This window comes from Colossoma macropomum, unplaced genomic scaffold, assembly GCF_904425465.1.
Source record: "Colossoma macropomum unplaced genomic scaffold, Colossoma_macropomum, whole genome shotgun sequence".
NCBI lineage: Eukaryota > Metazoa > Chordata > Actinopteri > Characiformes > Serrasalmidae > Colossoma > Colossoma macropomum.
In genome coordinates, this window is record NW_023494788.1 from 30,921,091 (window position 1) to 31,058,579 (window position 137,489).

General features: G+C 37.9%; 2 protein-coding genes and 1 long non-coding RNA gene across 6 annotated transcripts; 2 read left to right on the top strand and 1 right to left on the bottom strand.

Annotated features, from left to right (window-relative positions):
* Positions 1 to 20,519: 20,519 nt before the first annotated feature.
* Positions 20,520 to 30,495, top strand: LOC118807229. The gene is made up of 3 exons (XR_005007185.1): positions 20,520 to 20,757; positions 24,712 to 24,777; positions 29,396 to 30,495. It is a non-coding gene; the product is annotated as an uncharacterized LOC118807229 (long non-coding RNA).
* Positions 30,496 to 43,481: 12,986 nt separating this feature from the next.
* Positions 43,482 to 46,167, top strand: LOC118806468. The gene has a single exon (XM_036567900.1). It carries the CDS (start codon positions 43,535 to 43,537, stop codon positions 44,465 to 44,467), a length of 933 nt encoding a protein of 310 aa, XP_036423793.1. The 5' UTR covers positions 43,482 to 43,534; the 3' UTR covers positions 44,468 to 46,167.
* Positions 46,168 to 60,657: 14,490 nt separating this feature from the next.
* Positions 60,658 to 107,127, bottom strand: csnk1a1 (casein kinase 1, alpha 1). 4 transcript variants are annotated; one of them, XM_036569166.1, is made up of 11 exons: positions 106,373 to 107,127; positions 105,871 to 105,977; positions 92,336 to 92,462; positions 90,486 to 90,584; positions 85,576 to 85,659; positions 78,803 to 78,942; positions 77,963 to 78,041; positions 74,958 to 75,032; positions 72,963 to 73,069; positions 71,570 to 71,682; positions 60,658 to 61,419 (listed from the first exon to the last, which is right to left on the bottom strand). In XM_036569166.1, the coding sequence occupies exons 1-11, from the start codon at positions 106,493 to 106,495 to the stop codon at positions 61,412 to 61,414; spliced, it is 1,062 nt and encodes a 353-aa protein (XP_036425059.1). In that variant the 5' UTR covers positions 106,496 to 107,127; the 3' UTR covers positions 60,658 to 61,411. The 4 variants fall into 4 exon arrangements, with proteins under 4 accessions (XP_036425059.1, XP_036425057.1, XP_036425060.1 ...); XM_036569164.1 differs by having other exon boundaries at positions 71,534 to 71,682; XM_036569167.1 differs by lacking the exon at positions 85,576 to 85,659 and having other exon boundaries at positions 71,534 to 71,682.
* Positions 107,128 to 137,489: the final 30,362 nt, after the last annotated feature.

Consider the following 137,489-nt stretch of genomic DNA (forward strand, 5'->3'; position numbering starts at 1 on the left):
GGATGCAGCAAAACATACCGGGCCTCCAGAGAATGCTGCAGAATCAAGCGGCCAAGCTGCCTAAGTGCACCGGCAAAAAGAGCGAAACGGCCCCATTCACAGAACGTCCACAACTGTCAATGAAACAGCTACTTCAGCCGGATCAAAAACCTCCTCTTCTCCCTCGTTTTTGCTGGCACTGGTTTTGCCGTTTAGACTGTCACCCACAGCAGTGAAGACAACAGATATCCAGGGGGGACTGTCAACTTCAGTAATGGTGGGGAAAAAGCTTTTTGGGATTTAATCCCATGCGTTGAAACAGATAACAACACAACATGAGCTCTAATATAAAGCAGAGTTTCCCAATCATCAGTAATAGCCGTATACACTTGACAAAACAGCGACACAAACAATAAAAACATACACACAACAGGTAGATGAACACCTGAGATGTCGCCACGCACTGTACTGGTCTGGAGCATAGTGGTTGTGCTTCATCTTAAACTGAATTATAAGAAACAATTAAGAATAACTTTGTCCACAGCATTTTCCATTCAGACTTGCTTGGGCATGGTAGAACTACTGTTTAAATAGCATGTACCCAATACATACTTTGCTGTTCTAATCAATGCTACAATTCCAATAATTTCAGTTCTGAACGTCCGACTGAAGCATCAACTTTCAAGTCTCACTTCGAAAAATGCACTGAGACACTGCTTTAGTGTAACCAGCTGAATTTTCGTGGATGTGGTGCTGACAGTGGCTTGACACAATGATTCCTGGTGACACCCAGGAATTAGACTGGAGCAGGCTACATTTAGTTTTGTACGTAAAAATATGTACTAGAACACAGAATGATCACAAGATGTCATTTAGGATTTCATGAACATATTTTCTGGCCTTACTATTCCATTTTTCACAGTAGCTATTAGAAGAATTTTACTTGATCACTGGACTCTCCAGTGCTCTCTGAACTGAAGCTTTTGAGGTTAGCCCCTACAGAAAAGCACTTTAAGATTATGATAGAGATGAAATGCACTCGTATTACTACAATGCACAGATTTAATATACTGAGTATTTATAATTTATTTAAATATTTGTTTTTAGTTAGTTATTAACTTGTTCCAACTTTTAAAAAATACTTCTGAGAAATCAGACCTACTTCACATTAAGTGCTGGCCTGCTGGTTGTTTGAATCAAGCTCTGCAAAGTTGCGCTTCTCTTAGCTGCCTCCATTAGCTCTTTATCTCTCTGTGTAATTCTCTTCCTTTCGGAAGGCATTGCCTAATGTAAGCACCCAAAATTGACATTACCTTAAAAAAACATGCACTACATTTTAGACAGTTTGAACATTAACAAGTTATAAACATGCTCCCATCCCAACTTTTTTGGAACGTGTTGTTGGCACCAAATTCAAAATGGGCATATATTTTTCAAAAACCAATCTAATTTCTCAGTGTCAACATTTGATATGTTGTATTTGTAGTATTTTACTTTAAAAATAAGGTTTACATGATTTGCATATCGCTGCATTCTAGCTTCCCAACTTTCTTTTATAAATGGGGTTGTATATCAGAGCTACTTCCAATAACAAAGCGGGTCCCTCAAGGTTAGATCCTCAGGCCAGTATTATTTAATATTTATATTAATGACATTGCCACCTCAATTGTTAACTGCAAAGTACACTTGTATGCTGACGACACCATCTTGTATTGTTTGGCTGACTATATTGGTACTGCAGTGGATAAACTGCAGCATCCTTTTAATGTCATACAGTTGGCTTTTTACAACCATAAACTAGTCTTAAATGTTGAAAAAACTAAATTTATACTATTTTCCAGAGCCTCTAACATTGATTTTAGCACTTTTAAAATTACAACCCTGAAGGGATCTGACATTGAAAGAGTTAATGAGTACAAAACACTTGGCACATGGCTAGATGACAAATGTACTTTTAAACATGTTAACAAACTTACATGTAAACTGAGACAAAAACTTGGCTCCCTGTTTCGTAGCAAGGTATGGTTCCCAAAGCAAACAAAGAAAAAAGATCATTGAAGCAACGTTATTGCCTGTCCTGGATTATGGTGATGTGTTATACAGATATGAACCTGTAACTACTTTGAAATCGCTAGACTCTGTATACCACGCTGCCTTAAGATTTATTACTGGTGACCCCTACAATACCCATCTTTGTACACTATATGAAAAGGTTGGCTGGTTATCTCTGTCTGTGTGTCGGAAGACACATTGGCTTCTTTTTGTCTATAAAGCGCCTACTGTTCTAGTGATAGGATCAAACTTCAGGTGCCAAGAGCTTTTACTGAGCTGGGAAAATCTGCTTTTAGCTACAGTGCACCAGCAAGCTGCAAATCATTACAGGAAACTCTAAAACTTCGCTCTTGGGTGTCACATGATCATTTTAAACTTTAAATCTCTAACCACCTCCACACAGCCTGCAGCTGTTTTGTTTGATTTTACTTAACTTTTAATATGATTTTTGGTATGTTTTAGCTATGTCTTAGCTATTGTTTTACTTTTTATTATTCTTTTTATTCCATTTGCTAGTATTCTTTTTATTTATTTTATTCTTGTCAATTTATTGTCTTACATCTTCTGTTTGTTTTTATTTGATTAATTTATGTTTGTATTTATTTTATCCTTATCTGATCTGTTACTTGTTAAGTTAGTATATTGTAATTTTAATGGTTTATTATTACTATAATTTTTATCACTATTACTAACTTACCAACTTCTCAGTCCCTGATTTCTGTATTGCCTGGCAACACTGTAAATGAGGATCTCCCTCAATGTATTCTGAGTTTAAATAAAGGTTAATTGATTGATTGATTTATTTCCACAGCTTTAAAAGACCTGAACCCTTCATACAGTGTCAACAGTAAGTTTCGGACACTACAGTGTCACATGACAGGGGTCATAGGGCATAGCTTTGCGCCACTTTTTTTTGCCATGGCTCTGGGCCGGCCCATCTCTGTGGCCTATGGAGGCATGCCTCAAAAAGTAATAAAGGTTTGGATGTTGTGGCGAATAATTTGGTGTAACTTTCCAATTATGGGCTATTCATTTTAATTCAACCACAAAATCAAAAAACAAAAGGATTATTACTATTATTATTTTCCTCCCAAGGGGCAGCTCAGCCAAAGAGGGCAAAATGTTGCTCAGGCAGCTTCCTTGATATCTATGATTAAATAGTTTGAGTCTGTTCAGGCACCAGTATCATCAGCAGGGTAAGTGGCACACAGGTGAGGCTTTCCGCACAGGACTGGACAGCAGAAAGCTCCACTGTTGTTCATGCTTATCCAGAAGTCGGGCAAGCAGGGGCACCCCATCAAGATATATGAAGCAACAGCATCGGACCGTACAGGATGAGCAGTTGTAAAGCTCAGCAAAGAAACACACAGTCAGTTAATTTTGTTTGGGCTGACTGAGAACAATATATAGTGTTGACACTGTGCAAGCAATGACTCCAGCAGATCTAGCCATTACAGCCTAACTGAAAAGGAAAGCCATAAGGCAGCAAAGACATGAGCCCTCCTTTATTCTACTTCAAAAAGATTATTTCAAAAAAGTGTCAATGATTGGCAAAAGAAAAGGGATTTTAAAAAGAGACTGTAACTGGAAACACACACCAGTGTCCCTTTTCTTGATAAAATATATACATCAAGTTGTTTGTTCCACATGTATGACAGGAAATACATATTTTGCCAGAAAGCAGGATCATTCAGATATTTCCATATTAGGAAAAGATGTGTAAAATACACATCATTAAAACTACAGGCCGAGGTACATCAAGAAGGTTATTAGAGCACTGAGCTGTCAAAGTGTAAGGCAGTGGTTGGCTGCCATCTTTAATAGCCTCACTTTCTCTTCATGTAAACAGAAAATCTTCCCTAAACATTGCCTTTTTAAGGCTTCTTAGGGACAGCTAGAAGAACAGTCAAGGGCCAACAGGATTTACATTCTGCTAAGCCAACAAAGGACCCGCGTAATGATGACCCACACTGACATTCTCTAATATTTTTTTTACTGTTTAGTTTTCACTTTGTTTTACTTCACTTTGTTCATCAACTGTCTAAATTTAGTCTTTTAAATCTTCAGTCTGTGCAAGCCCTGTAAGGAGGGAGGGATGAAAAGCTAACCCTGACTGATGTTTACATACCATCCCCCTTCATTGTTTAACCATATCCAGCCTTTCTTCCTCACTCCCACAGTTTAACATGACCAGCAGTTACACATCTCTAGCAGAGTGTATGGCTTAGGGTGAACTCTGTCTAACTTTATTATATACTATTGATATCTGCTTCTATCAAATGTTACTGAATACATTTGTTAACACAATCTGCAAGTCTTTATTCACAATAAGCAAACATTACCCTACAGAAAAAAATGCATGATTGTATATTTTGCTTTGTTGTGGTAATTAGTTTTTTTTTTCTCTAAATGTTTTGCTGTAATTGCTGTGATGTCTATTTATTTTTTGTATGGATATTAATAATGCTTTGGTGTGTGAACGAATCCTGCTCTTGCCCCTATCTAGGCGCAGCAGATTCAGATGTTGAGAACACAATTTACTTTTAAGGTCGAATATGCAATGCGTCCAAGGTTTGTCCACTCTTCGGCCCCTATGTCCATCTTATTTTCATCCAATCTCCTGTCACTTGTTTTTTCCTGTCTCCAGTCCACAGCGGATAGACAAGGGGAGCCCAGGGGTGGCCCTTTTAAGTCTTGGTGACTGAACAGTAAAAATTTGCAAGACAGTTACCAATCGCTTGATCATATTGAACTGAATAACTGATATAGCTCACTGTGATAAACTACTTTGCCGAGCAAGCCAGTAAGAATGCTGGTCAAAACCTTAACACAGGTCTTGTTCATTTTGCCTAATAAAGTGGCAAACATTGGTTTTCTACATTACAAGAACACAGAAAAAATATCAAAATAAATTTCTACATCAGTATACTGCAGTATTTATGTTTTGTTGTAATGTTCTGTGTGGATAGGGCTGTTCTGTGAACTATGTACATAAAGTAAGCTAAGGTAAAGTGTATTAACTATTCAGAATTACTCAGCTGTACTCATTTAACATGTTGCTTAACTTTTTACAGCTCAGTATGTGTGAGTTGTAGGCTTAATTCCATCTGAGACAAATCCAGTGCACAGTGAAATACAGCTGTGAGTACAGCCTTAGTGTGCCATGACAAAAACAAACAAAATACAACAAAATGGATACAGCTCAGATGTTTGAAATTCAGTTTTAGCTTCATCTGAGCTGAAACAATTACCATGTTTGTAAATATGAAATGTTGTTGTCCACTCCATTATATCTTGGTCCACCCATATTTTCATCTTCATATTTTATTTAAAAAAAAATCATTATAATTGTTTTATTACACTTAACAGTGGGCAGTAATTTTATTCCAATTTCTATTACTGTTACTATTTCTTTGGATGGGGATGTGTGATGTGTATACTGTGTTTTCTGGCTAGCTTTATCATTAGACTAACATGTCGTAAGGGCAGCCTAAATGAGCAACTTATATTCAATAAAAAGTGATGCATTTAATTGACCTGATTCAAATGTGTCCATAATTACCACTAGATAACCACTATTTTTCCTTTGAATCCCAGATAAATCACTTGGTCTAAACTGACCACCCCATGGTAAAAGTTCTGGCTACACCCCTGCCAGTCCAATCCCTGTCACTATCCCTGACCTTGTTATATCCTGGCTCTTGACTTCTACGTGCTGTGTAATTTTAGAACATCCCATCCCAACATCCCATTTCTTGGCAAAATAGTTGAGAAGATAGTCTGATTGGAATAAACTGAATGATCTAAACGCAAACAACTTGAAACTTTTCAGTCTGACCTCCGGGCCTCACGTAGTACTGAAACAACCTCTAATCTGTTCAGAATGCTGCTACCAGCGTGGTAGTCGCATACACTAACATTTGAGATCATACACACTCTTAAATTCCTTTACTGACTATACATTTAAAATGATTTTATTTTTTTTATTTGCTTTTATATGTCTTCATGGTTTTGTACCTCTCAACATTGGCAAAATGATTTACTATAAAAAGTGGAACGGGGCAGAAGATTTTGAGTTTTTTTGAGATTTGAATTAATGTAAAATTTATTCAAAGTATTTATTTGAGTTTAATAAAAGTAGTTAAATTGCTTGGTACGATATGATGTGTTATTTTTAGGTTGAATAGACAAAAACATTTTTTACAATGTTGTTAGATGTATATGCTTGCTGGATCATTCCAGGTCATCAAATGATAATATGCTGGTCGTCCCAAATTGATGACCTCAAGAGGAGGAGTCTATATTCAATTACTATAGCTCTGGAATTCTGATAACATTTAACATTAAGGGTACATGATCTGCCAGTAATTAAGGCATTTACTAATGAATAACAAATTAGAAAGTAACAAGTCTTTAGCTTTTATTTCTTTAATAACTGTGATCATGCTAATTAGCCTACAGCTGGCTGGCAAACAAGAAGCTGGCAAATATGAATCTGACTTCAGCTTCGTGCAGGTGCTAACGTTAACCTACTGTGAATATCTACACGGATTAAGGAATGCTATAACTTACAAAACTACAAAGCATTAACCATCATTGTAAATAAATAACTACTACAGATCCCCTGAATAGACTATTAAATGAAAGAAGCCAGAGGAAAAACAGAGGAAAAACAATCACATCAACTGGTTCTCTGTGCCTTGACAACAATACAGCCATACACATAAACATCACACAAACATGAGCGTGGATCGCTGCATTCCCTCCGTTATATAATCCTATCCCACTTTCTGAGTGCAATATTCTTGAAACAGTAACATTTTGGCCAATATCTTTCTTAAACTGCTGCTTTGTAATCGTACTAAATGCAGTCCAGCAGCGATTCTGACTAACCCCCAAAATGGCGACACCATTCAAATGCTGCACCATTTAAGGTGAAACTGGAAAATTTGAACAAGAAGCTGGCTGAAAATTTTACCAGCATTAAAAGCATAGTTACAATATTTTAATAGCCTAAGTCAGCTTATAAGGGGTTAAGCGGTAATATCAAGCTGAGTTTGTACTGAATTAGTGCTTCAGCGAGTATCAGATATCAGAGTATCAGAAGAACAGATAACTGCATTGTAACTTAACAGGGAGACCTGTTTCATTTTTTCAGACTTGTTTTTAATGTGCCCTCAATCTGTACATGAAAATGCACTACCACACTGGCAAAGCATGCTGGTTTGTGCATTTTTTAAGAAGGCTGCAAGTCTATTGACATTAATTCAGTGTGCTGTAGCATTAGCATACATGGACTAATATTAACATCTCAACGCTTTAACAACTTTGTAATTCAGAGGATCTGGTGATATGAAACTGTTTACTTACCAAATGTTCTACTTTTTTAGGGCCCCTGTCAGTCACAGACCCTTAGAACTGTTCTACCCCCCTGCCACCCCCCACATGTAGAAGACTTGAATGAACATCCTCCCATGCTCTGTGGCATGTAAAAATGCTAAGAGGGCCCAGCTGACCAATCTAAGTGTCTTTGAGAGAGGTTTCATTATTGGGTCATGGATGGCAGGAGCTTCCATCACAAAGGCAACTCCACTGGCTAGTTTTCCACTAGCAACACTGACTAACATGACAATTGCATTTAGATCCATGGAAACAGCAGCATCAGTAGTTTGACAGAGAGATGTACCAGTGTTAAGAAAGAGTCAGTGTGAGTACCCACACAGATCAATTACAGCAGGAAGCAACAGTAAATACGATAAGCACTACAGCAATAAAGGCACTTTGACAGATGATACACAATTCACCCAAGTCCTTAGCCATGATCATTCTTATGGCAAACTAGTTGAGTAATTAAGACCTTCATCACCACAAACCAATTACTTGTTTCAGTGCTGAAGAATTGGAGGGGTCTGAGGGGTTCAGCTCAGTGGAGGAGGGCTCAAATGCTGAGTATGATGAAGAGTTCAAAATAAGTTACTTTGAAAGCATTAGTGATGAGAATGAAAGTGTGAGTGATGTGGCAGAAACTAAATATCGCTCAGGACCAAAAAAGCACAGTGTGCAAGAACTGTTAAAGCTCCTTTATGGTGCCAATAGGAGGGTTGTTTGAAATGTTTAGTCCAGGCACCAAACCTAATGAAAAGTGGATTTGGATTACAGATTCAGACAGAAGCAATGGTCATGACTACACATGGAACTCTCAGCCGTTGGTCAGAGGTATGATGGAGTGCATCGTTTCTAAACTTCCAGCTAGTTATGCCACTGGCAATGAGTGCAGTCCATTTCTGCAGATCTGTAACGCCACAGTACAACATCGGAACTTACTCTTTTCTGGATACCAAGACAGATTTGGTGAAAGCACAGGAGACTGTCACAGAAGTGAAGAACAGCTTCTGGCTGGAGGTATGAAGAGATGTCTGTCAAAGCTCGCAGAGTATAGTGTGCTGATATCTGTGATTGACACTGACTGCCATTCTGCTCTGTACAGAATGTCCTGCAACAAAAACACACAAACATACAGCACAAATATGACCTGTGGCACATGGTCAAGTCTGAAAGGTAGAGGTTACTAAAGAACCACAATGAGGAACTATACGACTAGATCAAGGTAATAACAAACCATCTCTGGTATTGTGTTAGCACCTGTGGATGAAGCGTGACCAGGCTTAAGGAGAAGTGGACCTCCATCCTTCACTACATCACCAATGTGCACCACTGGACATGTAGTGAGACAATGACAAGGTGTGAGCATCCTCAATACAACCCTGCAGGAGAGAGCATGCAGCCCTGGCTCCAGGCAAACTCCTGGTGTGTGTTGTGCTGGTACGAGTGGATCAGACACAGCAGTGCTGCTGGAGTTTCTAAACACTGTGTCCACTCACTGTCCACTCTATTAAACACTCCTACCTTGTCAGTCCACCTTGTAGATGTAAAGTCAGAGACAATAGCTCATCTGCTGCTGCACAGTTTGTGTTGGTCATTCATCAGTGGTCACAGGATGCTGCCCACAGGACGCTGTTGGCTGGATATTTTTGGTTGGTGGACTATTCTGTGTTTAATAACTTCAGCAGCACTGCTGTGTCTGATCCACTCAGACCAGCGCAACACACAATAATGCACCACCACCACATCAGTGTTGCTGCAGTGCTGAGAATAATCCACCACCCAAATAGTACCTGCTCTGTAAGGGTCCTATATATATATATATATAGGGTCCTAAGTGCACCTATATAGTAACCCATCCAGCATATCCATATGGGCCCCATTGTGGGTTTATGATGGGCTAAATGATGGGCCCCAACAAAGTGACCCATTTTGAACCCAACTCATTTTGTCCTCAGTCTCCTCGTGGGCCCCTTGAGCAGCAGCCCATGTGGGTTAAAGATGGGTTTTAGATGGGTACAATGTAGAACCATAATGGGTAGTGTATGTTGGGCTTATATGGGCCCTTAGTTTATAACCCTTGTGGGTTTTACATGGGTACCACATGGGCACAGACTGGGACCTCATTAGCAAACTGGACTGTGGACACCTGAGCCCCTTATATGCATTATGTTAATGGTAGCCCATTTTGGACCCATCTCATTTTGTCCTCAGTTTCCACGTGTGCCCCTTGAGGAGCAGGCCATATGGGTTAAAGATGGGTATAAAATGGGTACAATGTGGGACCATAATAATTCGTGTATGTTGGGCTTACACAGGCCCTTCAATTGGAGCCCAAGCGGGTTTTATGCGTGTCCAGTATGGGCACACACCAGGAACTTTGCTGGCAAACTGGGTTGAGGATACCTGGGCCTCCTCATTTTGTCCTCGGTTTCCAAGAGGGCTCCTTGAGTGGCACTCCAAATGGGGTCTGTATGCTTTTTGAAGGAAGTTGGATTTTAAATAGGTGTACTATGAAAATAGAGACAATCCTAGCCAAATTGAATTGGTAATAAATGAGTCCCACCAAGCATTTTCAGAATGCACCCCTCTTGATAAAGCATGTTACCATGGAATGCAATAAAATCAATTTATACTGAGATTTTTTGAACTATGAATGCTTAAATAATATATCAAACACAGTACATAAAACAAAAAAACATTTCTTGCTTTGAAATTATTTAATATTAACAGAGCTAGAGACTGGTCAAAAGAACATTCCTTTAAAAAAGTAACAACACTGTTTAAATAATCTTATAAATAATCCAATAAACCTTTCATTTCACAAGTAATACATACATTTCATTTTCAACTTTGGTAAGCAAACCCTATCACATGACAATAATTTAAAATCAAAATCATTTAGGTTGTTTTTTTACCTTTAGCCACTGTTTAATTACTTGTTTTACAGCTAAAGAGGAAAAGGATATGCTGCATGTTTATACTCTCCTTAAACAGCAAATGAAGTCATAAACTCAAGTTTAAATTTAAAACATTAACATCTTATAAATTCCATCCATAAGAAGTAACCAGTCTTGCATAACAAGTATTAAAAAGTCCAACAGACTTGAAGATGTAACACCCAAATTTAAAACAGGTCATTTTACATGCTATATCCCATATCTTCACAGATTGTAAGCTGTCAAACAAAAAAAAATTAATCATTTAGCTGATTTTTAAACTGCTGTTTAAATCATTTGTCTTTCAGCTATAGAAGAAAAGAACTGAATTCAAAAAAGTTGAACTTTAATCTATATCTAATCTGCAGTCACTGCAACTTACCCTTTAAGTTTAAACCATTTTTTGTATATCACATTAATTTTTAAATTCATGTAAGAGCAATTATCATTTACCAAGTAATCTGCAAGCATTAAAAGTCTAAAATCCTCAACGTATTACTACCCAGCAACCGTTACATGACAGACTCAAACAGATCTCAAAACGTATCATTTATTCATTCTTGACAGAGTCTCTTCTCAAACCACAGACAAAATTCTTAACGCATTACTTCCCAGACCATTCTACATGCTGTCCATGTGATTTTATTCAAGAATTGTCAATATAGTTTTTAGAATGTCTGTGCTGAACATAACACTGTTCTGTGATGGCACGATTACCTCCACAATCACAAGCACCACTGAACCACTTAGAAACTGCCTTTTCTGCATCCTTTCGGTTTATGTTCTGTGCTAACGCATTCCTCTTAAGGGCACCATGTTGAGAGAGATGAAAAACCAGACAAAACTGAAGCAGGTGGTGAAAGGGTTTATCAATCTGAAATCAAAGCATTTAAACTCTGAAAGAATGGAAAATTCTATATTAACTATACAAATATCAAACAAGGGTTTTACCAAAATAAAATATTTAAAACGTGGAACTGTAAAATATCAAGACTTAGTTAGGTTAAACATAGTTGAAAAGAAATCCTGTTAAGTGTGGGGCTAACCAAAGTTTAAAATTGTTATAAATGTATTGTTACATGTCCGGCCTGGATAAGGGGTGTCTGGCCGGTTTTTTTTTCCTCTCTCTCTCTCTCTCTCTCGCTCGCTCATTCGTTCTCTCTCTTTCCCTCTCTATTCCATATGTCTCCTCCCTCGTTTGCTCCCTATCTCTGCTACAGGTTGGCTGCGGTGTCGGTCGATCATCATGCAGAGTTCTGGCCCTGGAGGACGGACTTGAACTTTAAAAGCAGCCCGGCAAAGCTGTGCTCCAATCTGTTTTTGTGTGCTCCTAGTTGTAGTTGCTGTTGCAGACACATAAGCTTTTTGTTCTTTCTACTCGTGCAGTTTTGTGTGTGTCTGCAATAGTTTTGCCTGTGTCTTGATGGAATTTTGTCCAGTTCATGTTAGCTTATGGATTAGCTTACTGTTAATCATGCTAGCCTTGCTGTTTTGCAGCTGTCTATGCTCTCTTTCTACCTTTCTCTCTCTCATACGCTGCTGTGCTTTCTTGGGGTTCTGGACAGGTTAGATGGGTGTGCCCATACATTTTTACATCATGTAGCTGCCCAATGTATAGACACCTTAGGTAAGGGGCAGGCGCCAACCCATATATTTATGTTATGCCATAGGGAAGACTAGTGTAGATAGTTTTTTTTTTGTTTTTGCTACTAGGTGAGGATTTCAATTAAAGAGCTAGGGTAGTTTTTTTTTCGTTTGTTTGTTTTTATTATTTCTTTCCTTTAGCCACCTATTTCACCCAAGACATACACCTGAATAATATAAAAGATGAAAGTAACAATATTCCAGTATTCTGTAAAGCTTGTCTAACCTCACAATAGTAGCTACGAAATAACACATTTGTGGGGGAGTATGGATAGGTCAACTATTAAGATTTTAATTAAGTTAATTATTCATCATTAATTGCAAGACTATTAATAATTTCAACACTTTTTCCAACCCTGGTCTTGGAATACTTACTGTCCTGCACATTTTCCTGCTCCAACACACCCGATTCAACTAATCAGTTAATTACCAAACATTCTTGAATCCTTGAAGTGGCTGTGTTAAAGTAGGGAAGCACTAAACTATACAGGACAGAGACTACTGGAGCTAGGTTGGGAACCTGTGCTGTACATCGAGCTACAATCAATGAGGTCCAACTCAGCATGTCATATAGGAAAATCAAGTTAGTGTGCAATTCCTTTTGAATTCATGATGCGCCACTATTTCAATTAAAAGCTAACAACAGATTGAATTTTTTACCTCTTACTGCAATGACTAGACCACCTCTTTAAATTCTCTTGCCTTATGTAGTGAACTGCTGCTTCTCTGCTCTAGAATGTCAAACAAAAGGGATATTTCAGTCGAATACTTTATCAGTAAACAATACAGTAATAATGTCGTTATAGGCAAAGAAATGACACTTATAATTACAATGTCATTGTAAATGTGTCCTTATTACAAAGTTAACATTGTTGTAGCATGCCTAGTAGGTACATTTTGTTCTTTTAATGAAATGGTACATTTTGCTGTTTGACTTTCTCTAAACAGTTTTTTCTCCAAGTAATGCAGTTTTCCCTGGTTATTTCTCGATCACTCGCCCACTAATCTTATCAGTATTGACTATTATTCTCCTCACCAAACATAAAGGTACATCACAGCATATCAGCAACAAACTGATTATTACCCATGGTGTTGGCAGGAATCCTCAAGTTAATACTTTTTTGAGCCTTTTTTAAAACCACTCCAAATACAACACTAAATTTGAATACTGAAATTGCTATTCGTGTATTCAATACACAGCATTACTAAAAGTCAGCAAGAGTAAATTGGCATGAAGTTTTCATAGGGATGCAACAGTTTTGCTTTTATTTATGATTTAGTATATTATGTAAGAATTGCATGCATGCACATGCACAGCAATAACTGGTAAATGCATTCACTGGTATGTGAATGTAAGTGAAGTTCTGCAACTAAAAATGCAGTGTTTCACAGCATCATTTACTGCTTAATTTAATTCCTTAAATGCAAAAAACACTGTAAATTCAAATTGGATTAAGGGTTGGAATTACTGAAAACCATTATATATTAATATTGGGAATGGACATAAGAAATAACTATTAAAATACATTGTTTTTATTTATAATTTACAGTTGCATTTAGGGAAGGAATTTAGATCTTAATTTTTGTGGACCAGGAATGAACGCGTTGCCCAGGACACGCTATTAAGGACGTGATTCGGAAAGCAGGGGCAGTGGGCTATATCGTTTGGTTAACTAGCCTAGAGTGATCTATCTTGGAGACCGTTAGCTATAACTAAAAACAATGAGAAGATGTCTGCTCTTAATAGTACCTCAATAAAATTATGTCGGCACGCTCTAATAGTAGCGTTCATCAGTGCATCTTCTATAACTCTAGCTAGCTTTATCAGACACAGTAACCACATCATTTCCCATGGGCATTTTGAATAATAAGACGTTTTTGTTCACCCCTGTTTGCAGCTTGCAGCTTCATTCATGCTACTAATTGATTAGCCTGCTAACACCAGATCACCAGACTCGTAAGAACTATGATGCATTTAGCTAACATTAAAATGCATTTTCTTGTCCCTCTCTGCACTTAACCAAATCCGTTAACTCTTGGAATATCAAAGCTAAATGCACATGCCTACACGATGCAAGTTACCAAAACATTTTTCAGATTAATTCATGCCCATATCGTCGTGTCTCTGTGTATTCCAGCCCAACAGCCACCCGTGTATTCCAGAAAGCTGGCTAAACAAACCTTTCACTAGTCAACTCGGGTTGACTGACCTTTACGCGGAAAAGCTGATTTGCATTTCGACAACCAAATAGCCAGAGAAAAAAACACAAACAGCGTGCCGTTTCATATCCTGGCGTTCTGTAGCTATGTCGAAATCAACTAATGTTAACCGAACAGCTGCTGAACTCACCAGGCCGCTGCTGCGCCACTAATGCACATACGTTTATCAATGTTGCCTTTCTGCTGGTCACGCTGTGCGTGCCATAATCACAACAGTATATTGGCAAAGCTAACGTTTTATTTAAATGTATGAGTTACATAAATCTAGCGGCAGCCGTAGCCCTTGCCGTATCATGTAGACTAGGCTAACGTTAGTTATGGTCATGGCAAAATAGCTTGTAGCCACCCCAGAACGCCATTTTCTAAGGGGAGCACTGATACATGTGGTCTTATGAATTCTTAAAGTAACGTTGTTTGAAAGTATACCTTATTTCAAACTTAACTCAAAATTGAGTCAACATGTCAATTAAGTGCATGTCTTTGAAATTCTGAAAGTGAATAACATTATTTTTAAGCTACTTACCTTATTTTGTTAGCTGATTAAATATCACTTGTTCAATGTAAGTTGGGCAGGTCCATTTAAAACCCAACTAGATTCATGGATAGCCCATACAGGCCCCAAAAGCAATCCATGGGAAAGTACACAGGTAACCCATTTGGGCTTGCACATGTAATGCTAATGTTTTCTAATGGGGAGCCCAGTGAAAACCCATAAGATAGACCACAATAAACCCACTTAGGCAAGTGGGTTAATTGCATGGTGTTACGTCCAACGATGTACTGTTTACATGTCTTTTTTTTTCTTTCCTCTTTTGCACACGCTTCCGCTCTCTTCAGCTTCTTGGCTTCCTGTCTATCATAGCTGTCAGGTGTTGGATATGTTGGCTGTGAAGTGGAGCTGATAAAATGGACAATGAGCGTAGAAACAAGGAGGTGGTCATAATGTTATGCCTGGTGTATTTCACATGCTTGTTAAATAGGTATCATTACCCAAGTTTACAATACCTGCTGTTGATAGGCCACACCAGGATCTCCACTCATACTTCACCTAGAGAGAGCATTGACACGTCCCCCTCACAGCAGAGCATCTGCAAAATGTGGGCCAGCGTTATGCAGGGAAGATCCCCAAGCAAATGGTCCACATTAGCCTCCTGGCATCAGATCGATTCGCTTGCAGTCGGCATTTCAGTGCAGTGACACTTGCACCAAATGGTGTTGCCCATCCTCTCCACGGCTCGGGGAGCCAATGGCTGCTCCTCTACATAAACTTGAGCTGGTAAATTACCAGTATTCTTTCTCTCCTCCTCACTGGCTCGAATGTTTAAGCCATTGGATTTCTTGGAATCTCCTCAAAACACTTTTCAGCTTTGTCTTCTGCCATAATGTGACTGAAACAACCAGCCTTTTTCTTCGAACAACCAGCAAGCTTCTCTCGAAATTCCATGTAACTACCGTGACTGCGTCTTCCTGGGTCGACTTTATAATTAACCAACCTCAGTGACGCAACGGCAATATGGCAGCGAGTTGTACTAACATAAGTTAGTACAAAATATAAATCTATTATAATTTAACGTATAACCGTTTGATATCTAAACTTTCTCAAAATATATCCCAACCATCAATTCTGTACAAAACTTGTCAAAATTAGGGTGTTTCATATCCACTTTAAAACAGTTGAGTGACACCAGTGAGTGGATTTTTAGAGAATTCTGTAATAAATTCCAGCTGGTTGGTGCACTGCAGCTAAAAGCAGATTTTCTAGTTCAGTAAAAGCCTTTGTACCTGACGGGTGATCCAGTCACTTGAACGAGTTTGATAATTTCCATTGTTTACAGAAAGCATTGATGCAATGTTAGATTGCATATGGCCAGTGCCCTGTCGATAAACAGCAGCTGGGAAACACTGGCTACAGAAAGGAATAAACAGAATGGAATGACCTACTTTTTGATACAGTGTGCAATGATGAGTACTGTAGGGGTCTCCAGTGATAAATCTCAGATCAGACTAAAAGACTGAGTCTAAAGCCCTTTTCACGAGACGTGACGCGGCACAGGTGGTAATCCGGAACCACTTCGTGACGCTTGTTGTTCCACCCCGGACGCGACACAAGTGCGTTGCGAGGCAAAAGCGGTTTCTGCTTGTGTTGCATTTTCACGTAATACAATCAGCTGTATTGTACATTTGTTGCTTAAATAAACTTTATGTAGATGAGATAAAGACATCAATAATAAAAACTTGATTTACAGTGACCGTTCCTAGCTTTGTACAGCGATATGAAGAGAGGGAGATGCACGTGGGTTCACAGCATTAACCTGGACCAGGTTCACATAGAGTCATGTCAAAAGAAGTTCAAAATGCTTGATGGTCACATGATTCACGTAGACTTCGGATAGTTCCTGGAAGTCAGGCAATTTGAACTCAGAAATACTGAACTGCAACTTTTGGTAATTAGTAGTCAATAAATACATTGATTTACAATACTTTACTTGCCTTGTTGGCCACATTACCTTGGCCACATTACCTCAAAACGTGTTGCTGTGGTTTATTGCTTTGAATTAGTTGAAGCTTAATTATTTGCTTTTTTAGTATTATAATTATTATGTTTTTAAACTTGTGTGGTAGTAAAGAGCAATCATATCCTAATGCTTATCGATAAATTTAGAGGCAGGGGAAGGATAAGAATGTTTCAAAAACTCTGTAAGAGCAAGAGGAAGAAACCTTGGGAGGAAGACTCAAAAGGGGAACCCATCCTCTCCTGATCGACACTGGATAGCAAATAGCGTTAGTATAAAATAATAAAATACAGGAACAGGGAAAAACAGGTGAAGCAATGGTTATAATTAAATAGTTTGAGTCAGCAGCAGACAAAGATCTATACATCAGAAAGGTCAGTTCATGCAGGTGAGGTTTACACAGCATTGTACAGCGAGAAGCTTCATGGTGGTCAAACCGGTCCAGAAGGCCCAAGGAATTGAGACTCAGGGTGCATGGTAAGGGTGCTGTCTCTTGTAGGGAGTCTTCAGGCTCCATTGAATCCCCCTGTGTTTCTTGTGCTGAAAGAAAGAGTGAGAGTGGGAGAAAAAGACAGAGGGAAGCTGGTCCACTTAGCTCTGCTGACCTGCGGCATCTCTGCTCCTCCACCACGCAGCACCACCCAGTGCTCCTACAGAAGGTTACTACTATACACTAACAAGATTACCATCTTATCATATTATCATATACAACCCTATTTCCAAAAAAGTTGGGACACTGTGCAAAATGTAAATGAAAGCAAAGTGCAATGATGTGCAAATCATTTAAACCCTATATTTATTTGAAAATAGTACAAAGACAACATATCAAATGTTAAACTGAGAAATGTTATTGTTTTTTGAAAAATGTATGCCCATTTTGAATTTGATAGCAGCAACACATTCTAAAAAAGTTGGGACGGGGCAACAAAAGACTGGTAAAGTTGTGTAATGCTAAAAAAAACACCTGAAGGTTAATTGGCAACAGGTCAATAACATCACTGGGTATAAAAAGGGCATCCCAGAGAGGCTTTCAAAAGTAAAGATGGGCAGTGGTTCACCACTCTGTGAAAAACTGCACAGGCAAATAGTGCAACAATTCAAGATTAACATTTCTCAACATAAAATAGCAAAGAACTTTCATCATCTATAGTACAAAATATCATTAAAAGATTTAGACAATCCAGAGAAATCTCTGTAGGCAAGGGAAAAGGCTGAAAAACAGTATTGGCTAGCCAAGATCTTTATGCACTGCATTAAAAACAGGCATGATTCTGTAGTGGAAATCACTGAATAGGCTCAGGAACACCTCTGAAAAACACTGTCTATGAACACAGTTAATCACTGCATCCATAAATGCAAGTAAAAACTCTACTATGCAAAAAGAAACCATATATAAACAGGACCCAGAAATGCTGCTGCCTTCTCTGGGCCTGATCCCATTTGAGATGGACTGAGGTGAAGTAGAAAAGTGTTCTGTAGTCCGCCAAATCAAAATTCTTTTTGGAAATCGTGGACACTGCATCCTCCGGGCTAAAGATTATCAGGGTTGTTATCAGCACACAGTTCAAAAGCCAGCATCTAGGAGTGCATTAGTGTACATGGCATGGGTGACTGGCACATCTATGAAGGCACCAATAGTGCTGAATGATATATACAGGTTTTGGCAACATGTGTTGCCATTCAGATAATGTCTTTTTCAGGAAAGGACCTTCTTATTTCGGCAAGACAATGTAAAACCATATTCTGCAAATGTTACAACAGCATGGCTCCGTAGTAAAAAAAGGTAGGGTGCTTAACAGACCTGCCTGCAGATCAGACCTGTCACCCACTGAAAACATATGGCACTGTATGAAACAAAAAATATGACAAAAGAGACCCCGAACTGTTGAGCAGCTGAAATCCTATATCAAGTAAGAATGGGAAAACATTTTACTTTTAAAACTACAGCAATTGATCTCCTTAGGTCCCAAATGCTTACATAGTGTTGTTAAAGTTAGCTAAATAATGTTAGCTACATGATGCTATAGCATCAATATGCTGGTTAACAGTGAACTTTCTCATGTCAGTTGTAGTATGTTATGTGTAGGTAACAAAATACAGCTTCAATTTCTCACCTAATCACTAATATAGCCAACTATGGAGCCTGTAGCCTAAACTGAGCAGCTACCGGAACTAGGCTAAAGCATGCTGATTTAGCCAGCAACATTACGAGCAATCAAAACAAAACTGAAATATAGGGTTTGCATTTTACAACCTTAATGTGTTAATTGCGCTCTTAAACTCGTAGCTAGCTACATTTTTACCATAGCGATGGTATATAAAACTTCCAAGGACCTCAGAGTCCCAACGCTACTCATGAACATCAGGGGCGCTGAAATTTCACTTAAAAATGACGCATGATAAATTCTGTCACGATTTGGGTAGGTCTGTGACACTGTGGCTGTGCTCCTGAGTAGACTACGGTATTATCATAATGGCGCTGTTTCTACATTTAATCTCATGAATGGAGAAAAGTGAAAACAAAAAATCTGAACCTCTGTGCCTCGGTCCTCATAGCTATTTACGGCAGGGTTGGGACAGCTACTGAAAAATTAGTAGTTAGCTACTTTGTAGCTACAAGCCTGAAGTGAAATTGTAGCGAAAATGTTCGTTATAGCTACATATAAATTTGTAGGCGCTAGAGCTATTAGCTACATTTCATTAAACTGTAGCGGCTACAGCTATTGGCTACAAAAATTTGTAGTTAGGGACACTGTCATGTAGGGATGGCATAAAGGGAACTTCATGACAGCACCCTTTCCCATTGGGAACATGAAGTTTAGACCATTGTGTATACCTCCTTTGTGTATTTGTGTAAAATTTATTTCATATAATATTTTGGGGGATGACTTTGAGGGACAGTTTCAGAAAAGTTTTTAAGCATTTTTCAAGCAGTATTGGAATGACAAAATTTCTTTTGATACCCAAACATAATGCCATGTGGACTTTCACAGATCCATCACCATACTTCACTGTGGGGATTAGTTTCTTTCTGCACTACCATGAGCCTTTTTTTTCTTCAGGTGCTTGTTGCCATAATGGTCTAATTTTTCTCATCTGACTCATAGTTTTGGTTGTTTTGTGAGGCCAGTGATGTTCAACAAGGCTATTAAAATACACATGCACTCTGTTCTAGTTAGATTCATCACAGCTTCATTGACCCAATAAAATAAAACATTTTAAACATTTTTCTATGTCATGCTTCTGCCTCTGGTTCTTGCATTTGATGCTCTTTAAATCTGAGGCAACTTACCTCAGCCTAAATCATGCAGCAAAGTTAGTGATTTGCTCATCTTTAACTAATGTTTGAGGTAGCCTTCATAGTGATATTGCCTTCTCTGCAAAATATACACTTCTATATGAATCTTGGCTTTATTTTAAATTACTGTTTTTAGAAGAAGTTCATTACTCTCTCTTTTCCTTTCCACAATTCTCATGCTTGCAGATTGGAATGGCAAGAAGCCCTTTTTGTTAATCGTTTCCACATGGGCTCACATAGTCAGGTCTGCCAAGACTCTAGCATGGGCAGAAATCTCCAAATTTAGAAGAAATATGAAAATTGTCAAATGTGCCTTCCTTAGTTGGGAGAACAAGCCCAACCCCACGCTAAGCCCTCCTCCTCAGCCTGAGCCCTCCTCTCCCCACATTGCAGGTCACAGGCTAGGGTCACTGGGGTCTCACCAAACAGCCAATCACACAGCCTGGAGAATTTCCTTTTCATGCTGTTCTTGTGGGCTGTTCTTGCCTCATATAAGGTAAAAGAAATATCTTTGCTCTCCAGACCATGTGGGCTTCAAAACAGCAGCTTTCACCAGGAACCTCCTCCAGATAGTAAGACTCAGACAGTAAGAGTCTATAGGAAGTGCAGATAGTAAAAGTCTATAATAAGTGAAAGGGCACTCTGATGTAGTCTTTTGCCCATCACATTAGTGTGCTGCCTAGGCTGTACAGACCTTCAGACATTTCCCATGTTGTGGACCAATTCTGAGGTAAGTTTGTCTCCTCTTACACTCACACAAACTTGTCAGTTATCTTTGTCTCTTTGTCTTATCTAACAAACAAGTTGGTTGTAACAAAGTTGTTGATTGTAAGTTGTTTTTGTATATATATATATATATATATATATGATATGATATGTGTGTGTGTGTGTGTGTGTATATAAAACAAGTTACAGTCAACAACTTTGTTACAACCAACTTATTTGTTAGATAATAACAAGAAATGCAACATCTGTTTTATACTACTGTTTTTTTCACTGTTTTATACATTCTGTTGGCTGGCTCTTATGAAAAGTACATGTGGCACTGTCACATTCACATCAGGTATGTTAAGCTGTTACTGAAAAAGCACTAAGAAAACTCCATTGACAAAGCTGTACCTGAGGTTAGAAAGTTGGTGCATGAGGTTATGAATCATTTCAGCATGGTACTGACAGAATAGGTGGAAATACCAATAACCACATTAAATTACCTCTTTAGGTTTGTTTTCTTTTCAGTGGATATTTATGTCATTATGAGAATATATTTACTTTGCTCTATTTTCATATACAGTATGTTGACCATAGAGGAAGTTTACATAGGGCTGTTCACCTGGATATAGTGAAGATACAAATGGGGTAGTCACTTCAGTAGGACTATTGTCATATTTACAGCTTACTTTGCCACCAGCAACTTATTGGTAATGTACCTATAAGTACTGAAAATGTGTGCTTTTTTAAAAAGTGCAAGAGCACATGTTTTTGTGTAGGCCTATATTATGTACTTCTCACTTAAAACAGATATTAATTTAGATAATAAATAGTTTTTTATAATAAATAATATAAATAAATTTCATAATACAATTTGTGTGGTAGCAGTTTTTAAACTTAACTTGAACTAAAATTTGAATCATTAAGATAAAAAAAAAATGTATTATGCCAAGATATCTAAGATGTCTCAAAGAGGTGGAGGTTCAAATGAAGTTGTACAAAATAATAGACAAGTGATGAACAGAGCCAACCACCCCCATCTCCTCTTTTCCTTTGTTTCTAGACAGGTCCAGAAAGAAGGACAGAGTCAGATGATCTGGCCTGCTGTCTGCATATTATAGCATTTTACAGTGCTGTTATCTATTCCAATGTTACTTACTGAAGCATACTCAAATATAGCAGTATTCTTTAATGATTTTTAAATCTTTTTGCAGCAATGCAAAATTGTAAGGCCACTCATTAAATTTGTGCATTCATGAGTTTGGCCCATTCTTTGTAAGCAGCCCAAATGATTGCTACCAAATGACAGTCAAATAATATGCGGTTACTCTGTTTTACCCCTTGTTTTTTTACCAGCGAAACAGTGCAAATGTATTTGTTCTGATTTGACAGATGGACAGATTAGATGGAAACATGGATGAAATCCATGAACTGGGGGCTGTGAGGGAGGGAGAGGAAGCACATTATTTATTTTCCTAGGAGTCAAAAGTCTGGGATCCATCAGAGCCAAGTGCTTTCACATGACCCAAATGCCCCCGCTTCTCTGGCCTGTCCCCTGTGTTGCTTGCCCCCCTTCCCAAGCCCCTGGGGACCCTTGATCTCAGGGTCACTTTCACATGAACAGTAAGGGGGAGTGGATGCTCAAAAAGGACTGGCCCAAACCCTAAATGATATAGATGGCTTCAGGCTCTTCACATACATAAAAACGGGGTTTAAGCATTGACTGTTCTTGGTCTAGACTCATATGTTGCAAATTGTTTCCATGCATCCAGCCACTCAGCATAATGACTACATGCATTTAAGAATGTTCATAGAATTTGTTTTGTAAAGGCTCTATTATGTCTCTGCTTCGTCAAAGGAAATGTTGATGTACCTAAAAAATTAAATGATCTCACGTGTCATACAAATTCTTTTTAACATAATTGCTGTATCACTTTAACCCACTTTATTGTACACTGATGGAAGCACGTAACTCTCTCATTGGTGTCAATGAAACTGTAAATGAAGAGGAAATTAGCCAAGAAACATCTTCATGTGCTATTTCTCTGTAAAGGCCTTCTCCTGTCTCTACTAATAAAATGTCAGAATCATTTGTCGGACAAATAAGGCTCCAGTTGTACTCAAACACCAGCCACTGCCTACCTAAGAAAGGTAACAGGGACCTTTATTCTTAATCTGGTTAAAGAAATAACCTAAGATCACTGAGACATAGACATCACAGGATACATATATGTAACAAGGTTTTTTTTCTATACATTCCTTTGTCCAATTTATGTCTGAGCAATAGCAGTAGAAGGCTAAATGAATGTTTTAGTTTTAGAAAGAGGCTACATGCTCTGGAGCACATTATCCCCAGCATTTGAGGCGAGAGAGGAGGGATGTAACTACCAGAAGCCAGCCCCCCACCTCAACCCCTGACATTTCCTGTTGAGATTATTTAAGGAGATGAGGAGAAATGAAAGGGGGCCTTAAAAGGCAATGTTTGGGTGTGTAAGAGTGCTTGCTCTCCATTATCAGCACAGTGTCTGTGTCTGTGTAAACAGTTTCTGCCTTGTCTATGGATGTGAACATTTCTGCCTAAGCCTGGTCTGTCAGGCTTGAACACTGAAGTTCTCTCTCTCTCTGTCATTCTTTCTTTCTTTCTTTCTTTCCCTATTTCTCCCCTTTCTCTCTTTCTCCTCACATACACCCAAGTTAACTCAAATCTATGCTACTAAAGATTTTCTGATTTTATCCTAGTAGTTGATCACAAAAGGGCAGCAGGTTTTTGGTTTTTTTTGTTTTTTTTTAAAGGATGTTTTTGTGAGACGTGAGGCACAAAGTGTGCTTATAAAAAACATTTATAAAATGCCCTTTTGTCTCGTGCCCCATGTTTTTGTATAGCATTTGACACCTTCAAGTGACAGTTTCCTTTCTTTTTTGAAAGTGCTTGCTTCATACAGGATACCATATAAAGACTTGCATGGGCTTCTTTGTTTCACCATGTTGTTAGGAGAACAGTATCTGTGGGCACACAGCTGGATGGTGAGAGATGCTGACAGTTGTCGAATGAACTTTAGCACTGTAACATGTACTATAGACAAGTCTAAATGCAGGCATGTCTCAAGATTTTGCAAACATTTTATAATCAATTCTACTTGCACACTGCACTAGTAACCAGGAAACATTTACTTGCATAAAAGGTAAAAAGAAAGAAAATATTTTGTTTAAAATTAGATGATTTTCCAGCATATTAACATTGTTACATATAAGTCTGGAGGTTGTGTTTGGTGTATTTTTGTGTTGCCTTCTTTGAGTTCCACATAACAAAGAGGGAACATTTTCAACACACTTTACAAGAAACAATACGCTCATAAATAAATAAAACTTTCAGATCTATGGCAGTTCAGCAATCTGGGTTAAATGACATCAGAGATACCCTTCACCATGGCCACTACTGCATTTTTTGGCTTCTTTTTCACCTTCACTTCTCTTAGCCTTTTATGTCGGGCTGCAGTAGACGTGACTAGAAAAGGGAATGTATGTGAGCTGAGCAAGGAGACAGAGAGGGGGAGGGGAGGCCACAGTGAGCAGTGACAAACTATCTGCTTCCACAATCACTAGCTGTAAGAGGCTCAAAGAGTGTTTATCAAAACCACGACTACATTTTCCATTATCCCAAAATAAAATCCATTCCTTATATGGACTCAGGGAGGTTCCAGATGAGGTATTTCAGACAATCTAAAGCTCTCAGTTCTTGGAAAAGACTAAGAAAGACGTTAGGAATTTTGTGCGTTGTTTCTTTTCTTCCTTCTCTACAACATTTTTGTTAAGTTGTCCATTCCTGGATAAAGTGAATAATCCACACATTCAGTTAAGTATGATTTTCAAAGCTCTTATCAAACCCAATACATTTAGGACATTTTAGACTCTTATGATGATAATAATGAGTTCACCTCAAATGACAGCACAGGGATATTTTTTTCTCTTGGAACAGTGTGAGGAGTGGCAAGACAACATGTTGGAACAATAATCAGCTGGGACTGGACCCATGGCACTCAAGGTGAGGCTGACCTAACACAATAATAGTAACTAAACTTTATTTTACTCTAAAAATGACAGTCACAGTAACAGTAACACAGTTCTCCAGTGCAACATTTTCCCTAGCCTCAGGATAAAGAGGGCTGTTCTGAGTGTGGGTGTGAGTCTGTCTGTCTGTCAGCGTGTTTCTCTCCTCATCCATCCATCTATCTTACTCTTACTCATATTCTACTGTGGAAGTTAACACTTACACTTGTTATGATGCAAGACGTACAGGAGGAGAAAGGAAGAGAAACTAGAACATATTAAACCAGGCAAACATGTTTTACATTGTATGCAAAATAGAAACTGAAGAAGTATTAAAGGCAGCTTTGCTTTGGCATCAGCAGTGACATCATACCCTGTCAAAAATCCAAAAGCACATATGCTCCAAATGCCCACAGCATTTTTAAAAAGTTGCATTTCCATACTCATTGTGAATAAATGCATTTCTGACTGTTTAGATTTCAAGAATTCAATATGTAAAACCACTATCTGGGTGGTAAGCATTTATTTGTTCAGAAAACACAAAAATTACAATAATTACAAAAAAAAGAAAATTGCATTTTGCATGTGAGCATGTTATCTTAAGGAAGCTTAGTATTTACACTACAGTCAACGTCAAATAAACTTAGTTTAACTAATCAGCCCTTCCTGTGCTGTATATATATATATATATATATATATATATATATATATATATATATATATATAGCCCTCTGCAAGAGGTGGGAACAAGTCTCAAGTAACAAGTAAGTCTCAAGTCTTTACACTCAAGTCCCGAGTCAAGTCCCAAGTCAAGATAGTCAAGTCTCGATTTAAGTCCTGAGTCAGTGAAGGCGAGTTTAGTAATAGTTAAGATTTTGAATAAAAGATCAAAATAATGAGCAATGAAGATCGTTTTTTACAGTCTGTTTTGGTCATGTTTACTAGCATTGCTAATATTTGTGGAGGGCACTGTATGTATGTAACAATTTCAACAAGTTTAAGTCAAGGCAAACAAGGCAATTACGCTTTTTATTATATGATATATTATGATGTACTTTATGTGTGTTAGAAGCACGTCTTTTTGAAAATACCATTAAAAATTTTGGTGCAGTTAATGGGGTATTCAAATAAGGCGTGTGTAAAGTATATAAAGTATGTCCATGCTCATATGTAGGGCCACTGAGTCAGGTTAAAAGAGTCATTAAGTTGTAAAAATTCTTAAAGGCTTGGACCAACAGTAGACATGAAGGTTAAAGTCACCAAGAATCAGAAATTTATCAGCGTTAGGTAAAACAACTGAGAAAAAGTAAAGGAATTCCTGAAGGAAATCCCTATTGATTTGATGGGGTCTGTACACTAGAGCACAAAGAGAACACAACAGCTCCACTTTACACAGCAACACTTGACCACTTGAATACTCTCGCATAGTAAGGAGGTACTAAGTTAAATTACAAATGTCTAAAAATCATGTTCATAAAACTCTCTACAGTTAGCATTCAAGTAGGTTTTGCATGCTTCAATAAAGCTAGGCTTTAAATTACAGTTTTTACGGTAAAGTGAAAATGTACAAATTAATGAATATGCAACTTGAATGATTCCCAAGCTTCAAATGTAAGTATATAGGCCACTGCTGCCATAAATGGTATGAAAACCTATGTGAAAAAGTGAAAGTTGGCACTAAAATGGGATTTAGCAAAATCATAAGTGATACTTAGATACACAAAGGGTACTTAAAAGTTAAGATTTAGGTTGTGGAGCTGACCACAGAAAATAAAATTTATTCATTTAACCTAATCCTGCTGGTAATCACTCTATCAGAGTGTAATGTAAAGTCTTCTCTTTGAATCTCAGAACAGATCTTAAGGATGTCAATTTGAGGCCTCATAAATAAATGGTGTGTTTGCACACATGCAACCTCTGATGCCGATATATATATATATATATATATATTCAGGACACCCATGGCCAATTTCATGCACAGGCGTACCTTGGCACCACATTAGAGAGCTCACAGGAAGGTTGTATACAGCAAATGGTTAATTAGTAAATACAACTTCACTCTGGTCATGTTCTTGTTGGAAGATAAGCCCACCACATGGAAAAGAAAGCATGGAGCATGTCCTGCTCATTTTTGATGTATAGATAGATAGATAGATAGATAGATAGACCTCTTTACATGCTTACTAAAGCCTGCACAATTTGTCCACGTTAATCAGGAAGGAACTAATTTGAATTGTGTTGCATTATATTGATTTTGTGGATTTTAACTAAACCTGTAGGTCCAGTTCAAGTTAAAGCACCTCTATGAACACCCTTGCTAAAGTAGGGAATTACAGTTAAATGAGCAAACAACTATCTTGCGCATACCACATTTTAAAGATCAAATAAACTCACATAATCAGTTTTGATATCAAACACTGAACTCCTGTTTTGTTTCCCTGTAAATTTAAACAAAAATTGCTATACCAGCCATGTTCTGCTAAACTATTTATATGCTACAGTGTTTGTTTGCTTTTTTCTTTTATTAAAAATCTAATCTGACAAGTAACAAGGAACTGTGACTGTGACACTGGCAAATGTATTTTTGATCACAAAATAGTGCAAGTATTAGCACGATAAAACTGAAACACGTTATATTAACCTAACATGCATATTAACAAAAAAACATAATACACAAAAAATATTTTTAAAATATTCTAACAAAAACATAAAGTGTTTAGAATGTATATGGGGGATGTGAATTATTCTAATGGTTTATTTTGAAAGGCTTATTTAGCAGGATATTGAAACTAACCGTGCCGTATGAAGGCTGTACTTTAGCCTTGCATACTCTTGGTATGGGTTAGTTATATGCTTAAAAATTATGCTATATCACAGGAACAAAGGGAGTAATTTAAGTGATAAATGTGAATTATATACACAGAAATTTATAGATGATGATGATGCTATGGGAATAGAAAATGACAAATTCCATCTTACATTTCGCAAAATTCCAATTCCATATTTCAAAATTATTCTTTTTTGCCCTTTCCACTGTTGCTGCCAGTTTCCCACTCAACAATGAATGAGGCAAACCACATTTATATATTCGTTAAGTAATTTGCTTTGACCATTTATGGACTGTGGGAGGTACCACAAGGCTCATTCATGTGCGCACATCTTCAAGATCTCTGTGATTTATAAAGAGGAAACAATGAGTGTGTGCGGAAGCGGGATGAAGTGCATGATGAGGGCAGACATGAGAGAGGAATGGAAGGGACATTTAGTAATGTCCAAAATGTGCCCCTTAAGCAATGACTAGTTTACCATAGAGAGCAAAGCACACTACCACAGCAGAAGACATCAATTATAGGGGCCCTGTACACTCAAATACCTTAAAAAATGACATTATGAGTACATAATGTGAATATGATTTAAAAAAATAATAATAACATGCATTAACAAAATAACAAGCATGTGTATGAACAAGTTTACACTTAAACAAAAAAATCAATTTAGTGTTGACTGCCTCTGATTGTAACTAAGTGTCAAATCCACTATGGTGAGCATTGATCATTACCACTTTTACTATACCCTTGCAAGATGCAAAATACAGGGGGTCCTGGAGGGTCTGAAACCTCCTAATAAACCTCTTGAACCCCCTGAAAGTCTCAACACAACATTCTGAGGGGTCTGTGAAAATAAACTTATGTTGTTATGTTCTCCATTAGGGGAAAATAGACACTCAGGGAAAGGTCATTTTTAGCCTGCTTCACCCACAATTGGCAAGCTTCTGTGTTTGGTATTCTTAACTAACTAGAGGTGCAGCACTGGTCTGCCTCAGGGTAGCACTGTAGCAAATTTGTTCACCCAGGTGGTTTACCCAGTTGGCTGTACCATATTTGTCAATCTGAAAACTAGCCCACTTTCCCAAGAGTTTGCTAGAAGGAGTGAATTGTTACTCATTTCTCAAACTGACGACAAATATAGAATATATTTAAGATCTCAAATAATGTGTGGAAGACCACAGTATCAAACTACAAAAGAGCATTTTCAGAAGAAGAATTGTTAACCAATCAGCTTCGCTATGGCGAGTGAGTTAGCAGCCCGCCAATGCTGGAGAAGCCGGTCAACATCGGACCCCCAAAAACCACGGGTTATTTTGCCACTGTACCGTCGTCTCCTTATTGATAAAAGTATTCAATCCTATTACAGTATTCAGTAGCCTGATAGGACAGAAAAGGGGCATGTAGCATGATCTCAGAAAGTGGAGGTGTTAGGATGAGGTGCAATGACAGTGACATATAAGCAGGGAGGACACATAAGGAATCATAGACAAGGAATGTTTGAAAGGAGCTTATGGCACAGGGGCAGGAAAAACAATCAAATGCATACAAACAGGTGTCAAAGTGTCAAAATTTTTACAGGCCCAACCCCACACATTTCCAAGTCTTTCCCTTTTAGTATTCTGCTCTCATGCACAATAACAGACTTAACAAAGACACCTGAAAGCACATTTCATATATAAAAAGCAATAAGTATTTTATAAATGGAAAAAAAGGTATACTAAGCTTGAGGTAAACATTTTTACTTCTTTTCTCAGCGTTCCTCTTTGCTTTTTCCCCACAATTCAGGTAGGCCTGGAGGTGAAGTTGGACGATCCAAACTTGAAATCTGCGTGCTGTTAATAGGTCTAAATCGATCCTCTTTAGGGAAACTCAGAGAGATCCCAGTCCAAGCTGAAAGAACAGGAGAAGGTGGGTATGGCCTGCACAGAAAAGCCCTATCCAAGGCCCATATGTACCAGTCCTCAGGCCCAAGGTGCAGTGCTGCATCTCTGGTCAACTGGGAGTCTGAGATGAAGCACTGTAGCTCGGGAATGGGGGCATTGCTACAGCTAAAAGATATCAGTGTTACAGTAAAATTTTAAAACTTTGTAAGAGTAAAAGTCATTGTATTTCTATGTATATGCCCTCTCATCCCTGCCCCCGGGGTCCAGTTTTCCCAGGAATCCCTTCGACAGTCACAAGGGGATTCCTGGAAATACTGTTCTTGGGGGTGGGGTGTGACACTGTGAATGTATTACACAAAATGACAGATTCAGTTAAAATGTGTAGTTTAATACAGTGTTCATTCATTGTTTGTTGTTGTTGTAAAATTCATATCTTACAGGTTCCTTTGTAAAAATAAGCCACCTGTCATTTTCCCAAACTAATGCTATGCATGATTCAACACATAAATGTGTCGAAGGATCCATGGTTCCAGTTAACATCAACATCTAAATTTCTGCATAAATCACTGCCTGTTTTTCTTACTGCCTTGCACAAAATTAAAATCCCTGCAATCATTGAGTGGTATATAACATTATCCTAAATAAATAGCGCCACCTGTTGTCTATCACAAAATCTTTATCAAATGCTTTATACACTAAAAGGCAGAGTTGAGCCTCAAGTGTGGCAGATCTCACAAACATACTGTCATGGACTATGCACCAAAGAGCACTATATCGGCCATATGGAAAAGATTTATTGCAATTTTATACTCTTTTTGTAGGTTATACCTGAAACATTTCCAGTCAGGCATCAAATCCACTGCTGAATTTTGTATCAAAGGACAGGAAGGTGTCTATAATTAAAAGTTTAGCATGTATCTTATATGTACCAAATAAAATAACAAATACCTAATATTTTTGTACAGGTGAATTTAGATTTTAGAATTTAGGCAATAAAACAAACAAAACTTGGACAACAGAAATGGAACAACAGAACCTGGCCACTAACAAACATACACAAAAAGGGGATTCAGAGAATTCTATGTTAAAAATAATTTATTAAGTTTCACTTTCTATTAAGTCCATATTTAGGTTGGACCATACTTTAGAAATAAAATATAAATAAATTTATATAAATTTTATATAGTTTTATTTCTTTATTTATTTATTTCATATAACTATAAAACTTTATAGAGTGCTTTTGGTTTACAGTAAAGTAGTAAAGATCAACATTTAAATAGGAAAACAGGCCAAAATAATAATTAAAAATGAAATAGAATGATTAAAAATGCAAAAATAAAAAATAAAACAAAGATAAATATACTCTATTACTGTGCTAATTTTAAAAGCTAAATTAAAACGCAAATGTTTTTAAAAGTATGTTTGTTAGAAAGTAATTATACAAGCTTCTATTTGAACAACAGTTCAACATCTCCATATGAACACAGGACTACACATGGAGCAAAAAACATGACGGTGTAAACCAAGTGCAGTGTGCAAAACTACCTTGCATGAAATGATCTCTTGGCAAGAGAAACCATCTTAAATCTCAATGTCAATGTGTCTAATATTTGTCATTTAGAGACTGTTGTAAAAAGATTATAAAAAAAGATATGATTATTTTAATTATTTCTAGATGTTTTTACTTGAGTAATTTTATTAAACGAGATTATATACATTATATGGGCAGATAATTTTACTTTAAGAAATATTGCTTGAAACACCCACAATTATCTGCCAATATAGTAAATAAAATACTTTTTTGAAAAATGTGAAAAATGGGTTGCTTTCCTTCCTCTTTTTTACTTTCTCTGCTTCATTTGCTGCATTTGGATCACTTTATGTTCCCTCTCAACACCCAGAAAATCACAACAAAGAACCTCCTCTCCATAATACAGTTTATTGCTTTCTTCCCCTGTTCATACCAGTCTGTCTAATATATAGTAATATATAGAAATACTGTTCTTGGGGGTGGGGTTTGACATTGTGAATGTATTACACAAAATGACAGATTCAGTTAAAATGTGTAGTTTAATACAGTGTTCTTTTATTTTTTGTTCATTCATTGTTCAAGCCTCCTGCCATTTTCCAATTCCCAAACTAATACTATGCATAATTCAACACATAAATGTGTCCAAGGATCCATGGTTCCAGTTAACATCAACATCTAAATGTCTGCCTGAATCACTGCCTGTTTTTCTTCCTGCCTTGCAACAAATTTGTTAGTTTTCCATGATTAAATATTGTGCAAACGTTTAAAATAATTTATCCAGTAAAAAACACTATAAAACATTAGAATAAACACAAATAAAGAAATGAACAACATAAATTAATTTATGTTTTGTTTAGTTAGGGATGTAACTAAATATGAATAAATTACATGGTTTTATAAATAATAGATAATGTGTTCTAAACTGATACAGATACAGATACACATAGAGAAACTCTATGATTTCTTTGCTCAGGTAAAAAATAAACAGACTCCTGGTGACTATGGTATAGTGCTTCTCTCTGTAGATAAGACCTTGCCAAACAATATTAGGTATTGGCTTTGTGGTGCTGAAACATTTTGTTGTAAGTCATTGTTAATCAAAATAAAGATCAATTAAAAAAAAAATCTGTTTCATTATTTTGCATTTCAAATGTATTACTACTAAAACAGAAATTTATAATTAATGACAATTTGGTGCTTGTATTATCCATAGCCGCCTATAAAAATATAATTGGATGTGTTTTTTTTTTCCATGATTTTACTACTCCTGAATATATGAGATTACTTGCTACAGAGTCTCTATGGTATGGACTGTTTCCCATAAAAGTACATACACTTGCCTAATAGCAATTAGATTTGACTCACCAAAGCCATAACATTTCTTACTTGATTCTTATAAATTTCATGCAGTAAGGTGGGACTTTATATCTATAGTATGAACCATATAGTATGAACAATTTTGTATTCTTTTTAGTGGATTTTTTATAGTAATGTTGATAGTGGGGCATTTATGATTTGTACATCTCTTTTCTACATGGATTGAATGATTAAATGCATTGAATGTATATACTTTGCCTTTTAGATAGTTATTGTACAACTCCTAAATGTGAAGTATCCAGATAGGTCTATATTTATAAGTTAGTATGTATTTGTCTTGTATTTTATCGATGGAGATATTTCACAAAGGAAGTAAGAATATGTTAGAATCTAAACTTAACTATGAAAAGACAAGTTTGTTTGGTTTTAGGAAAAGGAATACTGCCAATTAATTAAACTAATACTCTTCTTCCAAAATTGGCCCACATCTTAGAATGTTGAAATCACTGCATTTTTAAATAGTTTGAGATGGTTGTGGTGCCTGTGAGTTCATCAACGCTGACTACCACTTGGTTTGACCTCTATTCAAAGTCTGATTCCTGGAAAACCAATGAAGACTAATATGAGTTTTAAGGGACCATCTACAGACAACACATTTTTGAGAGAACTATGTTTATAACTCACTGTTGCACATTCTTTGAGAGCCATCATTGACCTGATGACCTCATCTTTCACAGCTGAATGCTTTTTGCATTCATCTTGACGTTGCATCCAGCGATGAACTGCCTATATAGAACATACAAAAATACTTGCTTAACAAAATACATGTGCACAGTTATGCTAGCTCTTCTTATTCTGTGGTTATGAGAGAATGTTACCTCAAGAACATGAAACCAGCAAAGCAATATTATACAGTGTGGGAACACTTTCTGTACTGCATTGACTTCCTTGAGGTCTCTGTCTACCATGACACACCTGAAATTGTATATGAATAAGATGTACATGACTGAGTATTATTAAAGATGCAACAGCGTGAAATGACCATTGGCCTTCTTATCAGCCTGAGAGGTGATGGTCTTTACCATCAGCCTTGGAGTATAGTGTCTTGTGCATCAGCATTGGCATCTGACAGCTGCCACACTACAACTGCAACACGAAATAATCATTGATAATAATCAACCTGGAGGAGGATGTCAGTCTTTCATATCAGCCTTTTAATTATATTAATTATATAATTTAATTATACTTTTTACATCAGCCTTAGAGACACATGAGTTCTACCAAGTTCTAAATGATAACTTGTCTTTATTACCCTAGAAGGTGGCAATCTTTACCATCAGCTTTTGAGACTTATGTCTTGTACATCAGTTATGGAGGCATCTATTAACACAAAGGAAGTGGTGATGATAGGAATTAGATGTCTAAATGAATAAAAAGTTACTTCACAGAGAGTCTTGGTGAGAACTAATTTAAATTAATTTAAATCAAAAAAAATATTTATAGTACTCAAAAATGTATTTTTTCAAATTTAGCACTATTTTACCTTTATTAATATAATATCTAAAATCTCCAAAGACACGTGTAGTTTCACTGGTCATTTTGGACAGTAAATATTAAATGGCTATATTTGCATTGTAGACATCACAAACCCTGGTTCCTATCACCACCATTGTACAGAAAGCTGGGTAACTAAGTTTCTCTACAATGCACAGTTTCAATTTAAACACACCAAAAGTGTGTCTCTGTGTTTCATTTTGCAGAAAAATTGCGGAATTCCCTTTTACATGTATTTCACATCGCAAGTGCAGGAGTTAGAACAAGATAACTAATCTAAATGAAACTTGGAAATTCACCAAAGACAGAAGGAATACTTGAGTCAAAACTGTCACTGTGGAGTTATCCAGTAATCCTGATTTGTGAAATACCCCTGCAGTATTCAAGTATAACCATCAGAATATATTACATATCATGCTAAATATACATTTAAAAGCAAAAATCTGGTCTTCTTATCCATATGTACCCCATTATTGGACCTTTTAGTATTACCTTGGTTGAAAGGGACCGGCAGACTCTTGCAGCTTTAAGACATATGCTTAGGTTCTCTGTAGATTCCTCACTTAAAATGAAGAAGGCCACTGGGACTCCACAACCTTGTGGAGACTTAATGATGACAGCATAAAATGCAAATCCATACTGAGTTATACCCTTGTATGTTGCATTAAGGTATATCATGTCAGACCCATATTTCTTCAGTTGCTCTCTCTGCCAAGGTGTGCTAAAACAATGATGAGTGCCTGCTTTTCAGAGTGTGATAGAGGCTGGTAGTGGATGATGTCATCTTTAAGCTTACTTTTGATTAATCGGTCCACACGAACACAGTCATTTGAATCCATGTGACTGTGTGCATTATAGCTTTTCCGTACAAAAGTAATATCATCAGGTGTTACATGGTACCGTCTTTCCTTGAGATACGACTTGCTGTGGGTGTCCGACCAGTCTTTGCAACAGAGCAGTACTTCAGCATTTGTATGACCCTGCTGAATGAGGGTATAAATGCAGTCAATGAGATCAGGGTGAATTCGGATAACACTGCTCTCTAAGGGACTGTTGGTATCATGTCCAGAGTGGTGGCTCATCATTCGTATAATGCACCCTTTATAACAGTTGTTGTTTACAAATGTGAAAGATACATAGGCCCCACAGTTGTTGGCTCTTGTTTTTTTGGGGTCTCCAGTAGACTTCTCCTTGCAGTGACTGGCTCTTACACAATCGCCACTGAAACTGATCGTCATGCCTTTTCTTCATGCCTACAAATTTGCCAAGCCCATTTTCTTCAAGGTAGTGCAGTTGTGATGACATAAAGGCATCTTGACTCTCACCAGACAGTATTTGAATTGTCCTCTTTACATTAGGATTTGTTTCTTTTCGAAGAGAGTTCTCCACAGCTGCAATCCAGTTTGTCTCCATTGCTGGAAAATAAAGGCATATATTTCACAAATCTATAACCTGATTTATAACATTATATACTGACCAGCCACTTCATTAACTACACCTACCCCTGTATATACACTCATTGCCCGTTTTACCAGCTCCACTTACCATATCGTTTCACTTTGTAGGCCTGCAATTACAGATTGTAGTCTACCTGTTTCTCTGTATACTTTGTTAGCCCAGTTTCACCATGTTCTATAATGGTCAGGACCCCCACAGAGCAGCACTGCCGTGTGTGATCCACTCGTACCAGCACAACACACACTAACACGCCACCACCACATCAATGTTATTGCAGTGCTGAGAATGATCCATCACCCAAATAGTCATCTGTGGGGGTCCTGACCATTGAAGAACAGGTTGAAAGGGGGCCAACAAAGTATACAGAGAAACAGATGGACTACAATCTGTAATTGTACAAAGCACACCTATAGATGGAGCTGATAAAATGGACAATGAGTGTAGTAGTAACAGCCATTTGAATACAATATGAAATATCCATATATATTCATGATATTAAATAAAAAATGTGGTCACGTATGGTTTCATCACATATGTAAAGCTATGCCTGACATTAAATAAAGACTGCTAATATAACAATCAAGGAAAACACAAAATTGGTAAAAAAATAAAATAAAATAACTAATAATTTTTCCGCATCCTGCAGGACAGCCAGACAGACTTTGGCTTTTGAAGAGTGATTGCACAAAGTATAGCTATTCATTAAGCAGAATTTTTATTCACAGACCACTGCCTTTACATCTGCCATGAACATTGTAATGCAATGCCATAGAAGCTGTGATATGAAATGATGATTAGCCTTCTAATCAAGCTTCTAATCAATCAGTCTTTCCTATCAGCCTGTGAGCTGGTGGCCTTTTTCATGCAGCAGTACAGTCTTTACCCTCATGGCATCTAAGTAATGCCAAAGAAGCTATGATAATTTCAGTGCAGGCTAATAATCTTTCAGCAGCATTGAGGACATCAAAGTAAGTAATGTTAAAGGCACTACAGAAATTGGTCACTAGCCTACTAATTAGCCTTGCAGGCATGTTAAGTCACGTTAAATAAATTGCAGTATATTCAAACACTGGCTTTCTAATCAGCCTGAAAAGCAAAAGATGTTTTCCATCTGCCTCTGAGACTAGTGTACTTCATACCAGCCTGGAAGGCATACAACTAAGTAATGCCAAAAAAAGTGTTCAGTGGAAGGCATATAACTTAACACCAAATAAGTAATCACTGACCTTCTAAACAGCCTGTCTGGTGGCAATATTTCTAAATCAGCCTTTTAACTTGGCAACGTTTACATCAGCCTTGAAGTAAATTGAAACATAAGCAATGTTAAGCAACAACATAAAGGGTAAGCCATGTTAAATAAATGACAGTAAATATTCCTTGGCTTTCCAATCAGCGTCTGAGTCATGATGCAACTTAGACATTATGATGTTCTGGACCTTTGCTTGAGGAAATTTTCTCTAACTGGACCTTACTGAATTTTAATTAAAGAACCCTGCCATAGAGCTAAACTTCTAATCAGCATTTACGCAAATCATTTGAAATAAATTACAGTAAATTATCATTGTTCTTCTGGTCAGCCTGATAAAGTTTTTTCCATCAGCCTCTGAGCCTAGTTTACTTCACATCAGTAACAGGAACATATGACAAAGTAACACCATAAAAGTGATTATTGATCTTCTAATCAGCCTGTGAGGTGGCAATATTTCCTAGTAACCTTTCAGCATAGCACCTTTTACACCAATTGTGAGGTAAATGAAAACATATGTGATGTCAAGCAACAATGTGAAATAATTACTGGCCTTCTAATCAGCTTTGGAGGGATCTTCAGTCATGTTAAATAAATTACAGTTAATTATCATTGGCCTTCTAACCAGCATGGAAAGCCAGAGGTGTTTTCCTTCAGCCTCTGAGGCTAGTGTACTTCACATCAGCCTGGAGGGAATATAACTAAGTAACACCAAATAAGTGATCACTGACCTTCTAATCAGCCTGTGAGGTGGCACTATTTCTATATGAGCCTTTCAACATGGTACCTTTTACATCAGCCTTAAAGTTAATCAAACGTAAACAATGATAAGCAACAATGTAAAATGATCACTGGCTGTCTAATCAGCCTTGGAGGCATCTTAAGTAAGTCATGTTAAATAAATTACGGTAAATTTTCATTGGCTTTTCTATCAGCCTGGAAGACATATAACAACCAACAAAGTGAAATAATCACTGGTCTTCTACTCAGGCTTGTGGCTTTAATTTTTTTAAACCGCTTTAAGTTTACTTCATCATAAGTATATTCTAACTCAGAAAAAAGCCAGAGCAGCTTTAATATATAAATATCATGCATCTAATCTTGAACAATTTGTTTCATCAGCCTTTGTAAAGTGCAGTTAAATCAGGCTGGAAAGCATCTGACTTGGAGGCAAGTACTCTGTACATTACAGAAATTTGATGAACTATGAAATAGCCATAGAGCTAAACGTCTAATCAGCCTGTTTCATGTCACTTGCATTGCAATCAGACTGAAAGGATGCATATTTTCCTTTTCAGCTTTGGAAGCATTTTACAATAACATTCTGACCTCACTACAAAGATATCAGCATTTTATTTAGATGAAGGATAGTCCTGTTGTTTGTTTATTCATCTCAATTTCAGCACATCAACGCTGTATCTGCAATGCTGCTCTGTTTGCTTGCTCTTTAGCTTGCTAACTAGCTAGCCAACCTGCTAAAAACATTTAACGCTAGAGCTGCTGCTCTATTTAGCTCTGCAAACACAGGTAATGAGTGGTTTTCAGTCATTTTTACTGATATTTCCAACAATGCAATCGTATTTACAGCTGACCTTACGTTACAAACAATATGTGTTTATGTTTTTATGTTTATAACTTACCAAACATGCAGCAGCAGCAGCAGCAGCAGCAGCAGGGACTGTCCGAGGCTGAACCGGCTGAAATTTTGAAGCCCAGCGCGGCTCCGTGATTCCGCGACCTCATTGGTTAACTTGAAGACGGAGCTGTTTGACAATGCTGTCATTTTATTGGCTGTGATGGAGGGGGCGGGATGCAGCGTGGAAGGCTGAGCGGCCTGTAAGTCCATGTTCAGGGCAAACTTCTTCATTGTGCTTAAATTGCCCGCAAAGAACTTCCTGGAACTATCTGAAGTGTACGTGAATCACGTGATCATCAAGCATTTTGAACTTCCGTTGACGCGACTCTGTCTTTACACGGCTCTGCATAAAACCAACAACAGCACTTCCGTGGCAGAGCGGCATTGACGTCGTTAACAGGCTGGCGGTGCATGTCAGGCTGAGAGTGCATGTCTGCAGCCAGACCCTTAGATTGGCTAATGCAAAAAATGACGGACAGCTCGTTGTAATCTGCGGTTGGTCAATGCAAAATGTGATTGACGGCCAAGAGTAGTTATTTAATTGGTGGATGCAAAAAATGATTGACAGACTCCCGCCCCCCAGTTCCCGCCCCTTTAGGTCCCCGGTCTGCAGCATTCTCCTTCAGGCAGCAAGCGAGGCAAAACGGATGGCAATAACACACCTAGTCTATGGGAGGCAAATTCAGCCAAAAAAGAAATTAAAATTAAAACCATAAAATGAAAATGCAAACCTCTTTTTGCCATTTCTTTTTCCAAACATCTGTGCAAATATCCTGCCAAAATTGAAAATGAAATGAAATGCTTACATTTGCAATTTCATTTTTCACATGAGCACGGGCCATTTGTGACAAAAATAAATTTAAAACAGCTATTTGTCATTTCATTTTAGTCGTTATTCTGGTTTTTCATGGCCAAATCTAAAATGAAAAAGCTAATAGAGAAAAGAAAATCCAAACTTCACTTTGGCTTTGGCTTTTCTTCATGAAATGCAGAATATGTGTGAAAACTAAAATCAAAACGCAATGTTCACGTTCTTATTTCTTTTTCACAGCAATCGGCTGCAGATCTGACAAAATGAAAATGCAAAACTGATAAATCAACAGCAAAGTGACAGTTTGTGATTCAGTTTTCGGCGTGGACGCGCTTTAGGTGTCAGAATGAAAAGGCAAATGCCAACGAACATCAGCGCCACCTGCTGGACATTTACTTTACATTTTCCACTTTTCGATTTCGTTTTCAACACGACTTTGCGTCTCGAGAAAAACCATCGTCATGACTCAGATCTGGCGAAACTGAACATCAGAACAAACACCTTCAGAAAAAACTGGAAATGTTATACTGGCATTTATATCGAGATACACTATATGCTCGACCAGGCTTGCGTTTGGTCTGATACATTTTCTCTGAGGCCGTCTGGTCTGACGGCGTTTGTGCTGACGTTCAGTTTCACCAGATCTGAGTCATGACGATGATTTTTCTCGAGACGCAAAGTCGTTTAGCTTGAGGAATGATGCCGCTCTGACTCGGAGGTCTGAGGATGTCCTAAAATGTACCCCGTAGCCCCGCCTAGTGCTAATTAACATATATTTGCATGTTGGTCAGTTTGAAAACGAAATCGAAAAGTGGAAAATGTAAAGTAGATGTCCAGCAGGGGGCGCTGATGTTCGTTGGCATTTGCCTTTTCATTCTGCGCCGAAAACTGAATCACAAACTGTCACTTTGCTGTTGATTTATCAGTTTTGCATTTTCATTTTCATTTTGTCAGATCTGCAGCCGATTGCTGTGAAAAAGAAATAAGAACGTGAACATCGCGTTTTGATTTTAGTTTTGACACATATTCTGCACTTCATGAAGAAAAGCCAAAGCCAAAGTGAAGTTTGGATTTTCTTTTCTCTATTAGCTTTTTCATTTTAGATTTGGCCATGAAAAACCAGAATAACGACTAAAATGAAATGACAAACAGCTGTTTTGCATTTATTTTTATTTTTGTCACAAATGGCCTGTGCTCATGTGAAAAATGAAATTGCAAATGTAGGCATTTCATTTCATTTTCAATTTTGGCAGGATATTTGCACAGACGTTTGGAAAAAGAAATAGCAACATTTGCATTTTCATTTTATGGTTTTAATTTTAATTTCTTTTTTGGTTGGATTTGCCTCCCATACTAGTCAAGCCAGCAGAGGTAAGTTGTTTATCGAGGTTCAGCTAAATGTGTTGTGATGGGAAGTTCAACAATTCGGCCGAACCAAACTTTTCTTTGCAACGTATAAACCCAGCGTAATACGCTTAATCATACATACAATCTTATAATATCAAATATACAAGTGGACGTTATAAAACCATAACACGAAATTATTAAATCAGTTGAATCAGACGCTCGATTCAGAAGTTCGAAAGAACCGGTTCAGTAAAATGAACAGAACTTTCCACCCCGGTGTTGCTCTTAGGTCAAGCCACAGAAAGGTATTTTTGCAACTAACTTTGTGATCTGTGTTCAGTTTAAAACGATTAGCTAAGCTCAGACTCTTTCATTAATATTTGAAAAAGTTGTGTTTGCATTCTGTATTCAAATGCATTGCACCCTATTTATATCTCTACACTATATGTTAATAGTCAAAATTTAAATGTATCCACATGCATTGTAGTAGCATTTGATTTTTCTGTTTATATTGTTATTGACAAGTTATAACTAGTTATACCAGAGATGAACATGTAAAAGTGTTCACGTTTGTTTACTCATTTCTTGTTGTTGTTGATGTTTTTAGACAACAAGCTCAAGGAGGAGAATGAGGAGGATGAAATCAAAAGAAAGAAAAAAGCAGTCATCCTAGATTCCAGCTCATTTGATTCTTCACAATCGTCCTCTGATTCTGTCACCACTGATTCCTCATTTGAGAAGAAAAAGAAGAAGAGATGGTGAGAAAGAAGAAAAGGGAAGAAGAGCACAAAGGAGAAAAAATTGGTCACCTTCCATCGCGGTATGTGTATTCACTTAAGCCCCTGACACATTATGCAAATAATTATAAGATTACATAGGAACATTTGGAGAAAAAGAGAAACCGCATTTTATGAAAAGAACACCTTTCTAACTGTACAGCATAGGGGTGGGTCGATCATGCTACACTACATGTCCAAATGAATGAGCAGGTTTTCCAATACTTTTGTCCATATAGTTTATATACCAGCTGTGGGTAGTACAGTTAATATTTGTCTGTTCCTTTGTTTATTTGCTACTACAACTGAACAGTAGCTGCACAGTCAGAACTAGCTACAATGAATAATTAATAATTTTATTAATGATATTAATAAGAGAATAATTTTTCCATTAATTAAATAAGATTAACTAATGCACTGGTACTAATTTATGGAACATTTACTTAAACACTTTCTATTTGGGTTTTAAACAGGTTTCCTTTAGAGATTTATGTCAGTGTCTCTGTCTTCTCTTTTCTTTAGTTGACGATCCTGCTGAGGTGATACAAAGATATGAAAAAAGTGCTGGCCATATAAAAGAAAACATAATGGCCAAATCTTTATAAAAATACGGGGTAGACCACAACACAATTGCACAGACTGCTTCCGTTGCAGAGCTATCCCTTGCCACACCAGAGACATACCACCAGCTCTGTGATGAACCTTTCAGTTGTAGCAATTTTGTGTTAAATTTTCGTTCAAAGATGCTATGAACTGAATGTTTCAGATATAGAGAAAAAAAATATTTAAAGGTATATTGAAAATATGTTCGTTGCAGAGTTCTGTTAAATGACGGAAAACATGGTCACAGGTCAGTAATAAAAAGCCTATGTTTTGTTAATTTTATGCTTTTTTCTGTTTCTACTGGGTAGTTGAATGTGAAGGTAAACATTGTTTATTGTTTAACATTGTGTAATGCTTTCAGATTATAGCATTAAAGTATCTAGTACTGTACTAATACAGTACTACTCTTTCATTTAATATCAGGTACATTCAATTCATAGAACTAAACCTTATTAATGTTTAGTAATGTTTAATAGATGTTTGTAATGCATTACTAAGGCATTATTGGTTTTCACTTTACATCAGGTATATTAAATTCACTGTACTAGACTTTATAAACATTTAGTAATGTTTAATAGATGTTTGTAATGCATTACTAAGGCATTATTGGTTTTCACTTTACATCAGTATATTAAATTCACTGATCAAGACCATATAAACCTTTAGTAATGTTTAACAGATGTTTGTAATGCATTACTAAGGCATTATTGGTTTTCACTTTACATCAGTATATTAAATTCACTGAACTAGACCTTATAAACCTTTAGTAATGTTTAATAGATGTTTGTAATGCATTACTAAGGCATTATTGGTTTTCACTTTACATCAGGTATATTAAATTCAAGGAACAAGACCATATAAACCTTTAATAATGTTTAATAGATGTTTGTAATGCATTACTAAGGCACTATTGTTTTTCACTTTACATCAGGTATATTGAATTCACTGAACAAGACCTCATAAACATTTAGTAATGTTTAATAGATGTTAGTAACTTATTTTTAAGACATTATTGGTTTTAACACAAGCCATATTATGCTCTCTGAGAAGTTTCCTTTGATGACAATGTCTGTTTACAATTTCTAAATGTATGATGACTTCCTAAAAATGTTCCATTCACACTCACACATGCATGATAAAATTAAGAAAAAGGAAGAGAAATTGGGTAGGTGAGTAAATAATTTCAGTATGCTGCCCCATCCAGGCCTGACTGATATGACTGAGAGAATGGTATGTATAATTCCTTCTTGCAGTACACACAGAAGCATATCTAACATACATCAGAATGTAGCATATTAATGTAAGCTTTTGTATATAAAATATTACCTTGCGCTCATTTACATACATAAGTAACGAGTAACTTGGAAAGGTCCAGTCGAGCTCAGTACATCCGGAATCTTTCAGCATAGGAACTGAAGAGTGTATATTCTTAGGTTTTTATTGCCTTTTGCATCTAAAATAAAATATTAAAGCTCGAAAGTGAGAGGTGTGAGCAACAAAGAAGCAAAACAGGAGCTGAACCACCTCAACAAGATGACACAATGAAACCCCAACAAGCAACTAAACATTAATGACTGAAGTGGAACTGAGGGAAAAGCAGTAGGGAGAAGTAAAAGTGTTATCATTTAAAATACATTGCTTGACGTAGCTCTTCCCGACTGGCTCTAAATGAACACACGCACAGACTGCTGACCCACCGTTCCAGCGCTATCTTTCTGCTAAGTTCCTAAATCAACCAAAAACGGTAAGTTCCTGCAATACCATGGCTACTGCTGGTTTCTTTGCCTGCTCAGAGTGTGGCATGTTTAGTTTAATCCCCTTTTCCACCTCTAGCGATAATGATAGTGGCTGTGTTTGTGCTAAGTGCCAGCTAGTTAGCTCCCTGGTGGAAAAGGTGGACCAGCTAGAGGTGCGCATCCGGGATTTATTAAGGGACAGACAGCGAGATTCACTGCTAGCAGCCCTGGCTGCCTTAGGGAGAGTCAGCACCCCCTCGACTCCGGCGTTAGAGCCCTCACAGCGGGGTGAATGGGTGACGTCTCGGCGACATAGCCGGAAAGCTAAGGCTAATGCTAACGCTGAGGCCAAAGCTAGCCCACCAGAACACCACACTCCTCCAAATTACGTGTCAAACAGGTTTGCCCCGCTCAGCGAAACACCTGCTGAGGAGCCTGTTAAAAGTGCTCTGGTTATAGGAGACTTGATCGTTCGACACGTGAAATTAGCTACTCCTTTAGGGGTGCCAGCAGTAACAGTCAGCTGTTTACCGGGAGCCAGAGCGCCGGACATTAGCGGCAACCTTAGACTGTTAGCTAATAAGAGATATTCGAGGATAGTCATCCATGTAGGGGCCAATGATATTCGTCTGCGGCAGTCTGAGGTAACTAAGGGTAACATTAGAGAGGTGATTAAACTGGCCCAGATGATGTCCGATGCCGTAATCTGCTCTGGTCCCATCCCAATGCGGCACGGCGCTGAAGCCTACAGCAGACTCTCAGCGTTAAACTGCTGGATGTCCAAGTGGTGTTCGGAAAATAAAGTGGGCTTTATAGATAATTGGTTACATTTCGAGGGCAAGCCTGGTCTTATAGGTAGGGATGGTGTCCACCCCACGCGGGAGGGTGCTGCCTTACTTTCTTGCAGCATAGCACATAGTCTTTTAGTTAGTCGGCAGAGTAGTGTAAACAGCTGCTGACAATCCAGAGCCGGGACCAGGCCGCAGACAGACAGGCTAAACCGACCGTCTGCGAACCGCCTTGAGGCGTCACCTAGGATCCACTATATTGAGACTGTGTCTTTGCCCCGAATTAAATCAAAATCTAAATGTAGAAAAACTCAATCAGCCCGCTTCAATAACCTAATCAATATTAAATCATATTTAGATGATTGCAGCAACACCTCAGTTCTAAAATTTGGGTTATTTAATATAAGATCACTAAACTCAAAAGCAGTCATCATAAATGAAATAATAAGTGATCATAAATTTGATGTTTTCTGTCTCACTGAAACATGGGTTAGACAGGATGAATATTCAGCACTAAATGAAGCTACCCCTATAGGCTATAATTATGTACACAGCCCAAGATTATCAGGCAAAGGAGGTGGATTATGTGTAATCTACCAGAATACCCTAGATATCAGTCAGAAACAATGTGACACTTTCACTTCTTTTGAGGTTCTTTCCATCAACATTACAAATCCGGCCACAAAAAAGAACGCATTTTCATTATTTAACATTTACAGACCACCAGGGCCCTACACAGAATTTTTAAAAGAATTTAGTGATTTCACTGCAAACCTAGCTGTGTGCAATGATAAAGTAATAATTGTAGGAGATTTTAATATTCATTTTGAGAAGGCAGATGACCCACTAAAAAAGGCATTTACTTCAATCCTAGACTCTGTTGGTATTACCCAAAATGTAACAGGGCCTACGCACTACTGTAGTCACACTTTAGATCTAGTTCTGACACTTGGACTTGACATAGACAGGCTTAGTATCCTACCGCAAACCTCAGTAATCTCTGACCATTACTTAATTTCTTATGAGCTACGTCTTAGCCATAATATATGTACGTCCCCTCGCTATTCTACAAAGCGCTCAATAAAACCATTTACCGCCCTGCAATTCACAGAAAACCTCCCAGAACAAACAACCCTAGTCTCCACTCCATCAGACCCAATGGAGCTAGATGTATTAACCGACTATTTAGAAAATACCTTTCGATCTACTTTAGAAAATGTGGCGCCACTTAAAATCAAAAGGATAAGACAGAAAAAGCTTGCCCCATGGTACGATGATAAAACCCGTACCTTAAAACAAACAGTACGGAAACTAGAGCGGAAATGGCGATCAACCAAGCTAGAAGTGTTCCACTTTGCCTGGAAGGAAAGCCTTATAGAGTATAGAAATGCTCTCACTAAAGCTCGCTCAGCATATCTGGCCTCGCTGATCGAGAATAATAAATATAATCCTAGAGTACTGTTTAGTGTGATTTCCAGAATTACAAAAAATCAGGCAGGCACTGAACCACAAATTCCGGCGACTCTCACCAGTGATGTTTTTATGGACTTTTTTAATAATAAAATTGAAAATATTAGACAACAAATTCAACCCACAGTATTAAATCCAACTTGGCTGTCATCTGATGTGGCTGATATAAAACATAACGTAGTTGCAGAGGAAAGGCTGGAAACTTTCTACCCACTACCACAGTTAGAACTAGAGAAGATTATCTCCTCTGCAAATTGTACAACCTGCACACTTGATGCAATCCCCTCAAAATTACTCAAAGAAGTGCTACCAATTATCATTAATCCTCTTTTAACTATAGTAAACTCGTCCCTTAGCCTGGGCCATGTACCCAGAGCTTTTAAACTAGCAGTTATTAAGCCTCTGATCAAGAAACCAAACCTTGACGCTAGCGTATTGTCTAATTACAGGCCTATTTCTAACCTACCATTTATATCTAAGATCTTAGAAAAAGCTGTAGCCCAACAACTTAGTTCATATCTACATAAGAACCACATATATGAAAAATTCCAATCTGGATTCAGGCCACATCACAGCACTGAGACAGCTCTAGTTAAGATAACAAATGATCTTCTTCTTGCCTCTGATCAAGGCTACGTATCCCTGTTGGTACTACTTGACCTCAGCGCAGCTTTCGATACGATAGACCACAATATTCTCCTAGAAAGGTTAGAAAACATGGTTGGAATCACAGGGACCGCCCTATCGTGGTTCAAATCTTACTTAACGGAACGTTATCAGTTTGTAAAGGTAAATGATTCATCTTCCAATTATTCACAAGTAAGATTTGGAATTCCGCAAGGCTCTATTTTAGGACCATTATTATTTACATTATACATGTTACCGTTAGGCACAGTTATAAGTAGCCATGGCATTAACTTGATGACGCAGATGATACGCAATTGTACATATCAGCCAAGCCTGATGACAAATACAGGTTGAAGAAAATAGAGGACTGTGTAAAAGATGTGAAAGGCTGGATGTTGCGTAACTTCCTCCTGCTAAACAGTAACAAAACAGAGGTTCTCCTTCTGGGTCCAAAAGTGGCAAGAAATAAATTACCAGATTTAATTTTAAATCTTGCTGACTTTCCAGTTATACCTGGTTCAGCAGCAAAAAACCATGGCATCATAATTGATCCAGATTTATCATTTGATCAACACATAGGCAATATCACTAGGACAGCTTTTTTACATCTTCGCAACATCGCTGAAGTAAGAAATGCCTTATCGCTGCATGATGCAGAAACATTAGTACATGCCTTTATTACTTCAAGGCTAGACTATTGTAACGCACTACTGTCAGGATGCACCAGCAGGAATTTAAGTAAACTTCAACTAGTTCAAAATGCTGCAGCCAGGGTTCTCACTAAAACTAGAAAATTTGATCATATCAGTCCAGTTCTATCATCACTCCATTGGCTGCCTGTTAAATTCCGTATCGATTACAAAATTCTTTTATTGACGTATAAAGCCCTACATGGGCTCGCTCCTGAGTACTTGCAAGACCTTACTTCCCATTATGAGCCACCACGATTACTCAGATCACAGAGTGCTGGCTTTTTAATAGTTCCCAAAATTCAGAAGGTTTCAGCTGGGGGAAGAGCCTTTTCTTATGTAGCCAGGTGATAATTAGATCCTATCAGTTTCACCTACATTAATCTAAAAGCATAAATAGGTTCCTGTGCCTTTAAGACCTCACGGGGGCGCTGTTTTGCAGAGCACAGAACGAGCGAGTGCATTCAAAGAAACCAGAAGAAGCTGGTTAGAGCTGCAGTGTACTAGCTGTGGGAGGAAAGGTGAAAATATTCGAATTATACTCCTGTAAACGCTAAAATAGGCTTCACTAGCATAAGCTGTTGGCTATTTTAGATGTTTAACGATGGGATGTCAAATATTTCTAGGTTTAAAGCACAAGATAGAAATTTCGTGTGCATGGAGACTTTCTCAGCAGTTGAGCAGGTCAGTTTGCCTATATAATCCGTGTTAGCTGTTAAAAGCTATAAGGCAGCCCCTTAATAGAGTTTTATGTTCAGTTTATTGGTAGTTTGTTGTAATAGGAATGCAAAATATTCTACTATTGTCAATAATGGTGGTGAATATTCCCATTTCTGTTCATATAGTTATCGTGAATGATAGAAGCTAAACTGGTCTAAGTGGTCTAAGCTACATGTGTTTTGGTGTTTCGCACACAAGCAAAGTGAGTACTGATTTTTCTGAGAAAAGAGAGGATTTATATAAATGTGCTGTATAGATGATTTTGTACAAAACAAAAGTGGTGCGGTTTTGATGGTGTGTTTATCTTTACAACAGCCACTACCGTATTATTTGTACTGTACGTACTTATGTTATTTTGCCTAATTGTTTTCTTTGAGCTGTATTCATAAGAGGCTGTAGCGGACCGAAAGAGTATTTGAGCCAGGTCCATTTAAAATTTATATTTTTGTTTTTTTTTATTTCTTTGTTTCAGTTGGCTGTTATACTTTTGTGACACTGAGCTGAATTCCTCTCACTACATCAAATCTTTGAAATCCTGATAGAGAATAAACGGACCCAATAGCTTATAAGTTGTCGTCCCGTGTGTGTTTTCCCGGGCTACAATTTTTGGTACCAGGAGTGGGGTCCTTTCAATTATTAAAGAGGAATTTTCAGTTTTTGGTTTATGCAAATATAAAATTCGGTACATAATACGGTAGTGGTGAAGAGCAGGTTGGAGAGCCCTGAGACACGGAGGACGAGTCAGATGCCCTGCAGTTGTTGTGGCGGTGCTTCAGGACCACGTCAGTAATCCAGAGGGCGACACTGAGATACTACAACAGAGACCTTGTTCCAGTGGGATCATCGTGTCAGCTGCTGCTGGTGGACTTTAAGGAGAATGTTTATCCTTTGGCAAATTTATGGTAGGGACTGAAAAGACTGTAGTATTACTATGTCTCAGTCAGGTGATGCACAACCAGAACCAAACCTCCAAGAACAAATCAGAGAGTTGCATACTAAGCATGAGGAAGCGATGGCAACTATAGCTACACTCAGTAACAGATCCTATGTTTATGTTCCACAAGAAAGACACATTGCTCCTTTCAGTGGTGAGTTTGAAAAAGATGGCAGGCATACTGATGACTTTATTGAAGAAGTTGAACGTGTACTTCGTGCTAGAAATCTGTCTGATCAAGACCAATATGATTTTGTTATGTCACTTTTAAGAGGCCCAGCTTTAGAAGAAGCACGAATGCATGGCCATTCTGATGAAAGTAATGCTAGTGACTTGTTCACATACCTCAGAGATGCTTTTCGCGACAAACGCAGCACACCTCAGTTGTTGCATAGCTTCTACAGCCGTAGGCAACAAGAGGGGGAGGGCATAAGGGAGTTTTCACATGCTTTGGCACAGGCCCTTAGCTTGTTATTAAAATGTTCTCCTGATTTCATAATTGATGAGAAATTAGTGCTGAGGGACCAATTCGTAGAAGGGGTTAGAGATCCTTCTCTTAGGAGAGAGCTCCGCAAATATGTTAGAAATCACCCTGAATCATCTATGATTGATGTGCGGGAAGAAGCTCAGTTGTGGTTTCTAGAAGAATCTTCCACAAAAGCCAAAACAGTTAAACTGAAAGGTAGTAGCAGTGGCCTAGCACAGTGCTCAGGTCTTAAGGTGCACGAACCACTGCCTGTCACCCTAGAAGATGTGGTAAAAGTGGTTGTAGAGCAAAGTCATGCCATAAGTGAATTAACTCAAGCAGTAAAGGATCTTACAGTACAGAGGATTAGTGCAAGTAGTACTGTCAGCAAACCTAAAGTAAAACCCAAGTACACAGAAGATGGGCAGCCAGTCTGTTTCAGGTGTGAGACTCCAGGGCATATAGCCAAACACTGTCCACAAAAACCAGGTTCCAGAAAGGTAACATCAGCCTCTACGAGCTTGCAGGGAAACGAGTCCCCCCTGGTTGTTGTGAGTCGGGCAATTCGGGGGAGCCCTATAGACTCAGATAATGTACAGCCTTCTCGTGACCACTTACTACAGCGTGCCATAGGGACATGTCCAATAGTTGAACTGGAGATTGGTGGTGTAAAGACTCCATGCTTACTGGATACAGGTAGCCAAGTGAGCACTATTACTGAGCAGTTCTTCAGAAAGCACCTGTCAGGAGAAGATGATGATATGTTGCTCACTGCTGGTTGGCTTAAGCTGACAGCCGCTAACGGCCTTGAGATACCCTACCTTGGATATCTAGAGCTGGAGGTTAAGGCCATGGGTCTAAGAATGCCCGATTGTTGTTTCTTGGTAGTCAAAGATCCTCGTGACACTGAACAGTCAGTTCCATGTATCATTGGTATGAACATTATCAGCCAATGCAGGCAACTGGTGTATGCAGAATTTGATACTACCTTAGGAGGAAAGTTGGATTCAGACTGGAGAAGTGTTTTCCAGAAAATGCAGAAGTGTGAGGTCGATCGAAAAGAGGTTGTCCGAGTAGCAGGAAAAAACATGGAGCACATCCCCGCAGGATCAGTGGTGACCCTCCTAGCAAAGAGGGCATCAAAGAGTGCGGGTAACAATCAATCAATGCTGCTCGAACCGCTTAGTGTGCAACTACCAGGAGGTCTTATAGTTGTTCCCACACTCGTTGGTTCTAATGACTGCACATTTCCAGTACAGATATTAAATTTCTCACTGGAGGATGTTTGGCTCTCCCCTCGTACTCGGCTGGGTATCTTGTCAAGAGTAGAATGCATGGATAATGAACCACAGTGTGCAGTGAAGTTTCAAAGGATTTCAGCTGACATTGAACAGATCATGCTGGATGTGGGTGAAGGGCCTAGTAACTGTGAACTGCAATCTATTCTGGACAAGCTTGACATTGGTGGTAGTGTTGATCAACAGACCCAGTTGCGAGCATTACTGGCTAAGTACTCTGATATTTTTTCAGTAGAGGATGAAGACCTTGGCTACACTGACACAGTTAAGCATGAGATACATCTAGTTGATGACGAGCCTGTTACACAGCCATACCGTCGGGTTCCGCCCAATCAGTACCGGGAAGTGCAAGAACACATTTCCAAGCTGTTAAGGAAAGGTGTTATACAAGAGAGCAGCAGTGCCTATGCGTCCCCCATAGTGCTGGTACGGAAATCAGACGGCAGTATAAGGTTGTGTGTTGATTACCGGAAATTAAATCATAAGACCAAAAAGGATGCTTTCCCTCTACCACGCATTGATGAAAGTTTTGATGCCCTGCGTGGAGCGCAGTACTTTTCAACCCTAGACCTAGCCAGTGGCTACCATCAGGTAGCAGTGGAGGAAAGCGACAGACACAAGACTGCCTTTGCAACACCGTTTGGGCTATATGAATTTCTCCGGATGCCATTTGGGGTTTGTAATGGACCTGCAACTTTTCAAAGGCTGATGCAGGCCACAATGAATGATTTAATATTTCAGATTATGCTTGTGTACCTGGACGATATTTTGGTGTATTCAAAGACATTCTGCGAACACATAGACAGGCTTGAAGCTGTCTTTAGGCGCCTCAAAGAGACTGGCCTTAAAGTTAAGCTGGAGAAATGCCACTTCCTCCAATCAAAGGTGAAGTTTTTGGGACACCAGATATCTGCCCAAGGTATAGGCACAGATCCAGAAAAAGTGTCAGCAGTGGAGCAATGGCCAGCGCCATCCACCTTGAAAGATCTGAGGTCGTTCCTTGGCTTCTGCAGTTATTACAGGCGCTTCATTCAAGGCTTCTCAAAAATAGCTGGCCCTCTGCACAAGGTAGTAAATTTGTGTCTCAATGTTGGAAGTCCTAGTAAAATCAATCAACTGCTAAAACAGTTGTGGACGGAAGAATGTCAAGCAGCCTTCGATCTGCTTAAAGAAAAGCTCATCAGTGCACCTATCCTGGGTTTCGCTGACTTCACACAGCCGTTCATAGTGGAGACTGATGCTAGCAGTCACGGGCTCGGGGCGGTACTGTACCAGGAACAAGGTGACGAGAAACGGGTAATTGCGTATGCAAGCAGACGATTGAGAAATGCAGAAAAGACAGTAACTACAGTAGCACTAAACTGGAACTACTCGCACTCAAATGGGCGGTAACAGAAAAGTTTCGTGGTTACTTGTTGGGTTCCAAATTCACTGTACTCACGGACAACAACCCGCTATGTCACTTGAAAACCGGCAAGTTTGGAGCGATTGAGCAGAGATGGATTGCTCAGTTGTCAGCTTTTGATTTTGATGTACAGTATCGGCCAGGCCGGAGCAACACGGCGGCTGATGCGCTCTCTAGGCAGTCTTTTGCAGGGGAGCCTGAGCCTGTCTCGGAGGATGCTGAGTTTGAGGGTTGTGTGGCGATTTGCAGTTTGATTAATCAAGGCACGGCTCTTGACCCAGCCCTAGTAACAGCGGGGCTGCAAAGTTGTAAAGTCAGGCAGATACGGACTCTTGAAGGTGGCAGATGTGATGTTGGCCAAGATCAGAGCAACACTCCGACGTTCCCAGGTTATTCTCATGAGGACCTTCGTGTTTTCCAACAACAGGACCCAGTGCTGAGCGTTTTCCGAGACTGGTGGGAAAGGAAAAGGAAGCCTAATTGGAAAGAACGTAAGATGCTACCTAAATCAGTCCTTTCACTGTTAAAACACTGGAACAGCATTCAGGAACTGAAAGGGTTGTTGTATCGGGTTATTGATGATGAGCGACTTGGGGAATGTTTCCAACTGCTTTTGCCTGGCAGCTTGAAGGAGAAGGTGTTGGAGTATGTCCATGATTCGATGGGGCATCAGGGCGTCGAACGTACCCTGCAGTTGTTACGAAGCAGATGCTTTTGGATAGGCATGTATGAGGATGTGGTGAGATGGATTAAAGAATGTCAGCGCTGTGTGTTGACGAAGATGCCACAGCCTAAAGTTCGCCCCCCTATGAAATCATTTCTGGCTTCTAGGCCACTAGAAGTTATCGCTGTAGATTTTACAGTATTGGAGCCTTCTGCTGATGGTCGGGAGAATGTTCTGATAGTCACTGATGTGTTCACTAAGTTCACTCAGGCATTTGCAACTCGTGATCAAAAGGCAGATACCACAGCTAAAGTACTCCTGAAGGAGTGGTTCCTGAAGTATGGTGTTCCTGAGAGGCTACACTCGGACCAGGGCCGTAACTTTGAAAGCGAGGTGATATCTGAGCTGTGTAAACTGTATGGAGTAAAGAAAAGCCGAACCACCCCGCATCATCCTACTGGTAATGCCCAATGCGAGCGTTTTAACAGGACATTACATGACCTATTACGCTCACTGCCACCAGAAAAGAAACGCAGATGGCCTGAATCTTTACCTGAACTAGTATATGCCTATAATGCAACACCCCACTCAACCACAGGGTATTCCCCTTATTATTTATTGTTTGGTGTTGAGCCGCACTTGCCAGTGGATGCTCTTCTAGGGAGGGAACAACCTAGCGACAAGAAAACTGACTGGTTAACGGTACACCAGAGGCGTCTAAGTGATGCCCATGCTAGAGCAAAACAGTATTCGGAATTGAAGGCCGCTGAGCGAATTGCCTTGCAGAAAGACAAAGTCTATTGTCCTAAAATTGAAACCGGTGCATTGGTTTACCTAAGGAACAGACCATTAGGACGTAACAAAATACAGGACGCTTGGCAGCCTGTTGTCTACAGAGTCGTGGATAAAGTGGACACCACTTACACAGTGGAGCCTGTAGAAGGAGGACCGACAAGAAGAGTGAACGGAGTCGACATTAGGCAATGTGCAAATCCTCCTGTTCCACTTCCTCGACGGGGACTTCAGACCCCACAGACTCAGTTCAGTCCATCCCTGGGATCAGAATCAGATTCAGAGGACTCAGAAGGTGGTGTTTATATTTATGGAAAGCAGGCCTCAGGGATTGATGCCATGTCAAGACCCAGCCCCTGAAAATGCATGCCCAGAAGAGGAACAGTTTGTAACTGATAATGGACAAGGAGTGCAGAATGCTGTCCCTGCTCCTGTTAGTGGGACTTCGGAAACGGTAGCGGCCTCTGAAGAGGAGAAGGAGATGTCAATGCCAGCGGTAAAAGCTCCGAAACCTGTTCTGGATGCTCCTGTAGCTGCACCCCGTAAAAGTCGGAGACTGAATGCAGGACAGCACTCAAATCTGCACCATGAGCCCAAGTCAGTCTTAGATACAGCCACCATAAGCCCTGCAACAGTTACACAGATTCTGGCTAGTTTGAGTAGTGCTCTATTCCGCGAAGCTGTCAAAGAGGTTAAGAGTACGATTGGAGTAAATGAGTAATCGAGGACGCTTACCCTCTCGCAGGGGAGAAATGTAGCCAGGTGATAATTAGATCCTATCAGTTTCACCTACATTAATCTAAAAGCATAAATAGGTTCCTGTGCCTTTAAGACCTCACGGGGGCGCTGTTTTGCAGAGCACAGAACGAGCGAGTGCATTCAAAGAAACCAGAAGAAGCTGGTTAGAGCTGCAGTGTACTAGCTGTGGGAGGAAAGGTGAAAATATTCGAATTATACTCCTGTAAACGCTAAAATAGGCTTCACTAGCATAAGCTGTTGGCTATTTTAGATGTTTAACGATGGGATGTCAAATATGGCTAGGTTTAAAGCACAAGATAGAAATTTCGTGTGCATGGAGACTTTCTCAGCAGTTGAGCAGGTCAGTTTGCCTATATAATCCGTGTTAGCTGTTCAAAGCTATAAGGCAGCCCCTTAATAGAGTTTTATGTTCAGTTTATTGGTAGTTTGTTGTAATAGGAATGCAAAATATTCTACTATTGTCAATAATGGTGGTGAATATTCCCATTTCTGTTCATATAGTTATCGTGAATGAGAGAAGCTAAACTGGTCTAAGTGGTCTAAGCTACATGTGTTTTGGTGTTTCGCACACAAGCAAAGTGAGTACTGATTTTTCTGAGACAAGAGAGGATTTAGATAAATGTGCTGTATAGATGATTTTGTACAAAACAAAAGTGGTGCGGTTTTGATGGTGTGTTTATCTTTACAACAGCCACTACCGTATTATTTGTACTGTACGTACTTATGTTATTTTGCCTAATTGTTTTCTTTGAGCTGTATTCATAAGAGGCTGTAGCGGACCGAAAGAGTATTTGAGCCAGGTCCATTTAAAATTTATATTTTTGGTTTTTTTTTATTTCTTTGTTTCAGTTGGCTGTTATACTTTTGTGACACTGAGCTGAATTCCTCTCACTACATCAAATCTTTGAAATCCTGATAGAGAATAAACGGACCCAATAGCTTATAAGTTGTCGTCCCGTGTGTGTTTTCCCGGGCTACACTTATAAAGCCCCCAAACTCTGGAATGATCTTCCAGAAAATATTCGGGACTCAGACTCAGTCGCAATCTTCAAATCTAGGCTGAAAACTCACTTGTTTAGTTTAGCTTTTGGTAGTTAATGTTCCCCCTTAGATAAAGGCAGCAGATCCAGGGGTCCATGGACACAGGGAATTATAGTAAACTGAGGCGCTGGTGCTGTTGTCCCGCCGCTCGCACGCGATCACTCAGGTTTGTGGACGGTGGAGCGGAGGGATGCCAGATTATCTCAGGGTGCTCCCGTGTCTGTGTGTCCTTTTGGTTCTCTCCTTTTAGTTAAGCTGTTATAGTCAGATTTGCCGGAGTCATTAGCCACACTCTGGAAATGTTCACATTCTCTGTTTTACATACACTCAAACAAAATAAAACTAATTCCATCTCCCTACCTTTTTCCGAGTAAACGACTGCCCACCTGCTGGACGGACACTGATGGATGATTGTCTGCAGAGCTCTCCTGCTATCCGCTTCAGACCAGTTGCCCACGCCCCAGTCGCCGCCACTTGCCCAGCTACCGCCACTTGACTTGGACTAGCTGCCCACTCCCACTCTACACTGAAGTTTTCATGGACTCCTAACAACTACTACTATTACTACTACTATTAATATTAGTAGTATAATAATTTTGTAGGTAGTTTGACCAGAGGAGGATGGGTCCCCCCATGTGAGCCTTGGTTCCTCCCAAGGTTTCTTCCTCAGCTCTGAGGGAATTTTTCCTTGCCACTGTCGCCCCTGGCTTGCTCACTTGGAGGATTTACATTTCATGTTAAAACTTTGTCCTTAATGGATTTCTGTAAAGCTGCTTTGTGACAACATCAGTTGTAAAAAGCGCTATACAAATAAATTTGACTTGACAAATTTGACTTGACTTTTTCAATCATTATGTATAACTGCAGTACATGAGCAAAAGACTAAAACATGAACTAATGTAGTTGTAACATGTTTACATAACATTAGTTGACCATTATCAATGTAGAACCTCAGTTGTTGTTCATGTTAATAGATGCATTACTTAATAAGTCAACACTTCATATGAAAACAACACTAATGCAGTTGTTACATGTTTGCTTAACATTAGGTAACCATTGTTAATGGGTTACTTTATGTCTTGTTCATATTAACTAAAGCATTACTCCATGTTAGTCAACACTTGTAAAGTGTTACCCATTTATGTTACTCTACCCACCTCAGAACCTGATCATGATCAGTGTCCGTGTTTGTTTTGTTGCCAGTTCTAAACACAACTACACACAAACCTGATTCAAACACAGACACACTCCAATCAAATCGCAAATTCACAAATTAACATAACGTGGTGCAGGAGTTAATGGAAGTGGAAACAGGAATATGAATGATATGATAATGACATAGACCTCACAAAACTTTGTTATACAGCATCAAATTATAAATCCGTAGTTATCTAGCAGTATATGATCATTGTGGTCTGCAACTACATAACTGATCCAACATATCGGGAAACACATGCTTTCCGGGCAGTAGGTATAACACGCCTTGGAATAAGGCAAAATGACTCACCAGTGACGTTAATGCTTGAAAAGAAAAGATGCACAACAATTTTTCATCTGGGCAAATGTGTCAAAAACTTTTATCTGAAAGTCCACCAATCCATGAATGAACACAAGTGACAGCATAGCAAGGGCAGGCAAGGAAAGCAGAAGAGTGTTATTAGCTACACTTAGCCTTGTTTTCTGTTAGACCTCTCTGGATTGAAGGAGCAATTTTTGTCTTTTCCAGGCTGAAATGCTCTGGCTGGGGTGGTTCCAAACGTTTGATCTCAAATTTCTGCTCTAATGGCAAGGTACCAAATTTAACTTTTTGTACATTTTCGACTTGACTCATTATATTGCCTTGGTATTATGAGTGGCTACCACAACTGATGATAAACAATAACTAGCTGCATGGCAACACCCATACCATAAACAACGTTTACTACATATCTGGACATATGTAAATTTATTATGTATGTTTTATTGGCTACTCTCAGCATCAGTGCAACATGATCGTGCCCCACAGCTGGTTCTTAAAAGTGCGTTGAACATACCCAGAGTGTTTTTTAACTGCTCACTTGGTCGAACGCTGACGGGCCAGCCCCATACTCACCAAACGAAGACAAGCAGGAGAAACAGGTAGCCTACTGGCATTTACACAACACGCAGGAGAATATTTGGAATGTATCGGACAGCCCTACCATTGTCATATCTAATAGATGCACAACAACGTTAGTTACGAAGAAAAAAAAATATATATTAGTTGTTATAGTGAATTATTGATAATGTCATGCACCGCTCCACAGCCACATCTGGTGGGGCCAGGCCCCACTGGCCCCAAATGTAGACACATCACTGGAAAGTGGAGGTTTTTATGTGCGCGTCCTGAAGTAATGGGTTGTCGCACCAGTATTTTGAAAAGTGGTGGGTCAAATGCCCGCTTGCCACCGTGGTTCCGGTAGCCCTGGTTCTAGCCATATGTTGAGACAGGTACCAGCCTACACTAAAGCTTCTCTCAATTTGTCCAAAGGGGCACTTGGCATAACTACTTATAATTGACTGAGATGGGCTACATTTATGTCAGGAGCAGACAACGCAGAGCTGGAGGATGGTGTGTCTGGATTCTGTGCAGGACGGAAGTTTGCTGCCCCTGACACCAAGGCAGTAAGCTTTGCTCAGTGTTTGTGGATGTGCTGGGCTCAATTGGGGACTATCGGGCTTGACAGCGGAGGCAGCATGCACTAGGATGTCACCAGCGGGGCTCCGTACCAGCTGGTTTCCAGATACGTTTAATCTGCAACGAGAAACTGTCAAACACTAAGTCGCGAAGCTAAAGTCAGTTTCTCTTTCACCAGCTTCTTGTTCGAATTTACATTTCACCTTAAATGGCGCAGCAGTACATTCTGGCGCCTCAGGCACCATTTACACTGGAACGGGACAATTCGAACAAGAAGCTGGTGAACGAGAAGCTGACTTGAGCCTCACAAAAATTCGAACGTTGAGAGCCATTTTACAAGAAACTGTGCTTTCGCTAAAAAGTTTCCTGACTGAGGTGCGAGAAAAGCGCCTACAGCTGACCTGAAGGTTAAAGCAGAGCAAAGTCTGCATTTTCGTTTATATTTTTAGTCTATTCTAGTATATTAACACATACTGAGACACATTTACAGCCAAGATGGTAAAACGGACATAAAATGTTGTGGCTCCCAAGGTGGTTTCGTTTTTGTTGAAAGGACAAAATGGCTCTTCTTAACATATCGGTTGCCGACCCCCGAGCTAAGCCTACTAGCAAGGGGTGATCAGCGCGTGGGGGCAGCACGTGACCATTTCCTCAAACTGTCTGCGGCTCAGTCAGGATTGCACAGTCGCCACTAGCCCAGTTAACGACCGCATTCTGTGGTTCAAATTTTGCGCGGATTGCCTAAAGTCTGAAGCAAAATTGTAGCGAAAATTATCGCTATAGCTACACAAAAATTTGTAGGCACTACAGCTATTAGCTACAGTTCATAAAAACTGTAGTGGCTATAGCTATTAGGTACAAAAAATGTAGTTAGCTGCAAAAAATAGCACGCTACTTAGCTACTCCCCTATCCCTGCTTTTAACCTGGATTTCCACACCACCAGATTGTACTGCAGCAGCCTGATCTGACAGTAAACTCTTTATTGTCGTTTGTTGCTCCGTAAAATTCTACGGTTGTATAAGTCAAATTTTTGAAAACCTTAGCCTGACAGATTTTAACTAAGTCAGAAACGTGGCAATCTCGCTACCATAAACTTTCGTTTTTGCATGTATGATTTCTTTCTTCAGTAATTTTCAAATGGTAATATGTAAATAATCATTATTTGTAACTAACAATTCCGAATTAGGTTAAGTGGTAAACATTTTTAGACAGCATTTATATCAAACACTTGTTAGACTTCTCCATGCTCATACATGGCTTGGCCGTCCACCAGCAGCTGCTGTACACATGACAAATGGAACTTAACCACCCTGGTCTGCACATCGCTACAGCAGATCTTTCGCTCACTGGAATTATGGAATAAATTTCGAGGCAGGATCATAGTACCACTATGTTGAGCGCATATTCCGAACTCGCAACCTACAATTCGACATCATGATTTAAGGCAACTTTAGTACAGCAGTGTTACCCAAACTCCACACCTGTAGGCATACCTGAACTGCATTTAGCAGTTTTCCCCTGTATAACACTTAAGATTCAGATGAAAGAGTAAAAGCACCACATAAGCAGTAAGCAATGCATCATAATGTATATAAATTGAGGAAAGGCACATTTCAAATGGAGAAAGGGGGGGAGAAAAAAAAAAAACTTCAGTTATGTGACTCATCTTTTGTGTGTGCACTGAACACTGAAAATTTCCTTAAGAACAATCAACGTATTCTAAGCAGCTTTCTTAGTTAGTTGCTACCAGATCTGTTTGTAAATGACAAACATGAAACATTTGCCATTTGAATCCATTTTAATAGGCAGAAATGTAAATGCATGTAACTACTCAGCAGCCTCACATTCACTTTACAGGAGCTGCTTCCCTAAATTACAGCAATGCATTTAGTCCATTTCTAGGCCCCCGATGTCTCTAGTATTAATACTTTACACATCCACTAAACGTTGAGTTTTCCATCAAAAGATTGCTTTCTCTTTTAACACAATTTGAAGGACCTTCACTCCTTCAGTAGCAGAAAAAAATGGAAAGGGACATCATTAACTACCACAATTAGCAGTTCTGTACATTCCCTTTAAATTACAGACTGGGCCAGCAGTTCTCAGAAGTCATTTTTAATTTATTTCAACATGCTAAAAGGGAATAAGTTACACTTTATAGAACATCCAGCAGTAAATAGTGTAAGCTGGGTCAGAGAAAAGGAAGTGGGTGGGGGGTTAGTTGGAGGGAGGAGAAAAATCATCCTCCACACACCAAAAAAAGAAAAGAGGAAAAAAAGAAAGGGGAAAACACCCACGTCCAAGTTGCTGAGTTACTTATGCCTTGTGGCTAAAAACAGAGAAATTCAATGCATTGCCTTACAAGACTTGAAAATATATATAAAACAAAATGAACAATATATCCCCAACAATAAAGGAGGACAAGAATTAGGGATTAAAACCTGAAAAAAAGTCCTGGAGACAGGTGGGTTAATTTCACAGCACGGAGAAAAACTTGTCTTTTTCCCAAAACACCACTACTTTACCCAAAAGTCATTAATCCAATATAGAACTTAGGGACTGACAACTAAAACCGAAAAACTTCTTTTTCCTCATTAAAAATACATAAAATCATAATAGGAAAGGTGGAGTAAGCGCACCCAACACCACCCCCCCACTCCCACCTCCAAAATTAAAATTCATCCATGGCCATCATAGCTATTAATGAATAGTTTGTCAAATCAACATAATTTTTCAGAATAGCAAACAAACCCAGATAATTTACACATACTTTTTCATCTAAGCATTTAATATACAGGTTTGCTGGAGTGATGCCTAATTTATAATGAATATGCTTTTGTGGATTTTCATTCTTTTATTAATTTTTTGACTTCAGAATATCAAGTACAATAACAGTTAATGCAGCGTTCTAAAGAGGAATCTAGTAGTCACTAGAATTTTTTTATCTTCACATTAGAAGCTCTTCTAGCACAGATCAGCAGGCAGAACCTTAATTACCTTTTAAGAGGAAAAAGAACAATGTCTGCTTAGTAATAGACAGGATTTCTTTATAGCAAAACAGATTTAGTCATACATCTTTTCAACTTTGCTTAACAAAGGGGGAAAAAAACAGGAGAAAAATGTTTCCCATCTGAAGAATGTGTTTGACAACCAGTGACATAATACAAGAATGAGGTGGGAACCCAAGCCATTGACCTTAATGAGAAAACTCCAGGAAAATATTGGCATGTGCACAATTATATCCTCAGAGAATCAATCATTTTCTAAAGTCTTAAATTTTGAAGAAAAAGATAAGGGGAAAAAGTCTTCAGGGACAGGATAGAAAAGGCTACAGCTTCAAATTCCATACCAAGCTTGCTCTCTTTATGGATATAGTATATACATACCAATATATAGATATATGCAGAGCATTTTATCTATATATGCCGATTACATATGTAGTTTATGAAACAAAAAGTTCTTAACAGGATAAGGGTTGCCCCACAGTGCCTGGCAGGTTTTGGTGAAATTAATCCGAGATGCCAAGGTATGGTTGGAAGGCAAATCCTGCTACAACCACTCTTCTGCTCTGCTTCATTAAATCACCTTAATGCTTAGAAACCTGCAAAAGAAAGAAATATAGAAGGTTATTCATCATTGCAATGATGAATTGTAATACAATAGTTGAAGTAGACAACTGTTAGTGATAAAGAATGCTTCCAAACTACATGCTTATTTAAGCAATTACAATTGGAATAATTTCACCACATATATTCTCAGTGCTTGAAGGAGTTATTATATTAAACAAATTTATGGGAGCCCCAAAAAAAATAAAAATAAATAAAAATATACATACATTGTATGTATTGTATGCATTGTATACACTGTTGCCACCATTTTAGATGCACAACATTGGGTAGAAGCCATCAAATGAAATGCCAAAAAGTGCTCCACAATGCTTGTTAATTCAGACTTCACTTTTTTTTTTCCCCACATTTCGGCAGTGAATGAGATGTATTTATTCACTATCAAGTTATTAATCACATTCATTCCAGTTGTAAATTAACGTGTCTGTACACAAAATTTGATCACTGAGCTATTAACTATACTATCTAATCCAGGCATGTCAACTGGGGACTTTCTGGGGCAAAGTGCTGTGGAGATTAGCATTTGCCCTCATCTGACACACTAAACTGAATTCAGTTCACGAAGGCCATTCTAATTAGCTAATGAGCCGAATAAAGTGTTTGAGGCAGTGTGCTGAAGTCTGGAGAAGAAGAAACCCTGTTCAGATCCTTATTTGACTTAAGAATGTCAATTACATAGAGAATTTCAGCTTTTACTGGCATTTTAGTCGATGCTATGAACCCTGTGGCTATTACACTGCTTTTTACAAGCAAAGTTTGTATTTAAAGAAGACTCTCTGGCAAGCTTACTCTACTCAAAGCAAATGGACATAGCTGCTATTAGTGTCTGCATATCAAAAGCCTGTGCTGCTGTTTGTGCTTTCCTGTAGTTGTTACGCATACTGGAGGATGTCTTTGGTCTTCACTTTTCATTGGTCAGTAGCAACTCTGATAAAGTATTAACAATGGACACAAAATGACTCAGGAAATTCTGAGTGCAGGAGAAGAAACATTTCTCAGAGACTAATATCCCTCTGGGGTAGGTGGAAAATTGTGTAAATTTAAAAATCAGAACACTATTACATTGACACTATATGATAAGGCCATCAAGAATGAGTAGGGCAAAGGACAATCCCCAAACAAAATGACAAAAGTACAGTTATATGACACCATTTACACAGTACAAGCGTAATTTTTTTACTCACACATTGAGGTGGCTAACAAACAATGTACTGCTAAGTAGGCGGACTGCACAAAGGATTAAGGCAATGCCATGTCACCAGCGAAAACTACTTATAGCTCACACACTTCTCACAATGCTTACTCTCCTATCACTAATAAGCCTTGAAAGACAAAACTGGTTTAGGCACTTTTTGGCAAGTTCTATAGTGGGATATCTAGAATCCACAAAAAGGGTTTAAAAAAAATTGACCCATCACAAAGAGACAAGATAAACATGTGCTCACCTCAGCATAAACATAAAATCAGACAAAATATGAGCAACAGAATTAGAATAACAAAAGCTTGTCAAATGATATATATTCTCTGAAGAATCACATTTACAAAAAAAGGTTGAAAAAATTTGATTTCTGATTTATTAAAAAGTTCACTTTGCTTTGAGCAATGCTTTAAAGCTTGTTTAAACCAAGAAACATTATCTGAGCAAATATATGATGTAACAATTACGAATTGACAAGCAGACAAAAATGTAAAAGGGTCACAGCTCTACAAGCAAAACAATTTTGGATGCAAAAGATGAATGAATTTTCCATAGCTGGAAATGTATCTGACAAGATTATGAAATAATTGGACCAAAATGGGCATGGGAGGACTAACAATGCTGAAGGTGCAAGGAACTTCAGATAAATTTAAAGCAGGGTTTGACATTAATGCTTGTCTGCTAGTGGTGTATGAATTTACTGTTCAATTGGACAAGTAAATATGCAAGGTAAAAATAAACACAGTATACATAATTTTACAAAAAGTTAAAAAAATGCAAATAAAAAAAATAAACAAGCAGCAAATCCACACTCCAAGAGCATATCACCTCCAAAAGGCCCATTTACAGACAGAAAGCAAAAAATTAGGGGAGTCAGAGTTCATCAAAATGCCATTAATGTTGGCAAAGACCCTCTACGATCCCTAATATCTTTGAAAAATTCAAGGAATCTACAAAAATTTCTGTGTGTAAAGGGCAAGGTCAAAAACCATAACCAAAAACCCATGACCTTCGACTTCTCAGACAGCACTGCATTAAAAAGCGGCATGTTTCAGTAACGGATATATCTGCATAGACTCAAGAATACTTTGAAAAACTTGTCAAACACTGTTCATTGCCGCATACACAAACGCAAAATAAGACTGCACTATGCACAGTGGAAGTCACATCTCTGTGGACTCGAACTCATCTGAAATGGACTGACACACAGTGGAAATGTGTATTGTGTACTCAGGGCCAAAGGACCATTCAGTTTGTTTCCAGTGCAGCATCTATCATGGTTCATAGAGATGTACCAATCCCAGGTTTTCTATTCTAATACCAAACCCAATATCTGAACACTGATGCCTGCAACACGCACAGCTGATACTGAACAGATCTGATAAAGCTTTAAAAAAAAAAAAACAAACAAAAAAAACAATTCTGTATACCTCTGTGTCTACTAAAAGGCTGTAATTAGAGCACAGAGCAGCAGTTATACAAAATGAAACTAAAAAGAAAAACAAGAACAAAGTCCAAAAATTCCAAAAATGTTGAGAAGCTATGTAAAATATAAATAAAAGTAAATAAAACCAGAATGTATTGATTTGCAAATCTCATAGACCCATATTTTATTCACAACAGAACATACTTTAAACATCTGATGTGTTGTGAGACATTTTACCATTTCATGAAAAACATTCTCATTTAGAACTTGACGGCAGCAACGCATCTCAAAAAAGTTGGGACAGTGGCAACAAAAGGCTGGAAAAGTAAGGGGTACTTATAAAAAAAAATAAATAAATAAAAATAAACAGCTGGAGGAGCAATTTGCAACTAACTCGTATGACTGGGTATAAAAAGATGCATTTTAGAGAGGCAGAGTCTCTCAGAAGCAAAGATGGGCAGAGGTTCACCAATCTGCGAAAAACCGCATCCACAAATTGCAACAATTTCAGAAAAATGTTCAACGTAAAACTGCAAAGACTTTGGATATCCCACTATCTACTGTACATATCAAAAGATTCAGAGAATCTGGAGAAATCCCTGTACACAAGGGACAAGACAGACGGTCAATACTGGATGCTTGTGATCTTCGAGCCCTCACTGCATTAAAAACAGGCATGATTCTGTACTGGAAAATCAATGCATGCGCTCAGACACACTTCCAGAAATCATTGGCTGTGAACACAGTTCGCCATGTAATCCACAAATGCAAATAAAAGCTGTATCGTGCAAAGAAGAAGCCATATGCCAGAAACGGCACTATCCTCTCTGGGCCAATGCTTATTTACTTATTTAAATAAATAATAAGCTTATTTATTTGTGGCAAAATGGAAAACAAAATGAAATTGATAATGCAAAGCTTTTCGTTCGCGAAGCTGATACAGTACAGGGAAAAGTTCCTGCACGGGGCTTTTATTCTGATGCACCGCAGCATAAACAATCATGACAGCTTTTAAGAAAAGGGTGAAAAAAAAAATTCAGGGTTGTTCACCCCGCTGTCCAGCCTTTTACCACAGGCTGCTGCTCTGGCCGCAGGAAATGAGGGCAGGGCAAAGCAGCTGGAGCAAAATTTTATCAGACAGGAACCTCTTTTCGCCCCTTTTACTTGAATAGGCAAGCATCATTATGGTTTATCTGACATAACCTTTAATGAAGCTACTTATTGGTTGCCATGTTGACCGTGATGATGTTGGCAAAAATGAATGACCATCATTCATTATATATATATTTATTTATATAAATAAATAAAAACTAAACATTCAGTTCATTTCACTGCTGCAGTTGACAACAAATGTTTAATAACTCTTGACAGAGTGTTCCGCTCACTGCTGCAGTTCGTGGACCATTTCCACCGCAGCTTTACTGAAAACAATGAAATACAGTGGAATGTGTATCAGACCATCTCGCCAATATCCGATTTGTTTAATAAGGTCAGCATCATGCCCATCCGATCCAGAGTATTTTCAGCGACGTCCGTGCTCATTTCAACATAACAGCCACTTTCTGCATGTCACAACAGCATGGCTGCGTAATTACAGTATGGTTGCTAGACTGACCTAACTGCAGTCCAGAACTGTCTCCCACTGAAAATGTCTCTTAAGCTCAAAAACTGACAAAGGCCCTGTACGATTGCACAGTTTAGAACTTGTATAACAGAGGAATGGCAAAATATTCCACTGGATTACTTTGTGTCTTCAGTCTCCAAATGATTATTAAGTGCTGTGCATGTTGCACAGTGGCAAACACACCCCCTGCCCAACTTTTTTGAAACATGTTGCAGGCATAAAATTTGGAATCACTTAATCACTGCTTTTTGTTTTTATTAGTATTGCACACACTGTCCAAACTCTGAAATTGGGGCTGTATAATAAACTGTAGATTTAGAATAAATGTCAAAAACTGGACAAGGATTCCCATTTCTGATATAACTTGTAATTGTAAAGTTATTCAAGAAGAAGAAATGATTCAAGTCACTGGGTGTTTATCTGTAGATTGCGTTATACGCTCATAACAGGCTTTAAGATTTTAAATGTTTGAGAGCTTTCATATCCTCAAGGGCAATCTGGACCAAAATTTCCACACCTCATCAGAGTCTCATTTTATAGTGTTTAAAAATGGTTTCAAATTTTGAGGCGAGACCAACTGTTGTTAAGTTATAGCAATTCAAGTTAGAAATGCCAAGGCTACAATAACTAATCACGTTAAGACAACTTTTTAAAAATAATTATTTACCTACAAAGGCTATTGAGTAGTTCAAGATCAATTTCAGGAAGTTAGGAACAAAACATGAGTAGTCTGAAAAGTGCAGTTTTCAAACAATTAACATTTGCAAAATAACTGTGCATACATTTGTAACAGCCAGGTTTTTAGAACACTGTACTTTTAAAAACAATAAGTGAAAACATTTTGATTTAGCCGAATAGCACCCCTAGAGACCAAATCTTCTGAAACTTAACTGGTTATTAGAAAGTGCATATACAGATACAACACTCAAGTTTCACCATTCAGGATTGGTCAATATTAAGCTTTTCAGAGGACTGTTGAGAGTTAATTGGCCGATGGCAGCCACAAATTTCGATTCATCAAGTCATCCTTACGAACTCTGTGTCCGAAAGACACTGCTTGCAAACTTCCCGCTTCATCAGATGTACGGACAGTGCAAAACAGTTACTTAGCATTTACAGCACCCTCTAATGATGCATATATGCCAAAATGGATAGGCCACCCTAGCATAATGAACTGTATACTGCTATTAGGTTAAAATTTTTTTTGGACAAAATATTCTTGAGTCAGATTTTTAGCACATTTCGCGCTGATCCAAAAGGGAACTCACAAAAGTAAAAAGTAAAAAAGTTCCACAATTATGCAAAAAAAAGCAGGCAGAGCTAAAGGCTCCAAATTTTAAATGAGTTTGTCTTGAGCCAAGGAAACAGAAAAAAGGAGGGACAACTTCCTATTGGTCAAGATTTACGTTTGTACAGCTTATAGTTTGGTCTGCATGATTCCTTCTAGCAGAGAATCACGATCAGAAGTTCAAGAAGAAAAAGGCTAAAACGCAATAGGGTTCTAAGCACTACATGCCTGTACCTAGAGCTGGGCGATATGGCCAAAAATGTTATCACGATAAACAAAATTCATATCGTTTGATATCGTGTTTTAAACTATCCTTTATGTTCAGAACATGACGAACAGTCGCCAAACAATGGAACATTTCACAAATCTGTCATGGGAGAGTGGGAGAAAGTGTCTGGTGTCTTTGCCAGCTGGAAAAGCATGGCTATTTTTGTAATAGTCATAATTTAAGAAAGAAAACAGATTATTTTTAGCTGGTGACGAGCGCTCAGCTACCCCGTTACAAATGACATAACAGTATTCAAACACCAGCTAGCGACGACTGGATTTCTCTATACTAACGTAGTAGTTTAAGGGGTGGACCGCAAAATATCTAACACCAGACAAACAGAGTCCTCCTTTTAGGTACGTTTAAACTGAAAGCGGTGCTTTTGTGTCGTGTTTGATCTACAGTATCATCAATTCTCCGTGTTGTGTGAGTGACAGTGCGCTGCTTCAAGTTAGCCAGCTGCTAAAAACAGCTAGCCTGGAAAGATAGCGCTCTCCTGCTCTCCAATGCCTCACAGCTTCCTCAGTTTACTTTCGTATAAATCAGGGCTGTAATTTACTCACTTCTGTAACTCACTTCTTTCTTTCACTTTCGTTGCTTGGGAACGCACTCATACTAAATTATGACTGTCCGAGCGCTGCAACAGCGCTGTAGTTGTGAGGATTGTGAATGTATAACTCTGCGTTTCAGCCGTTGCTAAAGACTCATCTTACTCGTGGTCCCCTCCCTCTCTAATCATGTCGAAAAACTCGGAAGTGCGCCCTCTCCTGGCGACAGCAGAGTAGTGTCGCTTTCCTTGCAGTAGAAAACGCCACGAAGGCTTTCGCTAGAACGTGGAAGTGTGCGAATGGTGTATTATATCGAACATGTCGTATCACTCTATTGAGGAAAAGTTATATCGCGATAATTATCGTTATCATTTTATCGCCCAGCCCTACCCCTATTAAGTTTCTCTCTCCATCAGACCTGAGGGCTTTGCTTTAGTGGCAGCATCTAAGCTAATCAGTCAAAATGTTTTTGTAATCTCCACAACTTGATCAAGTGTCAAGCAAAGCTCAGCAACTAGTCAATCCAAGCGCTAATGCTGACATGTAGGTGAGCTATGACAAAAAACAAGAGATTGAGAAATACTGTTAACACATTTTCTTATTTGACTCCTCAAACCCATCCGCCGTCCCAAATTCCAGCCTAAACATCCTAGAGCACAGCTGCTCGGTCGCTGTAAATCGATACTCCATGATTCCATACCTCCAGTGGATGAGACTGGAGGAAGTTTGCTTTTTATTTACATTTTTCATTTCACCTTAAATGCTGCTGCATTTTACATCTCACCTGTAGACTGTATTGACCAGATTTTTTTTTTTTTTGGGCTGACCAGTGCAACATTAAGGAAAACTGCCTAGGTTGCCCATTTTCATCCCTTGCACAAGGATATGAGACAACCTCATTATGAGACAAGTAATTTCCAGGTACTGCCTTGGTGAATTTGTTTAATGATCAAAGTTGAGTGCAAAGTATCATTTAAAATTTTAAAATTCAAAACTCACAGTGTGGCAAGTTCAGCAACATTGACGCTGTGGGAAAAGTATAAATAAAACAACTGAAAAACTAACAAATGCAATGACAAAGTGGAAACCTCTCATTCCCCTCAAAACAAGATATAACGTAGCAGTATGAGGGTGAGACGGCTATAATGCACCCTGCATTCACATGATTTTCAGTTCAGTTCGTGTACTCCATTTCCGCAATGAAAATAATTTTACGGGGTAACAGCAAGTAGTGTGTTGTGTGTGTGTGTATGTATATATATATATATATATATATATATATATATATATATATATATATATATATATATATATATATATATATATATATATATATATACACACACACACACACACAGTGTCTCTAAATTAAGAATAATGATGCTTGTTCAAATCTCTCCAAAATATTTTTCTAACTCTCTAACTAGGACAGCTGGACACCAATGGAAACAGACAGAATTCACTTCTGCAAAACCTGCTTTGACTCCATGTCCATGTAGCTTGCTCTATATATTGCTTACTGCTGCTGTAACAAAGACATTCATGACTAACAAACTAGAGATTGCATTTAAAGTTACACAACAGTCATAAACAGTTCTATAGTTCCCCTGTCGACCCCACCAAAAATGCTAGTGTCTAGAAAATGCTAGAGAAAAAACACAGTTAACATTGGTTAGTGCACAAAGTCACTACCACTAACCCACGTGTGGTGGAAATAGTGACACTTAAGATCATGGCAGTGTTTGGGAGACTGGACAGATGAAGTTATGAAACCCATTCGTTTAGGGGGAGGGGGGGAGGGGGGAGGGGGGGGGAGAGAAAAATGAAGCCACCCTTGTCCCCAGAGAAGACAGACACTTTGACAAAGTTAGTAGTCAAATTTTCCAAGGACGTCTTTGCATCTGCAAGACAGACCAATTGATTTTTTTTGGGGGGTACCTCCTTCAACTATAACCCTTTTTCCCCTTTGTATTTAATGAATCTTTGGGTGGGGGAAAAGATTCCTCCAAATGTATTTTTTAAAGGGGACCAGTCACGCAGTCAATTAGCCCTGTGATCATTAGCCCTGTTTCTAGGCAAAAACACACAACAACTGCAGCATAGTTTTATTCCAGAAGCTATTCCTACATCTTCAAAAGTATATATTTATTTTTGTGCTGTTTCATTTGAGCGTGGGAGTGGCTATTCTGCACAAACACTGCTACACCTGCGATTTAACTAAAAGTGCTGAGAACTACCAGATTTTCAGCTACCATTAGCCCGATTCGTGTTATTATCCCAGAACCATGTTTTGCACAAAATAAAACATCTGAGTGAATTAGATGGAATTGATGGGCTTGTGCTGTTGAGTGTGCAAGAAACAGAGGCTTGATTAAATACACCATGTTCCAAATTATTATGCACATGCCATTTTGTTTGTTTTTCCTAAACAGTCAATATGTTTAAGGATTTTTTAAATCCTCAACAATATCACAATTTGGACGTTATTATAAGTGAAGAAAAGAAAAGAAAAAAAAACACTAAATACGTTCCAAATTATTATGCAGAATGCAGCAATCCTATCATTTCAAACAAATTTTTCAGAAAATAAAAATGTTAAAATCATATATTTACAGATCAAGTTACATACTGATATACGAGTCCTTCTTTGAGATGACTAACAACTCTCATCCAATTAACTTTTAAGCCCATGTATAGTTTCTGCCTGTATTTCATTTGAGGATGCCATTATTTCCTCCCAGAGCTGCTGTATCGAGGCATACTGACACCCACTAGATCTTCCTTTTAAGGATGCTCCTCAGGTTCTCAATAGGACTGAGGTCAGGGGACGACGGTGGCTAAACCATGATTTTTTTTTTCTTTTCTTCCTTTCATGCCCATAGTAGTCAAATCAACAGGGTTTACTGCATGAAAATGGTTGGTTAGGAACTCTACATATCTTGCAGAGGTCATTTTAACACCCTCAGGGACCTACCATCTCACTTCCCAATATTCCGTCCCAGATCATCACTCCTCCACTTCCTTGAGGCATTCATCAGTGAATAAAACTGTTTGAAAATTTGTCATGTATTTGAGCCCACAGCAAACATTTCTCTTTGTAAGCTTTGCTAAGGTGTGGCTGAAATATAGCTTTATACACAGCTGCCAGCCTGTGGAGGATCCTGCATCGGGAGGGTCTTGAGACTCCAGAGAAACCAGCAGCTTCAAATACCTGGTCAGACAGAGGTTTAATAAGCCTTTATCTGACCATAATAAGCCTGTGCTCTGAATCTCTCACATACCTTTTCACAGTTCGATGATCTTCAGTTTTTTGTGAAATAATAATTGTGTTATTTCATGCTTTTCGTTTTCAGAAAGATCACTTTCTCCCCATTACGCAGAACTGTGACTTGCTAAACAATGTGGAACAAATCTCTAGCCAAGTTTCCCTTTGATCAAGATCACCTGACAAAAAAACCTGTCTGAGATTGATACCAGCTATCTAAAAAGATGAAAAATAAAACTATTTGAAAAACTAAAGCCTAAATACTAAATCTTACTGATATCACTTGCATAATAACTTGGAACACAGCATACTACTGCAAGGCATATGTAGTTTAAAAAAATAAATAAAAAAAACTCAAACATGACTGTTCCCCTTTAGGTCCTAATATTTTTCACTCCTTTTTACAAGAAATGAAAGCAATTGGCGTCTAATATTTTGCACTTCAAACGTCACTTGGCTGTTTGCTACTAACCTTTCATGTTACCCTTGGGTTTGTCAGTTTGCTTGCCTGTGGGGGTTTGTGCCTGTTGCCCCTGTCCCCCTGAGGATGCCGCCTGTTGTGCTGCTTTCTGCTTCAGCATGGTCCAGTCAAATGTGTAGTCATACTGGTGGTTCAGAGTCCTAGAAGAGATTCAGTGACATTGAGCAGAATTTAAAAAAAACAAAAAAAAGAAAACAAAAAAAAAAACCAAACAAACAAATAAACACACACACACACCCCATAAAGCAAAATCAAGTGAAAGATCTTAGGGGACAAAACAAGAACACTGTGACAACATTCTTTAGTAACTGATAAATTATTCTTTATTTCTAACAAAAAAACATTAATCAAAACAAAAAGGTCAAAGTTGATGAAGTTTCTTTAAAATTGTGGTTCTCCCAGTTAAGAGTTCAACTGCATTTTGTTCAACAACGCAATGATAAAACAGATGTCGTCATTCCCTGGTAAACCATTAAATGAGGACTTCATGTAGACAGATTAAGTCTTAATGATTTTAAAAGTGTAAATACATCACAGGTGTTAAACAATTTAAACAAAGCTCTGTCTAAAATTTTAATAACAATTAGGCTACACTAAATGTATCCAATAGGCCAATTTAACACAGCAAAATAAAGCAAATTTCAACAAGAAACAAGTTTACAGACAGTTAAAGTGAGATTTGTTAAAGCTATGGCAATTTGGGCTGGCCGAAAACTTTTCATATCAGTTGATATTGATTATCATCACGATAAATGTCAAATCATTGCTTCTTGCAATTTTTAAGGCTGAGTGAAATTTGAAGAAACCAGGCGGTTAAATGTGGTTTTAAACTATTCTTTATGGTCAGAACATGACAAACACTGGCCAAACACAAACATTTTACAAACGGGTCATGGGATAGTGGGAGAAAGCTACTTTCCCCATTCTTAAATGCACCAACTGCGATTTTAGTAATATTCATAATTTAAAAAGAACACTATTTTTTGCTATCTGATGACAAGCGCAAGGCTATTTGGTTAAAGGTGCTTAACTGTTTAGTTTCTTACTAACATAAGCTTAATGCGAACCGCAAACATTAACTGGCTCGGTACATCAATGATGGATCACACCGTCTTACTACAATCACTCCTACCACATACATGTCAGAGCATATCACAGTATTCAAGCTAGCAGACATTTTCATTTCTCTTATGTTGTTGTAGTTGTCTGAGTGGTGGAAGAACCACCAACATATCTGACACTCGCTGTGTAAATCATGGACCTTGGTGGCATTAACTGCAGGGTGATTCTTTCACACCAGACAAAAAACGGCATGCTTTTAGGTGTGTTTACACTGAAGTCGATGCTTTGTCATTTCATGACTGTAGTTAACTACGTCAATTCGCCCATGCTGTGCAAGTGACAGTGCTGTTTCAAGTACCTGAAGAGAATGCGGAACAGCTGACGCAGGTACATGTAGTCAGGTGCTTCCTCAAAACGCAGCCCACGACAGTAATTCAGGTACATGGCAAACTCTGCTGGAAAACCCTACAAAAAGCAAAAAAACTTTTAATGTCAAGATCTTCTAGCTAATCAAAATATCCCTTATCAAAGTTGCGTAGAGACAAAACATTGTTAAATGAGCATACGCAAAAAGGACAGTCAAGTTTATTAAAAAAAATTCTTTCAACAACCTTTCACAGATCTGCATGTTCAATTTATCCCTTGTCAGAATGCGTGTAAATTTGAGCACATTTTTACAACCTGAAAAACACTTTACTGGAGAATGCTCACACCCTTAGGTGCTTTAAATTAGGGACAGTAAGTACACACTAGTTTGTGATAATTACAGAAATATTTAATTTAGAACCAAGTTTACAAGAGCAGTCTCTCTGAATAAGAACATAATTTATTTGAAATTCATTTTCTGGCAGACTCATTGGAATCATGCACTGTAGACAAGACACAGCAAAGGGGGAGGGAGACATTTACACGTATTCAGTGGACACGTACCATTAAAGGCTATTATAAGCAATCAACCTTCATTTAAGCTCTGATTACATTAAGGGTGACCCTCATTTACGAAGTAGCCAAGAACAAAAAGAACAAGGAATTTAAATCAGTAAAGAAGTTTATAAAACTAAGTAAATATACAGCTTTGTCTCAGACAGAACATAAAAGGCAGACAGATTTTTGAAGAAAACCTGTATTTATTATGACTCAATGTTTGTCAACTTTAACTTTTGACCTTGGTATAGTAAGCAGTAGAATTTAAACAAGTCAAAATGCCTGACAAACAGTTCAAATTCTGACATGAGTTGTAACTGCATAGTTTTCCTGCATAAACAGCTGAAATCACTACACACTCATTATTACATGCAGAAAATGATGACAATATGATTTTTAATGATTTTAACCTCTTTGTGCACTGTAGAGCCCCCTGGAGACAAAACTAGGTCCAATTTTGCATGCCTCACTGGAACCTCAGTCTATGCAAGTGTTTTAAATTGAGATGATTGGTCTAAATGATTTTTTTGACAATTAGGCCAGAAATGTCAAGGCTTCAATGACTTCGAGACAGAAATGGAGACCATGAAAGCCAAAAACCAAATCCCCCCTCCCCCAGTTCTTTTGAAATTTCAGAGGTTGATAGCAAGTCCCCTTAGACATACTAGTCAAGTTTCAACATGACTGTTCAGTGTTAAACAGGTCAAATGCACGCAGACATTTGATTGGCTGTTGAAAGCCATGATATTCAAGCTTTCAAATTACTCTCTAGGATCCACTTATAATCTCTTAAAGATGCAGTGTACAAAATTTCACAGAGGCTTTTTCTATGTTGTCTATGCCCCACGAAGTAGGATAAAAGAATAAATGCAATAATAGGGCTGGGCAGTATGACAATATACATTGTTATTGTGACAAACTCATGATATAATATACTTTTTTTTGTACATCACTAGTACTTGAACACTGATCATCTACAGTTTATGACAGTATTTTTAAAATCTAGCACTCCTGTTCTCAGTTTCAAGTGATCAGATGTCTGAAAAAATACTGTAATACTGTGTATCATGAAAATTTGTTCAAGTTTTGCAAGTTTATATTTGACATATCATCCACATCTATGCTATATGAATACAAACATACTGAAATCAAACAAAGATCAAATGATAATAATGGCAAGTAACACCTGTAAGTGGAGCTTTAGAGTGTCCCCTAATCAATTTCAGCTCGCTAAAAAGCTGATATTGCCAGTTCTTGGCACTTGAAGGGTGATCATGTCACTGAATGGAGTTTGATACTTTCCATTATTGACAGTAAGCACTGATGTGATGTGTAATCGCCATATGATCAATGAGTAAATAAACAGAGGCTAGTGTTTCCGGACATTAAAAACAAACAAAAAAAAAAAATCTAAAGACCACACACATACCTTACACAACACTTCGACAGGAGTTGACATTTTCTTCTCACTAATCTTCTCGTACTTCTGTTTCTTTGTGGCAGCCTGTATAACATGTAGGTGAAGAATGAAAACTGTGCATTGCAGTTTCTTATTTACATAGCTCTGGAGGTGCTATGCTCACTCTAGCTCAAAAGAGTCAACAACTTTCCAAGGTGATAAGGTACTCATGTTTCGGAGAAGCAAAGTGTACATGTTCGCAAAAACAAGTGAATGTCACATTTTACAGTCCTGTAAAAATAGGTGTTTCAGTGAAAGTTTGTATGTTTTCTTTCTGTGATACACAGATAGTAATTTCAGTACTTAAATATTGCCTTCTTCAGCAGTTACCATTTATAATAGTAAAAACTGCCATTAATGATTAAACTAATTCATACATTTTTTTTTTACACAATTCTGTTTATTAAGTATACCTACCTATTGACAAGCACATTAAGGCCCAATCCCATTTCTTCTTTTTACCCCTACCCCTTGTTTTTGAGTGTCACCCTCAAAAAACCCCTTGGAACTGAGTTACAAGGTGTAGTGGTTAAAAACTTGCCCTACGAAATGGGACAACCCTCAAATAATAATTAAAAAAAACAAAACAAAAAAAAAAAACATTGCTTCATTAACAGGCTACTAGCGGTTCTCTGTAGGCGATCTGGCCCGTCTTCAGTGATAGCAGAGAAGGGATCTCGATGCTGGGCTTTAGTTACATTTAGGGCATCATATGCTTTCAAAGAGGGGGTATAAGACATTTATTATCGGTCACCGCACAGCTAATTCATTGGTAATACGAAGCTGAAGTCAGCTATTCACCAGCTTCTTGTTCAAATTTTCCCGTTCCATCTTAAATGGAGCAGCAGTTACACTGTCGCTTAAGGCGTCAACACTGCTGGACTATTTAAGGTGGAACGGGAAAGTTAGCTACTGAGACATTAGCGATTTTTTATGCTTGTTATGAAGAAAACTACCATAATGCATTGAAATACATTAAACTAAGATACAATAGTTATCGGAATTTTTTACCAGAGAAAATACTTACATTTGTGGGTTTCTTTGGTCACTCGCGCAGCCATCTTGCCTGTTTTTTCTTTTTTTTCTCATAACACTCCGTTTGGAGTGTGCCTCTGAAAAACCTCTGTTTGGAGGGCCATGTAGCACTAACACTTCGCCCTATCCCTCTATCTCAACAAAAATTGGGACACCCTAACCCTAGACGTGAAGGCGCAAAACAGAGGGCTAAGGGCTAAGTGGTAGGGGCAAGGGGTGAAATGGGATTGGGCCTAAGTGCACTTTGCCTGTATACAATACCTGCGCCCAAACCATCTTCTGCTTTGCACATGGCATCAGCCACAAGCAGTATACCTAAACTTTTTCTATGCACAATTTCTGTTAGTCATCCTCTAGCCAAGTTTCCCCCAACCTGGTCTTCAGGGCCCTCCTAGACAGTCCGCATTTTTTCCTCATGCCTGTGTGTTGCGAGTTAGGTTGGAGGAAAAACACGGACCAACCTGAGGACTAGGTTGGGAATCACTGCTCTAACCCTTCAATTAGTCAGCTTCTGACCCCAGGTCCACTGTTGGCTGGCTATTTTTGGCTTACATTCTGGGTTAGTGTCAGTGGCTGCATTTCTACACACTGAAACGAAATCCTATATGCACATGCTACAATGATAAGTGAGTCTAGGTAGTCTAGGTAGGTAGGTGTAACTAATAAACTGGCAACTCAAAATGTTAAGGACATGGGACTTTGAGAGTGTACTGAGCCATAATGAAAGGTCCCATATGAGCACATGATCAACAGTGAAGTCACACTAATGGTGCATTTCAATCAGGAGGCAGCTGTCTAAGTAGGCAGCATTTGCGTGCTCCCGAGATAAAGGCTGTCCCATTAGGAAAGCAGCATAAGGCAGCTGCCTTCTAAGGTGCCTTATTTTGACCAAATCTAAAAGCACCATCGCACGTATCCTTCTCAGCATAGGCAATCCCATAATAGTGTTCACCGGCCGAGAGTTTCATTACTGTTTTGATTGATTGCTGTATTTGTGTGAAGTATTTAACATGTGTTTGTAGATCTCTAGAAATTGTCCCTGCGGTAAAAATTTTGGCAGTTCGCTTGTCTAAGGTGACTTGGCAGGCTGCATTTGTAACTTCTTAGGTGAAGCTAATGTTTGTTAGCTTAGCTGGGGGGGCTAGCAGTTAGCAGTGTATACGTGCTGGCTCTTCAAAATGAGAGAGTCTAGTTTAAAATATTGGCTGTTCAATGTTTAGTAGCACTTTGTGTGTACATATAGATTAGATTCTATACTTTTTCAATATTCTATATATTTTTTCCTGTCTTCAGGAACTAACGTTACAGAAGCGGAGAGGCACTGTTTGAGGGGCTGAGAAACTGCAGCGGCTATGGGGAGAAAATTGCACCGAACGACAAAGCAGCTCACTTGCAGAGCATATTTAGGTAAAAATACCACGGAACCAGTGCTACAGACTGACGTTCTCCCTGAATGATGAAAAATACTTTAACTTACTGGACAAAGTAGAAACTCAAATAAAATGTTTTTAAAAATAAATACCATAAATGCTTATTTTTGCCTGCTCCTTTTGTCTTGTATTGCTGTTCTTACCACAGTCACAACCGTGTTAGGTGAATGTTGACTGCTAAATTTCAGACTAGAAGCTCATAAATCAGACGAAAATGCATATTATAAAAAGCATATAAACCAGCTTAACAGATCTGTGATCTTTTTTTCTGAGTGCATTTTGTACAAAATGACGCATAGTTTTTATCTTGTGTGTTACAAATAAAGCAGGTTCATTAAGGTGGATGAGGACAGTTAATGAATTGAAATAAAGAACTGTAAAAAAAAAAAATATGTATTTATTGTATTGTATAAGGTAAAGCAATGTACTTGAGTAACTTCGTAAAAATACTGCATTGTCAACTTTTATACTTTGCATGCACATACACCCTCAGCATCTCCCAAACCTTACCTTCAATCCTTGCCAGGGCAGGCTGGTTCTGTTGAAGTACATCAGCACGTAGCCTAGCGATTCCATGTCATCCCGGCGACTGTTGGAAACAAAGTATTGTTCAACACCGCAGACAATATTACAGCTTGACAGCTTGGTGTGAACCACTAAAAAAAAAATCAGTTGTTAGGAAAAGGAGCAACAGGACATCAAAGTTTTAAAGTATCTTTACAGCTAGTTAGTGTAGTGCAATTTGAAAATAGTAAATACCGCTACACAATTGTGACCAAGATTTCAGTAGCTGAAAGATCCTCCTCTCACTTCATCATATATTCAGAATGTACCCCTAAAGCAGAGGTATTCAATATCAGTGCTGGTGAATTACTGTCTAGCACACTTCAGTTATTCCCCTGCTCAAGCACAAATATTATATAAGTTGTCTGATTTATATTATTCTTCTTGGTTCTTATTTGTCTGCCGGATTATTGTCCGCTAAACTGTTCTGCAGTTTGAGAGATAGACACTGCAATTCTAGAATGTTCAGTCTGATCAGGAATAGTGTGCTTGTATGCAGCTTTTTAATCAGTTGTACAGTTTTTGTTCAATCATTATTATGACATATATAACTTTTTTCTCTCCATTGGAATAAATAGAGTCTGGATTGGGGTTCCTGAAGACTAGAATGAAAACCTCTGCTTTAAAGGACCTCTGATAAATTAATGCAAGATGGCATACGTGAACGTTAAAATGGTGCTCTTCTTTCTCAATACTTAAACTTTAAGAGACATGGTAAAATGCTGTACATAAATTCATGTCATCTAAATACAAAGCTTGAAAATAAAATATGGTATGTTCATGCACCTCTGCTCAATGCCCAGGTGTGCATTGATGCTGGCATAGCGAGCAGTGCCTGTGAGGTTTTTGTCTTCTCTGTAAGGAATGTGCTGTCGTGTCCTGTTGTCTCGGTACTTTTTGGCCAAGCCAAAGTCAATGAGGAACAACTAAAATGAAAAAGAAACACAACACTGACATTATAGCAAGTTTAACATTTGGTAAAAGGAGACATATGGAAATAGCTAGGTCATACCCATTTTTTTCCCTAAATATGCCCTGTAAAATTTGATCTCAAATTAAAGCAATACACCATGTGACAGACAAGGAATCAGCAGATCCTTATGAGAGCCCTTCCAAGGACATTCCAAGAATATCTAAGGATATACTGTCCTAGAGATTGCATACTGAATCAAGACTAATAGGTACAACTAAGAATGTTAGTCATCAGAAGTAGACTTCCCAAACATCAAAACACATTTTTGCACAGAAGTATCAATTTTGAAGGCTGCCAAGAAAAGCTCATGAACAACAAAACTTGTGTCTCATACAAACCTTAAGGATTTAAACACCCTGCAAAACAGAGCTTAAGCATGGCACATGCAATTATCAAGACAGCTTTCTATTTCTTCAGCAGCATTTCCCCGCCAAAATACTTGATTCCCATCCGTTTAACATTTTTTTTCATTTATTGGGTGTACCTTTTCAACTTGTTCTAACAGCACATACTTGAGGTCCAGGAGCAAAAATGTATATAGAATGAACCTAAATGTGAGCATGTAAACATTTTTTTTGAGAAGTTTCTACAAAATGTCCATACACCTGACACCAACATCCCCGAAACCTTCCTACCAACAGTCTTTGTCTCACAATCTCTCTCACAAATAATTACTAAATTTTCTAAACATTTCTAGCAAATGTTACAACTAGCCCCTCAGTCTGTTACAACCCCTGAAGCTATAGGCACAGGTCAAAATTGATGGCTGGCAGCTGACAGCGGGTCACAAGCCATTCATCATGGGGCGGGGGAGAGAATAGAATTCAGATAATTTATTATGAACTAGGATTAGAAAATGCACTGTGTGTAATGTACCACAGACAACATCCTCTAAAAGAATAGGTACAACCACAGCATTTCTATTCCCAGATTCCTGCCCACATACACAGTAGATGTAATATCTTAAGTAAATAACTGTAACCAGCCACAGACCAGTTGGATAACACTGAAATGTTGGAAATTTCCCAGCTAATGAAATGTACTTTCACATTATATTTTCCTATAATTATTTATTTACTTGCTTGTTTACTTGACTGGTGATTGGAAAAGTTAAAATTCAGTATAAACCAATGGTGCAGGAGGCAGACGTCTAAGTAGGCAGGATTTTAAGGCGGCATTTGCTGCTCCCGAGACAAAGGTTGTCCCTTTCTGAAGGTAGTCAAGTCTGAAGTGTCAAGTCAGGCATATAATGGCAAATACTTTATACAATTACTCCCATAACAGTGATAATGCAAGAAAAACAGTTGCTGGAAAATCAGGATCCATTCTTATTCATGGAGGTAATCCACCTGTACAGTTAGGTAGGTAAAGGTAGGCTAATGAGTGACTGCGAGTAAGTAAACAGCATGTGTACAGCATAGTAAAAGTTATGATATATAATGGTTCTGAAGCACAAATCTGATACCTACTAAGGTCTGTTTTTCAGTTAGAATGCTGCCCAACGAGAGAGGAACCTTTAAAAGGTACTGTCTAGATAGGCAGCTGCATCCAGAATGGAACATGCTGCGTTTGTTCCTTTCTTTTAAACTAACTGCTGCATTTGTTGTTGTCATTTGCCTGTTTTTCATTAACATTTTCATAATAAAGATTAGATTCTCTAATGAATCACTTCATTAACTCACTTCAGTAGCATAAGTCACAAAACATTTTTCTGTCAGTTTTAGGGTTTAAAAATAATGTGTCTTGATGCAAAATCAAATCCATGGAATTCATGATTAAACCTGATCGTATGAATGTTTTATAAGTGAGACCCTGGGCCAGAGCATGCAACACATGCTTCCAACAACAATGACTTTGCTAATTCACAATCAAGAATCTTTGGTGAAGTATTTAGAGAATGTTCCCATAACATGCGTTATAGGTGTCTCTGTTACATTTCAAGACCTTTGAGAGCCTAATTCTTGAATGTGATAAAACAGAAACTGCTTTTTACACATTCCAGTATGACTGCATAGCACCAAAGGTTTAGGGGTGTAACAATACTCTAAACGCACAATTCAATTTGATTACATGTATTTAACTGCATTAGATGGCACAATTTACAGAATGTCCATTCTCCATAAAGTTCAGTCATATGCCTTGCTATCATTATGCATGGTTATACCTTGCTGAATGCAGAGCACTTCCCTGAAAAGGTTTCAAATGCAAAAAGAATAATTTAGAATGTCAACTCGTTGCGTTATTAACCCAAGCCCACCCGGGGGGGAAAAAAAAAAAACAAAACAAAAACGAAGGGGGGGGGGTTTGGCTTACAGTTGGCTTATAATACAGGAAGCACTGCACCTTCCCTTTTGACAACAGGATCCTTACCCCAGAGTCTCAATCACACAGCAAAAACATTTTTCATCTACAACATTCACCTAAACGCCCATTAACTGTTTAGCACCATAGAGCCATGCATAGAATGAGCATTTGGAAGAAGATACACAAATTTGTGCAGAACATTTTTCGGAGTTGCAACAACTGCACCTCCCAACACACATTCTACAGCCCATCTACATACCATAGTTGTGTTGGGAGCTGGAACATGACAAAATGCAAAGCAGCTTAGGGGTTCAGAGGATTTGGTTTCAAAGAAATTACTGAAAAAAAATGTTTGTAGCAATTTGTAGCTTCTTTCCTTTAATCATATCCGTATCAAGTCAACAGTCTAGCCTTGTTAAATACTTTGTAGTCCTGTTCTGTTCAACTTTAACAAAAAGACTGAGGACACATCCACTTGAACTTTTTCTTGCCACGTTCCGATATGCCGGACCTCTCTGCTCACCACTGGTGGCTGTTTTGATGTCGCTATGGAAAAGAAGGAACTGTATTGAACTTATCTGGGACACTAACAACTAAGCAGCAGTAAAAGCATGGCCATAACTAGCTGTGAGGACACTGAGGACTGGACTTTGGCAGTTTCAGAAGAATTTTTTTTAATCCCCATTCATGATTTTCGATGTGGAAACAGCACCATTTGATGTGGTAGCCACCAGGGGCCCAGCCCTTACAGGTCTACCCAATCAAATAGAGTGAAAATATTTTTTAAGCCACATTTTTAAGATAATGACATTTGATTTGTTTTCTGTAAGCACTATCACTGTGTTATAGCCAATCAAATCTTTATGCTCCAAGCCTCGTCCTGCTTTATTTTCTCAGCCCTCCAATTACCGCTTAGCAAATGCGGCTATCTGAAATTGTCTGAAAATGGTATGTTATCAGCACCCATCATGTTTGTAACTAGCATGAGGTCAAAGGTACTCAGGGGATACTCATGAGTTTATGAAGGGTTTTATGAGACTCAGTATGCTGAACACTACACAGAGCAACTTTGACTTCCTGACATGTAATGTTACAGGTATGCAGCACACAATTCAGGCTAATAAACAACACAGCTACAATAAAATGTAAGGGTTTATTAAGGTAATTAACAGATTATGATTGTAAAATTGTTATGTTTTACCTACTCATACTACAGTGAGCTGTTTAGCATACTGCTAGCACAGTATTGTGTAAAAATTTAGAAATCAGATACATTTGGCTGCATTTTGTCTGGCTAATGGAATATTTTCCTTCCTAGTTGCTTGGGTTTGGCAGAGACAGTCTTTTACAAGGTATTTTAACGTATTCCTAATTTGTGCGAGCAGAGAATGATGAGAGCACAAGAGACAGGCACAGAAAGACGGTCAGGTGTAAATGAAATACAATCAACTGATTTAGTGTACACACACACACACACACACACACACACACACACTTCAGCATCTGAAAAGAAAAATGTTTAAACAGTTTAATAAATAAAATTAAACAAGAGTAAGGAGTTTATGGAACAGTAATAGTTTGTGGAAAAGTGGAGGGATGGGAAAAGAAGTGAAAGTAAAAAGTACATAATTTTGGACAAGTAAAAAAAAAAGGAGCAATGATTTGGTAAAAAAATTCTAAAGGAGAAATTGGTGTAACACATTTGGCAGTTTAGTCACTTTGATGCAGATCACTTTTCTGCAAAATAGAACTCACAAAATTTTTTATCCCAGTTACAACCTTGGATAGCACTGTTCCAAATGCTCTACTGTAAAAGCTATAAAAAATATAAAAGTTGTCTTAAAAATGAATTATTAGAACTCCTAAAATACAACCCCATTTCCAACAGAGTTGGGATGCTGTGCAGATTGTAACATAAAAATAGAATGTAAACCATATTTTAAAGGAAAATACTACAAAGACAACATCAAATGTGGAAACAAATTTTATTGGTTTTTGAAAAATATGCCCATTTGGAAACAACACGTTTCAAAAAAGTTGTGATGGGGGCATGTTTACCACCGTGTTTCATCACCTCTTCTGTGTAAGCATTTGGGAACCGAGGAGACCAACTGCTGTAGTTTTGAAAGTGAAATGTTTTTCCGTTCTTGCTTGATATGGTATTTCAGCTGCTAAACAGTTTGGGAACTCCTGTGTCATATTTTTCATTTCATAATGTGCCAAAAGTTTTCAATGGGTGACAGGTCTGGACAGCAGGCAGGCCAGTTTTTTTTTAAGCTACTCTTAATACAGAGCAACGCTGTTATAATACATGCAGAATGTGGTTTTGTCACAGTCTTGCTGAAATAAGCAAGGCCTTCCCTGAAAACAACGTTGTTTGGATGGCAGCATATGTTGCCAAAACATATATACATCATTCAGTATTACTGGTGCCTTCACAGATTTGCATGTCACCCATGCCATGTGCACTAATGCACCCCTATACCATCATGAATACTGACTTTTGAACTGTGCACTGACAACAAGCAGAGCGGTCTTTTGCCTGGATAACACAGTATCCATGATTTCCAAAATAAAAATTTCAAATGTTGATTTGTCGGACCACAGGACAGTTTTTCACTTCCCCTCAGTCCATTTTAAATGAGCTCGGGCCCAGAGAAGGTAGCAGCGTTTCTGGACCCTGTTCATGTACAGTTTCTTCTTTGCGTTTTAGAGTTTTAACTAGCATTTGTGGATGCAGCGACAAACTGTTTTCACAGACAGTGGTTTTCAGAAGTGTTCCTGAGAACATGCAGCGGTTTCCACTACAGAATCATGTCTGTTTTTTATGAGAGCCCAAAGATCTTGGTCAGCAAATTCTGATGGGGTTTTTTTGGCCTTGTCCCTTGTGCCCTTGTGTACAGAGATTTCTCCAGATTGTCCGAATCTTTTAAACGTCATTATCTACCGTAGAATTTCTTTGCTATTTTATATTGAGAAACATTATTCTTGAATTGTTGCACTACTTGCCTGCGCAGTCTTTCACAGAGTGGTGAACCCCTCCACATCATCTCTTCTGAAAGACAACCTCTCCAGGATGCTCTTTTTATACCCAATCATGTTACTGAGCTGCTGCTAATTAACTACCAGGTGTTTTATTAAAGCATTACACAACTTTACCAATTTTTCAAAAAACAAAAATTTCTCAGTTTCAACATTTGATATATTGTCTGTACTATTTTCAATTAAACACAGAGTTTAAATGATTCGCACATCATTGCATTTTATTTTTACTTATTTTGCACAGCTTTCCAACTTCTTTGGAAATGGGGTTGTACATCCCTTGTAAAAAGTCAGTTGAAGGCCCAGTACATGTGCGTGTGCGCATGATCAGGATGGTACCACCTCAGCATCACTCCGAGCCAAGAAAAACCCTGTAGTCAGGTAGCTAGCTACAACAAAGACATGGGCAGTTTACTTTTCCATTAGCAAACGTCCAGTAGAAAGTTATCATGCCTCCCAAGGTAAATTGCACTCAAAACACAAGCAAGCAGACATAAGAAAAAAAATATTTTAAATTTTGGGAATGTCAGGTTTTGCGGCAGTGTGAAAAGGACCACAGAAGAAGAACAGGTTTTAGATGAAGATTTAACATGTTTAAAACAGGTGGGGGTGGGGTGGTGTTTTGTTGGGGGACCAGCAAGCAATCTAAGCTCCAGCACACTTTTAAAACAGGTTCTACAGTTCTGTCTATCACATCAGTCAGCAGCATTCCATCATTCTTCAGCTGTGAGTAGCTTGATCAGCCAGAGAAGAATCAATAAATGCACCAATCAACATTACTCAACAAGTAGCTACATATATTCAGCATAGCAAAGCAATTATACATCACTGTCTTTGATCCCAAGTCACATGTGAGTAAGCTGTTTTACTAGTAAGAACTTTGATCATGTTCTTGCAAATTCTACACATCTGAGTTCAACAAAATCAATCCAGGTTAGACATATCAAAAATTCACCTTCCTCAAAAGACCTAACACCAACACTGCTTTGTGTTCATTTCTTCCAGATCACAAAACACAGATGACTGCAATCTGGATAAATTAATCTCTGTTTAACATGTGTGTCTGGTTTAATGCCAACATATGTTTATAACCTCTCATTAAACAAAAACCTAGACATGAAGAATGGGAGTTGTGTTGATCAAAAATAAATAAAATAAATAAATAAAAAATAAAATATCCCAAACAAACCAAAAAAAACAACAAAAAGGGCATTATTATTAGGCGGTTGAGGTTTCAGACCTGGTTTAATCCTGAGAAAGATGGGTCCTGAGAAGAACTAACAGCCAAGCTTCTTTTCCTCTTCCCCACTGGAGATTCTAAACACTAAACAGACAATAGAGGGTGCAGTGCATCAAACAGTATTGCTGACAACCCACATGGCCGGCGCAGACAGGCAACACCAAGGCTCAGAAAAAGAACGGAAAGAGAAGAAGGAGAAGAAAATGGGGAGAAAAGGAAGACTAATGGTGTCTTTCATACACCATGAAGCATCCTAGATAAAACTTAAAGAGCTGAACTACTGGTGGGACCTCTTACACTAAACCTGGGCAAAGAACAGTCACAATGTGATAAGGCAAACAGCAAGACTGTTCTGTAAAAATGCACAGTCCAGGTGTTTCACGGTTTAAGAAAGCATTATTTATATGTACCAAAATGGCACCTTAACCCAAATTTTCATCTCCTATAGAAAGGTTTATCTGATTGTGTAATTGACCTGAATAAGCTTTTTTTCTTCAGTTTTTAACACTACCTGTGGCATATGCTAGATCAGGAGAAAGGGCTGAATGACTGGGTGAGATCCAGTCTGTCTAAAAAAGGAGACAGAGATCAGACTCTTAACCCTAACATTAAAATAGGCAAACTAATAGCATTTGCAACAGCTGGCATTTGTTTTCACAATTAAGTGTGGGTATTTCAAAACAAATGCCCAAAAAGGGAAAAACAAAAAACCCAAAACACCCATTTATTTAATTAAAACTCCATACAACAGATTACTGATAACTGTAAACACAGTTTCTATGAAACAACTCAACACCTTCAGTAAGGAAGAGGGTAGAATACATTGGCATTTACCGAATTCGAATCCAAATGTGGAAAGGGGGAATGGCATTGGGGGGGGTGGGGGTGAAGAAGCATGCAGGGAAATAGTATTAAATCATCTGTATTTAAATTTACCCACAGTGAGGTTTTTTACGCTATGACTTTAAAAATGGGACTACAAATCTGGCTACAACTTTGCAGGTATCAATTAACTTGACCAGAGATAAGCAACAAAAAAAGCAATAAATTTTCAACAGTGTCAGGCTGTGATTGATTTTCCAAACTATAAGAAAAAAAGAAAAAAGAAACCTTAAGAGAATGTGAGAGACACTGTTTGCTGGAAATGGGATTATGTATATTTGTTACACCAAGTGACAAGAGAGGGGATGTGAGTGGGAGAGAAATATAGTAAGGGGAAACAAGAATCAAGAATTCAGACTTTTGTGTGTGTCCCCTCATCCCCTTTTTTTGTGTGTCCCCTCATCCCCATACCCTCTTGTCACTTAGTGTAACAATTTTTTATATATATATATATATATATATATATATATATATATATATATATATATATATATAAAAATAAGAAAAGCAATTTGCCACTCAGGTCAATGCGTAAGTGCAATTTTATCATGGGGTGTTCTTTAAAACTCCCTTCCCCATGAAAAAAATCACAGTAATGCACGGCCTTGAGTAGCTTAATGCTTTTATAAAACGGCGTAAACATAAAATACATTAACATAAATTATGTAAAACATAAGTTATTATTATTATTATTATTATTATTATTAATAATAATAATAATAATAATAAGAATAATAATTACACCAACAAGTATTTCACCAAGAAACGTAGTTCCTTTAGAGCATGATCTCGTGACTAAGCAACAATTGACGGCTGAATGAGGAGAAGAATGTTCAGTCACCAATCACGGTATACTGAAAACACTTAGTGATTGTTAAAACTTTTTTTGCGTAACAGTGAACATACGTAATATAGTACTGTTTAATGCAGATACTTTCAGTTTATAAGTACGTTTTGGTCACCAAATTTTCACCGCGCGTCATCTTCTGCCAGTCTGACGACACTACTTTTCTCATGCTGGGGCTGAATTTCAAACGGCTCCATGCTCCCTACATAGTGCACTACGTAGGAAATTAAATACTGACTCCTGCACCCCAACAATGCAAAAATATCACTAAAAATGATCATTTGGGATTCATCCACATTCATACTCGACAAGCAGTGCACTACTTGACAGCAGATTTTTAAAATTTACACAGCACATATTTACCTGGGGAGCCGTTTGGGATTCAGCCTGGGTTTGATGCTACTTCTGACTGAAAACATGGACATTTGAAGCACGGAAGCCATTCAGGGGACATTCTTTAGACACTGATATCGCTGTTTTTCAGGAAATGATATTGTGAGAGTTTATGCACAAATGGTACCCAATTAAGGTGTCACAAAAAGACATTTTCACGCAATAAGGCGAAGAAGAAATTTCAGGGATATCATTACTCAAATGACTAATTACTCAATAACAGGCAAATGGAAAGTTCACAGAACCAAAACTAATCATCCCCCGATTTCACAAGGTGCTCTCAAACTAATAAGGAAGGTAACAGAAGCCAACGGTCAAAAGGTTGCAGGATGACCAGGAAGCAGCGGGAACAACTACTACACAGGTAATTGTAAGCAATGAGCTATACCGCAGTCATCTCCAAAAAACAGAAGCACAGAGATGCACGTCTAAAATGTGTCCACAAGCATTTAGACAAACCACAACTATTTTGGAACAACACGCTCTGGTCAGAAGAAAAAAAAACCCACATGAACTCTTTCAGCTGGTCAGGTCTGGAGAAAGAAGGGTCTGCATATTATCCCTAGCACAATACATCCACAGGAAAGTACAGAGGTGGGAGCAACATGATATGGTGCCGTTTCTCTGCACACAGTACTGGGGCATTAGGCGCAACCAAAGGAAACAAGAATAGGGTGTTGTACCAAGAGTACTGCAGAAAAGTTGTTCTCATCAGCCAAGAAATTGAACCCAGACGCTTAAACAAGACATCCCCAAACATACAGCAAAATAACTCAAGGGGCTTGCATGGCCTAGCCAATCTGACTTAACAATACCTGAAAATTTCTAGAGGATTTTAAAACAGCAACCATCAGAAAGACCCTCGTAACCCTGGGCAACCGAATATGGTTTGCCAAAAGAAATGGGACAAAATTGAAACCCACAGTGCTGCAACACGTGGTTTATCATGAAGACGTTTTTAAGCTGTAACAGCCCACAACGGCTGTGTAACAAAACATATTTTAATATATAACACATCTTTATGCTTATAAAAACCTACGTGTTCATTTATCTAAGTATAAAGTAAAGACAAATGTCTTTGAAGTGGATCTATGCACTGTAAGCATGTTTAAAAAAAAAAAAAAGTGTCTGATTACTGTTTCCCTTTATTTTATTTGCATCTTCCTTTCTAATGACAAGGGCAGACACACATGCAGTTTCAGGATTAGCAGGATCAGTAAGCAGGAAAGGTCCTGCTTTGGAATTTTACTTTAAGCAGACTCATCTGGACTAAATCTGCTAACGATAAAATGTTATACCCCGGGCTGAAATCAAAGTAAGTCAAGGAAAAGATTCAGAGTAGAGTAGAATTTGCAAAACTTAACTGGACATTCCCTCATCTTCCAACTTCCTGTTGAAGACTAAACCTAAACCTGCCAAAATGGAATTCAACAGCATCTCGTATGTACTACATCTGGTAACAACAGTACACAAAATAACCATGGTAAACTATAGGCATCATACTAGGGACACATTTTAGAGTGTTAATATGCATATGGAGAACAGAAATTCATGTCACAGAAATTTTGGGAGTACTAAAATGCAGCGTATCCTTAGCCAGACAATTTGTTACAGCATGTGTCCTTCAATTATCTTCAGTGTAGATGTTAGACTTTGTTGGTCAAAATCTTTAAAACAACCCTTTATCTGTCCTGTAAAGTAAGGGCGCTGGCTTTGAGCCAAGTTGGAGGATGGTTCAAGTTGTAAAAGTGATTGGGTGACGATGATGAAGGCTGGATGGGTATTCATATTTTTGCAGTCCTTTTTGGTTTTCATTAAAATCTGCCCACATTTTCTGACTCTCCCATGTATAGCAACACTACAATAAGTAAATTACTGTAAAAGGTAAATTATGTATTACGTGGAATTAAAACTACACGTTGTGCAAAATAAATAAGTGAATGAAAAACATTTCTGAACCAACAAATAATCAGTTTTTCTATCACAGGGGCATAAAAGAACTGTTACTTGGTTAACGGACCAGGCACATGCCTATTCCAATCTAAAAGCAGTTTGGTGCATTGTTGTACAATAAGATCTAGCAAGGGAAAAAAAAATAAAATAAAAGGGAGCAACACTTCTAGATAAACAAAACAGCTTGAGGCTGGCATTCACAGACACACAATGATAAACACATTTACTCCAGAAAGCACTGTTAAAAATTGTAGTACAGGCTTCACCAAATTAATATTCAAAATTAAATAAATACTACCATTTTGTTTTTAGTAGTCTGAAACTGTTTAATGACCATCTGACCTTATACTGTCAGGTTTTGGTTTAATACACATCATGCTTTAACTTTGCCAAATGTTGCCTGTCTGCAAGGGCTCAAAACAATTAGTTCCAAACAATAAATTTAAGAAAAAAAGAAAAAGAAAAAAAAAGAGAAAAGTCAGGCAACTTCAGGTACAGTTTATATACAGAACTTAAGAGCTTAAAACGTTTCTAAAGAACCAGTTTAATCAAGACAACATACTCTACTAAACAGCTGATCCTTTACTTCCTGACGCTCAAGCATCTTTAACAGAAATTGAGCATTTAGCGTACGTTCCGTAGTCCTACAAATACCAGACAAATCCCATATTCCCTTAAGTATTTTCTAACTAAGAATTAACATTCCAAAAGTTTATACAAAATCAACACACGACACTTGTTCTATGAGTAAAAATTAAATATGCCAACATACATGAGGACAAATACTTAAACCCCAGCAGTTCAAATGCATCTCTTAAGAGAAGTAAAGGCTTACCTTATTACAGTGACGGCCAATACCCATTAAAAAGTTGTCTGGCTTGATATCTCTGTGGATGAAATTTTTTGTGTGCACATACTCAATTCTGCTGATCATCTGGGGAAAAAAAAGAAAAAAAAAAGTGTGTGGGGGGGGTTGCGTTGACAGTTGAACAATCTTTCTACAATATATAACACTGCAACATATAAGGTCCTGTATTTTTGGTGTAATTAAAAAAAATAAGAAAAGGCCCTCTCAAAGCAGAGAGCTTTGAGCATGTTAAAGCAACTTCAAATTGTAGCGTATTTGTTAAAATAACAATAATAAATTACATTTAAAACATGCTGTGGTCACTTAAAAAGCCAGACAAAAAAAAACAAAAAAAAAAACAAAACTTGATGCATCTTATTTTCTATACAGGATTTTTTTTAACTTTTAAACTTGGGACTTTTAAAGCACAGCTTTTGTAATGATCCATAATGAATTTACTTATAATATCCTTTATTAATAAACCAAATGGAAGCAATTTGCCAAGTCAACTGGAAGGCTCTCATTCACTGCTCTTGTTTGGAGCACAAATAAGCAAAATATCTTTGAGGTGGGATGCTGTATCTCAACTCCAAAGTGTCCAACATAGCGCGAAAACCCTGGTTCTCAAAGACTAAGTACGGATGCCAAGTTGCGGCTCCAGAATTAGATTAAAATAAATCCTCCTTCGCAGTTAAATAAAGCTCCGCTGATCATTCAAACACAGTTTTAACAGTAAATGATCTTAAACGCTGGGATTAATGTAGCCTGTAACTGCTAGTTCACCTAGCTAGTAGCCAACGAAAACGCGAAGAGAAACATTTAAGACGAACATCGATAATTTGGAGATGAATAGACTTATTTGCATTTATAATGAGTCAGCTGATTTCCTGATACATTTAATTGACAACAAGAAACTGTCAAACACTTTTAAAAAAAAAACAAACAAACATACTAAAGTCAGTTCCTCGTTCTCCAGCTTCTTGTTTGAATTTTCCCGTTACACCTTAAATGGTGCAGCAGCTACATTCTGGCACCTCAGACACCATTTAATGTGGAATGGGAAAATTCGAACGAGAAGCTGGAGAACAAGAAACTGACTTGAGCCTCGCAAAAAGTAGAACACAGACATTTTACAAGAAACTATTCTACTACTGTGGAAAAGTTTCCAGCTGGTGATGCAAGAAAAGTGGCTACAGCTGAGTTAAAGCTTAAAGCAGAGCAAAGTCAGTCTGCATTTTTGTTTGTATTATATTTTTGGCATACACTAGGACATTAGCACGTACTGAGACATATTTACAGCCAAGACGGTAATATGGACTCAAAATGTTGTGGCTCCCAAGGTGGTTTAATTTTTGTCAAAAAGACAAAATGACTCTTATTAAAATTTGGGTTGCGACACCTCCACTAGCTTTTAATACAGCGTGCATGCCACAGACTGTCCGGGCGCTGCACTTCTGCACTCTGCAAACTTACGCCTTTTGCGTTCCGTCAACATTACATTATCATTTAAAACTTAGAAAACTGTGACATCTTTGAACCGTATTGTCTATGAAAATCCAAATATCTGATTTGGCCTGAGCAGAGACACAATATTGAAAGATTCATATAAGGATAAAAACCCTCACTGCATTTAACAATATTTACCCAACAATATAAAACTTTGGTCCAAGATGGTCACCCTATGTATGTGCATACCCTCAGAATAAGCTTGAAATGGCTCTTTGGTAACAATATTTGAAAAACCGTACAATAAACAAACCTGAGCACTCGTACACATCTTCAAGATCTCTAAGGAGAGGGTACATTACACATCACTTGTTTTCTAAAGGCAGCCTTACCTGATCTGCAAGCATAAGAACTGTTTTCATTGTGAATCTGCGAGAGCAAAAGTTAAAGAGATCCTCCAGACTGGGACCCAGGAGATCCATCACTAGAACGTTATAGTCCTTTTCTTGGCCATACCACCTACAAACAACAAAGATACAAAGTATGAAGATTCATCATCAACGCATTTACTGAAGCATGAAATCAATTGCAATACACAAGCAATTACCATTGCCTTAAAGATCTACATGTGAAGCAGTACACTCCAAGAAAAGTTTCAGACTTTTACCAACATATTTGAAGATAGATATCAAGTCTTCACTTAAACAATGTTGATAGATAAAAAGATACATAATGTAATTGACACTTTAATATTTTATCTTTTACATTAGGGACGCAACGATACAGGTACCCGATACCATGCTCATTTATTTGTACTCAAAGCCACACTGTAAGTGCTGCTCTAAGCACCAAAGCGCTCTGAGAGGAAAGCAGCAAGTCTGTAGATTCGGATTTTACACCGTATTAAGCCAATGTGCTTTCAACACGGGCATCAGACAGATTTTATGAACAGCTCTCAGCCCTAAAACTTTGAATACTAGCTCTTGATTACTGCAGACGATCTTGAGCCCAAAAATGGTTCTGTATACAATTTAAAATCGGCTAGATTCTGATCGTTTAACTGTTAAGGCACACCCACTACACTAACAAATATTTCATTTTAAGTACACATTTCATCGGCGAATACTAAAAACAAACTCACTCAATTGCCCAAAGTATTCACTCACCCATCCAAATCATTGAATTCAGGTGTTTCAATCACTTCCATGGCCACAGGTGAATAAAAACCAAGCATGTAGGCATGCAGACTGCTTCTACAAACATTTCTGAAAGAATGGGTCGCTCTCAGGAGCTCAGTGAATTCCAGCATGGTACCGTGATAGGATGCCACCTGTCCAGTCATGAAATTTCCTTGCTACTAAATATAAACCAGTCAACTGTCAGTGGTATTATAACAAAGTAGAAGCGACTGGGAACGACAGCACGTAAAATCACAGAGCGGGGTCAGCGGATGCTCAGGCGCATAGTGTGCAGAGGTCCCCAATTTTCTGCAGTCTCAATTGCTACAGACCTCCAAACTTCACGTGACCTTCAGATTAGCTCAAGAACAATGCGTAGAGAGCTTCATGGAATGGGTTTCCATGGCCGAGCAGCTGCACCCAAGCCTTACATCACCAAGCGCAATGCAAAGTGTCGAATGCAGTGGTGTAAAGCACACCGCCACTGGACTCTAGAGCAGTGGAGACGTGTTCTCTGGAGTGATGAATCACGCTTCTCCGTTTGGCAATCCGATGGACGAGTCTGGGTTGCCAGGAGAACGGTACTTGTCTGACTGCATTGTGCCAGGTGTAAAGTTTGGTGGAGGGGGGATTATGGTGTGGGGTTGTTTTTCAGGAGTTGGGCTCGGCCCCTTAGTTCCAGTGAAAGGAACTCTTAATGCTTCAGCAGACCAAGAGATTTTGGACAATTTCATGCTCCCAACTTTGCGGGAACAGTTTGGGGACGGCCCCTTCCTGTTCCAACATGACTATGCACCAGTGCACAAAGCAAGGTCCATAAAGACACGGATGAGCTAGTTTGGTGTGGAAGAACTTGTCTGGCCTGCACAGAGTCCTGACCTCAACCCGCTAGAACACCTTTGGGATGAATTAAAGCAGACACTGTGAGCCAGGCCTTCTTGTCCAACATCAGTGTCTGACCTCACAAATGCGCTTCTGGAAAAATGGTCAAAAATTCCCATAAACACACTCCTAAACCTTGTGGAAAGCGTTCCCAGAAGAGTTGAAGCTGTTATAGCTGCAAAGGGTGGGCTGACATCATATTAAACCCTATGGATTAAGAATGGGATGTCACTCAAGTTCATATGCGTGCGAGGCACATGAGCGAATACTTTTGGCAATATAGTGTATATCCAGACTTCAAAACATGTCAAATTGAAATTAAGTGCTCCTAATCAGGTAGCAAAGACTAAAACACTGTCAGTGAATATCTTGGCAGAACTTGTCTTATTGAAACTTCAGATATTTGGTCTGGTGCATTCTTTGTTATTGGGGTGTGTGGTACTGTGATGCATAGATCAAAGGTGTTATCTGAGGCCTTCAGAAAGGAAGATGTATATACTTATGAATCTGGGAGGGGGTTTAAGAAAATAGCCAAAATATCAAGAATCAATCATTCCATTCTCCAGATGATCATCTACAAGAGAAGACTTAAAATTCACTGCAAACTTGTTTAGGCCAGGAATACCCTAGCAGATTTAACTGAAAAGTACTTTTTTGTCCCAAACAGACAAAGTAATTTTATGTTAATAAATAACTGCAAAGTCAAATTTCCATTGTTTTTTGTTCCATTACATAATGTTTCTGTATATATACACACACTGTACATCAATACTGGTATGTCCACATATCAAAAAACATTTCATAGTTTTTCACATGACTGTATATATATGTCAAAGCACAGATCACAACTAGAAAGATTATTTGTTGCAACAAGTTCAAAACTGTCATTAGGAAGTGCTAAGAATGCAACAATTTCAATATAGTATCAAAAACCAGTAAAGAAAAAAGTGAAGTGTAAATCAAAAAGTGAGAGGCTGAAGATCAAATTTGATCATGCTTGTACTAGGGCTGGGCGACAAAACGCTAACGTGGAGCGACTGGCGATCTGTTCTCCTGTTACCAAGTGTGAGTGACAAGATAAGTGGCATAACTATACTGTCCTACAGTGAACTAACGTCAAACATCCTAACAAGCTTTAGCAGCGTTAAAGCACGTCTGCTGCTCACAACTACAGCGCTGTTACAGTGCTCAGTCATTTTAGTATTATTTAGTATTCCCAAGCAACGAAAGTGAAAGAAAGAGCACTGCACTGATGGCAGCACTGGAGAGTGTGAGAACGCTAGCTTCCCAGGCTAGTTGTGTTTAGCAACTGGCTAACTTGAAGCAGCGCTCGGTCACAGCGAATTGATGTTACTGTAGATCAAAAAAAACACAAAGCACTGATTTCAGTTTATACGCACCTAAAACGAGGACTGTTTGTCTGGTACGAAAGATTCACACTGCAGTTCATGCTTTTACACAGCGAGCGTCAGATATACTGCGGTTCTTCCACCCCTCAAAACTACAGATAGAATAGAAAAATCCAGATGTCTGCTAGCTGGTGTTTGAATACTGTGATAAGCTCTGACATGGATAGCACTCCTTGGTAGGAGTGATGGCAGTAAGGTGGTGTGATCCATCATTGACGTACCGAGCCAGCTAATGTTTGCTGTTTGTACTAAGCTGATGTTGTTGAGAAACTTAACAGTTTAGAACTTGTAACCAGATAGCCTAGCTCTTGTCACCAGACAGCTAAAAATAATCATTATTTAAGAAAGAAAACAGATCACAAAAATTGCAGCCATGCTAAAAACAGTTACATTTTCTCCCACCATCACAACAGATTTGTGAAATGTTCCTGTTTGGCAAGTGTTTGACACGTTCTGACCATAAAGGATAGTTTGAAACCACCACACGGGAGCAAAAATCAGCCTTCAAGCTTGAAAGAAACAATTTGACAATTACCGCAATACGCGTCGATATTGAACGATATGAAATTGTGATAGCATTTTTGGCCATATTGCCCAGCCCTAGCTTGTACTCACACTTCTGATTTTTTGCGGCTAATTTTGAGGCTTGCTTTCTTAATTTCATCTCCCTTTGCCGTCACCACAGTTCTTATATATGCAATAAACAATTTCTATTTATGACTAAACAAAACAGCCTCATTTTATTTTGCTAAAAGTTTCTAATAAAATGAAACATTTACTTACTTATTTCGACTTAAGGTCGTCACATGCAGAATTAAGAAACACTAATTTAGCAAGCTTTGCAGCTGTTTTAGCTAGCCATTTAGCAAACACTGCTAGGTTAGACAACTCTTGCAGCTGAAAACCCAAAAAGGAGGCACAGCTTCATTCAGCAGCTAAGGTTACCGTCATGTTAAGGCTCTAAATGACCTAGCACCCACTTACATCACAGATACTGGCCTTCTGCAAATACCTACAGTAAAATACAGAAAACATGGAGAGGCTAAACTGTGTAACTCAATTCCATCTTCTATTAGGCAGTCAAGCTCAGTTCACACTTTTAAGAAGCATCTAAAGACGTATCTCTAACTCAGCATTTAATTAAAACTACGTCTTGTGGTATATATCTTTATTTTGATGTCATTTTCTTATGATTCTAAATGAATACTTTTAATGTAATACATATACTTGCATAACTATCACCTGTGTGTAAAGTACTTTGAGCTGCCACCGGCATGAAAAGTGCTACATAAAATGAATAAAAAACACTATTATTATTGCTGTTATTATTATAATTATTATTGTTATTATTACTATTATCATTTGTATTTGCAACATATTTTGGACATTGCGATACTTAAAATATTGCTTGTGGATTTTATTTTATTTGAATCTTTTGGCACAAAATTAACTTAACACGCACTGTGGAATCAATCAGTGTGTCTCAATTCAGGGGCTGTGTCTTTCGGGGGCTGCATTTGAAGGCTGATTGCATCACAGCAGCGCGACTCGGCTGTCCCATTTCAAAGGCTCCTTCATATGCGGCAGAGAAATGTGTCCTTTTCCTTGCAACAAAGAATCCGGGTGCACCTTCACCAGCCAACATATCCCGAGGTTCATTGTGTGCCGGCGAGGATTCGAGCCCATGGCAGCATCAACAGAGAAGCTAATGGCGGCTGACGAGTACACTTTTAAATATAAGTATTAGGTTTAAACTGAGGCGAATAGATAATGATACAAATGTAAAAAAAAACAAACAAACAAAAAAACCCACTCTCATCAGTAACTGGTGGTAAAACATGTCCAGCTCTAATACATGAAAAAAAAGAAAAATAAACAACTAAAAAGTTTCTGGTTCCATCCTTAAAGAACGTTAAAAGAACTTGACAAGAGCTGTGTTTGTGAATGTATCTTCTTAGCATGGCCGCTACAGGGTGTTTCTATTTTTTAATATCAAATAAACAAATACTAATACATAATTTTTTTAGTATTACTATTTCAATCTGAATTGACAGAACAAAGCACTACACACAGTAATTGATTAGAGGCAAAGAGGAAAGAGATAAAACAACTTGAAACTGTTTGCTAGCATGTAACTTGAATAGCAAGTATGCTAGCCAAAGTAGTAGCTATTCTAGCTGAAGCTGTCGATGTCTGCAGCTAACGAGACAAAACTGCAGTTTTCCACTAAAAACTCAAGACTTAGCTTGCACCTCAGAGATACAAGATTGAAACTTGTATAAGCGACTTGAGATCATCTCTGATGACCAGTTAAGCAAATTTTAAACCAGAAGCAGTAACAGCACTACTTCTGCGGTACTTGTGATATGCTCCTATGTTCATCAGCGTCATGGCAGGCATTGTAACAGTAGACACACTTTCACAAACTTCAATTTTAAGCTTAGAAATTAGTTTTCTTGCATGCCTCTTGTCTCTTAAATTAGTCTAATCTCTACAATTGGGATTTAACACCTTTAAAACAGCTAGAGCTTTGATTAACTTGTCTGAAAGGTGATGCAAGTTAGCTTTTGGCTAAGTTTGATAAAAGAAGACAAATACTGATAAAAGTTACGGAATTAAAAATGTTTCACAGTGCAATCAAACTATTACTATGTATGAATCGAACCAAAGCAGCTACAAAGTGTTTATATTTCATGCATTACCAACTGTTCTATGTAAATAAACTGAAAGTGCACTGTAGTTTAGGCTGCAATTTCATGGCTTGAAGAGGCGATTTCCCCATACACAAAAAAAATAAAATAAAAATGGCTGTAGTTTCACAATCACATTATACAGTTTTGTATTTCAAATGTTTAACTCATTTAACCATATTATATCTACATAGGGCACAGGGTAGAGGTTGACAGATATGCAAGAAAGCACAGACACGGGCTAAAAACTGCATAAAGCCTACGCTAACCAAATACACAGAACTTTAGGTATGTTACAGTAAAAATATTACAGCAAGCATCTGAGCAATCAAGCAGTAAAATTTGTCACCACTTTGTAAAAAGCAACAATGAAGGTATTTATTTCATTTTGTTTTTGTTTTTTTGCTATTTGGAAGTAGCAAACTGCAGCTGTCATTTTCAAAATAGAAATGAAAGTGACCAGAAATTACGAATAATTTATCTATTACATAAAACTGGGTTATGATTTTACAAATAACCTACTGCTTTTTTGAGGCTTGTCTTGTATTGTTGGCCACATGCTGCACACACATTTCAAATGTGTTTGAACCACTTCAGAAGTGGGAGCAGCTGCTCCTGTGCTCAGAAACCTCACCTTCACCAAACATGATGGTTCAAGCACAACTCAAGCTGCATGTACAAGTCTGGCTAGAGTAAGCAAAATTATATTACTGAGCTGTGGATTATATAACTTTGCATTATGCTTTTTCCTCTCGCTGTGGAAGCTGGCTATAATAAATACCTGACTGTGGCAATACTACATTGAATCACTAAATTGTGATTCTATTTATGATTTTTCACTGCTACTTCAAGCCCTTGCAATAGTATTTTTTTTTAATCTGTGCCTTCATTCACAGTGATACGGCTCACTTAATGAAAACAATTCTTATACGTGGCAATAGCTATTAAAGGCAGTAGAGCTCAGTTTCTTCTATAAGAATGTGATGTCAATCTAGTCCTTAAGGGGCACTGCAAAGTTCAGCAATGCATTCCATTTCACAGACTTAATTCAACTCATCAGCTAATGAGCAAGGCCTTTATGAGCTGAATTCCAAGTGTTAGAAAAGGAAAAAGTCTAATCTCTGTAGGACTACTGCCCTCTAAGATATCAGATTGACAACCCTGTTCTTACATAGGTTCTACATTTGTCTCCCCATTTGCTACACATTTGTTATGTCGGAGACACGACCCTGGGAACAAGCGTCCCCGAGTTTTTTCCTTCGCCAAAGACACTGATCACACTCAAAGCAGCTACTATTTTAAGCAAGAACCTGAAGTGATTCAATATCTTAAGGCTTGAAGTTTCATTAGTTACACTACACCAGAATTTCTTTAGAGCAGTAACAATCAGGATTCAACTGTGAATCTGTAATGCACCATTACACATGAGTCGCAAATAAGTACAGTATCAAGAGCAAGTTGCTAATCACCATTATGTTGATTAGGCCTGTGAATGGTATCAGTTAGGTCAAGCGGACGCCTTACAAGTTCTATTCATTTCACAGAATTAACAGGATTTCAGCGTTCCTCAAACTACACATTTATTGCTTCAGATCACTGTTATGGACAGAGCGGCACTCACACCACAAGATCAAGCGTAGACTAGGGATGTGTACTGGCAAGAACCTGGCGATACAATATGGATGATATAGGGGTTGCAATTCCATATATTGCAGTATTAAGGTGATACACTTTTTTTTTTGTAATTTTACTTTAGGAAAACTGTCATAGCATAAAAATACCACCACATGCATAAAAGAAAAAGTTCACTTTATGTAGTCAGAACAGTGGGATCTGCATCTGCATTTATCACAGCCCCCATTATGTTTCTCTAACAACACAGCAATACTTTTTGCGCAATCTGAACAAGAGTGATGCATGTCAAAGCAACTTCTTAGCTGAGAGATTCTAGCATCCTTATTTTTACCTATATGTAGACTTCGACACAGCAATGTCAGCGATGTGTTGCTGGGAGCATATGGTGTAACAAGGCTCCATTGTAAATCACCATATTACAGAAGCATTCACTCTTTACAACACAGAGTGCAAATCTTTGAAAATCACAAAATGAGTTATTTTGGTTGCACGAGTTGAGGTCAATAATAACTTCAGTGTGTGAATTTATAGAGGAAGTTGAGAGGGATGCATTTGTTTAACATTAGCCGTTTGCTGTACATTAGAGATCAGAATGTCAGAAATTGTGTTCTCAGATTCTTGTGTTCCCCAAATATTTAACTGTCCTGTTTAAATACAATTAAACAGGACTTCATGATATGCTCAAGAAAAGCATACTATGACACAGTGTTGTAATTTGGTCACTTTTAACAATAAATAATGTTACACTACCCAGCCCTCATCAAAACTATTTACTGTTGTGCTTACGGCAGTGGATGTAGAAGGGAATGCTGCAGTCATGGGGACTCTGAGGCAGAGAAATTCGGCATGGGGTGAAGTTTACTTTATCTGTGAGTGTAAGGGTGATTGAGAATGAGTACTCAATTACTCTTTCAGAAATACAAACAAGTATTTAAAGTTTTTAGAAAAATTACTGTTCAGGCCAGCCCTACTGTCTAGACACATATGCCAGTTTCAGCTAGGGCCTTTACCAACTTTGCAGCACCATGTTAGGCAACATCAAGTCATCAGTGATTGTGTACAATCCCTTTCCAGCACTGAGGAAAGGACAATCGACTTAAGCCTTGTAATTATTAATGGTAAGCCTAATGGTAAGTTCCTTTATTGATAAAAATCAAATTTGTTGCAAATACAAATAATTAAGACTTAAACCAACTTTAAAAAGTTTTTTTTTTCCCTACTCATTTTCGCTCATTCAGGTATAAGTGTATTACTCCTTTTTACCTGTTGCTTTTGTTTTTTTTATATCTGCTGATACATTTTTTGCTTCTGAAATCCCTTGTTTGCTTCTGAGTTCTGGCACTTTTTAAACAGGGGATGGGTCTTAGAAGAGAATGTTCACTTGGACTTTCTATTGGTCAACTGATTTGGAGTGCAAGGTCTTCTGAACACAGCCACTCAGTGGAAACCACCCCTAGTATGGCAGAACACATTGTACTGAGTGCTGCTCTGAGTGCAGCATTTTACTGTCATATCTAATGTTATAAGCAATGTTTGTTATAATTTTTTTAATTATTAATGTAACATGTTTATGGTCCTGTGTTGGCCTGTCCAAGAAGGTAACTTATTTCGGATACTGACAAACTCAGTTGTGTATGAATGAAAGAAGCTATCATTTTTCAAGGTCGCAGCTGTTAGCACTAGCAAGCCTACCAATACCCACTAAAAGGCTAACTAGGGTGGCCATACCGGTAATGGAACTAAACTGCTTAAATATTGAGTTAGTTGACTGCATTAATGTAAAGACAATGATTTGGAGCAGCAGCATTCTGTAAATCGGCATGCTGGGATACAAAGCCTGTTTCAGTGACAACACAGAGGCACTCTGCAGGTAGAAACAAGATGATACTGAAATAACAGTCTTCATAAACCCCAGAACGGAACAGCCAACCATGACACGTTGATCTTATTCCATTTGGTAGTGATTAAACATTACCGCCCATCAGTTGTCTCACGGCAGCAGTAACAAGTGGTAATTTCCACTCTTTACAGCGTTCATGCCAGTGCTACCTTTAAGGTTATTTCCCTCTACCCACAGCACTGCAGATTCAACGATTTTCTGACCCAACGCATCTAATTCAGCTCATGAAGGACTCGACTGTCAGTTAAAGAGCTGTATCAGGTGTTTAAGGGAAAGAATAACTACAACCGCGTGGAGCTGCAGGTCATCAGAAGCAGCTCTTGGAGTAGACACGGCTACGTGTTCAGAAGACCTGTCAAATAGAAAGAAGTGAAAAAAAAACTGGCTAAATGACTAATAAATTTATTTCAGAATGTTGTAAAGTCATTTGTAAAAAGATTTCTAATCACATTTGATTAAACTCATTGTCTGCATTTATAACATTTTGGACATTTTTTACCTAACATTTTGCTTGTGAATATAGTATGTAGAATGTCTGCAAACTAGAAATTTCAACTTGCTAAACTACCCACACTAAAACAAACTGTTGTGACTGGCACGCACAGTGCTGTCTTATTGTTCAGGTGTGAGGGTCATCAAATTACAATTCCTAGGCTAAAGTCACAGAAAGTGCTAGAACTGGAGTAAAGTTTGAAAGTTCAGCAACACAAAAGGAAAATTTTTGTAACAAATGAGCTCATTTTTATTATGCAAACTCTTTAAATTATTACTATTATAACTATTTTATACATTTATTGTGAGAACTTAGAAGCCACTAATGAATTTACTGAAAAACAAATAATCTTATGCGCCTACATTAAAATCAGAACCAGATTAAAAAAAACAAAGCAGATGATATGGCTTGAAATTAAATCCAAGTGAATTCTTAATTACTAGAAAAAATACATGAATTAGACGAACTGAAGTATGCTCAGTTTACAGACAAATCTTTAATGTTAAGCAGCTTCCTGCAGTTGTTTTTGGTCATTTTACACAAAGAGCTCAGCAAGAGCTCAGGAAAGTCAGTCTATCGCAATCTGCTCTCTTTTACATTTCCCTGCTACAGCTAGATAAAAACAAACACTTGAGAAGTCACATGACTTACATGGACTGCACTTACATTAGCATTTTTTATGCTTTTTCAAAGGAAAAGATGACTTTTGATAACGATGCATTTTTTTTTTACAAAAGCATACTTAACTGTAATTACAATGTACATGCAATAAACATGATTAATTTATTCCACCAACAAACTCAAATTTGCTAGCTGCAGATGAAAGCTCCTCCATGGACCACCGCTGCTAACTTGCTAACGGTCTACAGCTTAAGGTTTCCATGTGGAACTTACACTTGCGAAATCTGACACTGCATTATGTTCATCAATCTCCGTACACACCACGTATTCTCTGTTTGCATGCACCGAACCATACAGTCAGCTTGGTGACTAAGACAAGTACACGTAATATTACACTCCTACTAATCAATATTTTTACCTCCTGTAATATTTCTTCAATACAATACTGCTATAGTAATTATACTATAAATAATACTTCTGCAGTATCTATAGTAAAGAATTAAATACAAGATTCTTGTTTGAATCCTGCAAATCTACCTATCTAAAAAAAAAAAAAAAAAAAGAAAACCTTATTATGCCAGAGGTAGACAACTAAAGCAAAATTAAGAATTTATGCCAGAATCATAGAAACAAACATAAAAGTTTAGAACATGCATAGTACAGGGAGATTCACTCGAAAGAGGCCCCAAATATTCTGTAATAACTCTCACTAGGACGAAGCAATCTGAACGAAGCTTCGAACAAGCCGGGATGCCCCGGCATCGGACAGCCTTTGCGGAGTTTAACCTCCGTTTCTTCCGGGTGCATACCCCTGAACTCCTTCATGTGTCTGGCAAAAAACAGAGATCACTTCCAGCATTGCATGCAATGCAATGGATTACACATACATCAAGGTATGTAGCGTATTTTTGGTTCAGATTGCTTCATCCTAACGGGAGTTACAACACAATATCTGGGGTCTCTTTCGAGTGAATCTCCCAAACAAGCATGCGTCAGGAAAAAAAAGCCATTTTTTCCATTGTACTATTTAAATCAGAGAACGACAGAAATCACTTTTCATGACAGTCATCCAGACTGATAATTTTCTCGTTCTGTAAAGAAATTCTTGAAAAATAAATTCTTATTGGGGAAAAAGAGAAAATACATAAACATTTCTGTGTCTGTTCAACCAGGCTCTAGATCACATGCAGAAAGGTGAATAGTTGTTTGTTATTAATGGTGGATATTCATGAATGTGTAAATATTTAGCTGGTCTCTAAAAGGTAGAAAAAATCTCCATGGCAAGTGGCCACTCGAACCACTGGTTCTGCATTTTTAGTCGTGAAATGCTGGTGCCAGGGGCACATGAAAATAGCCAATGTCAATGCATGATTAATATTTTAAATTCTACACTGGGTGAACAAATATTAAAATGCTAGATTCTGACATCCCCTTTTCACTAACCATCAACAATATACTGCTTTACATGCATTTAGGTTGTAAAGCACATTTGTCTGAAACATAGAACTAAATTAAATTAACACTGTTCGCATTAACTTACCAGCCTTTCCAAGCACATGTTAAATAAGCTCTTCAGTCCATTGTAATAAACCTCACCTAGGGCTTAAGCTGTAACATTTCCACTCATGTCACCTTTAGCTAAACTGTTGTCAAACTCCAAGTGCTCAAAAACCTTTTATATTTTTGTCAGTATATGAGTATTTTGCTTGTATTGAAAAAAAACATGAATCTTGCTCAAATATTTATAAAATTATTTATAAAATTCCAAAATGTATTACGGTGTTCGCTGTGCTCCCCTACTCTTGTTAATGATGGCATGCAGCTACTGGCAGAGGTCCAAAAGGATGACTCTTAATTGCCAACAGCAATTCATAAGCTGCTAATTAATAAATAAATAAATAAATAAAATCAACCTTTAAAAAAAAGTGTTTTCTGTACTCTGCCATGGTGAAAGTCCTTTTTACAGTGAGTGTAATTACTGATCTTTACTGTTCCCTGCTCCCCACCTATACAATTAACAATACCTTAATCAGTGGTAAATAGTGTTAAACCAGTGAACAGCATGTTAAATACTTTTTGATAACATTTTTAAAATCTAACACAAACACTGGGTGTTTCACAGCCAAAGCAAAAGTATTAATTTATTTGTTTACATGTTTAATTACTGGGAATCTATTCCATATACACTATGTTCCTTACTCTTAACTGAATTTTAGCATTGACAACCTGGTAAGTTATATGTCAATTTTAATGTCAGCAGCACTTCTCTTTCTAAGCAATACAAATTTTATTCAGTCACTCAATTATGTTCCTACAGTATTTTAAATTTCCACATAAACATGCACAAGAGTGCTGGCAAATGAGCACAAAAAATGGTAAGCATTTTTCTGTTTGCATATGTATAAGAACACATTATCATGGCTATTTCACTTTTTAGAAATAAAACCCAACTAATTTAAAATCAAATCTGATCCTAAATGCATTTAATAATCATAGTTCCAGTTTTTGGATTCGGTTTCAAAAGGTCACACCTATCTTGAAACCTGACAATCTGGCTGATATCACAAGGACTTGCTGAACAAGCTTTTAAATAGTTTTTATGTCACCTACGTCGAGACAGAGTTCCAACAGGTCTTCTGCAAAGCTAAGTTGAAATCAAGCAAATCTATTTTCACGTTTAAATCCGGGACATTACCAGGTTACTTTAACGGTGTAACATATAAACCAAATATTCGCTTGAAAACAAAAACAAAAAGATTTTACATAAATGACAGTCAGCCAAATAAATATTTCCGCGTATATGCTAAATGTTTAACAACAAGCGCTGGACATTTTAAAAATCTAGCTTGTGTGCTGTGACACCTTGGCACAATAATCCACTAGACCCAAAAGTAAAAATACCTGTCACCTTGATAAACATTAATACTAACGTTAGATCCGAAAACTTGTTTTCGACATCATTCGGCCGCCATTTTCTAACCGAGAGGGAGGACATGTTGAACAAACACAACAAAAGAGGAGCGGCCATTTGCAACTCGCATTGATAATAGTGCGCTAACTTGGCATCGAAACTTGTTTTCTCTTTATTCTGTGTAAAAAAAAAAACACCACAAGCTTACCTGATGTGTGGAATCCCAACTCCCCCCTGAAGAATTTTATATAGCTTGCTTTCATACAAGAGCTGTGGGTGTCTGGCTTTCTGCGACTCCAGTTTTACAGCGACCTCCTAAATACAAAACACCAAGTACAAGTACCAGTGCTATAAGTATAGTGGAAGCTTCAGCGATTGCCAATACATTAAGTTATATATAGCTAGCACAATACAGAGCACGATCGGAATTAATAAGGTGTGTTCACCTTCTAGTACACTAAAATCAGCGAATTTCAAACTTATTGTAGGGATTTATCAAACCACAAAATGTAAGCAGCAGAACAGCCATGTTAGCTAGCTAGCTAACACTATGTTTGAAAGTACGGAAGCAAAAGAATTTTCTTCGCTACGACCAAAGCCCTATCTGCAAGGGCTTGGGCCTACGCTAGTTATGCATTTACGTAAGCGATGTAGCTAGGTTATTTAGATACGAATTACAGATAAAGTTTACCAATATATTTCGGACTTACCTCTCCGTTTGTGATGTTGATTGCCAAGTAAATGTCACCAAATGATCCTGATCCAATTTTTCGGACAAGCTTGTATTTCCCACCGACTATAAATTCGGCCTTAGAACCACTGCTACTAGCCATGTCTTTCGAGTTCCTAGAAACACTTAACCGAAGTAAAATGACGGCGTCTTCTAATCAAAAAAGTGCCCCTAATCTGCTTATTACTAGCAAGCGATTACTTTAGGAACATACAGCTATCGGTCTATTGTTCGATTCAGTTCGGTTGAAACAATGCTAGTTAGCTAACAAACAGTTGCTATCTATCTGGAATCTAAGTTACTATTACTTACAATCATTAAATTCTGATAATTAGGCTCATCTGGGGCAAATATAAGTAATCTCTGCCCCAATGTGTGTTTCGACGACGCGGTTATTGACCTTACATCCAATCGACTAACTTCCAGTTTTCCAATAACGTTGGCTAATAGCACGCCATAAACTCGCTAAGCTAGCTAGCCTCTAGCAGAGTAGAAGGACAGTTTTCGTACAGTCCTATTTTCGACGCGTTCTCCAAACCACCTCAAATAGAGGGGCAATTTTATCCTCTGATGAAGGTTATATTCTGATGATTTAAACATACATAAACTAAGTATCCTTATCTGTTGCAATATCAAAGAAATAGAACGAGTTGCCACTTTCTTTCCAAAGCGCAACCCACTCACTCCGCCATCTTGTCGTTCTGCCGTTCGTCTCGAGGTGATTAACTACGTTTCTTTTTCTAAGAACGATAGCCTACTGCTGCCGGCAGGGGAGAGGTTTTGTGTGATGTCACGGAAATGAGCATATGAATGCGGGAACGCGCACGAGGACGTGGTTTTCTTTTGTTTGTCTTTTCGTCTGTTGCCCTTTACTTTTTCTCTGCGGTAAGATCTTATAAATTATTATTAATTATTTATATCAGTAATACACAAAAGAGTCACGTGTTCCCCGTCTTGTCCTGGTGGCCCGCTGGGCCGTAAGGCGCGCCTCTGACAGATTTCACTAATACTCAAAAATGTTCAAAAAAAGGGCAATACATAGAGTAATTTAGGAGAATCCCCACAGGGATAAATGCCTGTCTTATTTTCTCACCTGATCAAATGAGGCCAAATGTAAGCTCAACACATTTACTGAATGGCTCTAACTCTGTGGTATTCAACTCCAGTCATGGGGAGAGTTTAAGATATTACCAACTTTCCTGATCCAGTCCATCTATCTGCCTATGTATCTATCTATAGATTTCAGCATCTTTATCTATCTATCTATCTATCTATCTATCTATCTATCTATCTATCTAATTTCATCTGTATGACAGCATACTTGGTAATTATTCCTCCAGATTTCTTTTTGTAAATTTGTAACGTTTTGTAATTGGTTACCACATCTATCCATTGCAGATCATTTAAACCCTATGTTTAATTGAAAATAGTACAAGGACATATCATATCAAATGATGAAACTGAGAAATGTTATTGTTTTTTTAAAAATATATGCCCATTCTGAATTTGATGCCAACAACACGTTGAAAAAAAGGTGGGACGGGCAACAAAAGTAAAATTGAATTGCAAAATAATAATAATAAAAAAAAAAAACCACTTAGTAGAACATCTCACTCCTAACTAGGTTAATTGGCAACAGCATTAAAAGAAGACACGATTCTGTAGTGGAAATCACTGCATGGGCTCTGGAACGCTTCTGAAAACTGAACTCAGTTTGTCATTGCAACCACAAATGTAAGTCAAAACTCTACCATGCAGAGAAGAAACCATACATAAACAGGATCCAAAACCGCCACCGCTTTCTCTGGGCCCGAGCTCAGGTAAGATGGACTGAGGCGAAGGAAAAGTGTCCTGTGGTCCAACACATGAAAATTTTAAATTCTTTTTGGAAATCATAGATGCCATGTACTCCGATCTAAAGAGAACACCGACCACCTGGCTTGTTATCACTGCATAGTTCAAAAGCGAGCATCTGTGATGGTATGGGGGGCATTAGTGCAAATGGCATGAGTAACTTGCACATCTGAAAAGGAATGATTAAGGCTGAAAGACATATATACAGGTTATGCTGCCATCCAGACAACATCTTTTTCAGGTAAGGCCTTGCTTATTTCATCAAGACAGTGCCAAACCACACTATGCACATGTTACAACAAAATGGCTCCACAGTAAAAGAGTCCGGGTGCTAAACTGGCCTACCTGCAGTCCAGACACCCATTGAAAACATTTGGCACTTTATGAAGTGAAGAATACAGCAAAGGAGACCATGTGAACTGCTGAGCAGCTAAAATCCTATATCATTCAAGAATGGGAAAATTACAACTATGGGTCTCCAGTTCCCAAATGCATACAGATTGTTGTTAAAAGAAAAATGCACTTTTGTGAAACGTGTTGCTGGCACCAAATTAAAATTCAAAATGGGCATATATTTTTCAAAAAGCAATAAAATTTCTCAGTTTGATATGTTGTCTTTGTAAAATGTAGGGTTTAAATGATTTAGATGTCATTACATTCTGTTTTTATTTACAGCCCTATTTCCAAAAACGTTGGGACGCTGTGCAGAATGTAAACAAAAATAGAATGCAATCATTTGCAAATCATGTAAGCCATGTTTTTAAAGGCACAAAGACACAATATCAAATGTTGAAACTGAGAAATGTTATTGTTTTTTGAAAAAAAAATCCTATTTTGAATTTGATGCCAACAACACGTTCCAAACTGGGCATGTTTACTACTGTATTTCATCAACTCTCTTCTTTTAACAACACTCTGTAAGCATTTGGGAACTGAGGGGACCAATTGGTGTAGTTCTGAAAGTGAAATGTTTTCGCATTTTTGTTTGATATAGGATTTTAGCTGGTCATTAGTTCTTTGCCATAGTTTTCATTTCGTAATGCGGCAAATGTTTTCAGTGGTGACAGGTGCAGGCAGGCCAACTTAGCACCCGGACTCTTTTAATACGGAACCACATTGTTGTATTACATGCAGAATGTGGTTTGGCATGGTCTTGCTGAAATAAACGAGGCCTTCCCTGAAAAAGATGTCATGTGGATGGCAGCATATGTTGCCAAAACATGCATATATCATTCAGCATTAATGGTGCCTTCACAGATGTGCACGTCACCCACACCATGCGCACTAATGCACCCCTATACCATCATGAATACTGGCTTTTGAACAATCTGAGCAAGCTGAGTAGTCTTTAGCCTGGAGGACACAGTGTCCATGATTTCCAAAAAGAATTTCAAATATTGATTTGTCAGACCATAAGACACTTTTTCACTTCCCCTCAGTCCATTTTAAATGAACTCAGGCCCAGAGAAGGTGGCAGCATTTTTGGATCCTATTTATATATGGTTTCTTCTTTGTGTTTCTGAGTTTTAACTTGCATTTGTGGATGCAGCAACAAACTTTCACAAACAGTGGTTTTCAGAAGTGTTCCTGAGCCCATGTAAAAAATTCCACTAGAGAATCATATCTGTTTTTAAAGCAGTGCTGCCTGAGGGCCCAAAGATCATGGCCAGCAAATACTGGTTTTGGCCTTGTCCATTGCGTACAGAGATTTCTCCAGATTCTCTGAAACTTTTAATGTTATTATGTACCATAGATGAAGAAAAGCAAAGGTTGTTTGCTATATTATGTGGAGAGATATTATTCTTGAATTGTTGCACTATTTGTTCATATAGTCTTTCACAGAGTGGTGAACCCCTCCTTATCTTTAGTTCTGAAAGACTCAGCATCTCTGGGATGCTTTTTATACCCAGTCATGTTACTGACCTGTTGTCAATAAACTACCAGGTGTTTTTGTTTAGGATTACACAATTTTACCAGCATTTTTTTGCCCCCGTCCCAACTTTTTCGGAACGCGTTGTTGGCATCAAATTCTCAATGGCATCAAAAAATTCTCAGTTTCAACATTTGATATGTTGTCTTTGTACTATTTTCAATTAAATATAGGGTTTAAATGATTTGCACATGATTGCATTTTGTTCTTATTTAAATTTTGCACAGTGTATATATATATACACATATATATATATACACATATATATATATATATATGTAGGTACTATAATTACAGGCTTATAATAATAGGCTTGGTTTTAAGATTTTTTCCCTTTGAAGTGAAAATGTACAGTTATGCTGTTTTGCTGTTTGCTGTTATCCTCATCTCTGAGACCCTAAACACATTCATGGTTAGGACACCTAAAACATGTGAAGTGCATCCAAACCGGACCATCAGTTATGATGACAAGTATCTGCCTGGCTGCCCATTTGCCCCCAATTATTTAGTCCTCAACGATTAAAAAACTTAATTTGGGAAAATGTGTTCTGCATCAACAATTCAGCATTATGTACAATCACAATGTTAGTTATGAACATTGTCCAAATTCCTACACAAAGAGCTCCATTTAAGCAGTTACTTTCATAATAAGCAAACCACAGTTTCTCTACCAATCCAAGAGAGATCTCTTTACAAGAGGATGATATTTAGGCAAGGTTCATATTTTTAATATTTAGTTTAAAAACACCTCACCCCAATTAATTCATTATTATATGTAAAAATGCTGCAGTATGCTGCTCACAAGCATTTATGTTGTATGTATACATAAGCACACTCATACTTTACTTATGTGATCTGGTGTAGTGTAGTGGGTAACACCTCTGCCTTCTACGCAAGACTGGGGTTCAATCCCTCACCTGGGCAAGTACCCTACACTATACCAATAAGAGTCCTTGGGCAAGACTCCTAACACTAACTTTCGCCTATCTGTGTAAAATTATCAAATTTTGTGTGTGTGTGTGTAAATGTATTATTATTTAATAATAAAAAATATGTTTTATGTGTACTCCTTTGTGAGCTTTTAAATTTTATATGATGCTGTTCTTAGCCCATTGCCATCACTTAAAGAGCAAACATACAGACTTAGCAGTTGTTCAGCTAAATTCAATATATTATCTAGCTTGACACCACATAAGAAGTCAGTGTACTCTGACATGAAACAAAGATATCTGAATGAGTAGAAAATGCAATTTAATGGTCAAGCTCCAATTTGACATACCATATTATAAACTAAGGTAAATCTACCAAATAGATGTTAGTCTATAATACTGATAAACCATTTACACATCTCAAAGCAGCAAGCATGAAAGCTCAAACTTATCCACAACTTACTCAAAGTGCCAGCTATGCTAACTAGAATACAAACCGATTTTTGGTGAATCAAGTAAGTGAATGCACCTGAAACTGTAGTGTTGTAACAATTCACAAATTTTATAATTTGTTTTTATACAAAGCAACAATGTCTTCATTTGACATATTTTACAATTCACCAAAAAAAGGAGTGCCTGAAATGTGCTTTATTTTAATACTCTTATAGAAACAATGTAGTAATACTGTAAGACACTGTAGAATTTCTATAGTGTTGTGTATAAATTTTGGTAGCACTTTACAGGTTGAGTAATGATATGGTATAACACAGAAGAAACGTGATGTATTTTCCAGCCCTGATTTTATGTAATCTCAGTATATTTACCTCATCTATTCCTGAGCAACTATTGTCTGTAGCTGGGCCAAACTATAAAGGTAATAGAACAAGCATGAGTAATAATAATAATGTAAAACTCTAAGTCGTAAATTCAGTGCAGTTAGCCTCATTACTTTGAAGCACACCATTATCTAATGTGAGGTGCAGTAACTGAGAAACAAGATGCAAAGAAGTAAGTTTGCATTTTACAGCTAAGTTGATTACTTTGAGTCACATTTTTGTATAGCCATCAGGCTAGGCTGTCATAGTGCTCCTTGCTGTAACACTATACAATTAGAAAATATTATAATAAGGCTTGGCTTTATCATTGAAAATAACCTGTAAAAAACAAAATTAAAGCAAAATGATATTACATGAAAAAAACAAGCATGAAGTTTTGATACCTGAGACTGATCACAGTATGTTCTGCTAGTGCACATTACATATGCATGTTTTTATGTGTGTATGTGTACTGTTGCTGTCATACTTGTCATTCTAAAACAACACTTCAATTCAGTGGTAAAAAGCACCTATAGCAAGAGCACGTCCTGTCAGACCAACACTGTGAGGCTTTGACATGACATGGTACAAGAGTTGAACTGGATATTTTCATCGTCGTATAACTGATTGACTCTTGCTAAGATGTGCACAACATCTTTGTTGACTGTATCTCACCAATGACACTGTGTTTAGTTGACCAGTTGAGATTATTTTTCTATTTTTATCTATTCTTTTTGTAGTCCTCTTTTCTCATGATGCTGTTTACTTTGACAAGGTTGTCTGGCCCATTTGCTGAAAAACACCCTCAAAGCATTACATTCCCAGCACCATGCTTGACCATGGGGATTGTGTTCTTGGGGTTGAATGCTTCTCCTTTCTTTCAGCAAATGTAAACCGAACCCCTGTGTCCAAACGACTCGATTTTGTGTCTGTCTTGGAGTCCTCCTTGGTTAGCGTCCATGGAGACCAGCCTTGTGCAGTGTCCACTGGAGTGTTTGCTTTGAAGTGCTGGTACTAGAATTGCTCCGATTGATCAGGATGGACTTGGTGGTGATACTTGGATTGTTCTTGGGCTCTCACACTATTATTTTCAGATAGTCTAAAAGCATTTATAATAGTTCAGTGAATATAGCTGTGACAAAACTTGTGAAGGATCCATGGGCAGATTTATTAACAATAGGGCAGTCCAGAGAAATCAGTTGACACAGAGAAATCAGTCCAAAAGGCCAGGCAGACAGAGCAAAAAGGACAAAAAGCAAAAGCAGATTCCAAGAGTTCAGGCACAAGTTCAAAATACCAGACAGACAGACTTGAAAGAACTGGAAATACTTCGTTCAGAGGGGATGAATGGGAGGAGTATTTAAGGTGTGACTGATTAGAGAGATGATAAGGTGCAGGTGGCTTGATTCTGGTAACAGGGCTAGTACTTGGGAGAGGGAGACCTCTAGTGGCCAGATAGTGAATTGCTGACAATAGCTCTGACTCCTGGCTGTAATGATCTGGTCTCAGATCTAAATGCTAGATTACGGGAAACCCTTGACATTCTCATTCCAGTTAAATGGAAGAAAAACCTGCATACTCATAAAAATCCATGGATGAATGCTTCATATACCAAACCCGAAGTACATAACCTGGGTGTGATCTTAGGCTCTGAGCTCTGTTTTATCCTGCATGTAAACGCAGTCGCTGAAGTAGCTTTCTATCATTTGAGATATATTGGCCTTTTCTAGCTCAGAGTGATGCAGAGAAACTTGTTCATGCATTTGTTACAAGCAGAGTTGATTACTGTAATGCTCTTCTTACTGGACTTCCTCAGAAAGCAATACGTCCTTTACAATCCACACAAAATGCAGCAGCACGCATCCTAACAAAACCAAAAAAGAGAGATAATTTCACTCCCGTTTTAAAAGAACTGCACTGGCTACCTGTATCATTCAGAATAGATTTTAAAGTTCTGCTACTAGTTTTAAGGCTCTGAATGACCTAGCACCCGCCTACATCACAGAGTGTCTATCTGTTTATGTTCCAAAACCTTCTGTAAAATACAGAAAACATGGAGAGGCCTCGTTAACTTACTATGCTTCTAAACTGTGGAACTCAGTTCCACCTTTTATTAGACAGTCAAGCTCAGTGCTCTGAGTATCTCTTTAACATTAGCATTTAATTCTCTATGTCTTGTGGCATTTATCTTTTAATTTGATCTGTGTCATTTTCTTATATGATTCTAAATGAAAACTTATAATTTCTTGTATTACTGTTTACCTTTATCACCTGTAAAGCACTTTGAGCTGCTGCTGGCATGAGAAGTGCTATATAAATAAAAAGTATTATTATTATTATTATTATTATTATCATTATTATTATTATTATTATCATTATTATTATTATTTTTATTATAGGCTTTCCTCATCTTGTGAGCAGCCACAATGCGCAACTGGAGGTCCTCACTAAGCTCTTTGGTTTTAGCTGTGACTTGCAATTGACTAAAAACTGACTGGAGAACTACTGCATCAGCTGTTCTCAATTTATAATTGGCTAGAACATAGTAAAAATTATCAAGACCTGCTTGCATTTTCTCAAAGATGTTTGACAGTTTTAAGGGGTATGAATAACTTTGGAAATGGCATTTTAGTAAAAAGGTAAAAAAAAAAAATAAATAGAAATTGTTAAAATTGATCATTAACATCTCTATCACAATGTCTTACCATCTGTTGTCACTTAGGCCACTAAGGATGGGGAATAAACTTTGTGCCAAGGGGCCAGGATCTCTATGGAAATGAAAAATGTTTATAAAATAATAGAAGAAAAATGAACTAAATTATGTACCTGACAGTACAGTACCTTACAGTACCTTGATTTCAACGGGTGTATGTTTCTAGTTGAGCTTGCTGAGCTGAGGTCATTTCCAATTTGATCAATGTGTAAGTAGTAAAGTCTTTGACTTTGTAAGCCTCTGTGCATTTGAGTTCAATCCTTTACTATCTGCTTGTACTCAAAGTAAAATTCTGAGTTGTCCACATGTTTGGCCAACAAGACAGATGAACTAGTGGCACTAGTTCGTAATCAGCGGTTATACCCGGAATGTAGTCTTTTATGTCTCACAGAAACGTGGTACTTCAGTCCCTCATCTTCTTTTATTGATATTCAGGCACCCCTCCCACAGGCTGAAAGCACAGACAACACAGCCCCCTCTCCCCCGTCTTCACACATTAACACATCAGATCTGATCTGATGTGTTAAGCCCCCCCAGCTCAGCGGCACAGGACTTTAGTAGTCTAAGTGTGTCCTAGACTACTAAAGTCCTGTGCCGCTGAGCTGGGGGCACCCCCACAGCACATTTTCTATTGTATTTTTCCAGGGGAGACATTCAGAAGCATGCAATGACAACATACAATTCCATGCACATGTTAATTTCCAATTATATATATCCTTTCATACACCTTGTGATCTATATCTCTCCATCTTTTTTATTCTTTTATTCTTTTTGACATTCTGTAAAAGTAAACAAATAACTATATACATTAAAACCTGAGGAGATGCCTTGGGGTAAAAAATAAAGGGGTTAGGTAAGAAGAAAAAGGAGGGGGGGGAATAAAAATAAAAAATTAATAAATAAAATAAATAAATAAATAAATAAATAAATATAAAATATAAAATAAAATAAAAAAAATTAAAAAGGGGAGGGAATACTCACTCACATTGTATCTCTACAAATGCTGTTCTTACAGACTTTATATAATTAACCCATTTTAACCAGAATTTTACAAATTTTGTCATCTTCAGTCTAATAGAAAAAGTAATTTTTTCCATTAGATATATTTCATTGACCAGGTTTATCCAGTCATACAGTGTAGGGGGATCAGGAGACAGCAACTTCCTTGTTATGACTTTTTTACTTGCAATCAATAGAATATTCCATAAATATTTTCCGATCTTGCCACATCAAAACCCAGTACCTCTAGAAAAAGTGTATCAAATACATTACGTACTCTGTCGAACTTCCTTCCTTTACTGTTAAGCCTTTATACATTTTGGATATGATTCCTTTGTGAGCTTCAGACTGATAAGCTTTGATAAACAAATTTAGTATTTCATCATTAATACTGTTGAGTGTATCATCTTTAATTGTTTTATCAAAATAGTGTCGTAATTGAAGATAACAGTAAAAGTCCTGATTTTAAAGGTTATATGTTTCTTTTAGAGACTGAAAATCTCTCAATCTGCCTCTTTCCATAATATTGCAGTATGCTGTTATATCCTTTGTCAGCCAAATTTTGAACCTACTATCCAGCTTATTTGGTATAAAGTCAGAATAATAGGTGCACCATCGTATTACTTTCAACATTTCACTTGAATTGTATTCTTTTACTACTTTAGTCCAAATTTTTAATTGGGTTTTTATCCAAAGATTCTCTATGAATAGGGGGGTTCTTTATCAATGACGATTCTATATCCATCCATCTTGCTTGGTAAGCAGGGTTGCATGCAAGAATTAAGGGTCTTGTCTGAGCTGCAAAGTAGTACTTTTTGAAATTTGGTAAACCCATGTCTCCTCTGTCCTTTGAAAGCTGCAAAGTCCGACATCTTATTCTTGGTTTCCATCCCTGCCGTATATACCTTGAAATGATTTTATCCCATTCTGAAAAAATGTTTGGAGGGATTTCAGTGGGGAGTGCTTGAAATAGAAAAAGGAGACGTGGAAGCACATTCATTTTTATAGATTCAACCCTTGAGTTGAGGCTAAGAAAAGGAATCAAGCTCCATCTTTGAATATCAGTTTTAATCTTAGCAATAAGGGGTCCAAAATTAATCTCTGACAGTTTAGAAAGGTCTTTGGGTAGATTAACTCCTAAATATTTTAGTGAATTGTAATCCCACCTAAAATGATATTTTTGTCTAAGATATTTTGGGGGATTATAATTAAATGTCAAAACTTGAGTTTTCTGAACATTTAACTTGTATCCTGAGAATACACTATAAAGTTCTATCACTTTCATTAACTCAGTGAATGAACCAGAGGGCTCACTCAAAAACAATAAGACATCGTCTGCATATAATGCAAGTTTGTGTTCATCACCCTTCATGGTAATACCTTTTATCAAGGTGTCTTGTCGTATCCATTGGGCCAAACGCTCTATGTACAAAGCAAAAAGAGAGGAAGACAGAGGGCAACCTTGTCTTGTTCCACGTTCCAAAATAATAGTATCGGACAAATTACCATTTATTTTGATTCGCGCGGTTGGTCTATTATACAGTGCTTGGATACTTTGGATAACTTCTTTATGAAACCCAAACCTATTTAAGACTCTATATAGATAATTCCAACTCACCGAGTCGAAAGCTTTTTCTGCATCTAGACTTATCAGAGAGGCTTCCAGATTGTGCTGTTTTATATAATTAACAATATGCAAGGTACGTATTATATTATCATGTGTTTGTCTATGTTGAATAAACCCTGTTTGGTCATAACTTATAATCTGGGGGAGAATCTTCTCAAGTCGTTTGGCTACAACACTTATACACACACATATAATTTATAGTCTACCTTAAGAACTGAAATTGGTCGATATGATCTGCATTCGAGTACATCTTTTCCTTCCTTAGGGATAACAGTAATAATTGCCTCACTCCATGATGGGGGCATTTTCCCTTGAGTTAATGCATAATTGCAAGCTGAAAGAAGATTTGGTAATAACTCTGCCCAAAACACTCTATACCATTCAGCTGTAAATCCATCTGTCCCGGGGGATTTATTTGACCTAGGGCGTGAAATAGCTGCATTTAACTCCTCTGCTTTTATCTTAGCTTTTAAATCTCTGTTTTGTTCTTCTGTTAGAGTAGATTGTTGGCAAGAGTTAAGGAATGTGTCAATCTGTTCCCCATCTTCGGAATGTGGTTGTGTATATAGATTTTCATAATATTTTTTAAAGGCGGTTTTAATTTCATCCCATTTGTATAGCACATTTTTCAATTTGGGGTCTCTTATTTTATATATGGTATTGGCTGCCCGGTGTTTCTGTAGTTTGTTTGCTAAAAGTTTTGCTGATTTTGGTCCTGATTCATAATATTTCTGTCTAGTAAATACTACCCTTTTTCTATTTCTTGAGTGTATAATATATTTATTTCATTCCTAATTTTAAGAATTTCTGACATGATATTTGGGTCTCGTTTTTCTTTATGTATAATCTCTAAATCTTTTAATTTAACATTCAATTCTACTAGTTTCAATTGCTGTATCTTCTTTTTAAGAGCACAGTAACTAATAATTTTGCCTCTAATAACTGCCTTTAAAGCATCCCATAAGATCTCAGGTTCAACTTCACCATTATCATTTTCTTCTAGAAATACTTTTATTTCTTGTTTCATTTGCTCTTTGAACTGGGGACTGTTGAGAATACTTGCGTTTATTCTCCATGTTCTATTTCTAGGGCTGTTATTAAGCAGTATAGACAATGAAATCGGTGCATGATCAGAGAGGTCAATATTACCTATATCACATTGTAGTATTTTGTGTCTGTCTCTTTTATAAATAAAAAAGTAATCAATTCTTGAATACACCGAGTGGGGGAATGAATAATGAGTGTTGTCATGCCCAGTTGGATAACAGTCCCTCCAAAGATCCACTATTCCCATTTCCTCCATTAACATTTTTATTTTTTTGTGCAGTAGTGTTATTCTTTGGGATGTGTTTGTCAAATCTAATTTCGGATTGAGATGAACATTCCAGTCTCCTCCATATATCAAAATACCTGATGCATCAGCCATTAGTCCAAACATTTTCTGGTAAAACTTAAGGTTGCTACCCGGGGTAGCATATACATTCAATAATGTTAATTCAACACCCTCTGTTCTTCCAGAAAGTAAAATGAACCTCCCTTCCTTGTCTTTAATTTCCATAAATTGTTCAAAGGGGATACGGTGAGATATTAATATAGCCACACCCCTCCTGTGACCAGATTTATATGAGGAAAAAGAGATTTTTGAAAATCCCATTCGTTTTAGTTTCTCATGTTCAGAAGCACTCAAGTGGGTTTCCTGCAAAAAAACTATTGATGCTCCTTGTTTCTTCATTTTGGTCAAAATTTTGCTCCTCTTAGTAGGGTTGAGTACTCCATTAACATTAAAAGAAATAACTTTCAATTCTGTGTTAGCCATTAAATCTCTCTATAATATCGTAAACACCCCTTCTCTGAAACACAGTTTGCCAAAATAAACCATTAGGCATCTCCCCTTTAGTTTTCATGAACAATAAAGCAATATAACCTAACAAAGACATAAATGAGAACATCGTTAATCAGACAAACTCTGTCAACACAATGACTTCCAATGTTGAGGTTAGTTTTAAAAGAACCTTCTGAGGGTTTGGTGTAGGACAACCCTCGTAAGGGGAAAACCCCTCGTCGTTAGAGAGAGGACCCTTGAGGAGAACAGTACAACTTTACCGTTCAACTGTCCGGTTTTTACCGCAATAAGAGAAAATCCCGACATTTGTACTGTCAAGTGAAAAAAAAACAACACACAGGAGTATATCTCGAAATGTTTACGTATATAAGAAAACAGCAGCGACTACCAAACTCAGTCACTCACGCACTGGTGACCTCCGTCTGAAGCTCTGCAGCTTCTTTGTATTGGGGGAGTGGATCTTCCTCCGATTGGTTGTGTAGTCTACCTTTCCCTCGGCCACTCCGTTTCTCAATGACTTGCCAGAAAGACAGGCTTTCAGTATCATCCTTCAGTGCAGGGAGTGATTCCACCAGCTTTACTTGAAATCCTCACTTGATCATATGCTTTGTAGCCTCCACTGAACTTTGGTATAGCCGAGACCCATACTCGTAGAAGACTCGCAGTTTAGCTGGGAAGGGCGTTTGTAACTTTATTTTCTTGACTTTCAGCGCTTTCTTCGCCTCGGCATATTCCATGCGTTTCTTGAGGATTTCAGGGGGGTAGTCGTGGTCAACGTAGATTTCTTTCTTTTGCCAGGCTCTCCGAAGTACATCTTCCTTCATTCGATAACTCAGAAATTTTGCAACGATTTCAACACGAAATGGACCCCCTGCAGTTCACCTACAGGGAGAAAGTGGGAGTGGAGGATGCCATGCTATACTTTCTCTATCGGGCCCACTCTTATCTGGACAAGGGTTGCGCTGTAAGAGTCGTGTTCTTTGATTTTTCCAGTGCCTTCAATACCATTCAGCCCCTCCAACTGAGAGATAAACCGGCAAGGATGCAAGTTGATCCGCACCTGGTGTTATGGATTACTGACTACCTCACTGGCAGATCTCAGTATGTCAGGCTGAAGGACTGTACATCAGAGACTGTAGTCAGCAGCACTGGAGCACCACAAGGGACTGTACTTTCCCCTTTTCTCTTTACACTGTACACCTCAGACTTTCAGTACAACTCTGAGATGTGCCACATGCAGAAGTTTTCGGATGACACTGCCATTGTGGCTTGTGTAAAGGGAAGGCAGGAGCAGGAGTACAAGACCCTGGTGAAGGACTTTGTGGCATAATGCCGTAGGAACAACCTGCTACTGAACACTTCCAAGAGCAAAGAGATGGTGGTGGACTCCTAGGCCACTCACATAGCCAATCTCTATTGAGGGGGTTGAAGTCGAGAGGGTTATGACCTACAGGTATCTAGGACTGCAACTGGATGAAAGGTTGGACTGGTCAGCCAACACAGACATCCTGTACACGAAAGGGCAAAGCCGGCTATTTCTCTATAAGCCGGTCCTTCAACATCTGTGATAAGCTCCTGCAGATGTTCTATCAGACTGTGGTTGCCAGTTGTCTTTTTATGCTGTGGTGTGCTGGGGCAGAAGCAGGAAAAAGAGAGAAGAGATGCGACTGAACAAGCTGGTCAGGCCTGCGGGGTCAGTGGTCGGTGTGGAACTAGACTCTGTGGCTAAGGTGGCTGAGAGAAGGACATTGCACAAACTGCTCTCCATTATAGAGGATGATGGCCACCCGCTGCACACCATCACGGACAAGAGGAGCATGTTTAGTGGCAGGTTGCTGTCACAGAGCTGCTCAACCGACAGAAACAGGAGGTCCATTGTCCCTAGAGCCATCAGGGTCTTCAACTCTTCCCAGTGGGGCCAGAAGAAGAGGAGACGAGTGAAAGAGGGAAGAGGAGAGATGAGGACTGAATCTGAATCTCATGCTAAATCATAGGTTTATTCTATCCATCTGCATATATGGACACCTTACTGTACATATTGCACTTTCTGTAACCCCTACCGTGCGTCTTGCACATCTGGACACTCCACACCTAGACACTTTATTATCTATCTATCTGTCAGTTATGTTTTTGTATATTTCAATTTATCTTTCTACTGTTTAGAGCATGTTTTCAAGCCTCAGTAAAGGAATTGCTATTATCATATATCAGTATCAAAGACACTGATGTTTATTTCTATTCTATTCTAATTTTATTTCTAGTCTTTTTCCTCCTAACTAATCCTAAAGATAGATATATAGAGTGTTAAATTGCTAGGGTTGATTTTTCAAGACTTAAGGATCCAGGAAAATATGATTGTGACATGCTTAAAAAAGGCTAAAAAGACAAAACTTCTCCATGATACTGAACATTTCTGGACTAAATTATATTCATTTCTTTTGTATTCCCTTACTGGGTTTTTATGTTGCATTTTGGGCATTTTTAGGACCCTCAGAAAAGGGAGTCTCTGAGTAAGTTAGAACTGTTTTCGGGACCTTCAGAAATAGGGGTATATATATTTATAGTTTGGAAAAGCACACATTTCCTTCATGGAGCCTGTACTATGCAGTCGCTGTGCACTTCCTCACCTGAACTGGAACTGTTTAAGAAGAGATTTGTGGTTAGTATTGGGACAAGGCTTAAATTTAGGATCAGAGGTAGGGTCAGGTATAGGACAAGGGATAAAGTCAAGGCGAGAGCTAGGGTTAGGGCTAGGAAAAAGGTTAAATGTAGGTCCAAAATGAGGGTTGGGATTAGGCTTTAGATTGATTTTAAGAAGAGATTTGTGGTTAGTATTGGGACAAGGCTTAAATTTAGGATCAGAGGTAGGGTCAGGTATAGGACAAGGGATAAAGTCAAGGCGAGAGCTAGGGTTAGGGCTAGGAAAAAGGTTAAATGTAGGTCCAAAATGAGGGTTGGGATTAGGCTTTAGATTGATTTTAAGAAGAGATTTGTGGTTAGTATTGGGACAAGGCTTAAATTTAGGATCAGAGGTAGAGTTAGATGAAGGACAAGAGTTAAACTTAAGGCCAGAGCTAGGGTTAGGAGATTAGCTCCTCATTACGTCTTTATGACGTATATGGTACAGCTTGATTTCTCACATTCCTGCTCTTTTTTCAATATTAGTTTTTTTTTTTTAGTATGGAGTCGGCCAAAGGCTGCAAAAATGTTGCTAACTCAGGCCTCAAAATTCTGTTGCCACCCCGTTCATTTCTACGGAATTAATTTTCTGAGGCCGTAAATACTATGTGGCTTCCCTGACCTTGGGACCCTAACCTTTTCGATCAAAAACTTAAATAACATGCTTTTTTTGACACCGGGTGGCAGTATATGGTTACAAATTTTTATTATGTGAAATCATTTTTATCATAAGAAATATGGATTTTTAATGTAAGTTAGGGGAAAAGACGTGAGTTCGAATCAAATTTCTGGCTTTCTCCATCAACCTTCAGCAACAGAGCTAGATAGAAAATGACAATTACAGATTTTTACACTCCCCTAGCGGTTACAACTTATTCCAAAGCCCCTTGACTTTTGGAGCTCCATACCTCCACAGACCAAATTGAAGGTTTAAGTTCCATTCCCAACCAAGATCCAACAAATGCTGTAAGGACGTAAGAAATACGGATTGTTAATGTAAGTTAGTCAAAAAGACTGTAATGCTGCACAAGCACAGAAAGACCCTCGCGGATCTTAAAAACGGAAGTTGTTTAATGAGAGAATAGTAAGATGGTAAGACAGTCTCAGAGAAAATCCAAACCCAAGCAAAAAGTAAAAAAAAAACGGAAAATACAAAACACACAAGCGACCAGAGCAAAAGAGCAAACACAACAGAGCAATATCCAAAAAAAAACAGGCAAAGCGTTCAATACACAAGCCGGGAAACCAGTTGTCCAGCGAAGTACAATACCTCGCAAAGAGGAGAACAATCCAGAGACCATCTAAAGCCTGAGACAAACAAACACAGGTGAGTTGCATTAGAATTCGGGCGACTGAGAACGAGGCAGACGCGTGTGATTGGTGGAAGGGGTGACATCATCGGGATTGGGATAATGGGAAATGGAGTCCTGGAGCGTGTTAGGCAAGGGAGGAAAACCCGGAAGCGTGACAAAGACGTGAGTTTGAATCAAATTTCCGGCTTTCTGCCTTAACCATAAACACCAGAGCTAGATAGAAAATGACAAATTAGCGGATTTTTAATGTAAGTTAGGGGGAAAATAATTCTTTGTGAAAATAATCTTTACATCCTTTCAATTTAATAAGCACAAAATTCATTAAGCAAAAATGGATCGTTTATGCAAGTTGGGGGGAATTTAGGACTCCAGAGAGCTCCAAAGGAAAAGTCTCAAATTTCATCCCAGTCAAGATGCACCCTCAGCAGTTATAACTTCTTCCAAAGCCCCTTGACTTTTGGAACTTCGTACCTCCACAGACCAATTTGAAAGTTTAAGTTCCATCTCTGCCTAAGATTCAAGAATTGCGGTAAGAACGTAAGAAATATGGGTGGTTCATGTAAGTTATGGGAATTTAGGCCTCCAGAGAGCTCCAAAGGGACAGTCTCAAATTTCGTTCCAGTCAAGACGCACTCTTAGCGGTTTCAATTTCTTCCAAAGCCCCTTGACTTTCGGAACTCCATACCGCCACAGACCAAATTGAAAGTTTAAGTTCCATCCACACCTAAGATCTTCCAAATACAGTGAGAACATAAGAAATACGGATTGTGTATGTAAGTTAGGGGAATTTATGACTCCAGAGAGCTCCAAAGGGACAGTCTTAAATTTCATCCCAGTCAAGATGCACCCTTAACCATTACAACTTCTTCCAAAGCCCCTTTGACTTTTGGAGCTCCATTCCTCCACAGACCAATTTGAAAGTTTAAGTTCCATTTCCACCTAAGATCTTCCACATGCAGTGAGAACATAAAAAATACGGATTGTTTATGCAAGTTAGGGGAATTTACGACTCCGGAGAGCTCCAAAGGGACAGTCTCAAATATCATCCCAGTCATAAGGCACCCTGAGCGGTTACAACTTCTTCCGAGGCCCCTTTGATTTTTGGAACTCCATACCTCCACAGACTAAATTGAAAGTTTAAGTTCCATCCCCAACTAAGACCGTCTAAATGTAGTGAGAACATAAGAAATACGGGTTGTTTATGTAAGTTAGGGGAGCTTAGGATTCCAGAGAGCTCCAAAGGGACAGTCTCAAATTTCATTCCAGTCAAGATGCACCCTTAGCGGTTACAACTTCTTCCAAAGCCCCTTTGACTTTTGGAACTCCATACCTCCACAGACCAAACTGAAAGTTTAAGTTCCATCCACACCTAAGAAATTCCACATGCAGTGAGAACATAAGAAATACATATTGTTTATGTAAGTTAGGGGAATTTAGGACTCCAGAGAGCTCCAAAGGGACAGTCTCAAATCTCATCCCAGTGAGCCCATACTTAAGCACCCCCCACCAGACTATACTCAATACCCCGCCTCTCCACACCTCCAGACCACTGGGAGACCAGATAAAATGAATCCATTCTTTTACATCATTAATCCGTAATCTAGATTGACCCCTGATTTACATTTTCAATCTGTAATTCATCTGTAGTCCACTGGGAGACCAGAAAACATTTCTGACCACGGGAAAACCAGAATATACATTCCCCAAATTTAATTTAAAAATCCGAAATCCAGATGTTTTTCTGGTCTACCAGTGGCCTAGAAGTATGGGGTGCAGGGATCCCATGGTTCGCCAGGATTCCAGAGCTCACAATAATGGATAAACAAAACTGGATTACAGATTGATAATGTGAGTAAGGGGCATAAACTTTTTTGGTCTCCCTGTGGTTTGGACATCTAGAGCGGTCCAGTTATTGAGCATAGTCTGATGGGGGCACCAGGTTCCTGGAAGTTACAGTAACAGATATATTAATCAAGATTACGGATTGTTGATGTGAGGGAAATGGGAAAATATGCTCCATTGTCCACTGATCCAAGGCCAAGTGCCTACCCTGATTCAACCTTTACCTTGTTTGGCAATAACATTGAAATTACAGATTCTTTATGTAAGTTAGGGGAAGAGACGCAAGTTTCATGGTACTGTATTTTCACGATCATGGTAGGTGTATAAAGGACATTTAAACAACCTATTTAAATTCAACACCACCAGCACCAGTGAACATGAAAAACTTTGGATTACGTATTTTCAATGTAAGTTAGGGTGGAGGGAGCTTTAGGGCAAATCAACATTATGGCTTTGTAAGTGAATTTCATAGTATTGAATTTTCAAGAGCATGGTAGATGGATAAGGAAACTTCAACAACCTATTTGAATTCAATACCAGCATCACCAGTGAACATGAGTTTTAGTCAATGAAAGATTTGTGAAATAAATATATTGTCAATAAACAGTTATAAATGAAGGGATTAATTAAAAATTAGAAGTATAGATTTTTATATAAACATGACAGATTGTTAAGTGACATTTTAGTAATCTAGGGTTAGGGTTTGGAAAATGGTTAAATGTAGGTCCAAAATGAGGGTTGGGATTAGGTTTTGAACTGATTTTAAGTAGAGATTTGTAGTTAGTATTTGGGACAAGGCTTAAATTTAGGATCAGATGTACGGTTAGGTATAGGACATAGGTTAAAGTCACGGCCAGAGCTAGGGTTAGGGTTTGAAAAATGGTTAAATGTAGGTCCAAAATGAGGGTTGGGATTAGGTTTTGGATTGATTTTAAGAAGAGATTTGTGGTTAGTATTGGGACAAGGCTTAAATGCAGGATCAGAGGTTGAGTTAGGTATAAAACAAGGGTAAAACCTAAGGCCAGAGTTAGGGTTAAGGTTAGGAAAATGGTTAAATGTAGGTCCAAAATGAGGGTTGGGATTAGGTTAAACTTAAGGCCAGATCTAGGGTTAGGGTTTGGAAAATGGTTAAATGTAGGTCCAAAATGAGGTTTGGGATTAGGTTTTCGACTGATTTTAATTTTAAAGTGACCCATTTCTTTAGGTGAATTGAGGCATTTCCAGTGAGGTACTGCTTTGCTGTGACATACCCAAATGATTTTACTCTGCTGGTTTTCACTACTTTGATAGTTTTATAATATTTCTGGGATTTTTCTCACTTGTTGTTTAGCTCATTATTTACAGAAAACTGAGCCTTGGCAACCTTGTGGTGTTTGTTCCAGCTGTCTAATTCAACAGAAGCTCAGTGTTGCTTCACTGTCTGGCATCATCTAGAGAAGGATGTGGTCCCCCTTTTGAGCCTTGGTTCTGCTCAAGCCTTCTGTCACTATGGGCTTAAATTTCAGTCTTTTTAATATAGAATATTTTGCTTAAGACTTAGGAATAATAGTTCTTTGGCTTTTATGTCTCTGTGAGGTCTGTGACATTCCTTGAGAAGGATGCTGTGACACTAGATAAGGACTTGTTTACACCCATCTCCAGTCTATTCTATCAGACATGGTGACAGCCTATGGTACAGGAGTCGGAAGTGAGTATTTTCATCATAGTATATCTAGGTAAAATGTGACCATTCAGGAACCATTCAAGGCCTTGGACCTGACTGAGAGCAACTCTTGTTGATGTCATTAAGATGCACACACTGAATCTAACCAATGACACTGTGTTTAGTTGTGTTTCTGAACCAAATCAAGTCTGCATTGTAATAGTTTCGTTTTGTAATGATGAATCAGCAATTGTACATATAGATTTGACAAAGTCTATGTTAGATGAGGAAGATATCCCCACCGCTTTCTTCCTCTCTCCCACTCGATTCTTAGAGTTTTAGCGTGCTCATTTCTTTCTTTAAGCTTTTGCTTTAATTTAGCCTTTGCATTTGAGGTTATGTGTATGAACATATTGACCGGTTAAAATTAATTTTCTTTATTATGTTTCCTTTTTCATGTTCTTCTAATCCTGAAAAATTTCTTATTAAATTTTATAATCTATTTTACTTTTGAAATTCAAATTGTGGTCTTCTCTTTTTAGTTTTTGCGGTGTATCACATTGTTTTTTGTGAGCTGTGAATGAAATTGTTAATCGGTGTTTTTCATACATTTCTTAATTTTGTCCTAGTTATGCTGTGGTAAATTGCCCAGCAGTTGGATAATGGTTGTTAAGCAATCGCAGGTCATAGTCAAAATGCCAATGTCTACCCAATGTCAGCTCCACGTCAGTCTATTCATCTGTCCTTCTTAAGAACAGCAAATAGAAAACAGAAATGAAATGTCTTACTGTTTTCCTGAGTAAGCCAACTGACATGACAGCATTAAATTACTTCAGTGTTTGAGCAGGAATATCACTAATGTTAAAGTTTACTGTGCAAATGCTGTTATTAAACTGATCAACACTATTGCTATGCGTAATCATGCTGGGTGGTTGACTCTGGCCATCTACCTAACGTTAGATAACCACTAGTTTTTCTTTTATTAATAGATAATGTCAGTATATTGCCATTGTATTCTTGAAAACAGGAAAACAGCATTATATGGTGCAGGCTAAACAAAATAGTGCTGTTTGGTTTTTGTTAACCTCTTAACTTTTAGGATTTAGGGGGGTGTGATGTTGGAAATTCTCGGATTCACGCCTGGTCAAGTGGTTGGTCGGGAATCCTGGGTCTACCAAAATTAAGGACTATAACTCCAAAGGTAAGTGCAAATACGACTATGTTTATTCAGTGAATTACAAACAGAAAAAAGAAAAACCGGGAGAAAACGAAAAAAGAAAACAAATTTGCTCATAGAACAAATACATCACAATGTTCAGGACCTCAAACACCCATTATTTTGGTCCACACTCTCTACCCTGGCTTAACCTCAGCACAGGAACTCTTTTTTTGTCTTGAGATCATGAGACCGAAGAGACCTCCTTCCAAATTTCTGTTTCAAATAATGAACCTCCCTGCAAGGCTTCATCACAGGGGGTTCCCAAGATCTGCTTGTCACTCTTTTTTTTCACTGCTTATCCTGTAATTTGTTTTGGACTTTTTTTTGTTACCGCTCTGATAATGTTCATTTTTTAATCGATAATGCTACTATTTTTATTTTAATGTTATGAAAAATAGGCACATTTAAATAATCTATTGATGACAAAAATATGTTTTATTATAATTACCTTTTTATGCAGAATTTATATTATTACCTTTATTACTCTGTGTTGAGAGAAAGTATAGGTCTTTTCACATTTGCTTTCTTCTGTGCTCTAACCTATGTTGTCTTTTTGTTGTTGTGTCAGCTGTATTGTCTTACAGTTGTGTGCCTTTTGGTGTTTTATCTGTATTGTTCCCCCTGAGGTGAGAACAACTTCACCTTACCCCTGGGGTCTCCCCTGACCCCAGACCCCCTTCCCCTTCTTCCCTAACCTTTTGATTGTCACCTACTTCCCCTGCCTCTTTGCTTCCTCCCCCGACCCCCAGTATCTCTACTTAAACTATGTCAGACCATGTATTCAGCAGACTGGACTGCAGACTGGACTAGACTAGACTGGTGGCCAGACCACTATATATTTACCTTTATATAGTGTGTTTAAAAGATAAGTCAATTAATCAAGTGCAGTACAATAAAATCATGAAATTCAAACAGAAAAAGGTTTCATTGTTATATATTTCCACATTTAAGTATAAGAGGTTTATGTTGCAGTTTGTGCTATTGGCAAAGAAATATAAACATATCCTTATTGAGATTAATGGGTCTCTTAGAGCAGGAAAACACTGAAATGTGCAAGACTATAGAATATTCTGGAGCCACTAATATATATATATATATATATATATATATATATATATATATATATATATATATATATATATATATATATATATATATATATTAGTGGCTCCAGAATATTCTATAGTCCTGCACATTTCAGTGTTTTTCTGCTCTAAGAGACCAATTAATCTCAATAAGGATGTGTTAATTAGCTGATAAGATCAGGTGTGTTAGTGCAAGGAAAACACTAAAATGTGAAGGGCAGGGTTTTCCCAGGACCAGGATGCAAAACGCTTGACTGCTTAACTTGAAAACTGCTGTGAAGTATTAGCCCATTTTCTGAAAAGTATGTAACATTAAAATCTTTTTGCTTTTTTTTTTTTTTTGCGAAGAGGCACCCCAAGTTTTTATTAAGGAAATGGTGTCCATTTTGGTTTCAAAGCCAAATTATTTAAGCTGTGTCAGGTTATTTGTTTTAATCTTGTAAAGAAATTAGAAGTACATTTTCAGAGTACATGAAATGAAAATTAAATGAAAATTTACACAGAGTTCTGTCAGTTTTCATGACAAGCTTATGTAGGTGTCATGTAGCTTTATAAATAGTACCCTACAATGTAGTGTTCCCATTCTTACTGAGACATTTTGTGTTTACATATAGATCAACAGCGGACAACAACTGCTCAAGCGCTGCTCTTTTGTTTTTTTCTCAAAGCTTCATGGTTCAAAACCATGATGGCCATCAAGGTGTGTAAAATGGTGGTTACATTTTCTAGGGTGAGGGGTGATGAAGGTGTGGAAAACATGGGAATAGCAGAAACCATGTTCACTTAAAAGGAAGTGAAAGAGGAAGCTTTGCAGTACCCATTTATATGAGAAGGTCATCAGTTGCTTAAGCTACATGCTGCTGTTCTCCCATCTTTGTTATTCAGAATCAAGCATCTAGGACGAGACCTTTGGCTCAGCTGTACTGTGAAGTTCTTCACAGCCTTAAGGAAGACGGCTTGTTGGATTAGTTAGATTTTCTCCAAATGTTTTGTGTGCATTATGTGTTTCTTTCTTGCCTGAAACACAATCTTCACACCTTCACAGAGGGCTGGGACATTCACCCCTTGCGATCCGAAGGTGGACTACCTAACCAGCTGTGGGTATTGGAACACATGCCAAATTCTTCTGGTGACTCTGCAGAGGATTTGCAGATTTGTATTAGATCACTTCAGGTAGTTGTGACTCAGCCTGTTATCCAGTATATTTTCAATATTTCACACTGTTACACATATTACACATCTGTGTTTTATGCAAAGAAATTGCTCTTTAAATTTTGTTTCAGAATCTGAAACTGTTTGGAACAGACTGGGAGTTATTTAATGGTGCAAATGAAGAACGTTTTGGAATCAGTTTCCACAAATTGACAGCCCACTGACTCCCGCTGAGATGGAAACAGTAATGATCAATTCTCTGACAACATCTAAATCATATGGTAGGGACATTTACATAACAGTGTAATGTAAATGCCAAATGAAAAGCCAAAGTTGACAAATGAAATGCTGTTTTAGTGTGAATAAAAAGAATGTAGGGAAGAGCTACAGCATCAGGCAATCATTTTCTTTTCTAGTGACTATTACATCCTATCAAAAGACTCCCCAAGACTTATGGCGAACTGCATGATGTTTTTGAACTCATCATATGTTTTCAAGAGAGCACAAGGAAAAGTAATTGTGTGAGTGCAGGCTCTTATTGTTGGAAAACAAATAGTATGATGTGGGTCACAGTCATGATAGAACATGGTTATGCCAAAGTCTTCCTTTGCACTTGGCAAAACAGGCTTTTGTCCCTGTCCTGTCATCCACGGCATGATTCTGCCAACAGTAATTTCTCCATGTTCACCGTGTTCTTACATAAAAATGAAAAACGTGTTAGGATGAAACCAGGTATTTGTTATTTTTACAATTGCTAAAACATACTTCTATCAGTTTCTTGTAGAAAGTCCTGGAAAAAATACCATGATGTTAATTTCCATGCTGTATTTCAACGATCCCCTCTTTTGCCTTTTTGTTTTTGTTAACTTTTAGGGTTTTTGTTGACTTTTAGGGCTTTTCAATGGTAAATCTCCACTGATTTTATAAATTTGTCCTAAACTAGGCTTAATCCATGTCCATAAAACAAGATCTTATCCAATCAGAATAACTGATCAATCTGTTAAATTAAAGAAGTTAAATTTGGACTCCAAACATGTCTTGGTTCCTGATCAACAGCTCTAAAATAAAAGCATGGGGGAAAAATACTTCAGCATATTATGTTGTCCTTTATTTAAAGTAGTATTTCTTAGTCCTGGTCATGGAGTACCTCTATTGTAACACATCTGGGCCTGTATTCACTGTACTTCTCAGAGTAGTAATGCTAATCTAGGATCTTTTCTTGTCAGTTAAGACACAATAAATAAGAGAGGAATCTAATCCTAGATCAGCAGTCATGCTCTGAAAAGCCTTGTGAATACAGGCCCTAATCTCACTAATCAGCTAATTAAGAAACCTTTTCTCAAAGTGAGTGTGGTAGAGCACAGAAAATACTAAAATGTGCAGAATGGGGGTATTGTGCAACTAAGAACTAGCAATTTATAGAAAACAAAATAATAGCATTAAAGTACTAAGATACCACTTTAATTAAAATATATTCAAGCACTGTAACTGTATGTTGTGTATTGTCGGTAGTCCATGTGTTTTATAGAACAAATAAACCAGTCGAAATCAAGGTTTGTTAAAAGTAGTAGTTAAAATTAAACAATCTGTAACAGTTTTAGTACTCCACTAAGCAACTAAAAAGTACTTGTTGATTACATTTTTCTTTTGTACTGACACCCATTCAGGGTATCCACAGTTTAGAAATTCATTGGTAAGGTCATTGATGTTATTAGTTGCGCTGTTAATCTAAAAGCAGAATGCTGTACTGAATAATTACATTTTACTTTAGCACTTCTTAATAACACTGTCCCATATCAGCTCATCTAGAATTACAGGTCCATCCCCCTACTAAGCATTTCTGAGAGATACAATGGAAAGAAATACTAAAATACCATGAGGAAGAAACAAATTATTGTCAGAGAAATGACATAAATTGACTTTAGGCTTATAGAAATAACAAGAGAATAAACTTTAGACAAAATTAGATACCTTTACATATTTAATTTCAATGTTAAGAAGTACATAAACTTGTATCTCCCATATTTCATTACATTTACCTTCACAATGCCTGCTTCCCCAAAGAATGTAACCTTTAGTCAACATTTAGGAGAGGTTTCCTTTTAATGCTGCCACTGTTGCATGGTTGAAGATACTAGTTTGAGATATGCAGAGGGGAAATATGCTGGTTTCATCCACCTGGCAAATGACAAAAGGAATATAGAGATATATAACTAAATAACATCCCCAAAGTTGTCTAAAGTTTGTTTTTTTTTACCTCTGGAAGGAATCTACAGGGTGATCTGACTTGCTATCTCCATCATGTTTTACAGTTCTACAGACATAAAAAAAATCCCCCGTAATGAAATAATACATATTTATAAAGATTAACAGTATTTTACAATGCAAGCTCCTTTGATGCATTCCTGAATTCTCTCTCTATACACACTCACATACATATACACACACATACGCATACATGCGCACACACACTGCACGCAGTCATAAATTTGTCAAAGTCATGCTGATGTATGTACTTCAAGGATATCAACCTTGAATACTTTTTATATATAATATACACATGATACATTTTCCATTCCCACTCACTGCTTTTAGGGTCAGGAGGGATGACTCTTTCACTACAGACCATACTTTCTTGTACACTGAATAGCCAGTTTATTAGATACCTATACCTTTACCAACACATACCAGCACCTAGGAATATATAATTGTAAAATAATTATTCTATTATAATATCTAATTGTAGCCCATCTGTTGCTATGTACATTTTTTCAGCAACCATCTACCTCATACACCAATGCAAAGGGACAACTATAGAACCACAGCTGAGCAGTTGAATGATGAACAATTCAAAGTGCAGCAGAGAAATGGTAGTGGTATATTAGATGTTGTACTGTTACAAGTATATCAGACACAGCAGCTTTGCAGGGGTTTCTAAACACCTCACTATCACTGCTGGGTTGAGATATATTCAACATATATAGTGGTGCTTGAAAGTTTGTGAACCCTTTAGAATTTTCTATATTTCTGCATAAATTTGACCAAAAACTTAAGCAGATTTTCACATAATAATAGTAAATAAAGAGGACCCAATTAGACAAATTTATTTATTGAGGAAAATGATCTAATATTACATATCTGTAAGTGGCAAAAGTATGTAAACGTTTAGGACTGGTAGATAGTTTGAAGGTGAAATTAGAGTCAGGTGTTTTCAATCAATGGGATGGCAATCTTGTGTGAGTGATCACCCTGTTTTATTTAAAGAACAGGGAACTATTACAGTCTGATCTTCACAACACATGTTTGTGGAAGTGTATCATGGCTCGAACAAAGGAGATTTCTGAGGACCTCAGAATAAGAGTCGTTGAAGCTCATCAGGCTAAAAAAGGTACAAAACATCCTCTAAAGAGGTAGAACTCCACCAATTTAGATTGTGTACAAATGGAGCAAATTCAAGACCATTGTTACGCTACCCAGGAGTGGTCGACCAACAAAGATCACACCAAGAGCAAGGCATGTAATAGTCTGCGACGTCACAAAAGAACCCAGGGTAACTTCTAAGCAATTAAAGGTTTGCCTCACAGTGGCTAATGTTAATGTTCATGAGTTCACCATCAGGAGAACACTGAACAACAATGGCGTGCATGGCAGGTTGCAAGGAGAAAGCCGTTGCCCTTCAAAAAGAACATTGCTGCCTGTCTGCAGTTTGCTGAAGATCACATGGACAAGCCAGAAGTCTATCGGAGCAATGTTTTGTAGACGGATGAGACCAAAATACAACCCCATTTCCAAAAAATTTGGGATGATGTAAAAAATGTAAATAAAAACAAAATGCAATGATGTGCAAATCATTTAAACCCTATATTTAATTGAAAATGTTTCAAAGACAACATATCAAATGTTGAAATTTTATTGTTTTTTGAAAAATATATGCCCATTTTGAATTTGATGCCAGCAACATGTTCCAAAAAAGTTGAGACAGGGGGCAACAAAAGGCTGATAAAGTTGTGTAATGCTCAACAAAACACCTGGTTGATTGGCAACAGGTCAGTAACATGAAAGGGTATAAAAAAAGAATCCCAGAGAAACACAAGAACACAAAGAAGAAAGCATATATAAACAGGATCCAGGAATGCTGCCGAATTCTCTGGGCCCAAGCTCTTTTAAAATGGACTGAGGGGAAGTGTCCTGTGGTCTGACAAATCAACATTTGAAATTCTTTTTGGAAATCATGGATGCTGTCTCCTCCAGGCTAAAAACCACTCAGCTTGTTATCAGCATACATTTCAAAAGCCAGTATTCATGATGGTATAGGGTTGCGTTAGTGCACATGGCATGGGTGAAGTGCAAATCTGTGAAGACATCATTAATGCTAAATGATATATACCTGTTTTGGCAACATATGCTGCCATCTAGACAATGACTTTCTCAGGGAAGGTCTTGATTCAGCAAGACAATGTAAAAACACATTCTGCATGTGTTACAACAGTATTGCTCCATATTAAAAGAGTCCAGGTGCTAAGCTGGCCTGCCTGCAGTCCAGACCTGTCACCACTGAAAATATTTGGCATATTATAAAATGAAAAATATGACAAATTAGACCCCGAACTGATGAGCAGCTGAAATCCTATATCAAACAAGAACGAGAAAACATTTCACTTTCAAAAATACAGCAGTTGGTCTCCTCAGTTCCCAAACGCTTACAGTGTTGTTAAAAGAAGAGGTAATGAAACACAAACTGCCCCTATCCCACCTTTTTTGGAATGTGTTGTTGGCATCAAATTCAAAATGGGCATATATTTTTCAAAAAACAATAAAATTTCTCAGTTTCAACATTTGATTTGTTGTCTTTGTACTATTTTCTTCTAAATATAGGGTTTAAATGATTTGCACATCATTGCATTTTGTTTGTGTTGTGTTTGGAGAGAGGAAAACACTGCATTCCAGTATAAAACCCTTGTCCCATCTTTGAAAATGTCAGGACATCTGCCCGTGAGCTGAAACTCAAAAGAACGTGGGTCATGCAGCAAGACAATGACCCTAAGCACACAAGTTGTTTTACCAAAAAAAATGGTTAAAGAAGAACAAAAATTAATGTTTTGGAATTGCCAAATCAAACTTCTGACGTTAATCCTATTGAAATGTTGTGGAAAGACTTGAAGCAATCAGTTCATGAGCGTAATCCCACCAACAAAACAGATTTAAGCTGTTTGTATGGAGGAATGGGCTAGAATTCCACCAAGCTGATGTGCAGGACTAGTCAACAGTTACTGGAAAGGTTTAGTTGCAGGTATTGCTGCACAAGGGGGTCACACCAAATACCAAAATCAAAGGTTCACATACTTTTGCCACTCACAGAAATGTAATATTGGACATTTTTTCTTAATATATTAATGACCAAGTCTAATATTTTTGTCTCATTTGTTTAATTTGTTTCCCTTTATCTACTATTAGGACTTGTGTGAAGATCTAACAAAGTTTTAGGTCAAATTTATGCAGAAATCTAGAAAATTTATAGTAAAAACCTTCTAGCACCACTGTAGTTGCACAGTACTATGTCAGAGACCACCCTTTCATTCATCCAGTTTCCAGTGAAAATGGCCATTAAGTTAGGTACAAGTTATTCATCAGTGTCAGGAACGAAAGCAGAAAACATATATTTAACTGTCTCAACAAGTAAATATACAGTGAGGTGAAACAAGTATTAAGACTTTTGTTTTTGTTACTTAATATTTTTATGGGGCATATATCCATATTTACAAATAATGTCTTTTGACTGTACTTGTAAGTATGAACCAAAAAGTATTCAATACCATTAACAAATATTAAGGTGTCAAAGACTTAAAAAGGGCTTAAAAAGATGGTTCTTCAAGGGTTATTTAGTAAAGAAAATGGCTCCATCTAAAATTATGAACACTCAAAGAACCCTTGCATCATGAATGTGTTGTATATGGTTCTATATAGAACCTTTTTAAAAAGCGTTCTATAGAGCACCAAAAGGGCTCTTCTGTTATTACACACCTGACATTGTACCAATAGCAAGACCCTTTTTGGTGCCAAAAAGGTGTTTCAAAAAGGTTCAATAGCACCATATGCAACACATTCTCCATCACGCTGAAGAATGTTTTCACTATGCAAAGAAATCTTTAATCATACAAAGGTTCTTCATGATTAAAGGGTTACTAGCCAATAATATGTGGCTATGTGAAATATTATGTTATTAGTAACAATATGTGAACAGTTTTTTACTTCCCACCATCTCCACCTTTCATCAAGCAAAAACACCATTTATCACATTCGTTCTCGGCTGCACATACATGCAGCTCCATGTTCACCTCCTTTGTTCTTGTCACTTTACACTGTTTTTAGACTAACTGTTAAATAATCACTTATGAGTTATTTCAGTTCCTTTATGCTGGCAACCTGTGTTCATGTTAACCCATATGAGTTAGTTCAGGTATCTGGCAATATATGCACTGTTTTTCCAATTGGAAAAAATTGAACTACAATCAATATTACTTGTGTCAGCAAGACAAATAAAAACTAAATAAAAACAAATAAACAATTAAAATATTTAAATGTATTAAATGATAAATGAATTAAGTAAAACATGCCAATTATGTCAAAGCTGTCACTGCACACAATGAAACTGTATGATATTACAAGCGATGCATACACAAGGAGAACAGAACTAATTGCCGGTAACAGCAATTGAAGTTAAAATTCAATATTAAACTGTTGGGCATAACCTGTGCCAGAGCTGATACTGGGTGTGTCTAATGTGGCCAGTACACGGTGTTAAAAATCTAAGCAATGCTGCTGCACCTGATACACTTGTACCAGCAAAACACGCACTGACATACCACCACTATGTTCATGTTATTGCTCTACTCAGAATGGTCCACCCCTGATGGATGGAGTAGAGCGTGGCTGACAAACTGCAGCAGCAGATAAATGTAGACATATAAAATGTACCTATGTGGTAGGTGTACTTGACATCCTAACCTAGAGCGCTGGTACAAAGTAAGTGGACCAAATAAACTGGTCACTTTGAAACACACAAAGGCTTGCACTTGCTTAACCAGCTTGCTCTGCTAAGCCAGCTGATCCGGTCTTGAGCACAGATGCTTTGCCTTTTTTGTATGCTGTGCACCCTGTGCAACAACCAGTTAGATCTTATGACACGTTTAGATGGACATAATCATGAGATCAGCCATGTTAGCAAAACTATAATAAAAATATTATTTTATTATAATCTTATAAAGAAATAAGAGAAGACCTTTGTGGTTCCTTTGTTACATACAAAACAAGTGAAATACTAGGCTTCTATAGGGAAAATGTTTCTAGTGAGCAAATGAATTTATCAAAAACAATTGCACACAGTACTGTTGCACTAGTACACCCTCAAAGGATTTAATTTAGCAATACAACACAGAATCAAATGGATTCATGTCT

Coding starts and splice junctions, on each gene's coding strand:
- csnk1a1 (XM_036569164.1), bottom strand. CDS start 106,495: ATGGCTAGTAGCAGTGGTTCTAAGGCCGAATTTATAGTCGGTGGGAAA. Junction 105,978..106,372: donor TCAACATCACAAACGGAGAG/GTAAGTCCGAAA, acceptor TTTTGTATTTAG/GAGGTCGCTGTAAAACTGGA. Junction 90,585..92,335: donor TTCTTATGCTTGCAGATCAG/GTAAGGCTGCCT, acceptor TTTTTTCCCCAG/ATGATCAGCAGAATTGAGTA.
- LOC118806468 (XM_036567900.1), top strand. CDS start 43,535: ATGGCTACTGCTGGTTTCTTTGCCTGCTCAGAGTGTGGCATGTTTAGT.